Source organism: Necator americanus, chromosome IV (assembly GCF_031761385.1).
Source record: "Necator americanus strain Aroian chromosome IV, whole genome shotgun sequence".
NCBI classification, from domain to species: domain Eukaryota; kingdom Metazoa; phylum Nematoda; class Chromadorea; order Rhabditida; family Ancylostomatidae; genus Necator; species Necator americanus.
Window position 1 is genome coordinate 33,726,283 of NC_087374.1, and position 129,478 is coordinate 33,855,760.

The 129,478-nt window shown below is 40.2% G+C and overlaps 16 protein-coding genes across 27 annotated transcripts; 4 read left to right on the plus strand and 12 right to left on the minus strand.

The window, feature by feature from the left end:
• Nucleotides 1-2,423: 2,423 nt before the first annotated feature.
• RB195_003563 (uncharacterized protein) lies at nt 2,424-5,600 on the plus strand (the record flags this gene model as incomplete). Its single annotated transcript, XM_064201269.1, has 3 exons — nt 2,424-2,566; nt 5,037-5,157; nt 5,472-5,600. The coding sequence occupies 3 exons, from the start codon at nt 2,424-2,426 to the stop codon at nt 5,598-5,600; spliced, it is 393 nt and encodes a 130-aa protein (XP_064057150.1).
• Nucleotides 5,601-6,934: 1,334 nt separating this feature from the next.
• Nucleotides 6,935-9,638, minus strand: RB195_003564 (uncharacterized protein; the record flags this gene model as incomplete). Of its 2 annotated transcripts, XM_064201271.1 has the most annotated exons (4): nt 6,935-7,107; nt 7,181-7,282; nt 7,903-7,955; nt 9,553-9,638. In XM_064201271.1, 4 exons carry the CDS (start codon nt 9,636-9,638, stop codon nt 6,935-6,937), a joined length of 414 nt encoding a protein of 137 aa, XP_064057151.1. The 2 variants fall into 2 exon arrangements, with proteins under 2 accessions (XP_064057151.1, XP_064057152.1); XM_064201270.1 differs by lacking the exon at nt 9,553-9,638 and having other exon boundaries at nt 6,935-7,282; nt 7,903-7,944.
• A 4,290-nt stretch (nt 9,639-13,928) lies between these two features.
• Nucleotides 13,929-16,574, plus strand: RB195_003565 (uncharacterized protein; the record flags this gene model as incomplete). Its single annotated transcript, XM_013437062.2, has 10 exons — nt 13,929-14,039; nt 14,125-14,230; nt 14,790-14,974; nt 15,078-15,134; nt 15,355-15,493; nt 15,588-15,735; nt 15,814-15,940; nt 15,999-16,105; nt 16,175-16,319; nt 16,443-16,574. 10 exons carry the CDS (start codon nt 13,929-13,931, stop codon nt 16,572-16,574), a joined length of 1,257 nt encoding a protein of 418 aa, XP_013292516.2.
• Nucleotides 16,575-17,606: 1,032 nt separating this feature from the next.
• RB195_003566 (uncharacterized protein) lies at nt 17,607-24,365 on the minus strand (the record flags this gene model as incomplete). Its single annotated transcript, XM_064201272.1, has 22 exons — nt 17,607-17,769; nt 17,846-17,913; nt 18,087-18,216; nt 18,763-18,908; nt 18,975-19,094; nt 19,149-19,319; nt 19,451-19,558; nt 19,619-19,758; nt 19,820-20,030; nt 20,621-20,721; nt 20,781-20,886; nt 20,949-21,006; nt 21,074-21,190; nt 21,249-21,343; nt 22,228-22,359; nt 22,418-22,568; nt 22,663-22,819; nt 23,096-23,174; nt 23,236-23,364; nt 23,861-23,978; nt 24,039-24,161; nt 24,265-24,365. 22 exons carry the CDS (start codon nt 24,363-24,365, stop codon nt 17,607-17,609), a joined length of 2,724 nt encoding a protein of 907 aa, XP_064057153.1.
• Nucleotides 24,366-26,004: 1,639 nt separating this feature from the next.
• Nucleotides 26,005-27,526, plus strand: RB195_003567 (uncharacterized protein; the record flags this gene model as incomplete). The annotated part of the gene is made up of 4 exons (XM_064201273.1): nt 26,005-26,103; nt 26,399-26,505; nt 26,605-26,699; nt 27,450-27,526. The coding sequence occupies 4 exons, from the start codon at nt 26,005-26,007 to the stop codon at nt 27,524-27,526; spliced, it is 378 nt and encodes a 125-aa protein (XP_064057154.1).
• A 12,142-nt stretch (nt 27,527-39,668) lies between these two features.
• On the minus strand, nt 39,669-50,499 carry RB195_003568 (uncharacterized protein; the record flags this gene model as incomplete). Of its 3 annotated transcripts, XM_064201276.1 has the most annotated exons (13): nt 39,669-39,954; nt 40,008-40,183; nt 40,449-40,559; nt 43,550-43,664; nt 43,718-43,917; nt 43,977-44,011; nt 44,075-44,108; nt 48,767-48,989; nt 49,045-49,220; nt 49,306-49,380; nt 49,493-49,603; nt 49,755-49,869; nt 49,924-50,060. In XM_064201276.1, 13 exons carry the CDS (start codon nt 50,058-50,060, stop codon nt 39,669-39,671), a joined length of 1,794 nt encoding a protein of 597 aa, XP_064057155.1. The 3 variants fall into 3 exon arrangements, with proteins under 3 accessions (XP_064057155.1, XP_064057156.1, XP_064057157.1); XM_064201275.1 differs by lacking the exons at nt 39,669-39,954; nt 40,008-40,183; nt 40,449-40,559; ... (2 more) ...; nt 43,977-44,011; nt 44,075-44,108 and adding exons at nt 50,199-50,233; nt 50,302-50,335; nt 50,473-50,499 and having other exon boundaries at nt 48,704-48,989; nt 49,924-50,135; XM_064201274.1 differs by lacking the exons at nt 48,767-48,989; nt 49,045-49,220; nt 49,306-49,380; ... (1 more) ...; nt 49,755-49,869; nt 49,924-50,060 and adding an exon at nt 44,240-44,266.
• A 3,118-nt stretch (nt 50,500-53,617) lies between these two features.
• Nucleotides 53,618-57,496, plus strand: RB195_003569 (uncharacterized protein; the record flags this gene model as incomplete). Its single annotated transcript, XM_064201277.1, has 2 exons — nt 53,618-53,786; nt 56,943-57,496. 2 exons carry the CDS (start codon nt 53,618-53,620, stop codon nt 57,494-57,496), a joined length of 723 nt encoding a protein of 240 aa, XP_064057158.1.
• An 813-nt stretch (nt 57,497-58,309) lies between these two features.
• RB195_003570 (uncharacterized protein) lies at nt 58,310-60,284 on the minus strand (the record flags this gene model as incomplete). Its single annotated transcript, XM_064201278.1, has 9 exons — nt 58,310-58,586; nt 58,640-58,815; nt 58,901-58,975; nt 59,081-59,191; nt 59,360-59,474; nt 59,699-59,910; nt 59,975-60,009; nt 60,078-60,111; nt 60,258-60,284. 9 exons carry the CDS (start codon nt 60,282-60,284, stop codon nt 58,310-58,312), a joined length of 1,062 nt encoding a protein of 353 aa, XP_064057159.1.
• Nucleotides 60,285-65,624: 5,340 nt separating this feature from the next.
• On the minus strand, nt 65,625-70,808 carry RB195_003571 (uncharacterized protein; the record flags this gene model as incomplete). 2 transcript variants are annotated; one of them, XM_064201279.1, is made up of 11 exons in its annotated part: nt 65,625-65,905; nt 67,090-67,282; nt 69,065-69,287; nt 69,343-69,518; nt 69,608-69,682; nt 69,795-69,905; nt 70,062-70,176; nt 70,230-70,441; nt 70,505-70,539; nt 70,608-70,641; nt 70,782-70,808. In XM_064201279.1, 11 exons carry the CDS (start codon nt 70,806-70,808, stop codon nt 65,625-65,627), a joined length of 1,482 nt encoding a protein of 493 aa, XP_064057160.1. The 2 variants fall into 2 exon arrangements, with proteins under 2 accessions (XP_064057160.1, XP_013292512.2); XM_013437058.2 differs by lacking the exons at nt 65,625-65,905; nt 67,090-67,282 and having other exon boundaries at nt 69,002-69,287.
• Nucleotides 70,809-74,877: 4,069 nt separating this feature from the next.
• RB195_003572 (uncharacterized protein) lies at nt 74,878-75,270 on the minus strand (the record flags this gene model as incomplete). Its single annotated transcript, XM_064201280.1, has 1 exon — nt 74,878-75,270. One exon carries the CDS (start codon nt 75,268-75,270, stop codon nt 74,878-74,880), a length of 393 nt encoding a protein of 130 aa, XP_064057161.1.
• Nucleotides 75,271-78,261: 2,991 nt separating this feature from the next.
• On the minus strand, nt 78,262-83,864 carry RB195_003573 (uncharacterized protein; the record flags this gene model as incomplete). 3 transcript variants are annotated; one of them, XM_064201281.1, is made up of 10 exons in its annotated part: nt 78,262-78,547; nt 78,602-78,777; nt 78,863-78,937; nt 79,047-79,157; nt 79,311-79,425; nt 79,479-79,690; nt 79,754-79,788; nt 81,551-81,676; nt 83,390-83,575; nt 83,732-83,864. In XM_064201281.1, 10 exons carry the CDS (start codon nt 83,862-83,864, stop codon nt 78,262-78,264), a joined length of 1,455 nt encoding a protein of 484 aa, XP_064057162.1. The 3 variants fall into 3 exon arrangements, with proteins under 3 accessions (XP_064057162.1, XP_064057163.1, XP_064057165.1); XM_064201282.1 differs by lacking the exons at nt 79,479-79,690; nt 79,754-79,788; nt 81,551-81,676; nt 83,390-83,575; nt 83,732-83,864 and having other exon boundaries at nt 79,311-79,400; XM_064201283.1 differs by lacking the exons at nt 78,262-78,547; nt 78,602-78,777; nt 78,863-78,937; ... (3 more) ...; nt 79,754-79,788; nt 81,551-81,676 and having other exon boundaries at nt 83,361-83,575; nt 83,720-83,864.
• Nucleotides 82,672-83,064, minus strand: RB195_003574 (uncharacterized protein; the record flags this gene model as incomplete). Its single annotated transcript, XM_064201284.1, has 1 exon — nt 82,672-83,064. One exon carries the CDS (start codon nt 83,062-83,064, stop codon nt 82,672-82,674), a length of 393 nt encoding a protein of 130 aa, XP_064057164.1.
• Nucleotides 83,865-84,225: 361 nt separating the features above from the next.
• RB195_003575 (uncharacterized protein) lies at nt 84,226-91,278 on the minus strand (the record flags this gene model as incomplete). Of its 2 annotated transcripts, XM_064201285.1 has the most annotated exons (10): nt 84,226-84,389; nt 84,793-84,901; nt 87,686-87,908; nt 87,964-88,139; nt 88,238-88,312; nt 88,425-88,535; nt 88,689-88,803; nt 88,857-89,068; nt 89,132-89,166; nt 91,167-91,278. In XM_064201285.1, the coding sequence occupies 10 exons, from the start codon at nt 91,276-91,278 to the stop codon at nt 84,226-84,228; spliced, it is 1,332 nt and encodes a 443-aa protein (XP_064057166.1). The 2 variants fall into 2 exon arrangements, with proteins under 2 accessions (XP_064057166.1, XP_064057167.1); XM_064201286.1 differs by lacking the exons at nt 84,793-84,901; nt 89,132-89,166; nt 91,167-91,278 and having other exon boundaries at nt 87,691-87,908; nt 88,857-88,993.
• A 1,174-nt stretch (nt 91,279-92,452) lies between these two features.
• Nucleotides 92,453-95,686, minus strand: RB195_003576 (uncharacterized protein; the record flags this gene model as incomplete). 3 transcript variants are annotated; one of them, XM_064201287.1, is made up of 5 exons in its annotated part: nt 92,453-92,527; nt 92,582-92,704; nt 94,460-94,568; nt 95,258-95,419; nt 95,520-95,686. In XM_064201287.1, the coding sequence occupies 5 exons, from the start codon at nt 95,684-95,686 to the stop codon at nt 92,453-92,455; spliced, it is 636 nt and encodes a 211-aa protein (XP_064057168.1). The 3 variants fall into 3 exon arrangements, with proteins under 3 accessions (XP_064057168.1, XP_064057169.1, XP_064057170.1); XM_064201288.1 differs by lacking the exons at nt 95,258-95,419; nt 95,520-95,686 and having other exon boundaries at nt 94,460-94,591; XM_064201289.1 differs by lacking the exons at nt 92,453-92,527; nt 92,582-92,704; nt 94,460-94,568 and adding an exon at nt 94,985-95,224 and having other exon boundaries at nt 95,299-95,419.
• A 426-nt stretch (nt 95,687-96,112) lies between these two features.
• On the minus strand, nt 96,113-96,490 carry RB195_003577 (uncharacterized protein; the record flags this gene model as incomplete). Its single annotated transcript, XM_064201290.1, has 1 exon — nt 96,113-96,490. One exon carries the CDS (start codon nt 96,488-96,490, stop codon nt 96,113-96,115), a length of 378 nt encoding a protein of 125 aa, XP_064057171.1.
• Nucleotides 96,491-97,523: 1,033 nt separating this feature from the next.
• Nucleotides 97,524-106,479, minus strand: RB195_003578 (uncharacterized protein; the record flags this gene model as incomplete). Of its 3 annotated transcripts, XM_064201293.1 has the most annotated exons (11): nt 97,524-97,946; nt 98,431-99,157; nt 99,214-99,281; nt 99,401-100,223; nt 100,315-100,463; nt 100,595-100,736; nt 101,154-101,260; nt 102,196-102,342; nt 103,594-103,737; nt 104,110-104,170; nt 104,502-104,545. In XM_064201293.1, the coding sequence occupies 11 exons, from the start codon at nt 104,543-104,545 to the stop codon at nt 97,524-97,526; spliced, it is 2,835 nt and encodes a 944-aa protein (XP_064057172.1). The 3 variants fall into 3 exon arrangements, with proteins under 3 accessions (XP_064057172.1, XP_064057173.1, XP_064057174.1); XM_064201292.1 differs by lacking the exons at nt 103,594-103,737; nt 104,110-104,170; nt 104,502-104,545 and adding an exon at nt 103,096-103,131; XM_064201291.1 differs by lacking the exons at nt 97,524-97,946; nt 99,214-99,281; nt 104,110-104,170; nt 104,502-104,545 and adding an exon at nt 106,438-106,479 and having other exon boundaries at nt 98,410-99,189; nt 99,401-100,190.
• Nucleotides 106,480-129,478: the final 22,999 nt, after the last annotated feature.

Sequence of the window (129,478 nt, forward strand, 5' to 3'; positions counted from 1 at the left end):
TGGTCCAGAACCAAAGACCTTATGAACAGAATAGAGACTTGATCTGGGGGAAAAGATCCTTTTAAGTTTACTGTATATGCTTTGAAAAACAAGAGGACATGTGTGTAAAAGACCAGTACTACAATAGTCAGAAGTCCGTAATAGGGAGGGGAACAAGAAAAAGAGGTTGATTGGTATCAAAAACAGTGGCAGCCCAATACTGTAAAGCGTAGGGTTTCACATGACGACTCCGAATGCAAACCTACTAGGTTTTCCAAATCAATCAATTCCTGCTACCTCCACAGCGGAAAGACTGAAGAGGAGTTGTGATCCAGACAAAACGTGAACGAATAGATGAAGGAACGAAGTTGATACCACTGTCGGTGAGGAGAAATGTGGATTCTGAGTGAATGTTGTGCACATTAAAGGCTGCATACCACGAAATTGACAAAGTTGGGACCTTCTCAGAAAGTGGTAGAGGTAGAGGTGTAGATTACAAACGATTACTTGCGTGCTCACCCCTCAATTTCCCCCAAATCATCATTTCAAAAAGAAAATCAGCGCAGGAAACGGCCTTTTTGTTTGTACACGCGCCGCATCTGCGAGCGGATGATAACTAACGAAGTTTTTCGAGCGATCTAATCAAGTAAATGCGATGGTTATTGGAAGAGTTATTTTTTATTATTCATCCTTTTGAGTGAATGCGATGGATAGGTTATGATAGAGCACAGAGGTGGCGTTGTAACGTGCCTTGTAGGGAAAAAAAACCAATAAAAAAACCGTCTCCCACCTCTTTTTCTCAGGAAGGCATTTCATGTGGGTGCATTTGAGCGTTCATGCTAGAAACCTCTAATTTTATCTTTTCCTCGAGAGATCCCAACATCGCCAATTTCGTGGTATGCTGCTTTTAACTACACATTAATGTAAGACATTGGAGGATTCTACTGGATTTCATTTCGATTTCATTCCCGTTTAAAGACATCACCCCACGAATCTGAGATGGTGCAGATTTCAGATGGGATATTCTTATAAGGGATAGTAGATTATGGAGAGGAAGGTGATTCCGTCCACTTCTTCCTAATTGCCGTAAAAAAAGGTCCAGAATACTCGGCGCCGCACAAGGCTGGCGCGCTCCAGTGGAGCTCTCTGTAGAAAATAGTGCGCCAGAACGCCCGAAGCCGTATCTTCCGGGCCGTTTTTTACGGCAATTAGAAAGAAGTGGACGGAATCACCCCGCTCTCCATAATCTAATATTCCGCATACGAATACTCCACCTGAAATCCATACCACCTCAGATTCGTGGGGTGATGCCTTTAAAACGAAGCTGAGCATATCGTATTCTGAAAAGAAAGATCACACTCCTCTTTGGAACATAAAGGTACTGGAGTAGCCGCGCTCGTTTTTCTCTTTCTCAAAACAACTTATTAGCCCTTACATATAGAGCAGAGTATACATAGAGTAATGATCCGCATAATCCGATCGATTGCTGCGAAAAATTGTAGTCTTTCAAATTATCCAATCAGTCGAAAACAGTTCCGTAACTTCATCCTGATTCAGTCGAACAATTCCCATGAGGCTACATTACTGGGCTCACTCCTGCAAACCAGGAAATCAATAGCTAATTTTGGGCTGTAATCATGAACTGATAACAGTGCCCGCTATGATTCTCATAAAAAATGTAAAAGCTCAACAGTTTAAATTTTAGATTCAAGCTATTTATCTGTTTTTATGATAAATAATATAAGCAATATAAACTGAACAATATGCCGTGTTGTATTCTGTTATATTCCTACAGCTCTTCAAAGAACAAATTTTTATTTTAGCTTATGATTTTCTTTGCATTAAACCCGTTAGAAGAAGAAGCGACCCAACTTTGAGCAATTTCAACGCTGATTTACCCAACGATTTATCGATTAGCTCCAATTTTTGTTCCTAATCATCCAAATACAAAATAATGCAGTTGTGTTTCTGTACTCTTCTTTTTCTCTCAACTTTCACGTTCTTATTTTTATGACATTGGTCTACGTTCAATAATATTTGCAGATTGAAAAGCGGGTCAAATAGCAGTCAACTAATTACTAACTAAACTAATTACTAAATATGCTAAAGTAGTTTCCTAAACAAATTGTACGGTCGGGTAAAATCAACCTAAGTTTCTATGAAATTGCACAGGGGTCGAAAGCCCTCGAGAATCGAAAATCCTGAAACCCGTACCACCTCAGATTCATGAAGTGATGCCTTTAAGCGGTTGCCTTGGAGGCTCGAAAGCCAAGCTAACGTTACTGCAGAGTACGGATCCATTTTGAGCGTAATCAATTGTCACAGAGTTCAGGTCAATTTAACTCGACCGTACCATTCGTCCGATCCCATACCGTATGCTCATCAATCAATTCGACTTCAGTTATTGCATTTTTCAGCCCATTTTTCACCTACCGTTCCACAAAATGCGGATATTGCTACTTTTTGGATTCCTAACAACAGTGTACTCGCTCAAATGCACGGATATGATGATTGGAATTGCAAACGGTACCTCGTTCAACTTCAAAAATACGTTACGTTGTCCAGATACAACGAAGTGGTGTATGAGGTAAATGAAGAGTTTTATCAATTCATCAATTTTTCTTGTTTTACTAAATAGAATGCACTAACACGTTCTCGATCTTTTTACGATTACTTAGCCGTTTTATACATTTTCGCTTCGCGTCATAAAGCGAAAGATAAGGAGGCAGCAAGTGCGAGTACTCGTCGGCCAAAAACCAGAAAGAAGGGTTACATTTTTCTTCCGTACGCGAACTCTACACGCCACCCAGTACTAGTCAAAATCCGCAGTCGCGCGTCAAATAATCAAGTTATAGTCGAGTCAAAACGACATGGAGCACTGGCAGTTGCGTAAGCGGCTGCGCTCGAAGCGGTGCTGTTGAGACAGCGGTTGGAATCGAGGTGGGACCGTGGCGAACTGCAAAGATGGTTGTTAATAGCGAGGATCCTCACGCGATCCCAACCGCTATGCCCTACCGCACCGCTTCGAGCGCAGCCGCTTACGGAACTGTCCGTGCTTCATGTCGTTTTGAATCAACTATACAGTCGGGTCAAAACGATGTGAAGCACGGTGTAGCTGCATAAGCGGTTGCGCTCGAAGCAGCGTGGTAGAGGTAGCGGTTGGAATCGAGGTGGGACCATAGCGAACTGCAGCAATGAACGGTGGTAGCAGAGGTCCTTACTTGATCCTTACCGCTAAGCTCCATCGCACCGCTTCGAGCGCAGCCGCTTACGGAACTGTCCGTGCTTCATGTCGTTTTGACCCAACTATATAGTCGGGTCAAAACGATGTGAAGGACGGTGTAGCTGCATAAGCGGTTGCGCTCGAAGCAGCGTGGTAGAGGTAGCGGTTGGAATCGAGGTGGGATCATAGCGAACTGCAGCAATGAACGGTGGTAGCAGAGGTCCTTACTTGATCCTTACCGCTAAGCTCCATCGCACCGCCTCGAGCGCAACCGCTTACGCAACTGCACCGTGCTTTATGTCGTTTTAACTCTACTATAGTTAGTTGTGACTATAACTTCATATCCATGGTGTGGAGCAAAAAGTGGGGATTTTCCTAAAAGCAGCGGTCGCAAAAATTCCCCATATTGGTTCATTTTCAGTGGAAGATAGTGTTTGATGTCGTATGGAGAGGTCACAACGAAAACGCAGAACACCACGAATCCAGAAAACAAATGGATTTAGACCGCTGCACTGACAAGTTTATCAGAAATCAGAGCTTTTCGCGCCCATATGGTTGACGAAATGAAACGGTGTAAAATGGTTTTCACCATTTATGCTAGCGTGAAGAGTTGCTTTAAAGTGTTATAAAGGATAAAGAGCGAATTGCCAGCGTCTATCAACACCCTTGAGATCCCGAGATAAACTCCTTTGAGGTATGTCGTATCGATTTTGATAAGCTGTACACACGGGTGTTAAATAATTTCATTGGCTAACGTTTCGGCGATGTCGCCTTCTTCAGAGCCTGAAATAGGCGATTCAATCTACAATTTAAACGACCAACCTATCCACAACTAAACTGATATACTCCACGCCTACTTTCAATCACCAACTTAGCGACTTCACTGAATGCTCACCTTAGATCTTAGACGCCTAGCATGGACCGCTGACTGATCGATCACGAGCGCGAATGGTTCGAATGTCTCATTCGGATCGGAAGAACCATACGAGATATGGCGCGAGTTCCCGCGTTATCGACACACTTTTCAACCCTTTTGAGGTTTATAAGTGCGCTTTAGTAAAGTCAGCCGATAGTCGAGGTAGTACAAGGTCACTGCATTCATCCCTCTAGACCAGTCCGACACCAAAGCGTGGTTTATGGACTGCGGTAGGATGAAAGACTTGATGAGTGTCGAGAAACCGACGATCGCAGCAAAGCGTCTTATAAAAGGATAAAGGATAAAGTTATTGGCGTATCAATGCACTCGGGATGCGCTAACACTTGTCCATCCTTCTATTCTTTTATACTTTCACCGCGATTCGTAATCTTGAGGTTTTTGGAACGCGTGTTGGCCTGTACAATGACTTCCGGGCCCACTCGATGATCAAGTCAGTGTTTTTATCCTCTCAGATAAGTCTGGCATCAATTTATTGCCCCAAAGGGATGAAAGGCTTGGCTGGCACGAGGGCAGTTTTGAACCATCGACCGTGCGGCTACAGCGGAACTCTAACCGGCTGCGCAAGATCTACTCAAAGTGTGTTATCGTTGGGTCAAAAGTCCTGGTCCTGCAGCTTGCGCAGTTGCGTATACGACGAAATAGGACCATCGTGAACAGCAGCGATGAGTGATGCCAGTAAGGGTCCCATTCGATTTCGACCGCTACGTTCCACTGCACCGCTTTAAGCGCAACCGCTTACGCAACTGCACCGAGCTTCAGATCGTTTTGATCCGACCCCACCATTGCGCCCTTATACCTCTAACGACTGCGTTATTTTACCTTAACTAGGACCTAACGGCCCTAAAGTAGAGCAGGTATTTTTGATGGACCAAAAATTGTCAACTTTATGAATTACAGCATAAACGGCAGCTTCTACTCTCCTTTATACTCACTTGATGGACGATTGGGGAACTGCGAAACCAACGGTTTCATCGGAGCCATAGTGAATGCTGCAAAACCGATCGATATATCATGCAAGGTAATCATAATTTCTTTCCCACGAAAGAAATCGGTCATTCCATAAAAGATGGGGACAACACCGAAACGTGATTTGTTTAAAAAAATTAATAATTAAATAAAAATTGATATAGTACGGCCGAAACGACACGAAACTCGGTGCAGTTGTGTAAAGTCAGCCGCGTCCGAAGTGGTGTGTTACAGCGTAGCGGCTGCGATCAAGGTGGGACCAACTCTAGCATCATTCGTCGCTGCAGCCCAAATAAACCTATTGATGGTCCCACCTCGAAGTAGATGGCTAGGTTGAAAAAAAAATGATATATTTTCTTTTTTCAGGCAGTTGGTTGTACGAATTTCCCGTTGGTCAACGTGACAAGATGTTGCTGCAATACAGATAACTGTAATTCTGCTTTTTCCCTTAGCACATTTTTCTCAACAGTTTTACTGTTAATAATATATTTGTAGGAATTTTACCATTGTCGAATAAACCAAACATCTCTGTATAGTGGTTCTAAGCAATCATTTTCCCTGAGGGACCGTAATAAAATTGCATTTATAAACATGAATAAAATCATTTACGTGCAGTTTCCCTTAAGTAATATATAAGACATTATTTAAATTATTGTCATTATTTATCATGTTTATTTATTTTCATATTTATCATATTTTCATTATTTATTTATCATATTTATTATCATTATTTAACATTTTTTATTTACAACAATTCAATGAATTGAAGCTGGCAAAGACATGCATTCTCTAACCGAGGTACTTTCATAGGGTTAAGCTTAATTTCCAGAGTTCTCGTTTTGATCACAATCTACCGAAGGTCTCAAATATCGATTTATTGACATTTTGGATTGTTAACCTTGAACAATGGAAGTTACTGCTTAGGAAACTGAGGTGTACTCGTCTTTAGTATATATTTTGAGATAGCAAGGCTATCTGTTACGACTTCCCCTTCCGTTCAGTTTCAGTGGGGTTAAATTAGAATTCTAAGCTTGTCTGTGCTGATTTTATCACAAAATTCAATTCGAAAAGGTGTGGGGTGGTTCTTGATCTGTTCAGGACCGATAACTGATGATAATGAGACAGATATATTCACGTTGATTGCTTTTTTCTGCTTCTTGTGATGCTCCTCTTGATTATGTCTTTGTCTTCGCTACAAAATGACATGCTTTATTGTTTCTGTCATATTTTTCAACAAAGGAAAAAGTACAATATGTCATCATATCATTAGAATAATAGATCAACAGGCATAAATCAACCCTGACGAACTGAAAAAAGGCAGCTTGAACGAGTAATAAGGTACGTACGAATGTGGTAAAATGAGCAAAGCATGATACAAATCGAATCTCAAAAAATACTGTAAGGTAGAAAAAGATGTCAAGGAGAGAATGTTATACACTCGGTCTGTGCATAACCTTTAGGTCACACTACCCGATTGTCGCGGTTTATCTGAGACGTGAAGGCATCACCCCACGAATCTGAGGTGGTACGGATTTCAAGTGAAGTATTCGTATACGGGATCGTAGACTAGGGAGAGAAGCGTGATTCCGTCCATTTCTTCCAAATTGCCGTAAAAACGATAAAACCCAGACGATACGGCTTCGAGCGTTCCGGTGCGCTATTTTCTACAACGAGTTCGATTGGAGCGCGCCAGCCTTGTGCACGCGCCGCATCTTCCGGACCGTTTTTTTACGGCAATTAGGAAAAAACGGACCTCTCCATAATCTACCGAATACTCCACCTGAAATCCGTACCACCTCAGATTCGTGGGGTGATGCCTTTAACAGCTATTACTTAGCAGCAGGATACACAGGTGCTGACTGATACGCGACAGTTCCCTGTCCAATCGTCGTTGGCTGTGCACCCTGACCAATCACGTATGGTTGACCGACGGTAGGTTGATACTGTGCGACCACTACCGGTTGTGGAACGTAGTGAGTATGTGGTTGAACAACAACAACTTCTTCATGATGATGGTGATGATGATCATAATGATGATCGTGATGATGGTGATGCCCCCTATCACTCATTATCACTATGATAGCGTGTATCACGCCAGGTATGAAGAACAACAACGTAAGCAGGCAGTTCAACCAAAATTCTCGACGACAACCTCGATCCAACAGCACGGCAAGAGGCTGTAAACAAAAATCTGAGAGTTTTAATGTTTCTCCCGGCATTTTTTGTATTTTAAACACACAATAATCGGATAGTAACCTAAATAGTCTTGACGGAGATTGTCACACCAAACGAGGGTGGCGCCGACGAGTCAGAAGCGAAACTACATGGCTCGACTCTAATTGATTGATATTTTAACCCTCCTGCGATGAAAGTTTTGAGCTCAAAAAGAAAAAATTTTTTTTTTTTTTTAAAAAAACTTTTTTTCCCCCCCCCATTTTTTTGTGGTGGGGTTTTTTTGTGGGGTATTTTTTTTTGGGGGGGGGGATATGGAGGGGGGAGTGATTCCGTCCAAAGAAAAAAAAACAGCGGCTCGATCTGGTGATGGCAAAAAACCTTAATGACCCATGGATCAAAACAAGCAACGGGAATTAACAACGTCCGTAAAAAGAATTTTATTCCAATTCTGATCCTAACATGTCGAGTTCAACATCGATTTTTTCTCATTTCCTATCCATATATGACTACTCTTAGATCGTGGGTTTCGGTATATTTTTTTGTTTTTTTTATAAATAAATAAATGGATATACATCGATAGCATCTCATGCAAACCACTGGACATGAACCATTAAGAACTCACAGGAATAAAGAAGGCAAGGATCACGAGCAATATCTTGCACATTTTCGAGATGTCTGAAAAAAAAATGAAATTCGCGATGATTTAATCTCAAAGAAACGTTCGAAACGAGAGCAAATAACGAAAAGAAAGAAAGAATGATGAGAAATCCGCATGAAGGAGTGGAATGAAATGAGTACAATAAAAACCTACCTACTGCTACTTTTATGACCATAAATAAATACAATTTAATTTCAAAAAAGCTTTAATAACCATGGCTTCTAAGAAGAGCGCGCAAATTCCTTCATTCACCAAGGTCACTGAAATCTTTATTCCCAGTACATTAAAATAGAGAGCTAGATAGTGAAAGAAAAATTTCTAGAAGTCAAATCTCTTTGGTTTTATTAATTTCTCTCAGCTTGGAGTTCTGTTGTTCTGTCTCAAAAAAATTTTTTTGTCAAATTTTAGAATTTTCTGATACACTATGATATTTTTAGCTATGAAAAAAGAAAATCAGTTGTTTCCACAGATTCCACAGACGCACTAACTTCTTCGTTTTAACTTAATAAAAACTCGCTTTAAAAAAACCCAACCAACCACGGTCGAGTTTTTTTTAAAGCGGTTAGAGATAAAACTAGAGCCACTGATTGTTGTAGATAAAGCATATTTTTCCATTCTTTAGTCACTTTCTCCATAATCACTCCCTATATATCTTACTTTTCTTTCTGAATTTTTTTTTCGAGAGTCTTTGAAGGCCAATCCCTCTCTTTTTGTAGCGCATCTTCTGCGGAAATATCCGTCAACTGTTTTTGGTGCAATACTGAATAAAATTTTACTTGGAACTGTGGAGAAGTAAGCAAAATGTGAGTAGGAAAGGGAGAATATTGTCTGACATGTGATATAGCTAAAGAAGAAAAAAGAATACGATAAGATATGAAGAGTATGACATTTTTATATCAAAATACATGTGATAATAATCTTTATATACGGCTCGGGATAGCTAAGAGAAATTCAGGAAATTAAACTATTCAAGGCTGCACGAAGAAAATTCAGAAAACTCCATGAAGTTAATAAGGAATCAGTATTCTATAAATACGAAAATTTCTACAATTGTTTAACTAAATTATTAAGGATCTTTTCCAAAAACACCGGGAATGACACGAGAACTTAGTCAGCTATTAGCTTTTTATTTGAAGGCGGAACTTATCACCACCTAAAAGCGCAACTGATGTATGCCGAAGAGGTTGAGTCACCGGCGCTGATATCACGCTTTGATAGGCGAAAATCCACGCGAATTCGTTGATAAAGCATTTGTTTGACTTTTGGTCCAGAACAAGTGAAAAAAGTGACGATATGGTGATGGAACAGCGAAGATTTTTCCATGGAAACAATTTTGTATCACTCAGAGTCAATCATACAGTTTACTTTCGGTTGATTCGAGTAGTCTTAAATATCCAGTAAAAAATTTCTTTCTTACAAATTGAAGAGCGTGATAAAACTATTCAAAAATTCTTGTTCTCTACGATTTCAAACAGTATGACAACTGAAAAATCACATAGATTCAGTCCTTTGAGTTTTCAAAAACGCATGATTTCAATGTTGAGGAAAATAATCGTTTGCTCCCGCTCGTCCGCTGTAGTGTTTGTTCGCCTCGCTGAGTTTATTTGATCTTACCGGATCAATAGCAGAGGGAAGTCAAGAAGGAAGCGTTTGCTGGATCGTATTGAAACCGTGCGCACTGTAGCTATAATACAGTACATAATTAGTAGATCAGAAATTTTCCTACAGACTGATCATGAAAGCCTGTAATCGACTGCAATATTAGACTACCGGAAATTTTGTAATGGATACGGTTACAAACAACAACAGAGGAGCCCATAGTTTTCGCAAGTAATTTGATTATTTGCGAGCAATTATTTTTTGTAGGTGTCAGTACTTATGTTAACGGGGACGACCGCAACGCACTAGCCGCAGCTCATTTTTTTTTGATATACTTTGATTTTCCCAATGTTGCTAAGTAACAATTGCAGATGTGGACGACTATTTCACGACACTCTTACAGTGTAGAAGTTCAGATGTGAAAGTAGCGTGAATTTCATTTAGAAGTTAAAGGCATCACCCCACGAATGCGAGGTGGTGCGGATTTCAGGTGGAGTATTCGTATACGGGATCGTAGACTAGGGAGAGAAGGGTGAGTCCGACCATCTCTTCCAAATTGCCGTAAAAACGATAAAACCCAGACGATACGGCTTCGAGCGGTCCCGGCGCGCTATCTTCTACAACGAGTTCGACTGGAGCGCGCCAGCTTTGTGTACGCGCTTCCGGACCGTTTTTTACGGCAATTGGGAAGAAATTGACGGGACCATAATCTACTATCCCGTATAAGAATACTCCACCTGAAATCCGTACCACCTCAGATTCGTGGGGTGATGCCTTTAAGGTGATTTAGTTCAATATGCCCCTAGGATGCGTAGAAAACTCTTATCATTTTAGACAGGTGCCAACCACGTCCAGTTACAACCACAATGCAACAATTGACATTTGTAAATCATGATACTGGGGAAAATATGTACATAGAAAGTTCTCGTTAGCCGTTGTGACACCTCTAGTTCCGTGCATTCCGGAATAATAGAACTGTGCCACAAACGAGAAATATCTGATGAACCTGGAGCTCTTTTTGTGTTCATAGTTGCTACCGTATCTTTGTCACTTGGAAAACAAAAGAGTAACTCAGTACAGCCAATCATTGTTCGTTTGGAATTCGGGAGTGTATATAGTCGGATCAAAACGGCGCGAAGCCCGGCGCAGTAGCGTAGGCGACTCCACTCGAAGCGGCGCGGATGAACTGATAGTTTCAGACAGACTCGTGCTGCAGCGGAGAAATAGAGGTAGAAAAGATCCTGCATCGATCCCAACCGCCTGCTCCACTGCACCGCTTTGAGTGCACGCGACTCTGTCCAGCTTGATCGTTTTGGGTCGTTTTGATCTTCTCCGAAGGTACTGTACGTTTTAAAACTCCGTTAAATTGACCGTTTCCCGCTATGAATTCCCCAAAGAAGTTCGCCTGTGGCAAGAAGTACACAGTCGAGTTTTTCTAGAAAGGACTTGCGCACCGTTAACCTAGAAATGTCCACGGGAAACCAAAAGAGAGATTTATATGGAAGGAATGTGTTCAAAAATGGATATGAAATCCATAAAATGGAAAAAAATAGTTTCGTTCACAAGTTTTCTTCACATATCACCTGTAAGGGTGTATAGCGGCCCCCAAACTTCTCAACCGGTCGGCCGCGAAGTGTGTTCGATTGGGAGAGGAGCGGAGAAGGCATGTGTATCAAGCAGAAAGAGCAGAGGGGGCACTCAACACTGCTCTAATCGAATTCACACTCGAACTACACTTAGAAAGCAAAAAACCCACTCTCAACTGTCAAATGCGAACTGCAGGGAAAGCACATCTGGCCATTTCGGTTCTCTTCCTTCGCTGAATGTACTGGATAATATGGCTTAGCTAACTTAACTTCTTCCCGTATGCCTGTTTGAAGAGCTGCGTAAAATTAAAGTATTAGTAGTTCCAGCTCTACCCTCCTTTTCTTATCCTGATAATCCTCATCAATCGTTAGCATCCTTATCATGGATCCTCTAAGACTAATGCTTAGGTTTTAGCGCTCCGACTGACCCGACTATTCACTTCCAGGAATAAACTATCGATTGATGAGCCATCCATCGCCTTCTCAAAGGCATCACCCCACGAATCTGAGGTGGTACGGATTTCAGGTGGAGTATTTGTATACGGGATAGTAGATTATGGAGAGGGGTGTGATTCCGTCCATTTCTTCCTAATTGCCGTAAAAAACGGCCCGGAAGATGCGGCGCATGCACAAGGCTGGCGCGCTCCAATCCAACTCGTTGTAGAAGATAGCGCGCCGGGACCGCTCGAAGCCGTATCGTCCGGGCCGTTTTTTTGCGCGAACTAGGAAAAAATGGACGGAATCACCCTCCTCCCCATAATCTACGATCCCGTAAACGAATACTTCACTTGAAATCCGTACCACCTCCGATTCGTGGGTTGATACCTTCAAAGGTTAAAGCTATTTGACAGTTAAAGGCAGTGTATCATAAAATTGACGTGGTACGGAAACCACAGGAAAAACGAAGCGTTCTGGCTATAGGTTACGGATACGAGCGTGTTCCCATTCAATTCCTTCTAGTGGTCATAAAAAAACGGCGTGGGAACCACTTTAGTTCCTACGTGGTACGTTAGAACGCGCATCTACGTGCACTTTACGCTCCCCTCACCAGCCTATTCATTATTCTCACTTGAACAGGCTGGCGAGGAGACCATCATTAATCTTCGACCGATAGAGCGAGCGTCAACTGACTTTGTAGGAAAAAACGCCGTCTTCCACGCCGTTTTCTTCTACGACGATTACGTGAGGATGAGCGGAACCATACGCGCTTTCGTCACGTTCATTTTCAATCTCATTCCTACCCTACATTTTCCCTAGGATTTTCGCACCCCGTCAATTTCGTGGTACGCTGCCTTTAAAAACGATTCTGTGCTCTAGGAATGACTTTTCGCGCTCTGTGTACAGTTTGAGTACAGTTCGATTCGAGCAGCGTTGAGCACCCTGGCAAAACCACCCACTCCCAACTACATTTACACCTTTCTTTTCCATTATTCCTCTACGATTTAAAAAAAAATTTGCTAGACTTGCGGTTTTTAGACGTTGACTTTACTAATTTTATTAAAGTAGTTCGAGTTCATAGCCGTAAATATAGTCAGATGAAAACGAGATGAAGCACGGTGCATTTGCGTACGTGCTCGAAACGACGTGGTGGAGGCAGCAGTTCTAACCGAGGTGGGACGATCGCAAACTGCAGCGATGTGTGTTGCCACCAAGGGTCCCAGTACGCTCGTAGCCGCTACGCTCCACCGGAGCGCCTCGAGAGAAGCCGCGTACGCAATTGCGTACGTGCCTCATGTCGTCTTGACCCTACCATATGTTGTGGAGAACTAAAGTGTTCGGAGTCACGTAACATCGTTTTTCACTTCCGGATAGTGTTTCGCTGATGTTTTTCTTCTTGCAAATCTTGTTCACAGCTGATATTATTGATTATTTGTAGCATTTGTCACGAAGAATTGATCTGGTGATGGTTTTAGGGATCAGATGTAACAACAACGGGTGACGTCACAGTTCAACATTGTATTGACCACTCTAGGCAGAAGAAAACTTGGTCCGCGCCACCCAATGAAGAAAGCCACCAGGATGAAGTGACAATATTTTTGACCGCTAACGAGCACGTGTTTGTCTGATGTTACAGCAGCAGGAGCGCTTCCCAGTAGGATCCTGTGACGAAGATTGAACGAGATTCTCGTTGCGGAACTGATTACGATAAACTCGTTGAATGTAGACCCCATGCCCGCGAATTTCCGCTATAATTATGTTTTATTCCAGTAGAGAGTCAAACTGTACTCTTACAGGCTTTTTTTTTTGTTGTTCAATTAATGGTTCCTTCGCTAATATCTGGTTCACGGGATATTGCTTGCAAAATTCCTCCAATCTTCCCCGTTTTTTTTTTTCTTTTTCTCTCCTCTAGAACTTCTCCTTCCTCTCTAAAGAAATTCCCAAAGTCATCATTAATTTCGATTGTTTATCTTTCAAGCATTAGTCATCATTGGAAGTGTTTTCTTCAAAGGGAAACGTTCGCAGAGGAAAAAAAAACTAACACAGTTGTGAAACGCCCACATCATTCCTGATATCTTATCGTAAAATGTGTGCATCCAGTACTCGGTTCATGTTTACGCGCTCTAGAAATTTGCTTCGTTGAGTTGGAGCGCACTTTTTCAAGAATTGCGTAATTATGTTAATTTAGTCACGTCTCAGTGAAAGTTTCATATTTTTCCGTTCGTATATTGTTTCGATTGCTTTTGATTATGTTTGTTTTTGATTTCTTTTGTATTTCAAGGATCCACTAACGATATCCTCCTAATATAAGCTGATCGAAATTTTTAAATATTGTTTACAGCTTTTTCTTTTCGTTGAAGGCAACTGATGCCTTCGTACTCGGAGCCGCCGACACCAATACATGAGACTGATTTTTTGTGTACACAACTGGAAACAAGTTCATGCGATGATATCAGTTATTTGAAGTCTTATGGCAAGGTATTTCATACTATTATTATTCTATTCATATTGTTTATTGTTGTTTTGACTTTGAGTCGTTTGTTCACTTTTGCCTTATTTTCAGTCAAGAGTTCTTGCTTCGGCTCGATACAATTGTTTGAAGCGAAAACGTGAAGAAATTGCAAGATTTTTAAAAGAGCATGCTGATGAAGACCTTGAAGATTACATCGGTATGTTCTTATTCACTTACAGTTTCATAAACACTTTTTTCTTATTCTTCTTTTTTTATTTCTTCTCTCTTTTCTCCGCATTCTTAATGATTTTAATAGCTATCTAGGAACTAGGTTATTGCAAGAAGTAGCATTTTCTGAGTTTCTGTCGTATCTGCTTTTGAAACATTTCCATTTCAATGCATATTTCATCATTTCCCTAGAAAAGACTTTTTTAATCGTAATAAGTCAAGGAAAACAACAATTCCTCGGTAGCCATGATGTAAGCGGGCCATCGTGGATACTGAGCCTCTGACGAAAGCGACAAGCGTTAGCCGTAAACAAGCGGTGTTAACAGACTTTGCCTAGCAGTCATTTTGATGTAGAGAAAAGCAGTGTCATTTATGATTTGTATAAATGTAAAGTATATAAGTCTATAAAATAGAGTAGCTGCTAAACGAGATTAATTTTACAATGAAACCTTTAATATATAAGTTCTTTACTTCGTTCGACATTTAAACGTCGATTCTTAACAGTAACAAATGCAATTTCCCATTCCATCTAGTATACATTCCTACAGGAAATCTCCGCAGCTTTGCTCGATCGAACGGCGGATTAGTTCTGGATCAGTATAGGGCTAAGATATGGCCCATATTAGCAAGACGACTCGTCACTTCTGATGAAGACGATGATGCTGATTTCGATACTCTCTCTTATACCTCGGACTCAACTTCTTCAGTTATGTCATCCTCAACACAAGACACTGTAAGGTTTCTCTTTGCTATTACTGGTAGATCTAAGCAATTCGTGATATTAAATTTATAACTTGCTCAGTATCTACGATATTTTTCTTATTGATTTTTTTAAGTTGGAAACTGAAGAAGAAACAGAGGAAACCTTGCGATCTCACAGAGAGTGGCATCAGGTGGGTGTAGATTTACGTTTCTTCGTTATAATTTAATGTTTACTTTGTCGTTTATTCCATGGAACTAACTTTTTGATTAATCTTTTTTTTCGATATTTTGTTGAGTTTTTTTCTCGGGTGTACCTCTCATATTTTAGTGCCGTCCCTGAAACGTTTAAATACGGATACGCATTTGTTAATTATAGTAATCTCCCAATCAAGGAAAAGTTTTGAAGTTTAGGTCGAACTTGATGTCCAGCGAACTCTAGCACGATTTCCTCCAAACATATCTGATGAACGTAGATCTACTCTTCAAGACCAGCTGACCCCGCTTATAATCCGCGTTTTACGAAGTAATCCACGATTTCATTATTATCAAGGTATTTATCTTCTATATACTATATTTCTTCGACTTTTATTTACGGATTCCGTACCTCCTACCTCTTCTGCTAGTTCAGTTATAAAATTTTTAAGGTTTTCACGATGTATGCCTTACTGTGCTTCTCGTATGTGGTAATCAAAACGCCTACGAAGTTTGCAGAAATCTTGCTCGTCATGGCCCATTTAGAGCGTATCTGTTGAAAACATTGGAGCAGAGCGTGCTTCGTGAGCTTGAACTTCTGTAAGGAATTCTAATTTAATTGCAGTTGTAATTCGTGGGCCTCTGTGTTAGTATTTTAATAAGCGAGAATCTTTTTAGGTATGTGATATTGTCTCGAGTGGATCCACAGTTGGAACGGGTTATGAGAGATGTGCACTTAGGCACAATGTTTGCGCTTAGCTGGCCACTTACTTGGTTTAGTCACTCGCTCGAACAATATCAACAAGTAGGTTATTTTTGCAGCAAACTTACTGCATCTGGAGTTCATCTTCTTCAATTTATAGATTGTGCGGTTTTTTGACGTATTCTTAGCTTCACCACCCCTAACTTCTATCTATGTATGTGCTACCGTTGTTTTGAAGAGAAAATCTGCCATTTTAGCCTGTGATCGGTAATTACTTTATTTCTTTTTTTTTCAACTTCAAATGCTAGATGTTGCTCTCCTCTTTCTCTATTTTAGTGAAATGCCTGTCATTCATCAGCTGCTTTCTACGATGCCTCACGAGCTTCACTCAGATGCAATCCTATCGGATTCTCTATACCTTGCATCGCTAATGCCTCCATTTGCTTTGAAAACCGAATTTTCACGCTTATATAGAGAACAGGTGAAGTTTTTTTCTTGTTCCTTCTGCTTGATTAACGCCAGACACTTTATCCTTTATCCTTATCTTTTGCTTGTTTCCTACAATTTCTGTTACTGATCATTCCTAGCGGTATTGTATATTCAGGTGAAGAATCGAAATCCGATCCATAGATGGGGTCCAATCTCTAGATACGCTATAACGATGGTTGCTGCAGCAGGTGTTGCAGGCGCTGCATACTATTTCAATCTTGGTGAGAAGTTAACATTTTCCTTGTGAAATGTTTCTTATGCCGCCGGTAATATTATCTAGTTTAAATTGTTACGTTTAATTGTCTTTTTTCCTCCGCACATGTAAAATTATGGGTTATTCGGTTGAAGTGCTGATTGCCGCTGTATTCTTTCTCATTTGAACCTATGGCACTTTTTAATTACATTCAATACTGCATATTTGAAAATGTTCTGTATTTGTTGATTTACTCGTAGCATGTGTAGTTTCGGGCTTTCAAAACACGGAAAATGGAATGTATATATGCGGTTCTTTTCTTCTCAGTAACGTAGCTATCCTATTTTCCTTCTTTGCCAGCATTCCACTACTAGATAAATCTAAAGAGCATCTATACTTGTATGACATGATCGTGATAAAAGGATTGTATTTCTTCTCTCTTACGGTAACAATTTTTGTTAGAGCTTTCTGTTCAAAATAGAGAAAATTTTAAACTACGATTAGTGCGATATTTTCCTCAAGATAACCAGATGATGATGTTGGAATTGGAATTTGGTCACAAAGAGAATGAGTAGAGTGTCCTCTTGATTAACTCTAACCTAGAAGTGAAAATGCTAAACTGATCTAATGGCCATAACTAGTTATTGCCAGATTGACCTCAGATTTCATGCTCTCGATCGAGTTTGTATTTTGATTTTCATATGTTGTGAAGTGAGGTTGGAAAGGAGGCTCAGAAGTGTTCAAGTTTAAGGTGGACGATAAGATCGAACAAAAAATCCTAAATGATTGGTATATGTGAGTATTATTACAGTTTACTTAGTAGAAACTTCTCTTTTTTAGTCCAGAAATCATACTAGTATACATATTTTTATTTTTAAGTGTAAATATGGATTTAGTAGCTACCATCCTACACAATTGTCAACAATCAGTTGTGCAATAAAAATCACCAGTCAACAACAAGTAACAACATTCAACAAACAATGTACAAAATTTCAAACGAAGCAACAATTTAGCTCTATAACTAAAACAATCAACAATCACACAAATCATGAAGTATTCGACGAAAAATGCCAGACCAGAGAACTTCTATATAAGAGCATTTTTTACCCATTGCGTGACAGCAGCATTCTCCACCATCACTTTATCGTACTCCGACCATATGCGCTCTTGTTCCAAAGAAAGCTCTTCTAAGGCGTTCGTCAGCTGGTCCGCCTCTTGAGCATCGTCTTCCTCTTGCCACAATGCAGATCTAATCCATGGTCAATACTTCTCTTGTTTTGCTGTCATCGAAAAATTTGAAACAGTCCGAAATATTAGCTGCTTACCTATGGATTTTCAAAGCTGTTGCCAGATAGGCTTGCACTAGATCAAAGTCTCTTCTTGTCTTTAGTACCTAAGAAAAACCTTATTTAAATAGCACAGGGAGACGAGAACATGCATCAACGGGTCCTATTGCTGAACTGTCACAAAAGACCAGCGAAAAAAAAAATCATTGGGAGGCGATAACAAAACAAGAACAAGCGATAGGGTTATTTGTTGGTTGCGAATGATGATGGAACGACCAACCTCAGTGAGCATCTTGAAGAATTTTGTCAAGAGAACAGCTGGTAGAGTTCGTAGTTGGAAATCTATAGCTGATACGGACATCTTCTTTAAACTTTGAAAAACTTCTTGAAGATCTTCAGAACTTGTTGCACTGGAACAAAGAGCGGCATTGAATAAAGTAAGATCCGCGCTGGGATCAAGAAAGAATCAAATGTTTTGTTGTATCGTTAGACAATATTGGTTCGTGCCTCATTCCTTTTTTTGTAATCGCTTAATTGTTTTGTCGTTTTTGGCACCGAAGATAAAAAGGAAAACGCTCAGTTCTCAATTTCCGGCACACTTCTCAACGGTTATTTCTCATGATTCCTTGATTTTTTGAAAGATTTTTTTTTTGCAAATAATAGTTCTTACTATCTTCGAGTATAATAGAAATGTAGCCCATAGAAGTAGATTGGCTTATCCCACGCGCCGGATACGCAAAAAAGCGCGCTGTCGTCATTAGATTGGGAATGGGAAGAAAACTCAGCTGGAAAACTTTTCACTTTCCCACTACTGCTTTTCTGGATTCGACTCAGGTGTTTCTGGTAAATTATCAATCGGCATGCCTCTCATTTTAGGTAGGAAATTATAGGGTAGTTGCAAGTTTATGTTGTAGTTTTGAGAATTTGTGTGCTTTCTTCAACAACAAGTTACTTACGCTCTCAACATCGAACTGAATGAACTCTCCAACTCAAGTAGACTTCTCTTGGCTTGCAACGTTCGTCGTCTCTCATCTTGATCTTCTTGAGGTACTTCAAATTCGAAGCCTTCAAGAGTAGGAGCAGCAGTGAGAAAGAAGGGAGCCTGAAGAGAAACATGGAAAGATATACCGATAAGGAGAAAATTGCACAGCAGAAATCGCATCCATACCTGCTTTGGCTTTCTTGGTGGCTGTTCTGGTTTGTTTCGTTCTTTTATGAGAGCTAGATCAGGCAGATTAGCCCATCGTGATGGGGCTAAGCCAGAGTACGTTACTAGTGATGAATCAATCTGAAGCATTCATTGGAAATTTTAATTAAGCACTGCCACATCCGGAGAAATCACCTGTTCACTGCTTTCCCATTCTTCACTTTCGTCGTCAATAACAAATGTGTTGACACCAACTTCAGGAACATGTGATTTCCATGTTGGCAGATAATCAAGCGGAAGTGCCCTTATATTGACGTGAGATGCATACATTTTCTTATTTGCCCAAATGAAGATGGATTTTTCGTCCTGAAAAATATATTTCATTACAGTACCGTTTATAATCCACTACGTCATAAATCCTCGTTAAAGCAACGTTAACATTTCGTTTTATTGTCACCTAAAAAGGAGGTGTATTCGTCGATGTTTAATGCTCTTACCTCATGAATAGTAGCCAAATACTCCCCTGAGTTGTTAAATGACATTCCTATACACGGTCTATCGAACAGCATAACATCTATCAACTGAGACGTGGAAAGTTCCCAAACCTACAAAGATACATCACGGATTCTCGGAGCGTGAGCTGAATTAGCTTAAACTCATCTGACCCTGATATATTTGCTGTTATCAGCAGTTAAAAGCCACCGTCCATCGCTTGAGAAGGTCACTGCATTTACAGAACCACCAACAGATGAGAAAGTTCGAACGACACGACGACACAATGTGTCGACAACGGCAACAGAAGCACCTTTAAGAACTGTTTTTGTTGAATTCTCTTCTATTTCCCAAGTGAAAAGCAGGATTCTCACCTTCATCTCCAATGCAAACGACTGCTAATAAACTGTTGGCGGTACAAGGTGCTGATCGTTCAATACGAAGTCTTGTTCTCATCGTCGCCAACAGCTTGCCGGTGCGTGCTTGCCAATATTTTAGCTTTCCACTATAGCAGCCGGTGATGAGTTCTGAGCCACGGGAATCCACCACTAATGCAGTGATTTTTGAATCGTGAGCTTTCTGATGCTGAAAGAATTTTACTTTTATTCTACTTTTATTCCAACTTTTCATAAATTTCTTCAATAGCTACACCGTACAAAAAGAAACGCACGAACGTGCTTAATGCGTTTGAATCTGTGCGATTTAAAATAACGAGATGACTGCGAGTGCGGCAATAAGTATGCAAGCACTACTCCGCTTCGCTTGCCGCGACGAGCTCGTATTTCCATATCACTATGCTTTACATTATCACTTTGTATTACAGCGCGACACAGCAAAACTATGGAAACATGTTCGCAGACAGCTCACAAATCGATTAATTGGTTAAAAGTTACAAAAGTTGGAAGTTTACATGCTTTACCTTAAATCAGCCGCCTCAAAAGCTTTTTTTTTGTTTTTTCCCGCAGTTTCTAAGAATAAGCGATGTGTACTAAGCAGGCATTTAATAAATACAAATGATTCCCGACTACCGGGAATAAATTAGAGAGATTTGGCCGACCATAGCCAAATGTGAGGCGTTTTTCGAGGCAAAGCGAAACGAAATAAACAAGGCTCACAAGGTTTATGACGCAGTTATCAGAAACAGCTGTTTTCGTAGTAGAAAGTAGGATACCTACCTCTGAATTCTCCTTTTCGCTCTGTTCTCCTTCTTGATCTGCTTGTTTCGCAAAAGTCTTCACGTGACGACCACTTTGTATGTTAAATTGATCGACGTGACCTTAACGCTGATAATTAGCACCAATGATGATAGGATTGCATGAAAAAATGATAACACACCTGTAGAATAACCGATAAAAGCGAAATTTCCACAAGGAGAAAGAGCGATTGCCGTTGCTGTGGCTTTGGAGAGTGAAGCGTCTTTAGTAAATCTTTTGTGCACCAACTGGAACAATGATTAGAACGCTCAATAAATCTTTTTCCGGTCTTCAATGATTTTATATCAACCTTATGCGTTCCCTGAGAATTTTTTCTTGTAGTCCATGTGGTTACAAGAAGAGTGTCCCTACAATAATCAAAATAGATTCTGGTGAGATGTGGTTGTGAAGATAACTATTTGCTCCAAAACTGACTTGTGCCTGCACAAAACATTATCCCACGCCGCTTCTCTGCTCCACCCTACTGCCATGTCAATAACGGGCTCCATTTTGATATTTTCTATTGGAATATGCCTTTTCTTCGCTTTTGCCCTAGAAACAGTCTAGTTTGACTGTTCCTTAACAATACATTAGAAAAAATAACAAATACCTTGACATAATTCCTGCGCTCCCCAGCTTTTGTCTCATAGTTTCGACGTTTACCATATACTTTCTAACGGAACCATCTAGTCCAGAAGACAGAACCTTGAAAGCAGCTTTGTTACTGTCAGTTTTGCAGAGCGCAGTTCATAGTAGGTTTTATGTACTAAATTTTTGTCATCTCATACGCACTGTATGTAGAATACTGTCAAATAAGGGACATGAATATAAAGACAAAGCACAACAGATAAACACCGATGACTCAAATGACTCAACTGAACTCAGATGACGCCGCTTGTGATCAGGGACATTCAAAAGGGAACCTATTCTGATCTTTTTGAACTGTTAAAGTTCGTAATGAAAATCTGAACTATCGAACTCAGGATCGCACTAAGATGACCCTACAGCCGCAATTAAGTTGGACCACTATACGTCAAGCGCAAACATTGGCAAGTAAGTGCTGGTTGTCCACCACTGATTTGTATTGGGTGTGATGAAAATTCGCCAAGATGTCATTGGCCATTTATGTTCAAATCGCAAAAACTGCAATATTAAAATTATCTAAAGAAACTAATACTCAAACTTATTGAAGTGGGACCATAGCGAAGTGCACCGATGAATGGTGCTAGCAAAGGTCCCACATTGATCCTAACTGCTACGCTCCACCGCACTGCTTTGAGTCGCAGCCGGTTGCGTAACTGCACCTATAGCGCGATGGAGAGGACCCGAACTCTTCTGAGGTGAAGGGGTCTAGCTCCTGGGAAGCAGCTCGAGTGTTGAGGATGTTTTCGCCAAATGTGTAAATGAAGGGGGTCCCAATGACAAAAAGGAAGAGGGTCGGAGCACCGGCTTCAACTATCGGAAGTATGACTACGCCGACCTTCACGTCGCTTTGGGCCAAATATACACTGAACAAACTGAACTAAAACAAGCTGAAGCATGTCCATATAGTAAAAAGAAACCAACAAAAGTAGAAGAAAAATGAATACCTCTTGCTTTCCATTGAACTGCACAGCTGTTACACTCTCCGCGTGTCCTTCGAGAATAACAAGTTGTCGAGGCATTCCATCGGCACCGTCTAGAACCCACGTCCGAAGTGAATTGTCAGCAGATGCAGACACCTATCCAGAGAAATACACGCACATGAGTCACAGTGTAGAAAAATAACGATTTACTGACCATAACAGGCTCTCCGGGCATAAAATAGAGCTCAGTGACAGCGGCGTGGTGGACATGAGAGATTTTACCTATTAGTTGGCGCTTTTCCAAATCCCATACCACTATGTCACCTCCGATGTCTGCAGTTGTCATAAGTGGTTTGCCATCATTCCTATATAGAACGTTTCAAAGAAATTTTCACAAATTTAATTTTATTAGCATAAAAAGTGACACAAAAAAGCAGCAAATACCAGAAAAATATCTACCTGAATCCAACTGCAGAAATCGATTTCTCATGCCGGAATTTGCAAATGGTTTCATCAATCCGCACGTTTTGTAGGAAAATATGACCATTTACTAGACCAACAGCAATGACATCAACAGCAGGAGACTGCTCTAACACAGTTATTGGTGACTCAAACCCTGAACAAAGTTAAATGATAAATGAATAAGCATAAAATATGCAAGAACCACAGAGAGATAAAAACGAACGAGCAGTAGAAATTAAACGATGTGATGCAGAAAAGGAGAAAAATGCAGTTGAGGAGGAGGAAGATGGGGTCAACAGTCTTAGAGGATCTATAACACGTAAGCTAATGTTACTACGAGAAAAAAGCGTCGACTGGAGAGGACAAAGATAAAAACGGGGGGAAAATGTGTATTACACAAACAAAGAATCAGTGAATTCCGAAACATTACCTTTTGAAAATTCGTGAATAATACGACCTGTACGAAAATTAATAAGTCGCATCGTTCCTAGAGAGGAACCAAGAAGAATCTGAAATGAGGGACAAGCATAAGTCATCTAAATAAAATAAACAATTGATTCAATTGATTACCTTGTACATGTAAGTGCTTGGATGCACCATAGCAGTTATTTGGAATTCTCTCGAACCTTCCATATGAAGGATTTCTTGACCATCCGGGATGTTGATAACTCTGATCCCATCTTTGTCGTCGATTAGTAACTGAATGGATAATCAACAAATCATACATGGAATATTTTTTTCTTTTTGAAATAAAAGCAGAACTTTCCATCAATAAGAACCCTAATCATGAAATAATACCATTCTTAACAAGAATTATCTTCAATGTGGAGGTATGGGTTTAAATGGATGATACGAACCCAAAAAATTAAAGTATTAATAGTTAATAAATAGTTAAGAGGTTGGAAACAACACTAAGAAACTTCATCAGAACGTCATGACAGCACGTATGTTATGGTAGGAAGACACTATAGAATTATACAAATATGAAATCATTCCATTAAAATGATGTTTTGTTTTGTTCCCTATGATCTAGAATTTCAGAAGAGCTAAATATCACCCACACATTTACATTTATCAGCAAAACAACGACTTTCAAAATGGAACATAAAGATCAGTTTAGAGGCAGTAATATGATGAGTCAGTTTCAAAATTAATTTGAAAAAACAGAAACTTATAATAAAATAGAAAACCTCACCATATTATCGCCCAATACTTTCATGAACTTCGTTTTAGCGCCCACATCAATGTATCGGCTAATATGACGGCAGGTTTTCATCACAGCTATTGAGGTGCCGGCAGCAGCATAAACTCCACTGAAAGAATTGGAATTCATGGAACGGAGAAAAACTTCTTCGAGGAGAAACTCAACTCACTTTCGATCAGCTGCAACTGCCGTAATTATATCTGGTAACACGTCAGATATACCTATAAGTCGCAACTTTTCTGCTTTATAGTGCATAACAACGTTATCAACCGGACAAATTAGTGAAGTCATCCTAAAAAAATAATAATAAAAACAATTAAAAATAATCATGGGAAAAAAGATATTTGAACTATGTACAGTTGTTCGTCATTAGTTGGGAAAATTAGCTGAATTACCTCGTTTTGGATTCATTCGGTCGAACAACTGGTCTCACATCCGAGCATACCACTCCCATCGAGCGATATGGGGCAAATAACGTCGAATCTGTTCGACGCATTCCACTAAAATTTAGCCTGTTCAATGAATAAAACACAGAAACAAATAATATTTATAATAAAATTTTTTGTTGATAAATTAAGAAAAATGACTTAATAATATTAAGGATTTATAGAAGCAGATGCGAAAACAACCAAAAGAATTGGTTCTAAACTCGCTCCGATTGCACCAAACAGTATAAAAAGACGGAATTATGAAAAATAAAAGGAGAATCGGAAACCAGAAGAAAAAAATGGATAGAATCACCAAATCGGAATTTGCTGAAGTCTGCGCCATTGTCGCGCTCTAGTCCTAAGATGTGCTCCGATATGGAATCCAGCCCATTCTGGCATCGTCGGTTCATCAACGTTTCATTCCATTTTTGCCCTTTCCTCTCTGTTGTTTTTTCTGACAGATATGCGTCTGTTTTTCTCTTCGAATTATCTGGATCAATGAATATAGTAGTGATTCGAAGCTAGTGCTACCGTGCTACCGCGGCCTAGTAGGAAAGGGCGCTCTTCCCACGAATTACTGTCGTCTTACTGATGGTATCCATTTATGTCACCTCAAATAGGTTCAAAAGTAGTTGGAGGGGGTGCTCAACACTGCTCTAATCGGACTGCACGCGAACTGCACCTAGCGCGAGAAATCGTTCCTGGAGCGCATATGCTGCTCTTAACTCTCAAATGGCTCTTTCATTTGTGATGGTCGTATTTCTCCAATCGACAGCTCATCACTGGAAGTGAATAGCTGGGTTAGTCGGGGCCGTTAAAGGAATCACCCCACGAATCTGGGGTGGTACGGGTTCCAGGCGGGTACTGCCTATACGGGGTCGTAGATTGTAGGGAACAGGGTGATTTCGTTCATCTCTCCCTGTATCAGTGTAAACGGACGACACCTTAAACACATCACATCACGAATCCGAGGTGGTACGGATTTCAGGTTGAGTATTTGTATACGGGATAGTAGATTATGGAGAGGGGGGTAATTCCGTCCATTTCTTCCTAATTTCCGTAAAAAACGGCCCGGAAGATGCGGCGCATGCACAAGGCTGGCGCGCTCCAATCCAACTCCTTGTAGAAAATACTGCGCCGGAACGCTCGAAGCCGTATCTTTCGGGCTGTTTTCTACGGCAATTAGGAAGAAATTGACGGAATCACCTTCCTCTCCATAGTCTCCCATCCCGTATACGAATACTCCACCTGAAATCCGTACCACCTCAGATTCGTGGAGTTATGCCTTTAACTGTTTCTTACGACGGGTTCTGTTGCGATGCGATGCGCAACCGTTGCGCCTCACCCCTCTTGCGATTCGTCCGGATTGGTTTTCGACAAGTTACATGTTTAGGAAGTCATTGGGACGAATTTTGACAAAAAAAAATAAAATTGCACCAATTGAAAGCGCATTGCGTGCGCCCTGTTGGACATGTTCCGCCCCAACTATGCTTAAGTAACTAGATAGTTTCATAATATGATTGTGATGGAGAGTGACTTTTTGAGGAAGAGAATTAAATTAATACCTAAGTTATTCTTTTACCGATCATTTTTTGACTTCATCAGTTCGGAATCAGTGTAGTTAATTGCATAATGATATTTGTTGTGAAGTCGTTCTGATAAAGTCGTCCTAATGTTACAAAATAGTTTTCGTTGCAGAAAAAGTAGATGGCGGCAAGTTCATCGACACGATATACACGCTTGCGGACAAATGAAGAAGATGAACCCAGCGGCAGTGCTTTTGAAGAGATTATTATGAAACAAGAGGTGTGTTCCCTGCACGAAATGTTACGGCACTATCAAAAAAGTTGTCCAATTTTCATTTTTTTTTTCTCTTTTTCTTTCTTGAAGCGTTGGAACAGTGGTGTATTTGGGGTTCTGATCACGACCATAGCCTTCGTTCCGTTCGTCATTGGGCGAAATTCCTCAAATGTCCGTATTGAACAATAACACTTTTTAACACTTATGATCAGCTTCACAACTATTATGTGCGTGTCCACAGCCGCTATCAAAATTAATCTACGAACTCTCTTCGTTTAGAATCTCAAATTACTGTTTTTAGCAAATTATACGAGATCAAGATGAGGACCTCGTACTTGTAGGAAAGTCGGTAAATACACTAAAGCATATGAGTTACAAAATCGGTGATGAACTCGATCAACAGGCAGTGTAAGCTTACTATTTTTATTGTTGTATTTTTCCTGTTTGCTTCAAATTTCTTAATCTGCCACTCTAATATGTGGCTACTTGGACACTTTACTACTTTAGCATGCTGGATGACTTAGGCCAAGAAATGGACACAGTTGACGCCAAACTTGATAGTGTAATGAAGAAAATCGCCAAGTTAACACATATGGATGACGGTATGCTTCAATACTCCTTAACTGTTGTACTGATATTCGACAACTTCAACGGTGATCCTGATTTGCCTGAAAATATGATTTTTCACCATGTAAACCTCAAAAGTTCTTGTAATGTCCTACTGTTCGCCTTCTGGGAACAGCCGAAATCTCAAAGTGGTCGACTCAGGTCCGAATGTTCACACGGTGATCACACAATGCTCTAGGCCTCCGTAAATCAACATAGGAATAACATTAGTTTTGCTTCACCACTTAAAATTACAGAATCTATTTTTTCATCCAGAATCATACCAGCACACTAGTATTGTTTCGGGGGGAGGGGGGGGGGAGGTGGAGGAGGAATATACTATTATTTTATTTGTTTTTACCAGTATTTCTTGTCTTTCATAACGGTATATGATTACGATGAATCACTTCAACCGGAAGATGGCTCTGCAAGCAGTGCACACTATCTCTCGGGTTTGTATTGTTCCTAGTGTTTTTATCGGGTCGTCTGTTTATGACCTCGTAAGTTCCTTTTTCTGAGAAAAAGTCGAAACACGCTAACAACTCACATCACCAAGCTTCTTGTAACTTTTCTTCTCACTCTAACCGCTGTTCAGCAACATGCGTTCAAATATATAATTTGAGAATCTATTATTTCCCAGCGAGGGCACAGAAGACATGCGCTAGAACAAACGACTCATTTGACAGCAGCTTCTTCCTTTCTAATGATAATTCTGCTACCTACAGAATACAGGTAATAATTTTCAGATAAACGACAATGCAAGATGATAATGATACTCAGCGTTGTGATATTTTTTCTGTTAATTGTTTTAATTCTTTTTTAACCGAATGTAGTACTGAAAATGTAAATATTGTTGTTTTAACTACATGGAAAAGTGTTTTGAGAATGTCAATTTCTCGAAATCATCTCGAGAAAGTGTGAGGTGCTGTGCATTTTGCCGATATACTTTAATATAACATATCTATGGTATAAAGAGATTAGTTTTTTGAATTTGAGAGTTTTTTTTTTGTTTGCATTCACACATGGCTTCTTCCACCTTGACTGAAGTTCCCATCGGCAGTTCGTGTTGGCCAAGATTTCTTTTGCGTTCGCTTACCCGCGAAAAAAAAAACAAGAAATTCGACTATTTTGTAATGGTAATTATCCTATTTGATTTGAAGTGATGACTTTGTTAATAATAAGAAAAGCTCAGTTTTTTTTAAGCTTTTCTAGTAATGTACTCTTTTGAATAATGGTAATTTATTTGCTGATTAGGTGTTTTGTAGAGTAGACTAAAGCTACGTTCAAGACTCTGAAAAAGTCTACCTACGGTGAATGAATGGTTGGTCAGAATAAAGGCCCAATTGCGTAAGCTTTATTCCTCATGCTTTATTGACAAAAACGTAAGGAAATTGTTCAGTTATAAAAGGAGTCGGGTTCAAACTAAGAACTGGAGTTAGTTGCGAATACAAGACACGATTAACTCGATTTTTCATCCAAAGAGATCATGCCGAACTGTTTTTCTCAGTTACTTGTGTTTATTGTAGAAGTGCGAAAGTTCGACTTTCCTTGAATCTTGGCATAGAGATTGCAACTTGTTGATAGTCGAATTTAAGCAACAGCCAAGATTGTTAACAAAATTTATTACGGCTAACGTTTCGGCGTTGTCGCCTTCGTTAGAGCCTGGAAAGTAAGAACATTTGCAATATATCCTCTCAAATGCCTCATCCAGAACAAGTCATCATCCCCTAGGATATTACACCCGGAAACAAAAACCAAAAAAGCCCAAATCGTTGTGCCTACCTTAGTAGCCGCGTTACCGTGATGTTAGCGGATATCCGCGTGGTACTATCGCTCCGCTGATACTAATTAGGATGCGACCCGCATATGACCCCGTAGATCAAACCCGCAAAGGTACTTGATACAGAGCCAGCTCGTTGGTCACGGCTAAGCACTCTTCCTTTCTATTCATTTTTGGACCTTTTGCATTTATCCAAAACGCTTCTAAAGTTCTGCGAGCTATAATTTCGGGTTCGTACGATAGAATTGTGACAGCTATGCAGAAAGGAACGTTTTCATGACATTGTCTGCGGTGAACTCCGAGGGGAGTTGCTGCATGTTTTGTTAACAATCTTGGTTGTTGCTTAAATTTGACTACCAACAAGTTGTGTTTATTGTGTTTTCTGCTCCTTGCAACTGAACGTTTTGTTTAGTTCACTCGAATAAAGGACGAAATTGAATGCTATCAGGAAAATGACCGAGGATTTATATCATATTGAGTTCACGCACTTTTATATTGCTAAGGAGAAGGAGAAGTTGTGCTGTGTTTACACATCATGCTCATATACTTTTAAAGGTAAACAATGTGATATAATAATAGAGTCAAAACGACAAGCATGGTGCAGTTGCGTAAGCGGCTGCACTCGAAACTGCCCGGTGAAGATAGTGGTTGGAATCGAGGTGATAGCATCATGAATCCCAGCAATGAACGGTGCTAACGGGGTTCCTCACTCGATCCTAAACGCTATGCTCCACCGCACCACTTTGAGCGCTTACGCAACTGCGCCGTGCTTCATGTCGTTTAGACTCTATCATACATGTATTTTCTAGAAACAGGAAGGAAAGGAATAAACGACTGAATGTTTTCCTTGCGAGGAAAAATGAACCATTAACAACAAATGCGCAAAAGAATGACCAGAAATAAGATGAAATTCACGTCTAGAACAAAACAAAAAAAATCAATACTAACAATACAACTTTCCATTCCAATCAAGGTGAAGTGCGGCTAAAGACGGACAATGGGGAAATAGCGTCCGAGAAATACTCGATCTTCGTCGCGGCACCTAAGCAGGGGTCCACAAGAAGTTCTCGAGCATAAAACGACTTGTTGCGTGCAAGCGATTTGTGCCAGCAGCCCTGAACAGAATTGCCATGGGTCCTGGACAGCGTGAGCGTCTTTCCCGTCGACCTAACAAAAAAAAATATCGGGTGAAACCGCTGCTTGGTGTACATCATGTTCTTCCACGTTCTCATATGGGGGTTCTCTAAATTCTGCTAGTAGCGACAGAAATATTGTTTTCAAAACCTTCAGTCGTTCTACGCACTAATATCCTTAAAAGTCCGGCTACTTCACGATTGAAAAATAGAAGCGTCCAAGGAGTGATGAACGATAGGACCCCAGTGAAGAGGGGTTTCCAAGTTCTTAACGTCCAATTTGCTTCATGCTGAAATATGTATAGATTATTGACCCATAAAAGGAAATAGAATAGAATGGCAAAGTTATATTTTTGGAGAAAATTTGGAGTAATCAGGTTGAATTGAGGTTACATTTCAAAGAAATCTGAACTTGCAACTATGTATTGCATACACTTGATTAGACTTATACGATAGCGACTAAACAATTGATTCACGGTTTGTTTTTTTTTTTTTTTTGACATTTTAAAGCCCGCGCCACCCATGAATCTGGGGTGGCGCGTGTTTCAGGTGGGTTATGGCTATACAGGGTCATAAATTATGGGGAGCAGGTGCGCCATTTTCCACAACGAGTTCGACTGGAGCGCGCCAGCCCTGTGAACCCGACATCCTTCGGGCCGTTTTTTACGGCAATTATGAAGAAATGGACGGAATCACCCTCCTCCCCATAATCTACGATCCGTATAGGGATAACCCACCTGAAACCTGCACCACCTCGGATTCCTGGGGTGATGCCTTTAAGCGGGATAGCTTCACCATAACTATACTAACCTTTCGTAGAGAATCCCACTTAAAAAAATAAATATTTAACTATGATTAGGTTAATGAAGGTAGTTTGAACAGTAGGACACCGCAAAAAGCGTTCAAAACTTACGTGGAAAAAAATCCACATTAATTGAATCAGATAATACAAAAATATAAGGAAGAATGCGAAGACAAGACATGCAACTGGAGCGCAGAGCTTCACTTCTCTCTTGATCACTCTAAAAAATCTACGTAATTTTTAAGGAAAAGTAGGAAAATTATTACTGGCTATAGGAGCGCAAGAAGAAGTTCTTTTTTTTTTGGACTCAACTTGCTCGTCCTTGCTCGACAAAGATACGCTGCAATGTTTTTGTGTATAGAACAATACAAACCAAGAATAGAACAAGAACACAAACTTCAGTATTAGTGGCGCATAACTGAAATTAACGGATTATTTGTGGTAGTTTGGAGGTTATTGGGAAAATTTGTCTAATTAACTCTAATTTAAAAAAAGTTGCTTTTCTATCTACCCTACCGTAAACTCTTCCTTGCTGACTTCAACATCGCATCTATTTTCAAAATGTGGAGTTCGCAAGCTGAGAAGTGGTATGAGAACCACAAATGTGGGAATCCAATGCAAACAAACAATGGCGAGTGGTTTCATGTTTGTAACTACCTATAAAAATACGTAACAGTCAACAATTTACTAAATAAACTGGAACCAAATACTCGAGTTATGGGATTTTTGCCAATAAATGATCATAGATGAGTTGATTTTTGCAACAACTTGTACAAATTGCTTTCTCTTAGTGATTCTCAATCTACTTCCATGAAACCGTAGTTAAGAAACCTGAAGGAAAATATAGAGTTCGAGGTGTGTGGTGTTCACGAGTATGAACATCCCCCCACTTAATCTTTTCTAATTGTCCTGTAGAACGGCGCGAGAACCGCATTTGTTTCTACGAGGCACGTCAGAACGCATCCCTTGCACACGCTCCGTCTCACTCAGCAGTCTAATCATTGGATTTATTTGAATAAGCCGGTGAGGAGACATCATTGATCCTCCACCGCTCGCAAGTGGATGTGACGTGTGCACAAAGGTGTGGCGTTTTCTCGTACCTCGTAGGAACAAACGCTGTTTCCCATGGCATTTTTCAAGGCGATTTGGTGGGAATTGAGCGGAGCCACGCTCACATTCGTGATCTATGCCCCGAACTGTGTACTTTCCCACAAGTTTCCTAACCACGTCAGTTTCATGATACGTTGCCTTTAAACCGACATCTCTACGAATAAGAAACTTATCATTTTGACGGCTCTCATGAAACGATGTAGACACAGAATTTCACCTACCTCTTTAGAAAAATAGAGATCTGCTAATGTCATTTTTTCTGGGGAAAATATGGTTGCGGGAAAGCGAAGAAGCACTCAGCGTCCTCCTTATTTCACAATGCCCTAACTTACTTTCGTCTCTTAGTATCTTAGTAACCTTAGCTTACATGTCATGGATCCTCTAAGACTAATGCTTAGGGTTTAGGGTCCGTTGGGTTGATTCAGTTATTCACTTCGAGAAATAAAGGGGCCACTTAGTGTTTCGCCCAAATATATATGCACATTTTATCCCTTTTCCATGGATATTATTTCTAAACTCCTTTAAGAATTTCTAAAACTAGTGTTCTGTTTCAGAATGTATGGATGTGTACAATTTATTTTCTTTGGTTAAACTTGAAAATGCAAAGAGTTTTCTTCCAGAAACGACTTGTTGCACTTGAAGATTTGCTTTCACCAGGAACACTTTTTTTTGCTTTGAGACTTATAAAGAAATCTGTCGTAATTGCCTTATTGAGGCGGTTCATTAGCGCACTAAAGTCATCACTATTGTAAAGGTATGTCGTTTTTATAATGGTTCAGCTTGTCGTCACTGTTCGGATGATTAAAAACGAAAGGAGCACAAACCTTATTCATATAGGATTGCCATTCGCATATCACTAAAAATCTTTGTAACGAAATCAATGTCACACCAAAACAGCGAAGAATTAGGAAATAGTGAAGTGTTTTGAAAATAATTTGACCAACGGTCCATTTGAGAAAAGTACTCGATTTTGAACCGATGATCACAAAAATATAGAGTAAAATACGGCAAAGAACGTAAAGAATATCAGCAAACCCCTAAAAAAAGAAAGAAATAATAATGGTTTTGTAATCGTTTAGTGTACGGTAACTAAATTAAATTAATTAAAACTAACAATTAATAATTAATTAAGATTAAAATCAATCAAATTATGTATGGTAAATTCCCTTTTGACGGCTCCATTGCTAAGCCACTACCACATCTGGGTGATGTGATACGCAGAGCTACCGGACTTTTTAAATATTTGGATATAAATGAAATAGAATAGTAAAAAATAAATGAATAAAAGAAATTTAAATTAATAGGGAAATAAATGAAATAGAATAATGGAATAAAATAAAATAAATGCTGTACATATAAATGAAATTTAATTTATACATAATAGATTATTATTAATGTATATAATACGAATGGTATTTTGTCATTACCATACAAATAATTTGTCATCTACACTCCGACAATTATCATCAAATAATGTTAACGTATGTTTCTGGAATAATTTTTTCCCCTCAGAGGAAAGAGATGGGAATTTTCTGCCATAATAAAACGTCGATCACTCAAAAACAAGCATACTTTTTGTTTATTATCGTTTTTTACCTTTCAAAAAAAAACGTTACGCTCTATGGCGTCAGGGGCGAACTTCTTGTGGCCAACGAGCGATAAAATTTTTATCAGGACAAATTCGCGGGTTTACATTTTCCCTTTAAACTCAAATGTGTCAATGTAATTCACAAGTGGAACATCTTTAGTAGGAAGATTTCATTTTGGTGGCTTAGGCTTCGTAGGTCGTATCTCGACTGGAAAAATATGTTATTAAGTTCAAACGTCGAAAAACTTACACGGACCTAATTCTGGTTATCTATGGAAACCGTGCTAAAATGAAATTTTGAAGATTATCTCTTTCTTTGTACACATCTGTATCGCAGTAAATATGAAATAACCTTAAAGATTGGTAATACAACTACACCCTTACCTGTGAAAGTACCAACGTGAAGAAAGTGCTGGAAAATTTGATATGTTTACGAAAACGAATCAGTTGCACCAAAATCACCAAATATAAAGGCATTGATGTTGAAGCCAAGAATAGGAAAATCACATTTGGCCATGTCAATTTATTCTGAAGTAGAGACAATCTTTTTTTATTTATTTGAAAATACCTGTAGTTGTGTGTTGTAAAACAGAAATAAAAAAGAACAATAAACTCACTCACTTACTAAAATTTACATTTTATACGAAGATTATACAATGTTGGCCCTTTTTAGCATTTTATTTTTTTAAGGTGTGCTGGCAGGTCATTCTTCTACTACGAAAGGTGAGAAATTCTCACGCGGAATAGTGTTCCCAGGGCCCAGAACGCCCTCCACAGTAGGACAATAGTTACAAGGGTTCCGGTGACCAACTTAACCCAGAACGAACGAGTACTCCCGTACTGGAGCGAACGGGTAGGGGACCTCAAGTGGAGGGTCTTACTAACTTTGCTATTCTTAACGGTTAACCACTGTTAATATAGAATAACGTCCAGTAGGGGCGAACTTTGAAAGAAAGCTTCTCAAAGCAGAATTCCGGCTAGCTAAACTCATACAAGAACAGCAGAAAGAAAAAAAGAAAATTAGATTGTGCGCTAAAAACACGGAACAACCCTATTTCTATTGTGGTCATTGCTAGAGAAGAAACTTGTTTGTGGTGTCTGAAACAGTGAAAATTTAGCCCTCGCTCATATTTCGAATGGTAGGGACATTCAATTTGGATAGTCATTTTCGGATACTTTTGAGTTTGTACCAGGAATAACTAGAAAAGTAGGTCAACGTGCAGTTCGTGTAGGAGTTGAGCATAGTTGAGAGGAATTAAGAATAATGTAAATTACAAGCATCACCCCACAGGTCCGGGATGGTGCGGGTTTCAGCTGGGTTATGCCTATACAGGGTCGTAGACTGTGGGGAAGAGGGTGATTCCGTTCATTTCTTCTGAATTGCTGTGAAAAACAGCCTCCAATCGCGCTCTCCAATCGAACTTTTCGCAGAAAATAGCGCCCCGGAACGCTCGAAGCCGCATTTTCTAGGCCCTTCCCAAAGGCCGTTTATTACGGCAATTAGGAAGAAGTGGACGGAGTCATCCTCTTTTCCACAACCTGCGACCCTGTCGTATGACGTATAGGCATAACCCACCTGAAACTGGCACCACCCTAGATTTATGGGGTGATACTTTTAAGGCTACCCGCTTGTTGCTTGGAAAATCTAATGCATGCCAGCCTGCCTAACTTTCATTCGTAAGACATGAAAACCCAAAATTAGGTAGCTGACTACGCGACAAGTCACGTTTCATAGGAAGAATGTATAAATAGTTGCGTTACAAACGTAACTTTATTAAATTTATCATACACACAAAAGTCCACTGCGTGCAACGCAATGGTAAGAGATTCTGAACGGTCCGACCGCCCGAGACCTACATTTCGGTAGAATTGATTGATTTTTAGGTAGACTTATTGAGTACTTCAAAATCCGTGGGTTGGATCAATCAATCAGATAGTCCTTATACATTCATTTCTTGGATTCCCTGCTGGTGTACTGCGTTTTTGCTGTGTTACGTATAAGTTACCTCTTATCCATCGTCGGTTCAGAATGAAACGAAGCTCGGTGCAGTTACGTAAGCGGCTGCACTGAAAGCAGTGCGGTGGAGCGTAGCGATTGGAATCGTCATGATCGACCATGGTAGGAGGAACCCACAAACAAGAATTTCTCCACAACGCTCATTTTGAGGTTTAGCTTTAATTGTTTCATATGACGTGGGGAGGGCGGGTGTAGTGCAGTGTAGCGGTTAGAGGTTCCGTTTCCTGCACGATCGATCGGAGGTTCGAATCCGCCCCAGTGCTCCCAATCCTTTCATCCCTCAGGAGTCGATAAATTGGTAGCAGACTTGTCTGGGAGCAAAAAAAAAACACTGACTTGACACATCGGCTAGCCATCGCAAGTAATTGTATAGGCCAGTTACACGTTCGCAGTTCGTTCGTTCGCTCCCAAACGATTCTGAATTGAAGTGAACGTGGGGGCGCATCCCAAGCGGATTGATTAACGCCAAAAACTTTACCCTTTATCCTTTGTGATGTGGGAAGCTTGTTAACGAAAAAATTATTGTCCTAATATTCTGTTATTTGCTTTCAATGTCATACGTAATTAAAATTTATTATATTGTATTTATTAGCTGATTTTCTGATCCGTCATCTTCACATAAGGCACACATAGTTTTTTTTTGCCAAACCCCTAGCACTATGTGAGCAGCGAAATCTAGAAAAAGTTGGAGAATTCGCGAACAAAAGCTTCCATGGATGCTCTCTTAAGATGTCAAAATAGCTTGCGTTATTGTTGTTCATTTATTTTGCTGGTTTATTAGTTGGACGAAAAAGTTATAAGTTCCATTGCAGGAATTGAGGAAGCGGGGAAATAGGGGATTGCGGATGTCGCGAATCATTTTGTGGAAACTTTTATTGATTGATTATTAACGATTCATGTTGAAGTAGACATTTAGGTATCTATACACAAAAATTACGAAGGTGATAACTTTTTTATTCCAGTGTAATTCGACTAAGAGAGGGAAGGAGAAGATGTAGCGTGAATCTTTCGTTTGATTTGTGCTTTCTTGACGTCGATAAATTGGTTCCAGACTCGTCTGGAAGGATAGGGATGCCGACTTAGTCCATCAGTTGGTCCCAAAAGTCATTGTGTCGGTCGCATCATTCATTAACCTATTCTCAACTGAAATTGGACGCCTTGGCCGCGTTCCAAAGCAATTGGTCAGCTCCAACCCCTTTTTGCATACTTGAGAGGAAAAAAAAATCTCATAAAATAGAAACCAAACACTGATACTGGGTCGGATAGTGATTGACTTCATAGGTCAAACTGTGATGATTTTGAAAACAGGAAGAATTGTTGGATGAAACTCACGCATCCCATTAGTATTTCAGCTTCATTAGGCGAAATGGTAGCTGCACGCCACAAGCCAGACACATCAGACACTGTCAACTCCGCCTCCTCCTAGTAATTTTCTTTCCGCGAAAAGAAAAAAAAAAACTGATCAAATAGCAACTAAACACTGTAACTGGGTACATCGGATATGGATGGATGCGGTTTGTTAATCTTATCCTATAGTGAGCGATACCTTTGTATCCCTAATTTTTATTTTTGCTATTTATTATACAAAGAAAAGTGATCGAACCACAGATTTACTCTTTTTCTTATTTAACTCACAAAGTCTTATTTTTTACTATTATTTTTTTGAAGAAAAGATAGCTGCACACCAGAAGCCAGACACATCAGCAGACACTGTCAACACCACCTCCTCCTAGTAATTTTCATCCCGGAAAGAGAAAAAAAACGGAAAAAAACGAAAAAAAATAAAGAGAACTGGTCCAACAACAAATTCGAATGATATCAAGTCAGTAACATTTGACGTGAACAAGAAATAAACGTACACTACATAATCTCCATATAGGGGTAGGGTGGAAACGAAATGAATCCCGGTGCATTTGCGTAAGCGGTTGCGCTCGAAGCGGTGCGGTGAAGCGCAGCGGTAAGAATCGAGCTGGGACCCGTGCAAGCACGTCCCATCGCTGCCGTTCGCACGAGTCCCACCCCGATTCCAACAGCTTTCCTCGGTCACGCCGCATCGAACGCAGCCGCTTACGCAACTGCGTTGTGCTTCATATGCCGTTTTCAGCCGGTTATAAATAGCCTGCATCGTCTTCAACATGGTTAATGCGTCTTCGATTGAGGAAAAATGAGAGGAAAAAGGTAGAATGGTTCATGCACAGAAATTGCACATATTGGAGCAAATTCTTTGCGTTTTTTTTTTGGTTGAACACATTTGGTGTTAACCATATAAAACACTCGAAATGCGGTACAAAACACGAGAACATTCTAAAAATGGAGCTGGAAAATCGAGAAGAGAGAAATTAAAAAAAAATGAACAATTATAGGAGAGGTTATCTTCTTTCGTACTGTTCCAAGCTTCACCTCAATAATTTGAGTGAGTACAAATAGGAAATGGTTGCATCTTCACACTTTTTCGAAAAATGTTGGATTGTTCATTTATTCTCTCGCAATTGGACGAAAAAAGGCACTCGTCGGATGCTTTAATTATTTCTGGTTATCTTATGAAATTATTTACGCAGCCCTCTAAATTTATTCTGTAACGGTCACTTTCTTTCCCTTGTGTGCTGGTTACCTCATTTTTCTGATACCAGTGGTACATCGAACCCAGTCAAAAATTCATGGTCGTTAGATCTGATTGAACAGCCTGATTGACACCGTAAAATTGGAATATACTAAACAACATCTCAAATTTCACTTTGAATGTACTAAAAATCGATTATTGTCAAAATATTGCAAGCGATAGTTCGCCCCCGGTCCCCGCGCTGTGCTGCACTTTTTAAAAAAAATAATACACCCATAAAAAGTGCTTTTCTTTTTTTTGGGTTTCTATGACCATGGCCAATCCATAAAACTAGTTGAAAATGGGAAAAAAAAAACTTTTGAGCAACGAAACTCTTTGTTGCAGCTGTACTCGTTACGTGCAAACTTCGCTCTGGACGGCCGATTGGGTTCAGTTCTACCACGTGGATTAACGGTAAAGGACAAAACGTTTTGCATTGATAGATCCATTTGGGATGCGACAATGCGACACAAAGTTTGGAATTTTGAAAACTAGACAATAACTTTTGGAGACCAGCCAATGTATGGATATCTGTAACGGTCACATTCTTTTCCTTATGTGCTAGTTACCTCATTTTTTTCAGTCACTGTTTTTTTTCCACTCAGACAACTTTGGTTCCAGGGAGCGTGGAAAGGCATGATTGGCCTGGTTTTGAATCATCGGCCTTGCAGATGCTCCGGATCCTCTTAGCACTGCTCTTCAATCTGCCCGAAATACTATCAGTTAATGTGTAATTTTTGTAAAACTGTGTAGAATATATGAAAAACAAAAGATGTAAAGGGCAAGTGTAAGTAGTTCACGCAGTTTATCGGCAATTTTGCAAACTACTCGTGATGTTTGAAATTTTGCAGAGTTTACGAACTTGGCTCGTAAGCGTCTTATCCTCTTCGGTACCTCAAAGTCAAAATCAGAGACTTCTACTACTTTACAAGGAACTGATTGTGAGCTAGGCCAGAAGTGCATTTTTGTGGGTGAACTTTCTTTTTTGAATATTTCCTCATACAGTGTAGAAGGTTAGTAACCATTGTTGAGATCAACAAATGATAAGCAAAAGTACAAGTCTCAAGAGAATCTCAAGAAATGTTCTGTCTGTCGGCTTCAATTTTGAACAACCCTATCATCAAGCTCTAACGTTAAAGGCAACATACCATAAATCTGAGGTGGTGCGGATTTCAGGTGGAGTATCCGTATATGGGGTCGCACATTATGGAGACGGGGGTAGTTCCGCTTGTCTCTCTCTGCATCATTGCAAACAGCTACCTCCAGAATGCTGTTTTGTACGACGCGATCTATTCCAACGCTCCACCCCTTGCGCCGCCTCCACCCTGCGATTCGTCGAAAATCAATCCGGACAGCCCAGATAGGCAGTAAGGGACGCTACTCATGCAAGGGTGGCGCGCTGCAATGGAAGGCATCGTACAAAACATCATTCAGGGGCCGGCTGATTGCAGTGATTAAGGGAGAGATGAGCGCAACCACCTTGGTCTCCATAATCTACGACCCCGTATACGGATACTCCACCTGAAATCCGTACCACCCCTGATTCGTGGTATGCTGCCATGAAACCGCACGGTCCTCGCTGCATGAGACAACAAACAAGAAGTGTAGCAAACTGTGACAACGATGATTTCCACAGGTGAACGTCCATCTGTAATATCAATGACACTTCACTTTTGGAGGAAAGAAAGCATAAAGATCCTCGGATCCGGAATGCAGCGCCACATTGACTAAACTTTTTATTTCCAAAGTGTAGTATATGTTGTCCAACACAGTTATGTATTCTCATGCATGTATTTGTATCCTCTATGTTGATATTACACGCAACACATTAACAACATGGGCTACAATGTGTTTTTTTTTTAATTTTTACTAGATTTGAGATCAGAGGTCCGTTTTAGTCTCCCATTTTTGCGGAAAAATCTATTTATTCTTTGTTTCACACAAAGTATATTCCTTCGAACTTAAGATTTCCATCGAGTTTCTGATCAGGAAGTAATACTCTGCCGTTTACGTTGAACACGGTAATGTAGCTCTCAGGAGGGCTACCCGTCACCTCCTTTGATTTAATTGCAACAATCAGTTCATCGTAAGTATACGGAATGAAGTCGAAGGCAGAGAAGCCTCTCTCTGGATGATCCTTGCGATCACCTTTAGGATTTTTAACGTAAATCACATTGAACTCGGTTAGTTTGGGATTAGCTTCGATTAGTATGTGAGCACCCCTGGAAAGTCATGTTGGCATCTTATGAATCTTCTGAAGCAACAGAAGGCTTACTTCATTTCGTCTTCCGTCTCATTGTAAATTGTTGTTGAGGCTTTTCTAGGTAGGAAGTACCACTTTCGGCGAATTGGTGACCATTGCACTGCCTCATGCGTCAAGTAACCGGGTTTACGGTAGCCAGCTTTGTTGCGCATCCTCGAGTAAACTTTCTTCCAGTTTTTGCTTCTTACCTTCAACGATTATAAACTGAATCCATTAAAAATCAGTGGATAGGATCACTATCTAGGAGCTGATAAACATCAACTCGCTTTCTACTTCCCCGGCTTTTGTAATAATCTTGATCCACATTGAATCTTCGCTCACTACGTGCTCGCTTTTGTTTCTGTACTCCTGAAAATGAGTTCACTTTACTAGAAAATTGCTCAATTTCATTTACTGTAAACCGCAACTCTCTCCTCCATTTGTTTCATAGAATGAACATGAAATTTAACTTACAGTACCGTGACCTCCTACATAGAGCAAATCTTTCTTGACAGTTAACCATTCTGCTTTCATTCCTTGGGTTGTGTTTCCTGGTCCAGAATTGAGAAATACCCATGGAATTGCCTTGAGAAGTTTTCATTTGTGCACATAAAGTTTTCTCTGTCCTTTAGTAACAAAGATCTTTGGTTAATACAAAATGTTTCACTAGTTTCAAACGAAATCAAAGGTTCACAAAAGACATGTGACTTAAAAAAATTGTTTCCAAGCTCCTTTCAAACGTAAGTTATTTTAAATCTCCGTATACGACTTTTGATAAACCTCGGCATGTTGATGTTCTAATAATTACTTACTTAGCCAACCAGTAGTTTTTTTTTTTTTGTTATTTTCGGAATTTCCCCTTCTTCGGACCTAAAAAGGGAAATCGAACCTTTATTTGGACTCATAGATGACTATTCTGCCATTGCTAGTTACCTGTTGTGAGGTGACTAGCGCAGTTAAATATCAGCCTTAAAGAGGGCGCGAATTCCCGCGCAATGCAGATTCATTCTTCTTTGCGATTCATTTTTGGGCCCTTGGAGTGGATCCAAAAAACTTCCAGAGCCTTGCGCGCCGCAATACTAGGCTCACGTGCCAAAATCGTGATCTTAACTTCAAAATCTTCTCCGTTATGACGCCGCATAGTATGATCACCCTAGTGGGAGTGGGATGCAGTGGAGTCACATGATTTCCTTTTGCGTTCTAGTGTTGTCTGATTCAAATGCGTAGTGGTCTAGGTGTCTTTTTCTATGTATTCGTCACCACACTACACGCAGAAAATCATATAAACAACGCATGAACTCATGCAATCACCCTCGTTGTTATCCGGACATATTTTGCACTCCAGTATGGTGCAAATACGATTATGTAGGAGAATGCGAGTGAGCCTTTGCCTACGGTTACTAGGGAGAGCTCCACGATGGCAATAGGCAATAGATTCTTCAAGATTAGCTTCCCTCAAACACCGCCGGATGGCAGCGCTAACCTCATCAGCAACAAACGGTACACAAAAGTGTACTTTCTCCATACCAGATTTGTTTCGACTTAGTGCTCCTTTTCTAATAGGCCGCATAGATATGTAGCTGTTATTGACCGCAATTTTCCTAGCAAGCTCGACAGACTCTCGTCTTTCTTCTCTTCCACTGCAAAAGGAGGTGGCCGTACGAAACATATTTCGTAATGCCGACCTTTCAACATGTGTGGGATGAGCAGGAGGAAAGTGAACTAGGATATTCTTATTACTAGGTTTGCGCTTTGTCCTGCGGGTTCTGATTGAAATATGCATTTGGACGTTGATGAAGGGTAACCCTTCTCCTTTTGGCTTATCCCGAGTAAACCTTATATACTTCGACTGCATATTTAGTACCTTGAAACAGTTGTCCATTTTTGCTTGGGACGAACAGACAAGGAAACAGTTGTCGATATATCGGTAATGAAGCAAAGGTCATGTCTCCCAAATCCGTGCCCCAATTTTAGCCTTGGAAGCGGTGGCGAGCGTTGCTGACCAGCCATTGTCGTACGACAAGACCCCTGATTTGCGGAAAATAGTTGCTCGACCATCTAAGTACAGTGCATTTGAGACATTCCCTGAGAACAACCATCAACTGCTCCACGAGAAAGCCATACAGAATGACTGAGCTTTAGTGTTCAGTTAAAAGCTCAAAAGTGCCTGCATAGCCGATTCGTTGGAGACGTTTGTGTGCAATGCAGTAACATCGAAAGCTACATTACACATGAGTTATAAAAATGCGTGTTCTTTAGGTGGTCCAAAAACATATGGTTCGTAAGGTGGGCTGGAGTTTCAGCATTTTCACGAATTTCAGCAGCTGCACCAAAACTACGTTTAGGGGCCAAGCGCTCTTGTTAGTGGAACCTCCTCCGCAGCTTATGATAGGTTTTACTTTGAACGTTGAAGGATCTTTAGAGGCAAGCTCACTGTCAGAGTTAAGCTTGTGTGTTTTTATCGGAAGGTACAAGACAGGATACACCGGTAACTCTGTTTCAAGTCGGGTTGCAGTCGAGGGGGGTAAATCTGCTGATTTACTGGTACTGATCCACAGCCTATTGAGTCTTCGGTGTTGCGGTAGAAATTCTCTGACGGTGGTAGAGCGATAGAGGGAGCTATCTTGAAGGTAACATAATGTGAAAGCTTCGTCTAGATGACGAGGAATGCCAAAGCGCTGTTTGGTGTGATGTTTGGGTGATAGTTGAGTAGTTCAACTGCAAAAAGATGGGACGTAATATTTCCGGCGTGGGTGTAGTGTAGCGATTAGAGGTTCCGCTTCCTGCACGATTGATCGGAGGTTTGAATCCGCCTTCATAGTGCTCACCAAGCCTTTCATTTCTCCGGGGTCAATAAATTGGTACCAAACTTGTCTGGGAGGATAAAAAACACTTGCTAGACACATCGGCTAGCCACCGCAAGTGATTGTATAGCATAGTTACACGTTCGTAAACCTCAAACGATCCTGAATTAAAGTGAATTTGAAAGCGCATCCCAAGCGGATTGATTAACGCCAGAACTTTATCCTTTATCTTCTAATATCTACAATGACGTTTGGTTCCTGTTGTCTAAAGAAAGTACGTGGGAAAGGTATAAACGGAAGGGCATTAGACTGATGCTGGGTAGTCTCACTGGTATTCGATTTTGGTTTTTGACGGAGACAATCTTGAAGTTTTTGCAAATGTAACTCTTTGGACCCCCTCCAAAGGCCCAAAGATGAATCGCAAAGAGGAATGCCTCTACATTACGCGGGAACTCGCGTCCTATTTAAGGCGGATATTTGATTCCGCTAGTCACTTCACAACAGGTAATTAGCAGTGGAAGAATAGACACCTAATCCTAAGGCACGATGTCCTATTCTACTGGTAGCTACAGTAAACGTGAGACTTTCTTAGTTGGGCGGATAAAGCGTCGGATTAATCACTTTCGATTTCAACTTTTCAAGCTCTGAAGAAGGCGATATTGCCGAAACGTTAGCCACGAATAAGGGATAGTAACAACCTCGTGTCTAGCTCAATTAAATAAATCTACTTCCTTAAATCTACTTTTTCGTGTCACCAATTTTTCAAGTTACCTTCCCGTCTTTTATCTCGTATAACATTCCGGTCTTATCATCAGGTGAGAGGAGGTGTCCGTTAAATTCTGAGAGATCCGACAACTCCATCGCCCTTCCTTTGTAGTTCAGTCCCCTGTGTATTCAAGTTCACGTAAATCCTTCAACAAAGTGACGAGTTAAACTCACGAAGTGATGTTTTGGTCAGATCCCTCTATCCATTTGATTTCTACCTCTTTTTCTTTCAAAGTAAGAGTTCCTTTTCTAGTGACAGCGCGCCAATTATCAGGTGCCGTTCTACCGTATTGATCCATGTCAGTGATTACGAGCAAGTTGTATGTTATTGAACCGTCGTCGTTTTCTTTCCATGTAAAAGTTCTGGGGATGATCTGGAAACATTCTTACTCTCGATTAGGAATTTTTGCAAGTCCCAACCTATTCAACTCACATTATAAGTATCGCGCCAGTCTCGAACGTATTTAACTGAAAACGTACTTTTTCAAAGTTTTCTTGCTTTTAACAACGACAACGAAATCAGAATTTTACCATTTAGCGCAGAGGCCCCAATAGTCCAGGCTATCTGAAATTCTCACTGTATTTTTATGCATTGCTCAATCTCAAGCTTTGATGTCGATAAGTTTTGCTTTCCATTGTATGTAAATGTTTCTATTCTGTATTGTAAAATTTCAAAATGTGTAGAAAGAGACTCACCGTAGCACAAACGACGAAAACGCTCATGTCTTAGTGCTGCAAATTCTGGAACAGAAGATTTTTTGATATGCGCATGTGTACAGTCTTCATCTTGACTGGTTTTAGTTTTATGATTTGAAGAGATTGAATCTACGTCGAATTCTTACCATACCTTCACTACAAAATTATGTTCAAGCTTCGTATTCTTGCTGCGAATTTGTCCTTAATCGGGAGCAAGTGCTAAGGAAAGTTTTCCTACTGATCAAAGTTCTCTTATGTTTTGGTGCGCAATTTCTGACGGAGAAGGGAATGTAGCAGCGAAATTAATTTATTTCTTACTCCGGTCATGGCAGCTCGTACAACTCCTTATCGTATCACTGATATGTATTTATATAGAGGTCCCGTAGAATACCCTGCTGCCCGCTGGAACTCAAGGAAAGCACAAATGGACTCAGTGTGGACACCTAAGGTACGTCGAACCATTCTCGCGCCGTTTTTAAAGGCAGCATACCACGAATCTGACGTGATGAGGGAATCCGATGAGAGAAGCTAGTAGGTTTGTAGTTTGCGGGATCATCGGTAATTCCGCTCACCTCTCCCTAATCCTAAAAAAATCGTCCTAAGACACGACGTGGGAACATCTTTCGTTCCTACGAAGAACGTTGACCAATGAATAGGTTGCTCCCTCTCTGTATACGCTCTTGTCCCCTCAGCAACCTATTCATTGGTATCACTTGAATATAGAGTCGAGGAAAACCCACTGGCTTTCGACCGCTGCGCACCTGGTTGCGGCGCGTGTACGAGGGTGGCGCATTGTAACTAAAATCGTCGTGAAAACGGCTCTTCCACTCATTTTTTTTTATTACGATTAGGGAGTGATGACCACTCTTGACTTAAACTTTCCCAGCAGTTTCCTCACTACATCGATCACATCGTGGTATGCTACAGTTAAGAACGGTTAGGGGGAATTGAACGTGCTCACACTCATAATTTCTTAATCTGCAAAAAATTCTATGATAAAGAAGATAAAATCTAAGTTTGTACTTTCATAAAGTCAGCACGCTACATTAATAATAATTAATAAGTTATCTTTAATCCATTTTAAAAGTCGTTCTTGAAGGATTTGTTATATCACATAATTTATGTCTACTACACTAAGGATTTTGCTATCTAGTATTTGTTTTATTGTTTGTGTGACAAAAGGGGATCGTTTTCCAAAGCTCATCCATCTAATGCGAACATTCAATTAAATTGCAATCAACTGCACTTAAAGCCATCACCCCACGAATCTGAGGTGATACGGATTTCAGGTGGAGTATTCGTATACGGGATGGAAGACTATGGAGAGGGGGTGAATCCGTCCATTTCTTCCTAATTTCCATAAAAAACGGCCCGGAAGATACGGCTTCAGGCGTTCTGGCGCACTATTTTCTACAAGGAGTTCGACTGGAGCGCGCCAGCCTTGTGCGGCTCCGCATGAAAATCTAAATAATCTAAAAAATACAATCTATAGAGATTCTGGCTCTCCTAAAAATAAGCCTAAGCTAAGCCTAAGCAAAGATTAAGGTGGCCTGAGGACCATCCTGATGGTTGTAGAGGAGGGGTTTGATGGTTATCTGAAAGAAATGTGTCCACTTTTCACAATTTTACCCAAACCTGGGAGAAAGAATGCAATCTATGAAGATTCTGGCTCTCCTAAAAATAAGCCTAAGCTAAGCCTAAGCTAAGATTAAGGTGGACTGAGGACCATCTTGATAGTTGAAGAGAATGGGTTTGGATAGGTTTTTTTACGGCAATTGGGAAGAAATGGACGGAATCACCCCCCTCCATAGTCTCCCATGCCGTGTACGAATACTCCACCTGAAATCTGCACCATCTCAGATTCGTGGGGTGATGCCTTTAAACTGCAATCAACTGCATTTGAACATTTCTTCCTAATTGCCGTTAAAAAAAAAACGTCCCGGAAGATGCGGCACAGGGTTGGCGCGCTACAATCGAACTTCTTGTAGAAAATAGCGCGCCGGAACACTCGAAGCCGTATTGCTCGGACCGTTTTTTGCAGCAATTGGGAAGAAATGAACGGAATCACCCCCTCTCCATAGTCTCCCATCCCGTGAATACTCCACCTGAAATCTGCACTACCTCAGATTCGTGGAGTGATGCCATTAACGAAGCGTTGAACTTTTACTGTACTAATGTCTCATATGGACAATCATGGTTATTATGAAAAGTTCTAGTAGCAGGTTTTTCTAATGAGCACTGGTAGCTTTGAGAGTTATAATTTTACGATGGTGTCACATTATTTACTTAAACGACAGCAAGGAGATGAGGTTTTCTTTATTATAATCCACAAAGTTCAACTTTTTAGGTAGCCTGAGGCAAAATAACCTACACATGTTTCGAAATCAACGATGGGTACCACTGTTTTTTTGTTTTATTTCGTTTTCCACAAAAAGAATAAAGGATAAAGTCCAGGTGAAGGCGCATATTTTCAAATAATCGGCGACATATCAGGACAAACCTACTTGGAACACGTGTACGTTAATAAATTGGTGGATTTTCACCATGAACGTGCTCTGAAGCGAATGCAAGTACAGGACAGAAGGACTGCTGGATAAAAATAATAATTCCACAGTTGTATGAAGTGTTGAATTTTCAAATGAGTTAGAAACGGGTATTAACCTAGTATTAAAAGGATAAAAGGATAAAGTTTCTGGCGTCAATCAATGCGCTTGGGATGCGCCTCCACGTTCACTTCAATTCAGAATCGTTTGAGGTTTACGAACATGGAGCTATGTGTGAAGTCATTGTTTTTATCCTCCCAGACAAGCCTGGTACCAATTTGTCGGCTGTCGATAAAGGGCATGGCTAACACTAGGGCGGATTCGAACCTCTGACCGATCGTGCAGGAAGCGGAATCTCTGACCACGGTCGAGGGTTCGAATCCCCTCTTGTGCCCATCATGCATTTCATCCCTCCGGGGTCGAAAAATTGGTACCAGACTTGTATGGGACGATGAAAACACTGATTTGGTTATCGGTTGGTCCCCGCAAGTCATTGTATGAGCAAACACGCGTTCCAAAACCTCAACGATTACGAATTCCAGTAAAACGCGTTGGCGCTTCCCAAATGGATTGATACGCCAGTAACTTTGACCTTTTATGCTACTTTATCGTTGCAGTATATGGTGTAAATTTCGATGCTGAAGACGGGCAGATCTCTCATGCGTGTTTTCTGCAGTGCAATAAAGGGCAAAAAAGGATATTGCAGAAACCTAGACAGGGCGGATAGACACTTTAACCTTTGTACCATAAAGTTTCGCTTTGATTCTTCCTACCTACAAAAGATTTAGATTCTTTTCTTTTCTTTTTCAAAAGAGAAAAGACTGATCAGGCCAATTAGTCTAAGAGTGTCCACTTCCAACCAAGATAGTGTTGTTGAGAGGATTATTCTGCATGTGTATGATTTTTCCATCTATGCAAATTTTTATTTTCCTATATTTTTCGGTGTGTGAAGAAGCGTTTCACTTGTAGTTCAGCTTCTTCATTGGAGTAGTAGGCTCAAGATTACAAAACTGAGAAGATTGAGACGAGCCTAGAAATAATTAGTTGATCTCAACCAAGCAATACGTTCTTTCAAAATCCAGATGTCACGTTGTTAGTTTATTTTGCGTTATCTGCGCATCGGCATGTGTTAGGTTTTCCACTCTGTTAATCTTCGACGGATTAATCTCGCGCAAAAAGATTCTGAGACATAATTTAGGAACGGTATTGTTTCCTATATTTTTATATTTATCCTGAAAATTTCTGCAGAAATGAATTATTCAGGTATTTTTGAGTGCACATTTCCGGTATTTTTGAGTGCACACTGCAAAGAAGCTGCCAGAGTACTCATAGATAATTTGCCGAACGTGGAAGGATTTAATGATTTTTTCCAGAAGATAACCTTAGAAGGATACGTCACATTTTATCATTCTTCATTCTATTATTCTATTTCTATTGATAATTCTCGAACGTCAAGATTAAAGTAAAGTTAAAGTTAAGGAGCTTTTTCGTTCTTCAAGAAAGTGGTCTTTTTAAAGGTTCATCTTATAATAAGACCTTGTTCATTTCTGATGAAGCTACTGTCCACTCTCTGTCTTTAGTCAACTTCCAAGTCCATGTTATCTATCCTAATGTTCGCATTGAGTCCCCCTGAGCAGGTAAATAATTCGGGTGAAACTATGTAACTCTGTCGTTTTCGTATCTGTATGTTGGGTAATATTGTGTAGATGGAATGTACGATTGATGTCCCCGCATCATTCACGATTCACAAATTCAACACCTCCTACTAATTATCGTTATGCACCCAGTAGGGAGGCACCACTTTTTTAAAGCATCTCTTGCTGCTTTCACATCAACTGCTTCAAGAGTTTTCTCTCCCTTGCAAGAAGACATTGAAGTAAAATAAATAGAGTGGATAGAAGAACTCGATTTATTCTTTGGTTCACACAAAGTATATTCCTTCGAACTTAAGATTTCTATCAAGTATCTGATCAGGGAGCAACACCTGACCATCGACGTTGAACACGGTAATGTAGCTCTCAGGAGGACTACCCGTCACTTCCTTTGATTTAATTGCAACAATCAGTTTATCATCAGTATTTGGAATGAAGTCGAAGGCAGAGAAGCCTCTTTCTGGATGATCCTTGCGACTACCTTTGGGATTTTTAACGTAAATCACCTTGAACTCGGTTAGTTCGGGATCAGCTTCGATTAAAATGTGGGCACCCCTGGAAAACGACGTTAGCACTGAATTTGAACCTTTTGAATCAACAGTTGCCTCACTTCGTCTCGTCTTCCGTCTTATTGTAAACTGTTGTTGAGGCTTTTCTAGGTAGGAAATACCACTTTTGTCGAGTCTCTGACCATTGCGCTGCCTCATGCGTCAAGTAACCTGGCTCAGAGTACCCAGCTTTGTTGCGCATGTTCGTATAAATATCCTTCCAGTTCTCGCTTTTTACCTTCAACGATTATAAATCGAATCCAAGAATAATTAACGAATAGGATCACTATCTAGAAACTCATAAAACTAGATTCGCTTCATACCTCTCCGGTTTTTGTGATGGTCTTAATCCACATTGAATCTTCGCTCACTACGGCTCCGGTCTCGTTTCTGTATTCCTAAAATTTTGTTCATCATATTAGAAAGTTGCTGCCTATTCAATTTCGTTTTCTGTAAACCACCACCCTCTCCTTCAATTCTTTCATAGAAGGAACATGGAATTTAACTTACAGTACCGTGACCTCCTACATACAGCAAACCATCCTTTACAGTTAACCACTCTGCTTTCATTCCTTTAGTTGTGTTTCCTGGTCCAGAGTTAAGGAACACCCATGGAATTGCCTCAAATCGTTTTTGTTAATGTTGTTAATGCAAAGCTTTTCTATTGATAAGGGTCTTCAGTTTCTTCAAACTACTTCAATATTCACAAGTTTTTTTTTGTGGTCTCAAAACAGTTTCTGAAGTCAGTATGGTGCTTTAAATCAATTTCTACCTTCCCATCTTCAATTTCGTACAACATTCCGGTCTTATCGTCAGGTGAGAGGAGGTGTCCGTTGTATTCTGAGAGATCCGACAACTCCATTGCTCTTCCTTTGTAATTCAGTCCCCTGTGTATTCAGAGTAATGTTAAATACTTTAACAAATTTTAAAATGGAACCCACGAAGTGATATTCTTATCAGAACTCTCCAACCAGTTCACGGTCACCGTTTTTTTGTCTCTACTTATAGTAAGTGTTCCATTCCTAGTTACAGCGCGCCAGTTATATTTATCCTTTGCCTCTCTTCCTTCTTCATCCATGTCAGTGACTGCGAGCAGGTTGTAAGTAATTGAACCATTGCTGTGTTCTGTCTTTGTGATAGATCTAGGAATGACCTGGAAAAATCGTTATATCCGAGTTGAAGTTCGAGTTTGTCAAGGAACTATTCTCCCATTCACCTTGTTTTTACCAGATCTGCTACGATTTTGTGCCACTGAAAAGGTATTTTCTAATTTCCTAGTTTTCGCTGTCTAAAAAGCTAGCTCAACTACAAAACTTTACCGTTTCGCGCAGAGCATCCGCAGATCAAGAAGATCTGAAATTCACATCATTTACACTTTAACTCTTCTATTTGAACATTTAATTCAACAATTAATGTAACAGCATTGTAAAATATTTAGAAACAATTCACTACAGTCTATGAGCTCATTAATTCTAAGAGGAGGGACTCACTGTGATATACCAGGCTAGGACCTTCATGTTTGAGCAGTGCGAAATTTGGCTGGAAAGAAGCTGTCGAAATTAGTGCATATTATTCACATTTGATTACATTTATCATTTGATTTCTATTTTCAAGGATTTGTGCTAATCGGAACTGATCAAGGCTGATTTCCTGAAGTCGCTGTAGAAAAATTATGAGCCAAATGTCGTCATATCACAACGGTGAGATCCACATGGAATCGAAAAAACACGTTGACGGGTGTTACATCGTTCTTAAAGGCATCACCCCACGAATCTGAGGTGGTGCAGATTTCAGGTGGAGTATTCGTATACGGGATGGGAGACTACAGAGAGGGAGGTGATTCCGTCCATTTCTTGCTAATTGCCGTAAAAAACGGTCCGGAAGATGCGGCGCCGCACAAGACTGGCGCGCTCCAATCGAACCTCTTGTACAAAATGGTGCGCCAAAACGAATGAAGCCGTATCTTCCGGGCCGTTTTTTACGGCAATTAGGAAGAAATGGACGGAATCACCCCCCTCTCCGTAGTCTCCCATCCTATATACGAATACTCCACCTGAAATCTGCACCACCTCAGATTCGTCTGAAATTCTCACTGTATTTCAAAGCATTGCTCAATCTCAAGCTTTGATGTCGATAATTTTTGCTTTCCATTGTATGTAAATGTTTCAAAAAATTATTCTGCACTGTAAAATTTCAAAGTGTGTAGAAAGAGACTCACCGTAGCACTTGCTATCTAGTATTTGTTTTATTGTTCGTGTGATAAAAGAGGATCGTTTCCGAAAGCTCATCCATCTAACGCGAGAATTCATTTAAATTGCAATCAACTGCACTTAAAGCCATCACCCCACAAAAAAGAGATGGTACGGATTTCAGGTGTATTCGTATACGGGATCGTATATTATGGAGAGGTGGTGAATCCGTCCATTTCTTCCTAATTGCCGTAAAAAACGGCCCGGAAGATACGGCTTCAGGCGTTCTGGCGCACTATTTTCTACAAGGAGTTCGACTGGAGCGCGCCAGCCCTGTGCGGCTCCGCATCTTCTGGGCCGTTTTTTACGGCAGTTGGGAAGAAATGGACGGAATCACCCCCTCTCCATAGTCTCCCATCCCGTATGCGAAAACTCCACCTGAAATCTGCACCACCTCACATTCGTGGGGTGATGCTTTTAAACTGCAATCAACTGCACTTAAACATTTCTTCCTAATTGCCGTAAAAAAACGGCACGGAAGATGCGGCACAAGGTTGGCGCGCTACAATCGAACTTCTTCTAGAAACCTCAGATTCGTGGGGTGATGCCATTAACAAAGCGTTGAACTCTTACTGTACTTACGTCTCATATGGACAATCATGGTTATTACGAAATGTTCTAGTAGCAAGTTTTTTAATGAGCACTGGTAGCTTTGAGAGTTATAATTTTACGATGGTGTCACATTATTTACTTAAACAACAGCAAGGAGATGAGGTTTTCTTAATTATAATCCACAAAGTTCAACTTTTTAGGTAGCCTGAGCCAAAATAATCTACACATATTTCGAAATCATCGATGGGTACCACTGTTTTATTTTTGTTTTGTTCCATTTTCCACAAAAAGAATAAAAGATAAAGTCCAGGCGAAGGTGCATATTTTCAAATAATCGGCGACATATCAGGACAAATCTACTTTAAACACGTGTACATTAATAAATTGGTAGATTTTCACCATGAAGGTGCTCTGAAACGAATGCAAGTACAGGACAGAAGGACTGCTGGATAAAAATAATAATTCCACAGTTATATGAAGTGTTGAATTTTCAAATGAGTTAGAAACGGGTATTAACCTAGTATTAAGGACTAACGAGAAAAATTCTGCTTTATCTCCTCATATTGTATGAAATAAAATCATTTGTTCGGATTATCGATGAGAGGATAACACAGTTTCAGATATTTTAATTGTGGAAAGGATTGAGCAGTGTGAGCGCAAACTGTGAGATATCGCGGATTTCGAACGGATAAATGATCGCAACGCTGTACTGAAGTTCAGAGGTGTTCAACCAAATAACTAACTGTTTGCTACATTCCCTAGTTCTCATCGATGTTCCATGATGTTCCTCTCCAACATCATTACAGAAGTCATAAGTGTTCTTCTTCTTTCAAACACCGGTGAAAATCTAAATTAATCTAAATATATAAAACAGAACCAACCCAGAAATATCTTAAACTTGATGCTCTATTTTCTTGGTGAACAGGAACAAAACTACGCAGGATATTGCATTAGAATAAAAAAGTTAGCGCATTAATACGTAAAAGTTACCTTAATTTTTAGTAGTACCTGCGATACATTAATGCAAAAACATGCTGATCAGATCTGGCAGAGTCTTACTAGCACCGCTAAGTTCGAATATTATTGATTGGTTTCATTAATACAGCTCAAACCTGGATCAATAGTCATTAATGGTCAAAATATTTTTTTCTCACCGACGGTTCACTCACACTTGCTCGTACTAAAGCACACTTCTTTTAAAAGAAAATAATACAGCACGTTTGGTTAGAAGTACGCCTTTCAATTGAGCCTCCATCGCTCTAACGAACTAAATAATTTTGAAGAGGAAAAAAAACTGAGGTGGAGGGACTCTTTGTTGCAGCTGTACTCTTTACGTGCAAAAGTCTCTCTGGACGGCTGATTGGGATCACTTCTACCACGTGAATGTAGGGTAAAGGACAAAACGTTCAGGGCTGATAAGCCGTTTTGGGATACGTTCGACGTAAAGTTTGACGTTCGTACAAGAGTATGCGACCTGCACAACAAATTTTGGGGGCAGCCAATGTATCAGATCAGTGTTTTTTTTTCTTTCAGACGTTTTTGGTTGTTCCTGTGAGACGAAAGGCATGATTGGCCTTGGTTTCGAGTATCGGCCTTGAAGACGCTGCGGAACCTCTTGGCGCTACTCTTCAGCATCCCCCGTAAAATTGTCGTTTATATTGAAGGAATCAATTCGCAATCGTGAGCTTTTGTAGACAGTCCCTAATCAATAACCTAAATATACGTGTACTACTTAAGGCTGAATTAAAGGTTTATGTTTGCCAAAATTCCTGCACTTCTTCCAGCGCTCTGTTACGCAGCGGAGAGGCGGACATGTACCTTTGCCAGGCCCAGAATGCTACTTACTAGCCACAGAGCCCTTGAGAGATGTCTTCTAAAGTTTAACCGACAACACCTGGCCGGTCTTCGCTACTCCGACTTAAAAGCATCACCTCACGAATCTGAGATGGTGCAGACTTCACATGGAGAGCTTCTATACGGGGTCGTAGATTATGGAGAGGAGGGTGATTCCGTCCATCTCTACCTAATTGCCGTAAAAAGCGGCCCGAAAGGTGCGGCGCCATACTGAGCTGGCTCGCTCCAGTCGAACTCCTTGTAGAAAATAGTGTGCCGGAACGCTCGAAGCCGTATCTTCCCGGCTGTTTTCTACGGCAGTTAGGAAGAAATTAACGGAATCACCCTCCTCCCCATAATCTACGACTCCGTACAGAAACTCTCCACCGGAAAGCGGTACCACTCCAGATTCGTGAAGTCATGCCTTTAAGAGCAATGTCCTGTATCCTCGACCCTGCGGAATATATATCGAAACCTAAACATAGGTCCTGGTATTATGAGAAGAATCGACGACGGATGGGCTAAAAGAACGCTAGGGTGGATCCCGAGAGATGTTAGATGCCCTCGAAGGAGGCCACCAACGAGATGGGATGATGTGTTCGCTGCACGGATAGCACCAGAAAGCTGAGCTGGATATGGCTCAAGGACCTCGTCAATGTTGCTCAGGAAACTTGAGAACATCTTGGATGACAATGGCGAGGGAACGAAATGAATGGAAAAGATGTTGGGGCCCGCACGTCCAGTGAAGACGGGCCATCTAAGCATTTAAATAAGTATTTGCCAAAATTTTCTAAGCAGTATTTCAATTACACTTTCAAACCTATACTGAATTTTTTCACAACATAGGATACAAGGAGTCTGGGGTGGTACGGATTTCAGGTGGAGTATCCGTATACGGGCTCGTATATTATGGAGACCGCGGTGGCTCCGCTCATTTCTCCCTGAACCACTGCAAGCAGCCGGCACCTGAATGCTGTTTTGTACGATGCCTTCTATTCCAGCACGCCACCCTTGCACGGGTAGCGTCCCCTGCTGCTGTTTTCCAGAATGCCGTTTGGGGCTGTCCGAATTAATTTTCGACGAATCGCAGGGCGGAGGCAGGGCGGAAGGGGTGGAGCGTTGCAATAGATATCGTCGTAAAAAACAGCATTCTGGAAGCGGCTGTTTGCAGCAGCATACCACAAATCCGCACCACTTCAGATTCGTGGTATGCTGCCTTTGGGTGGCTATGTTTAGCTTAGCCATATTTGATCTAATGAAATAGTTAGAAAAAATAAGACAGGAATAAGACATCCTTCTTGTTGCACTCGTACTTGGCGGGTGTCGTCATGACGGCTCTTCTACATAGGAATCTCTCTTCTATGAAAACAGTCAATACACAGTTGCATTTTTTGGTGATAGGACTGAAACCATATTTGAAAAAAATAAGAAAAAACTGAAGAAGAAACACAACGTAATAAGCTTACATATTGTCGACAGTTTCATAAACTAGTGATGATGCTTGAGCTTTTTTAGAGTTTGAACGTACTGTTGATTCAGTTTTACTCTTGGTAATGACTGGAAAGACCACATTCTTTCCAAAAATTGTTAAAATGAATTGAAATGAACAAAATGAATTGTTAAAAGCTCAGGTACAAATGCATGAGGTCAAACTTCCCTTTGAATACCTGTTCATAGTGGTTACGGACGCCAGCAGTTATTCTTGAAATTAACAAACGCTCAGATAATGCTGAAATCTCCAAACAAGTATAGAGGAGCAGTCTTCATAAACTGTTATCATCATTGCTTCAAAGACAATAAGTAGTGTGTGAAATTGTGAAATGAAAACATTTCACGAGATTTCACGTACGAGGAGACTCGTTGCTAATTCAATCCCGTTTATCTACAACCAGCCTGAACGTCCGGCTAAAGCCGGACTTCAGGCTTTTTTTTGGTTTTTTTGTGAAACATTTTTTGTGAAACTAAAATTTCTTTTTTCTATCAATGCTCTCTTCAATTTTTTTACCCGAAAATTTAAGCACAGATGTAAGATTTTATGGTTTTCCCCTAAGCGCGTCAGTTCTACATTCGGATAACAATCAAACTTGACTTTATATCTATATTTCTCCCAAACCTCCAGAATTTGAGAACATTATTCGAAGTATGAGCTTTCTCTGTTCTCAACTATTAGCAATGAATGACGTGCTAACATGAGGTGACATTGAATATCACTATTTTGATGATAAAAATAACGTTATGTTATGTCGCGTATTGCATTTAAGCAGCCGTTCGCACGTGTGTTTCCTCTTCTTGAAGAAAGGATGTTAGCAGCATCAGGAAAATATGCTTGGAAATAGATACGTAAATGAGTCATAGAAACCCGTTCTACCGCCCGCGCAGCAATCCAAAAAATCCAATCCGGAAACCCGTCTCTCCCTACTCTATAGCTTTCTGGCACCGACGCACCATTTCAACCCCGAGGGACTCGTTCCACTTCATTTACAGCTATCTGACTCCGGGGCCGTAGTACCCGTATCACCGAATTTTACCGCTTTGAGGCTCCAGCTCACCAAACGATGCCATAGTATTCGTCTCCCTCTCTTTCTCAAATTTCTTGACTGAGACACACACATGCGCTGATGCACACACGTGACAGAATAAGCCCGTTATTATACAGCATGATAGTTTGCAAATTTGGAAGTATACATTCACATAAAAGTTTATTTACTCTCACTAACATATGAGAGAAATTAACTTGCCTTATTAAAGCCAACATACATAGCTACATAGCTTTAGACAATGGTTAAAAAGGTAGAGTGCTCATTTATCAGGTGCATGGCGATGGGACGGCACCTCAGCGGTGCAAGGTTTTGCGTCATTATGGAGTATTTCCGTGACACACAGACAAACAAACAAACAAACAAACAAACAAACACACATACACACACGGACTAAGCGAGTTATTATATAGCATGATGTTTATTCACATCAATCTCCTTGAAAAGAAGAAGCAAATATGTACCTTCCTAAGAACATGCGTTTGCCCATTATATTAAATTCTTGAGTATAGAATCTTTGTCCCACTATAGTTGTTCATTCTTATGATTATTCTTATCTGGATCTCCGATACTGTTATGACTTAGTGGCGGAGTCCCAACTCAATAATTATTCTTGGAATTTCTGAAAAAAAAAATAGAATTTTCAGGCAATGTTGAGTGCACTCTGCAGAGAACAAAGAACTGCCGGAGCTTTCATAATTAGTAGATTAAATGTGAAAGCATTTTGGTATTCTTCCACGGTATAACCATCAGGAATGCGCCAGATTTTTGCATTTTTAATCATATGAGGAGGAGCGTACAAGAGCATCGAGGATGTAGTGAAGAAGACCAGGAACACCCGGCCCCGTGCTCACCACTTCAACACCACCGTACTTCCTGCTTTGACCTATGCTTCGGAAACCTGGGCATTTCGCAAGCAGGAAGAAAACGCGGTGAGCATCATTGAACGCGCAATTGAGAGAGTGATGCTAAGAGTACCGCGTTTCACGAAGGTGAGGAACGGGATTCGAAGTTCTCCCCTACGTCAACGATCGAAGATTAGAGACGCCGCCGCGTTTGCCAAAGAAAGTAAAATTAGGTGGGCCGGACACGTGATGCGCTTTAATGACAACCGTTGGACCAAAGCCGTAAGCGACTGGGTTCCCCGCGACATTAAGCGCACTACAGGAAGACCGCCGACTCGATGGTCAGATTTCTTCACGAAGTCGTTCAAAGAAAAATATGATGCTCTTTGTGTCCCACGCGAAAGGAGGAACCACTGGACTATTCTGGTACGCGATCGCGATTGGGAGAACTACTGGCGCCCGCTCGACCAGTTCGAAGATCAACGGGAGTCAAGGTGATCAAGGTGATGAGGAGGAGAGTGATTCCGTCCATTTCTCCCTAACTACCGTAGAAAACAGCTAAGAAGAAACGGCTTCGGGGGTTTTGGCGCACTTTTTCCTACAAGGAGTTTGACTGGAGCGCGCCAGCCTTCTTCTTATTTGCCGTAAAAAGCGGCCCGGCACCGCATCTTTTGGGCCGTTTTTTACTGCAAATATGAAGAAATGGACAGAATAACCCTCCTCTCCATAATCTACTATCCCTTATAAAGATACTCCACCTGAAATCTGCAGTACCTCAGATTCGTGGGGTGATGTTAAGTCGGAGGATCATCGGGAATCTATCCGCGAATGCTGAATGTGGTCTTTCTCAGAATCTTTTCAAGACGTATCTTTCTACACGTTTCACCAAAAGAAGCCAGTATTCCTTGTGTTTGCTCGCTGCTTAGTGTCATAAGTGAGTCTTGGTTAGCGAAATGAAGATGACGCAACGATCCACTCTCCGCCTCCAGTGAATTTTCACTTCCAGGTCATCCGCCCATTCCAATGTTCACATTAAATCCTGCGTTTTTAGGGTGAGATTATGTGGTTCTATCGTTCCCTTCTCTCCATGTCGACCTTGTCTTTCTAAAGCTTTCGCAATCGCTGCCGTAACAAACGAGTGAAGAGGCTTCTCTTCCTATCAAGAAGACAGTGATGTTAAGTGAATACAGGTACAAACAATTCTATTCTGATTCGGTGGTGGTACAATTTGCTGTTTCCTGCTTAATAGTTTCTTGTAGGAAAAAATTTAAAGTGAAGGGCAGAGTTGTGTGAAAGAATTTATTGTTTTCTTCAGACAAAGTAAATTCCTTCGAACTTCAGGTTGCCTTCGAGCTTTTGATCACGCATTATAGTCCTCCCTTTGACCGAGAGCACAGTGATGTAGCTCTCAGGATCACTGCCAGTTACTTCTTTCGACTTAATGGCAACGATCAATTCATCATTCGTATCAGGTACGAAGTCGAAAGCAGAAAAGCCTATTCCAGGATGCTGCTCTGCACTTCTTCCCAACAACACGAATTTGAACGATTTCAGATCAGCGTCGGATTCAATGATCATGTTCGCACCCCTTAAAAGCCATGTTAACACTAGTATTTTCTAAAAATACAACGGTTTTCTTACTTCATTTCATCTTCCTTCTCATTGTATTTCGTTGTTGAGGCTTTTCTAGGTAAGAAGTACCACTTTCGTTGAATTTCTGACCATTGCACTGCCTCATGCGTCAAGTAACCGGGTTTAGGGTAGCCAGCTTTATTGCGCATTCTTGAATAAATATGCTTCCAGTTCTCGCTTGTTACCTTCAACGATCATAAATCGAATACAGGAACAATCAGTGGAAAAGATCGCTATCTAGAAACTCATAAAACTGGATTCGCTTTCTACCTCTCCGGTTTTTGTGACGATCTTGATCCACATTGCATCTTCGCTCTTTACTTTCCCATTCTTGTCTCTGTATTCCTGAAAATTAGTCTACCATATCAGCAAATATCTGCTTGTTTTATTTCCTTTACTGGAAGTCACTTCGCTTACTGATTTATGAGAGCAGCGTAAAATTTAACTTACACAACCGTGACCTCCTACATACAGCCGATCTCCCTTGATGGTTAACCACTCTGCTTTCATTCCTTTTGTTGTGTTTCCTGGTCCGGAGTTAAGGAACACCCATGGAATTGCCTCAAATCGTTTTTTGAATGCTGTTATGCAAATCATTTTCATTGATTAAGAGCCTCGGTTTTTTAAAATTACGTCACTATTTACAAGTTTTTCCGGTTGTCTCGAAATTTTTTCTAAAGGTAGCATGGTGCTTCGAACTAAGTTTTCATAGTAATTTTGTCTTCTCACCTTCCCATCTTGAATTTCGTACAACATTCCGGTCTTATCATCAGGTGAGAGGAGGTGTCCGTTGAATTCTGAGAGATCCGACAACTCCATTGCTCTTCCTTTGTAGTTCAGTCCCCTGCGTATTAAGAGTCATTGACGTTGTGCTGGACCACAGCAACTTTTTGCAAAGTATGGGAATCTTGCGCCATATAGCACTGTAGGTTATATAGTTCCTACGTTCCTAATTCGTAAACTCGAATGCATGTGGTGAAAAGAGAGCTACCACGAGTAAATTTGTATGCTCGGGCTCCCCTTTCAGAATCATGTTAATACTTTAACAAATTTAAGAATTAAACCCACGAAGTAATATTTTGATCAGATTTGTTTATCCATTCCACAGTCGCCTTTCTTTTGTCTTTACTTATAGTAAGTGTTCCCCTCCGCGTTACAGCGCGCCAGTTATAATCATCAGGTGACGTTCTACCGTTTTCATCCATATCAGTGATCGCGAGAAAGTTGTAGGTGATTGAACCATCACTATGAACTGTCTTATTGATAGATCTAGGGATGGTCTGAAAAAAATCGTTACTTTTGAGTAGGAGTTCAAATTTGTCAAGCAACCACTCTCCCACTCACATTGTATGTATCACGTTTGCTACGGAAAAGTGCCACTGAAAAGTTATTATTTGTTCTTTGGCTTTTCTAGTCTAAAAAAACTAGCACAACTACAAAATTTTACCGCTGAGTGCAGAGCATCCGGAAATCAAGAAGATCTGGAAATCACATTATTTGCACTTCAACTTTTCTATTAGAATATTGAATGGAAACATTAATGTTCTCTACTACAAATTGTAAAACAATTAGAAAGGGAAATTCAATACAGTCTATGAGCTCATTACTTCTGAGAAGAGGGACTAACCGTGATATACCAGGCGAGGACCTTCATGTTTGAGCAGTGCGAAATCTGGCTGGAAAAAAGCAGTTGATGTGAGTGCGTATTATTTACATTATCATTTGATTTCTATTTTCAAGAAGTAGCGCTAATCAGGACTGGCCAAGGCTGTTTTCTTGATGTCGACGGCAAAATTATCAGCCAAATGTCTTAGGCAGAGCATGATATTCCTTCCTTCTATACCGCTACTGCAAAACCGCAGAGCCGCCAAATCGCGCGCCCTCTGAACTCGGCGGTCAGCCTAACTGGGGTCGTCGCGCACGTTCTCCCAATTCTACTGTTTTCTGGTACAGTTTCACCATTCTACCTGTTAGAAAACTAAACGATGGAGTGAAATTCGTCTACCATCTTAATAGTCTCCAGCGTGGGCGCACAATGACGCAGGGTGGGTGCACATGACGTTGTGTGACTTGCGCTACCACATCTTTCTGCCTTCTGGCGTTGGTGTACCATTTCAGCATCTCAAAACTCGCCTTTTACCAACTCGCTCATTTGACGTCTCTGGGCCCGTTCCACCCCCGACCTTACTTTTTCGGTGTTCAGAAAAACAAATCACACAAAACATGGTCAGGGTCTCACTTTAAGTACCACAAAAAATGTAGAGACAAAAGTTTGTTGCATCTTTACACTACAAAAAAAACCAAATCACACAAAACATGTTCAGGGTCTCACCTTAAGTACCACAAAAAATGTAGAAATAAATGTTTGTTGCATCTTTACACTACAAATTTTTCTTTTCACAGTAACATGAAAACGGGAGCACTGGAAAGTTCATAAATCCTAGCAAAAAAAACACAAACATACAAGGACCAAATCCCTAATCCACACAGAAAAACCACCAACGATAAAAGACTCTTTGTGCAAAAACTGAAATATAAAGATATTCAAAAAAAAGCAAGAGGGCAAGGATGTAATGTAAAGCAGCCATTAGACTGCATTAAATTTTCATATTTAATTCTTTCTTTTTTGCCTAGTTTAGGTTGAGCTCCTAAACATCATAACATGTTTTCTGTGGCACAGAATTTAAAGAAGCAATTGTTATTCGCAAATATGTTACAACAGTAAAATATTAGAAAAAAGTACTCATGGTGAATAAAAGATATTGTGTGGAAAAGAATCATAAATCATAAATTATCAATTTTTTTCTGAGCTCTGCAGGAAAAAAGTACTGCGGCTTCGAAAAAATGCAGAAGAAATACTCTATTTTTGAATGCTATGATTTTCAATCCATTTGTACAATAAAAGGACTGATCAATTTTACTGCTTTGTAGTACTGAAGTGAACCTGTTCGTGCTTTTATGCACTCCTTTGCACATTAAAGGATAAAGTTTCTGGCGTTAATCGATCCGCTTAGGATGCGCCCCCAAGTTCACTTCAATTCAGAATTGTTTTAGGTTCACGGATGTGTAACTGGCCTATACAATGACTAGCCGCGGCTAGCCGGTGTGTCAAGTCAGTTTTTTTATCTTTGCAGACAAGTTTAGTACCAATTTATTCACCCCGGAGGGATGAAAGGCATGGTTAGCACTAGGGCGGATTCGAACCTCCGATCGATCGTGCAGGAAGCGGAAACTCAAACTCTACACTAAACCCGCCCATCTTTCTTAGCACATTACTGAAAGTAGCCAGTCCTGTCATCGTGTTTCATGTACTCTATCGAAGGTCTTGACAGTAGCTCAGTGGTAGAATGCTTAGCAGATGGATAGCGCTAGTTCGGTTCCAAAAAAGGGAACTTTTGGATCTTTATATGGTATTTTCGTGACACACAAACAAACACGCACATACATAGAAAAACGCATACGAACTAAGCGCGTTAATATAGCATGATTGGGCAGAATTATTAGGACCAGTTTTAATAGGGAATTTCATTTTCAATTTTCGCTTGACCATAGAAGATAAACGGACCAATGGCGGAAGGAGGAAAAGCGTAGCACTTTCGCATCAGCGCGATGAAAATGTGTACGATAATTAAGAGATAATCAAGATTCCAAATGGATAATAAAGTATATAAGGATATTTTCAGGGCCAAGCTTTATATGCTCATACATTTGCTATTTGATTACTTTTTATCTATGTCCTCCTATCAAATCTTTGCACAACCCCTTGATGACGACTGCAACTAACATGCAACATTCAAACGTTGCCGGAAATTGTGTACATTACATGCATACATAGAATATGATGAATCTGCAAAAATGTTCTATAATTCTTGGCGTTCTATTGGCTAATTCTATTATAATTCTCTACTAGGTAAGCAAGATTAAAATCTAAAATTATATTTTTGTTAGAATTATTTATTCTTACCGCTTCGAAACCGCCCTGATGCCAGTTGCCCTCATCAAACCTCCGGGACGCGTAAAAAAGGCTCAACAAGTACAGATCGCGGTAAAAGCGCATCCCGTGAGGATTAGTACGCCAGAGACTTCATCCTTTCGTCTATTTTCTCTAACTGTACTATTCACTGAACTGTACAAGAAAATTCTTTAGTTATAACGATGAAACTGAAGCGGCAATGCATAACAGCCGTTTTCAATCCAGATCATGGCGATGATTGGTGGAAGAAACAAATACTAGGCTACTAGTATATGCTGGTCACAAATATGATAGCAGCTCTGACGGCGAAAGTCAACCTTATCGACAAATTGATTTTCCTTATTCCTAGAAAAGAGGTCTTCCCTTAAATATTACGGCTACAACTGCCATTCTGTTCACGAGTTTCTTGTAGTTTTTTTCTAAAGAAATAGCTGGTTTGTATGATTATTTTTGAATCCATTATTCAGAGACGATTCGGTAAGCTTCTGCAACTCCTTTCAAAAAAGTAAAAAATCGAGAAATATGTCTTCGTCCAAAGTGGTTATCCTGGTATACGCTGAGGATGATGACAGGCAACCACCATATGATGAATTCTCATTCGGGAAGGCGAGCGGAGGAAAAAAATGTTAAAATTTACAAGTTCATGGATGTCTTTACTTCAAACGAAGTGTTCGACATAAACGTATTCGGCATATGTTTTTATAATCAAGGTCTCAGGACAATTTTCCTCGAAATATTTAGCATATTCGTAATCATTAGCTTATGCGAAAACTCCCAATTGGGAAGTTCCTGGTGCATACGAAAAGCAAAAGTTGTGGAATATCAGTTGAGTCTGTATCATCGAACAGCATTCTTTCATTATCGACAAGCCTATGTAAAAGTGTAAAACTCTATGACTGGCCTGAAATATCTCCGGCCAAGGTTTGATCCAAATCGACGTGATGAGAAACGAGTTACGCATGACGAGCGCAAACGTACAGACAAAAATTACCCACAACAAGCTATAGACTAAATTACATGCATGATAAAAACCAAAAAACTCAAATCTAAATAAGAAAAAAAACTTCAATTGTATATGTATGAATCTACGAGCAGTTGCTTGACTGAAATATTCTATTTTTAGATGGGGAAAATTAATATCCCCTATCTGCTTGGGTTTCTGTGCGCATGTGTGGATACTCTGTACTCTTAGAGACATTGTCCTCTAACAGTTTTCGACTTCGGAAATTCTGGATGGACTGGGCTGGGTGTGCTACAATGTGCATAGAAGAAACCAAAATGTAGTCTCAAATTCTTCTAATTTACGAAAAATTTTGAGCTTATCCAATCTCGAGCTCAAATATCGACTCATCTCTTCAGTCCTTCTGGAAGGAGACAATAAAAAAACAATGTTGCTGAAAGGCTAGAACCAGAAACTCTTCTTCCCATTCCCTACGCTCACTCCAGCGTTCTATATGTAATCCCTACTAAAATATCTCGGGAGTGGCATTTTTAAGGATACCTCCTCTATTTTTAACAAATCTCGCTCAAAAATCATGTTTACTATGACGACCGAATAAATTTCCCAATCTCGTTTCGCCCCTATTTGAATCATTCGAACCGTCGCAAATGTATGTCCAGATGGCGTGGGTGGCGTTTGTCTGTGGTAACATCGGTTCTGCTGGGTGCGTTTGCTGAGTGTGTCTGCTGAGTCAATTATTAGAATCTGTAATTATTATTGTAACCAAACCAATGTTGAGAAGCTGTTGAGCAGAAATCTAACTGCGAACGAAAACTTTATTGCTACTGACTATCTTTTAAAAGCAATTAAACTGCACGAGAAATCCCATCCGCTAATAACACACACGTGAGACATATACTAGAAATATAGGACTGCACTGCTCCTCATCACTCACTCCTGGATGCGAAAAATCTCATCTTGAGGTTGTTGCAATTTGTAAGCGATGCCTATGCAACTTTCTGGTATTGTAAAGATGTTTTAAAACTGTAAGATCAACAGAGCAACGTTTACAAGCACCCATCAGTGTTGAAGAGATTTGTTAAATTCATCACCCCACGAATCAGAAGTGGTACAGATTTCAGATGGAGAGTTCCTATACGGGGTCGTAGATCTTGTAGAGGAGGGTGATTCCGTCCATTTCTTCCTAATTGCCGTAAAAGAGGGCCGGAAGGATAGGCGCATGCGCAAGGCTGGCGCGCTCCAATCAAACTCGTTGCGAAAAATAGCGCGTCGAAACGCTCATAGTCATATCTTCCGTTTTTTATGGTAATTAGGAAGAAATGGACGGAATCACCCTCCTCCCCATAATCTACGACCCTGTACAGGAACTCTCCACCGGAAAGCGGTACCACTCCAGATTCGTGAAGTTATGCCTTTAAGAGCAATGTCCTGTATCCTCGACCCTGCCGAATATATATCGAAACCTAAACATAGGTCCTGGTATTAATCTCTCCATAATCTACCACTCCGTATCGGCGTAACCCACCTAAAAGCCCACCCCAGATTCGTGGGGCGATGCCTTTAACACAGCGAAATCCTTGGATTTTGGAAGAATCAACATTTCAGTGACATTTAATGTATTCTTCTCGCAGTGAGCGAAACTGTAAACGAAAAAGTACAAAAGGTCTCTATCGATTGTAGATTACTTCGCATAGTTACCGTAAAACGCTCTGCAATTATTTATATCCATGTTGCCTTCGAACAGTCGACTACGCTATGTTCTGATTGGTTTTTGTAGTTAAGAGGTTCTATCTGAAAGCGAATATGCAGTCGTCTGTACATTGAGACGAACTTGTGAAATCCACAAAAAATTGTTTGAAAACGCAGATGGGGTTTTGTTACTCAAGCTGTAACATAACATCTTCTGAAGATAACAAGCAGCTTTGCAGTTGTTTAGAGGAAAATGTACAGCAGAATGGGACATTTGAGAAAGAACAAAATCAAAAAATCATCTTCAACATTTTCCACTAAGTAAAACTCGAGAAAGAAATGGCTCAACCGACTTTATGGGCGAGCTGATGTCATAGCCTGACCCGATGACCAGCATCTTCACTGTGGGGTGCCGTCTTTGAACACAGCTCTGCCCAACCTTCTCGACCTTCTGCGAGAGCTTGCAGAGAATCAATCCATTCGTCGCTACTCCATATTCTGCGAAACCTTACGTCTCGCCTGAACTGTATATTCACGCCGAGTGTCCTCAGGTCCTCTTTCACCACATCAGTCCAGAACATCCGTTTTCGGCCAGGAGGCTTTTTCCAGCTCGAATCCGACAAGCTCCTCAGAACACGTTGAACAAGGCGATCTGCCGATCACCTTAATATATGATCAAAGAAGCGAAGACGATTTACTTCAGCCACTTTCGATAGCGGTGCAAGATGTTGATATCTTTCACGTGTCATCCCCGGTATTCTACATCAATCTTTGCGTAAAAGTCTTCATTATGGTATACTCTAGGCCAATGACAGCCAAGAAGCAGTCTAAGCAGCTTCCTTCCGTGCAATCAAGCTTCCGCATCACCTTAGGCGAATTGCGTATAAGTAGACTTGCAGCGTGATTCCTTGGTGATGGGGGTCGACCACAGGCATTTCGTTAAGGAGTTGAATGCGGAATCGGCCCTAGCGCATTCTTGCTGAATTTCTTTCTCATAGTTGCCGTTGTTCTTCAACGTACAGCCCAAGTAACAGAACTCATCGACGTGACCTATCGAATGATTCACCTGTCATCCTGATTCCCTTTCGAGGTCTCGAAGAGATCCACAACTATTTGCATCTATCAGGGCGTAGACGTAGTCAATAGGCTGCACCCAGCTTCAATACAAGGTTGACAACATGTCGAAGTTTCGTAATGCTTTGCGCGAATATAGCAACATCGTCAGCGCACTCGAGATCGATAAAGGAGCGTCCTGGTGGGACCTGCTCGGTAGGTGATCGGTCAAGCGGCGTAGTAGAATGAGATCGGAAGGACACTTATCTATTGTTCTTCGCATAGTGGCGTCGTCGATGGCGAAATAAAACAGAAAGGGTAATCCCGCTGCCCCTTGCCTTACCCCAGTTACTACCTTTAACGGCGTTGTATATCCGAGGTACTCCATCGGCGCGGAGCGCGTCGAGAAGACAGCCTTAATGAGGAGAATCGAAAGCAGGTTCAAAGTCCACAAATGCTAATCGCATTGGCCTCGATAACCACTGCCAGATTTTGGTTCGCACTGATAATGAACACCTAGTCAGTCGTAGACTAGGCAGGATCAAACCCAGCTTGTTCGTCGCAAGTGGCTTCTGCGCGATGTTTAATATGTCGTTCAGAATAATTTTCTCCAAAACGTTGTACGTTATGCAGCAAACAGATTCCTCGATAATTGCAATGGTCTGTGACGAATAACTTCTTGTGCGAATAACTTCTTGTGAAGAGGAATTATGATAGCGTGCCTTAACGGGTTAGGTATCCTTTCGTGCATCCGAATTAAACTTTTGATCTTTGTCATCTCACCAAACCCGGACGAAGGAAGATATTTCAACTGTTCAGCACCAGTCCCGTCGTCTCCGTTAGATTTTCCATTTTCCATCTTTTGGATACAGACCAGAACCTCCGACTCGGACGGTAGTTCCTCGATAACCGCAGATGTCGGTCTATCAATGTGCGCAAGTTCAGGAACTGACGACGTTTGCCGGTTCAGCAAGGTCTTGAAGTGATTTCACCAAATTAGAAGGGTTGTTTTACGCAGTCACTCCATTAACAGTGTTGGGGACTGTAGAACATCTTTTCATTTTGCCGCTATACTGTTTTAGTAGATCATAGGCTTTCCCCAGGTTCTTCTACTCCCACGCCTTTTCAAATTCGCTCTTGACGTGCATTATTTTGTCGCGATTTTTGCAACTGACGCCGTAACTCCCTTCACAGGCACTTTTCCTGGCTTCCTGGATATCGCCAGTGCTACTGACGAAGCATAAAGGATTGCATGAAGATTTTGTTTTCGCAGATACAAAGGCAAACTTCTTCCGCAGGAAAATTAAAATTACAACCGGGAACGTTTTCCTTGCAGCGTCATGGAAACATTTTGTAAAGGAATCATCAGCCCTGAGCTTTTTTCTGGTCCGTACTCCAACATAAATATATCCACGTTTGCTCAATTCTGTTCTATATTCTTCGCGTTTCAAACCTGGCATGTCGATTTTCTGTTGAAGAGGAACTCTATGGTTTTTATTGTGAAACCGTATCTTGAAGCTAAGAAGAACTGGACGGTAGTCTGTGTCAAACGCGACGTTCCAAACAGCCCTAGATTCTCGGATATCTGAGCAATGTTCCTCGTGAGAACGCAGTCGAACTAATGTTTAAGAGTCCTAATCTTCCGCTTGCGCTGCTCTTTAGGCGTCAAGAGGGTTGACCGCTGAAACGTGAGCTGATGACGAGGTTGATTCATTTTGAACGTAGAAGCGATGATGAGGCCCGTCTATTCACACCAGACGGTCACTTTGGTCCGATGTGCGCTGCGCTGGATAAAACCATTTTTAGCACATAGGATTGCTGTTCGAGTCCAATATTCGCATTTGTGTCGATTCCGACAGCGACCACCTGCTGGTTTTCTTAGACATCAACACATTGTGTTCATCATACAAGGCGTTCTTATTGCTGTCCTCAGCGGTTTCCGTAGGTTCGTGAGTACCCACGACCCAGAGTTTACATCCACTGTGATCGTACCAAGTCGCATCTACACGGCGTTGAGTTCAATTCGTCCACCAAGTTGTTGTAATCGTACCTCACAGTTATCGCGCAGCCACCTACTTTCCTTTCATAAGCATCGCCACGGTAAGTTGAAGGATAAAGTTTCTGGCGTCAATCAGTCCGCTTGGGATGCGCCCCCACGTTCACTTCAATTCAGAATCGTTCGAAGTTAACGAACGTGGAACTTGCCTAGACAATGACCTGCGGTGCCTAGCCGATGTGTGAAGTCAATGTCTTATCCTATCTTATCAAACATAGCCAGCATTCCTTCGGCATCACTGCTGCTTAGCGTCATAGGTAACAATTTATCTTTATTTATCTTTATTTGAAATGAAATAATGGAAATGTCATCCATCCTAATGTTCGCATTGGGTCCTCCAAAGCAGCTTAATATTTTTAAACTATACTATGGTGAAACTATGTAACCCTGTCGTTTTCGTATCCGTATGTCGGGTATTATTGTATAGATGGAATGTAAGACTGATGTTCCCGCATCACTCACGATTCACGAATTCAACCCCTCTCACGAATCACCGTTATGCACCCAGTAGGGAGGCTTCACTTCTCTAATGCTTCTTCAGCTTTCACATCAACTACGTCAAGAGTTTTCACTTCCTTGCAAGAACACATTGATGTAAAGTAAATAGAGTGGATAGAAGAACTCGATTTATTCTTTGTTTCACACAAAGTATATTCCTTCGAACTTAAGATTTTCATCGAGCATCTGGTCAGGGAGCAATACCTGACCATCGACGTTGAACACGGTAATGTAGCTCTCAGGAGAACTATCCGTCACTTCCTTTGATTTAATTGCAACAATCAGTTTATCATCAGTATTTGGAATGAAGTCGAAGGCAGAGAAGCCTCTTTCTGGATGATCCTTGCGACTACCTTTGGGATTTTTAACGTAAATCACCTTGAACTCGGTTAGTTTGGGATCAGCTTCGATTAGTATGTGAGCACCCCTGGAAAACGAGGTTAGCATTGAATTTGAACCTTTTGAAACAACAGTTGCCTTACTTCGTCTCGTCTTGTTTCTCATTGTAGATTGTTGTTGAGGCTTTTCTAGGTAGGAAATACCACTTCTTTCGAATCTCTGACCATTGCACTGCCTCATGCGTCAAGTAACCGGGTTCACGGTACCCAGCTTTATTGCGCATGTTCGTATAAATATCCTTCCAGTTCTCGCTTTTTACCTTCAATGATTATAAACCGAATCCATTAAAAATCAGTGTATAGGATCACTATCTAGAAACTCATAAAACTAGATTCGCTTCCTACATACCTCTCCGGTTTTTGTGATGGTCTTAATCCACATTGAATCTTCGCTCACTACAGCTCCGGTCTTGTTTCTGTATTCCTGAAATTTTGTTCATCATATTAGAAAGTTGCTGCCTATTCAATTTCGTTTTCTGTAAACCACAACCCTCTCCTCCAATTCTTTCATAGAAGGAACATGGAATTTAACTTACAGTACCGTGACCTCCTACATACAGCAAACCATCCTTTACAGTTAACCACTCTGCCTTCATTCCTTTAGTTGTGTTTCCTGGTCCAGAGTTAAGGAAAACCCATGGAATTGCCTCAAATCGTTTTTGTTAATGTTGATAATGCAAAGATTTTCTATTGATAGAGGTCCTTAGTTTCTTCAAACTACTTCAATATTCACAAGCTTTTTTTGGTGGTCTCAGAACACTTTCTGAAGTCAGTATGCTTTGAAGCTTTGAATCAATTTCTACCTTCCCATCTTCAATTTCGTACAACATTCCGGTCTTATCATCAGGTGAGAGGAGGTGTCCGTTGTATTCTGAGAGATCTGACAACTCCATTGCCCTTCCTTTGTAATTCAGTCCCCTGTGTAATCAGAGTTATGTAAATACTTTAACGATTTTTAAAATCGAACCCACGAAGTGACATTCTGATCAGAACCCTTCAACCATTCCACGGTCACCGTTTTTTTGTCTTTACTTATAGTAAGTGTTCCCTTCCTAGTTACAGCGCGCCAATTATATTTATCCTTTGCCTCTCTTCCTTCTTCATCCATGTCAGTGATTGCAAGCAGGTTGTAAGTAATTGAACCATTGCTGTGTGCTGTCTTTGTGATAGATCTAGGAATGATCTGGAAAAATCGTTACTACCGAGTTGAAGTTTGAGTTTGTCAAACAACTATTCTCCCACTCACCTTGTTTTTACCAGGTTTGCTACGATCTTGTGCCACTGAAAAAGTATTTTCTAATTTCCTAGTTTTCGTTGTCTAAAAAGCTAGCCCAACTACAAAACTTTACCGTTTCGCGCAGAGCATCCGCAGATCAGGAAGATCTGAAATTCACATCATTTACACTTCAACTCTTCTATTTGAACGTTTAATTTAACATTTAATGTAGCCTGTAGGTTGTAAAATATTTAGAAACAATTCACTGTAGTTTATGAGCTCACTAATTCTAGGAGGAGGGACTCACCGTGATATACCAGGCTAGGACCTTCATGTTTGAGCAGTGCGAAATCTGGCCGGAAAAAAGCTGTTGAAATGAGTGCATATTATTCACATTTGATTACATTCATCATTTGATTTCTGTCTTCAAGGATCTGTGCTAATCGGAACTGGTCAAGGCTGATTTCCTGAAGTCTCTGTAGAAAAATTATGAGCCAAATGTCATCACATCGTAACGGTGTGATCGGCAATCCGAAAAACACGCGAGTGTTAAATCGTTCTTAAGGCACTTTAGCGTATCGCTATACTATGTATTGCCACAGGTGAATGAGAAAATAGTTCCCGTTTTACAACCTAAATTTCACTTTTGGAAAATGATACAGTCTTTGTTGAAATATTGATATCATCTATGATAAATGCTTCGTTGTTGTTACATTAACAGCTCTCTTAATTGAATTGACTTCTGTTGCTTTTGAGGTTAATTTTATTGTTGTTACATTGAATTCTTTCGCGTGTTTCATTCACGTATTTAAGAATTGGAAGCAAATCTTGTCAGTAGTAATGCAATATCGGAATTTTGATGTATTGAGAAGTAAATTTTTCTTTTTTTTGTTCTCTCCGCAACTTTATTTCCGCTGTTTTTGTAAGAAGCTCGGACATCGATGGATGATTCAATACTCTATCGAAGGTCTTGACAGTAGCTCAGTGGAAGAATGCTTATCTATCAGGTGGATAGCGGTAGTTCAGTTCCAAAATGAGGAACTTTGGGATTTTTATATGGTATTTTCGTGATACACAGGCAAACACATACGAACTAAGCGCATTAGTATAGCATGATTAAAGCGGAATTATTAGGATCAGTCTCAATAGGGCATTTGATTTTCAGTCTTCGCTTGACCATAGAAGATAAACGGTCTGCAGGCGGAAGGAAGAAAAGTGTAGCACTGTCACATCAGCACGAAGAGAATGTGCACGATAATTAAGACATAAGGATATTTTCAGGGACAAGCTTTATATGCTCATACATTTGCTATTTGATTACTTTTTATCTATGTCCTCCTATCAAATCTTTGCACAACCCCTTGATGACGACTGCAACTAACATGCAACATTCAAACGTTGCCGGAAATTGTGTACATTACATGCATACATAGAATATGATGAATCTGCAAAAATGTTCTATAATTCTTGGCGTTCTATTGGCTAATTCTATTATAACTCTCTACTAGGTAAACAAGATTAAAATTTAAAATTATATATTTGTTAGAATTATTTGTTCTCACCGCTTCGAAACCGCCCTGATGCCAGTTGCCCTCATCAAACCTCCGGGACGCGTAAAAAAGGCTCAACAAGTACATATCGCGGTAAAAGCGCATCCCGTGAGGATTAGTACGCCAGAGACTTCATCCTTTCATCTATTTTCTCTACCTGTACTATTCACTGAACTGTACAAGAAAATTTTTCGCTTATAATGAAGCTGATACGGCAATGCATAACAACCGTTTTCAATCCAGATCATGGCGATGATTGGTGGAAGAAACAAATACTAGGCTACTAGTATATGCTGGTCACAAATATGATAGCAGCTCTGACGGCGAAAGTCAACCTTATCGACAAATTGATTTTCCTTATTCCTAGAAAAGAGGTTTTCTCTTACAAATTACGGCTACAACTGCCATTCTGTTCACGAGTTTCTTGTAGTTTTTTTCTAAAGAAATAGCTGGTTTGTATGATTATTTTTGAATCCATTATTCAGAGACGATTCGGTAAGCTTCTGCAACTCCTTTCAAAAAAGTGAAAAATCGGGAAATGTGTCTTCGTCCAAAGTGATTACCCTGGTATACGCTGAGGATGATGACAGGCAACCACCATATGATGAATTCTCATTCGGGAAGGCGGGCTAATGGGAAAAAAGGTTAAAATTAACAAGTTCATGGATGTCTTTATTTCAAACGAAGTGTTCGACATAAACGTATTCGGCATATGTTTTTATAATCAAGATCTCAGGACAATTTTCCTCGAAATATTTAGCATATTCGTAATCATTAGCTTATGCGAAAACTCCCTATTGGGAAGTTCCTGGTGCATACGAAAAGCAAAAGTTGTGGAATATCAGTTGAGTCTGTATCATCGAACAGCATTCTTTCATTATCGACAAACCTATGTAAAAGTGTGCAAAACTCTGTGACTGTCCTGAAATATCTCCGGCCAAGGTTTGATCCAAATCGACGTGATGAGAAACGAGTTACGCACGATGAGCGCAAACGTACAGACAAAACGTACAGACAAAACGTACAGACTACAACACGCTATAGACTAAATTGCACGTGTGATAAAAACCAAGAAACTCAATTCCTAGTAAGAAAAACTCCAATTATCTATAATCTATCTATATATCTATCTATGAATATCTATAAATCTACGAGCAGTTGCTATGTGCAAAGAACAATACAAAATGAAGTCTCAAAATTTCTGAATTTGTGGAAATTTTAGGCTTATGCAATCTCGGGCTCAAATATCAACTCATCTCTTCAGTCCTTCTGGAAGGAGACAATAAAAAAACAATGTTGCTGAAAGGCTAGAACCAGAAACTCTTCTTCCCATTCCCTACGCTCACTCCAGCGTTCTATATGTAATCCCTACTAAAATATCTCGGGAGTGTCATTTTTAAGGACACCTCCTCTATTTTTAACAAATCTCGCTCAAAAATCATGTTTACTATGACGACCGAATAAATTTCCCAATCTCGTTTCGCCTCTATTTGAATCATTCGAACCGTCGCAAATGTATGTCCAGATGGCGTGGGTGGCGTTTGTCTGCGGTAACATCGGTTCTGCTGAGTGCGTTTGCTGAGTGTGTCTGCTGAGTCAATTATTAGAATCTGTAATTATTATTGTAACCAAACCAATGTTGAGAAGCTGTTGAGCAGAAATCTAACTGCGAACGAAAACTTTATTGCTACTGACTATCTTTTAAAAGCAATTAAACTGCACGAGAAATCCCATCCGCTAATAACACACACGTGAGACACATACTAGAAATATAGGACTGCACTGCACCTCATCACTCACTCCTGGATGCGAAAAATCTCATCTTGAGGTTGTTGCAATTTGTAAGCGATGTCTATGCAACTTTCTGGTATTGTAAAGATGTTTTAAAACTGTAAGATCAACAGAGCAACGTTTACAAGCACCCATCAGTGTTGAAGAGATTTGTTAAATTCATCACCCCACGAATCAGAAGTGGTGCAGATTTCAGATGGAGAGTTCCTATACGGGGTCGTAGATCTTGTAGAGGAGGGTGATTCCGTCCATTTCTTCCTAATTGCCGTAAAAGAGGGCCGGATAGGCGCATGCGCAAGGCTGGCGCGCTCCAATCAAACTCGTTGCGGAAAATAACGGAACGCTGTCGAAACGATTAATGTCATATCTTCCAGGCCGTTTTTTATGGCAATCAGGAAGAAATGGACGCTCTCCTCTCCATAATCTACGACTCCGTATCGGCACAACCCACCTAAAAGCCGCTCCATCCCAGATTCGTAGGGTGATGCCTTTAAGACAGTGAAATCCTTGGATTTTGGAAGAATCAACCTTTCGGTGACATTTAATGTGCTCAAACCTGATCTTCTCGCACACAGAAGTGAGCGAAACTGTCCCACAGAAAGGTCTCAATCGATTGTAGATTACTTCACATAGTTACCGTAAAACGTTCTGCAATTATTTATATCCATGTTACCTTCGAACAGTCGACTACGCTATGTTCTGATTGGTTTTTATAGTTAAGAGGTTCTATCTGAGAGCGAATATGCAATCGTCTGTACATTGAGACGAACTTGTCAAATCCACAAAAAGTTGTTTAAAAACGCAGATGGGTTTCTGTTGCTCGTGCTGATATATAACATTTTCTGAAGATAACAAGCAGCTTTACAGTTATTTAGGGAAAAATGTGCAGCAGAATGGGACATTTGAGAAAGAACAAAATCAAAAAATCATCTTCAAAATTTAACATCAAGTAAAACTCGAGAAAGAAATGACTCAATTGACTTAATTGGCGAGCTGATGTCATAGCCTGACACGATGACCAGCGTCTTCGCTGAGCTGTGCCGTCTTTGAACACAGCTCTGCTCAACCTTGTCGATCTTCTTCGAGCTTCTTCTTTCTTCTCTTCTTTCGAAATTGCACAGAATCACTCCATTCGTCTCTATTCCATATTCTGCGAAACCTTACATGTCGCCCGAACTGCTTATCCACGCCGAGTGTCCACAGTTCCTCTTTCACCACCTCAGTCCAGAACATCCGTTTTCGGTCAGGTGGCTTTTTCCAGCTCGAACACGGCAAGTTCCTCAGTACTCGTTGAACAGGGTGAGCTACCGATCTCCTTAATATATGACCAAGGAAGCGAAGACGATTTATTTTAGCCACTTTCGATGGCGGGGCAAGATGTTGATATCTTTCACGTGTCATCCGCCGGTATACTTCAACAATCTCTGCGTAAAGGTCTTCATTATGGTATACCATAGGCAAAGGGCAGCCAAGCAACAGTCTAAGCAGCTTTCTTTCCGTGAAATCAAGCCTCTGTACTACACTACGCCGTGGATGGGGCTACCCAATTCTCCGATCCGTACATCATCACGGAGAGAAAGGGAAGAGAGAAAGAGAGGAGTAGAGGTAGAATTGCAGCTTGACTTCGTTGGTGATGAGGGTCGACCACAGGCATTTCGTTAAGGATTTGAATGCGGAAACGGCCCTAGCGCACCATTGCTGAATATCTTTCCCGTAGCTGCCATTGTTCTTCAGCGCTCAGCCCAAGTAATAGAACTCATCGACGATTCCTATCGAATGATTCATCTATCATCCCGATTTCCTTTCGAGGTCTCGAAGAGTTTCACAACTGTTTGCATTTATCAGGGCGAAGGCGTAGTCCATAGGCTGCAGCCAGGCGGGGTTGACAACATGTCGAAGTTTCTTACTGCTTTGCGCGAATATAACAGCATCGTCAGCGCACTCGAGATCGATAAAGGACGTTCTAATGGGACGTGGTCGTTTGGTGAAGTCGTGACAGTCAAGCAGCGTGGTAGAATGAGATCGGCAGGACCCTTATCTACTGTTCTTCGCATAATGTCGTCGATGGCGAAATTAAACAAAAAAAGGTCCTCCCACTGCCCCTTGCTTTACTCCAGTTACCACCTCAAACGGTGTTATATATCCGATTGCTTTGCAGGTACTCCATCGGCGCGTAGCGAGTCGAGAAGACAGCCTTAATGAGGAGTCGAAAGCAGGTTCAACATCCACAAATGCATTGGCCTCGATAACCACTGCCAGATATTGATCCGCCATGATAATGAACAACTAATCAGTCGTAGACCAGGCAGGACCAAACCCAGCTGCTTCGTCGCAACTTGCATCTGCGCTATGTTTAATAGGTCGTCTAGGACAATCTTCTCCAATACGTTGTGCGTTATGCAGCAAACAGATTCCTCGATAATTCCAAGGGTCTGTGATGAATAACTTCTTGCGAAGAGTAATTATGATAGATTCTCTTAACTAGTTAGGTGTCCTTACGTCTATCCATGGTAAACGGTTGATCTTTGTCATCTCACGAAACCCAGACGGAGGAAGATATTTCAACTGCTCTGCGCTAGTTCCGTCGTCTCCGTTAGATTTTTCGTTTTCCATCTTTTGGTTCCTCGATAACCGCATATGTCGGTCCATCAACGTGCTGAAGTTCAGAAACTGATGACGTTTGCGGGTTCAGCATGGTCTTGAAGTGATTCCTCCAAATTGGAAGGGTCGCTTTACCTACCTCACAGTTATCGCGCAGTCACCTACATTCCTTTCATGAGCATCGCCGCAGTAAGTTAAAGGATACAGTTTCTGGCGTTAATCTATCCGCTTGGGATGCGCCCCCACGTTCATTTCAATTCAGAATCGTTCGAGGTTTACGAACGTGGAACTGGCCTAGACAATGACTTGCGGTGCCTAATCGATGTGTGAAATCAGTGTTCTTATCCTCCTAGACAAGTCTGGTAGCAATTTGTCGACTGTCGATGAAAGGATTGGTTAGCACTAGGACGGATTCGAACCTCCGACCGATCGTACAGTAAGCGGAATCTCTGACCACTACACTACACCCCACTACACTACATTGAAGAAGATGGAAAAAAATGGTGTAAATTTCGATGCTGAAGACTGGCCGATCTCTCATGCGTGTTTTCTGCAGTGCAACAAAGGGCAAAGAGGGATATCCAAAAGCTCAGACAGGACGGTTTGTTGGAGTTCATCTTTCGTTCTGGATATCGTTTAGCATTAAGGCGTGACGAAACGAACAGTTGTTGCCGAAGATTCCATGCTACCTTCAGATCCTATTCCTATTTTGGAGGCTACGCTTAAAAAAATGTTTCCTTAATTTACCTATCTCTTTTAGCATCGTTCTATGTGGTAACATTTCGAGTTAGCATGACGACATTGACACTTTAACCCTTGTACCATAAGGGTTAGCTTTGACTTTCCCTTCTCTCCGGAAGGTATAGATTCTTTTCTTTTCTTTTTCAAAGGAGAAACGCCTAATCAGTCCAATAAGTCAAAAAGTGTCCACTTCCAACCAAGATAGGGTTGTGGAGACGATTATTCTGCATATGTATTTTTCCATCTATGCAAATTTTTATTTTTATATATTTTTCGGTGTGTGAAGGAGCGTTTTACTTGGAGTTCTGCTTCTTCCATAGTGGAGTAGGCTCAAAATCACAAAAATGAGAAGATTGAGACGAGCTTAGAAATAATTAGTTGGTCTCAACCAAGCGTTACATCCTTTCAAAATCCAAATGTCACGTTGCTTGTTGATTCTGCCTTATCATCACACTGCAAAGAAGCTGTCAGAGAACTCATAGATAATTTGTCAGAGAATTCATGGATAATTGCCAAACGTGGAAGAATTTTACGATTTTTCCAGAGGATAACATTAGAGGGATACGTCACATTTCATCATTCTTAACCATTCTCAAACGTTAAGATTAAAGAGAATTTAAAGTTTAGATGCTTTTTCGTTCTTCAACAAAGTGGTCTTTTTAAAGGTTCTTCTTATAACAAGACCTTGTACATTTCTCACCAAACTTAGCCAGCATTCCTTCGGCATCACTGCTGCTTAGCGTTATAGGTAAGATTTTATCGTTGAAATGAAATAATGAAAATGTCATCTATCCTAATGTTCGCATTGTATCCACCAGAGCAGCTAAATGTTTCGGGTGAAATTATGTAACCCTGTCGTTTCCATATTTTTTTGTCGGGTATTATTGTATAGATGGAATGTACGATTGATGTTCCCGCATCATTTACGATTCACAAACTCAACACCTCTCACGAATCACCGTTATACACCCAGTAGGGAGGCTTTACTTCTCTAATGCTTCTGCAGCTTTCACATCAACTACGTCAAGAGTTTTCACTTCCTTGCAAGAACACATTGATGTAAAGTAAATAGAGTGGATAGAAGAACTCGATTTATTCTTTGTTTCACACAAAGTATATTCCTTCGAACTTAAGATTTCCATCAAGTATCTGGTCAGGGAGCAATACTGTACCATTGACGTTGAAGACGGTAATGTAGCTCTCAGGAGGACTACCAGTCACTTCCTTTGATTTAATTGCAAGAATCAGTTCATCATCAGTATTCGGAATGAAGTCAAAGGCAGAGAAGCCTTTTTCTGGATCATACTTGGGACTACCTTTGCCATCTTTAACGTTAATCACCTTCAACAAGTTGAGTTCGGGATTAGCTTCGATTAATATGTGAGCACCCCTGAAAACAACGTTAGCACTGAATATGAACCTTTTGAAGCAACAGTTGCCTTACTTCTTCTCGTCTTCCGTCTCATTGTAAATTGTTTTTGAGGCTTTTCTAGGCAGAAAGTACCACTTCTTTCGAATCTCTGACCATTGCACTGCCTCATGCGTCAGGTAACCGGGTTCATGGTACCCAGCCCAGTCGCGCATGTTCGTATAAATATCCTTCCAGTTCTCGCTTCTTACCTTCAACGATTATAAACCGAATCCAGGAATAATTAACGAAAAGGAACACTATCCAGAAACTCATAAAATGTGGTTCGATTCGTACTTTTCCCGTTTTTGTAATGGTCTTAATCCACATTGAATCTTCGCTCACTACGGCTCCGGTTTTGTCTCTGTATTCCTGTAATTTTGTTCATCATATTAGAAAGTTGCTGTTGCAATTTCATTTTCTGTAGACCACAACCCTCTCCTCCAGTTGTTTCACAGGAAGAACATGGAATATAACTTACAGTACCGTGACCTCCTACATACAGCAAATCATCTTTTACAGTTAACCACTCTGCTTTCATTCCTTTAGTTGTGTTTCCTGGTCCAGAGTTAAGGAACACCCATGGAATTGCCTCAAATCGTTTTTGTTAATGTTGTTAATACAAAGATTTTCTATTGACAAAGGTCCTCAGTTTCTTCAAACCACTTCAGTATTCACAAGTGTTTTTTTTTGTGGTCTCAAAACACTTTCTGAAGTGAGTATGATGCTTTGAATCAACTTCTACCTTCCCGTCTTTAATTTCGTACAACAGTCCGGTCTTATCATCAGGTGATAGGAGGTGTCCGTTGTATTCTGAGAGATCTGACAACTCCATTGCTCTTCCTTTGTAATTCAGTCCCCTATTTATTCAGAGTTATGTAAATACTTTGACAAATTTTAAAATGGAACCCACGAAGTGATATTCTTATCAGAACTCTCCAACCAGTTCACGGTCACCGTTTTTTTGTCTTGACTTATAGTAAGTGTTCCATTCCTAGTTACAGCGCGCCAGTTATATTTATCTTTTGCCTCTCTTCCTGCTTCATCCATGTCAGTGATTGCGAGCAGGTTGTAGGTAATTGAACCATTGCTGTGCACTGTCTTTGTGATAGATCTAGGAATGATCTGGAAAAATCGTTATATCCGAGTTGAAGTTCGAGTTTGTCAAACACCTATTCTCCCATTCACCTTGTTTTTACCAGATCTGCTACGATTTTGTGCCACTGAAAAAGTATTTTCTAATTTCCTAGTTTTCGCTGTCTAAAAAGCTAGCTCAACTACAAAACTTTACCGTTTCGCGCAGAGCATCCGCAGATCAAGAAGATCTGAAATTTAAATTATTTACACTTCAACTTTACCATTAGAACATTAAAATTAATAGTTAATGTAGCCTACAGTAGGTTGTAAAATATTGAGAAACAATTCACTGTAGTCTACGAGTTCATTAATTCTAAGAGGAGGGACTCACCGTGAAATACCAGGCTAGGACCTTCATGTTTGAGCAGTGCGAAATCTGGCTGGAAAAAAGCAATTGAAATGAGTGCGTATTATTCACATTTTATTATTTTTATCATTTGATTTCTATTTTCAAAGGTTGCTGGTAATCGGAACTGGTCAAGGCTGATTTCATGATGTCGCTGTCGCAAAATTATGAGCCAAATGTCATAACATCATAACGGTGTGATCGGCAATCGGAAAAACTCGCGGGTGTTAAATCATTCTTAAGGTACTGTAGCGTATCGCTATACTATGTATTTCCATAGATGAATGATAAACTGAGAAAATGGAGCCGTTTTACAACTTAGATTACTTTTTGGAAAATGATACAGACTTGGTTGAAAAACTGATATCATCTGTCATACACACTTTGTTGTTTTTACATTAGCAGTTTTTTTTTGGTTAAGGTTATTTCTGTTGCTTTTGACGTTAATAATATTGGTGTTACTTTAAATTGTTCTGCGTGATTCATTCATGTAAGGAAGAGGATGCAACAGTAATCTAAAATCGGAATGCTATTGCATTCTGTCATCACATGAATGAACTTTCCATGCCAAAAAAATGGCCAATATTGGACATGAACGGTTAAAGGCATCACCCCACGAATCTGAGGTGCTACGGATTTCAGGTGGATTATTCTTATTCGGGATAGTTTATTACGGAGAAGGGGATAATTCCGTCAATTTCTTCCTAATTGCCGTAAAAAACGGTGCTGAATATGCGGCGCGTGCACAAGGCTGGCGCGCTTCAATCGAATTCGTTATAGAAAATAGCGCACCGGATCGCTCTAAGCCGTGTCGTTCGGGCCTTTTTTTACGTCAGTTAAGAAGAAAAGGACGGAATCAACCTTCTCTCCACAATCTACGATCCCATATCCCAATACTCCACCTGAAATCCGTACCACTCTTGATTCGTGGGGTGATATTTAATATAAATATTCTGATAAGGCATAACTTTATTGAAATACAAATTGCGTCAACACTGTTTCTGGTGTTCTCGTCACAGAAAGAACAAATAATAAGATATAAAGATAAAGATCGTCCAGATACATTGTAGGAGTAATTTACTTGTAAAAATTATGAAATTGAAACTTTTTTCGTGTTCACTTGAACACCGCCTAAAATTTGGCAATTTGTTATAAAATCATACAAGCATCGAATTTTGAAGCGTATACGAAGGCAGTTCCTGAATTGTAACAACTAATAGAAAAAAGGGTCCCAATCATCTTTTCATGATATATTGAGAAGAATCATTCGCTTTACTCCTAATAGGGTAATTAATTTTCTTCCCTTTTTCTTCTACCTTAAAAGATGACTGCACTGTCAGCGCAGCGGAAGGAACAAAAGTGTGCTACACTATCGCATCAGAGAGACGAGGAATGCGCACGACAGTTAAGAGCTGAATCCAGATTTTAACGTGAATAATAAAGGATGTGGGGATGCTTTCGGGCACAAATTATATATACTCATACATTTTCTATTTACTTACTTTTTTCATCGATGTTCCCTTGTAAAATCTTTACACAGGCCAGTAATGACAACTGTAACTGCAGCTGATGTATAACATTCAAATATTGCCGGAAGTTGACTACATTATGCACAGAAGACAATGAATCTGCAAAAAAATTTCATTATTTCCAACGATTCTTCTTGTGCTATTCAGGAAACCGTATAAGAAGATTCACCTGTTATACGATCTTCCTGATCCTGATTTTTAAAGGCAGCATCCACTAATGTGAGGAGGTGTGGAGTATTTGTATGCGGGATCGTAGATTAAGGAGAGAGGGTGATTCCGTCCATTTCTTCGTAATAGCCGTAAAAAACAGCCGGAAAGACGGGCGCATGCACAGGGCTGCGCGCTACAATCGAACTCGTTGTGGAAAATAGCGCATCGAAACGCTCATAGTCATATCTTCCGTTTTTAATGGCAATTAGGAAGAAATGGACGGAATCACCCTCCTCTCCATAATCTACGACTCCGTATCGGCATAACTCACCTAAAACCCTCTCAACCCCGTATTCGTGGGGTGATGCCTATAAAGCAGCGAATTCCTGGGATTTTGGAAGAATCAACCTTTCGGTGTGTGTTTTAATGTGTTCAAACTAGATCTTCTCGCACACAGAAGTGAGCGAAACTGTCCCACAGAAAGGTCTCAATCGATTGTAGATTACTTCGCATAGTTACCGTAAAACGTTCTGCAATTATTTATATCCATGTTGCCTTCGAACAGTCGACTACGCTATGTTCTGATTGGTTTTTGTAGTTAAGAGGTTCTATCTGAAAGCAGATATGCAATCTTCTGTACATTGAGACGAACTTGTGAAATCCACAAAAAGTTGTTTGAAAACGCAGATGGGTTTTTGTTGCTCGTGCTGAAATATAACATTTTCTGAAGATAACAAGCAGCTTTGCAATTATTTAGGGGAAAATGTGCAGCAGAATGGGAAATTTGAGAAAGAACAAAATCAAAAAATCATCTTCAAAATTTAACATCAAGTAAAACTCGAGAAAGAAATGACTCAATTGACTTAATTGGCGAGCTGATGTCATAGCCTGACACGATGACCAGCGTCTTCGCTGAGCTGTGCCGTCTTTGAACACAGCTCTGCTCAACCTTGTCGATCTTCTTCGAGCTTCTTCTTTCTTCTCTTCTTTCGAAATTGCACAGAATCACTCCATTCGTCTCTATTCCATATTCTGCGAAACCTTACATGTCGCCCGAACTGCTTATCCACGCCGAGTGTCCACAGTTCCTCTTTCACCACCTCAGTCCAGAACATCCGTTTTCGGTCAGGTGGCTTTTTCCAGCTCGAACACGGCAAGTTCCTCAGTACTCGTTGAACAGGGTGAGCTACCGATCTCCTTAATATATGACCAAGGAAGCGAAGACGATTTATTTTAGCCACTTTCGATGGCGGGGCAAGATGTTGATATCTTTCACGTGTCATCCGCCGGTATACTTCAACAATCTCTGCGTAAAGGTCTTCATTATGGTATACCATAGGCAAAGGGCAGCCAAGCAGCAGTCTAAGCAGCTTTCTTTCCGTGAAATCAAGCCTCTGTACCACACTACGCCGTGGATGGTGCTACCCAATTCTCCGATTCGTACATCATCACGGAGAGAAAGAGAAGAGAGAAAGAGAGGAGTAGAGATAGAATTGCAGCTTGACTTCGTTGGTGATGGGGTCGAAGGCATTTCGTAAAGGAGTTGAATGCCGAAACGGCCCCAGCGCATCCTTGCTGAATATCTTTCTCGTAGTTGCAATTGTTCTTCAGCGCTAAGCCCAAGTAATAGAACTCATCGACGAGTCCTATCGAATGATTCACCTATCATCCCGATTTCCTTTCGAGTTCGCGAAGAGATCCACAACTGCTTGCATTTATCAGGGCGAAGACGTAGTCCATAGGCTGCAGCCAGCTTCAATACAAGGCTGACAACATGTCGAAGTTTCGTACTGCTTTGCGCAAATATAGCAACATCGTCAGCGCACTCGAGATCGATAAAGGAGCGTCCTGGTGGGACTTGCTCGATAGGTGATCGGTCAAGCGGCGTGGTAGAATGAGATCGGAAGGACACTTATCTACTGTTCTTCGCATAGTGGCGTCGTCGATGGCGAAATAAAACAGAAAGGGTAATCCCACTGCCCCTTGCCTTACCCCAGTTACTACCTTTAACGGTGTTATATATCCGGTTGCTTTGCAGGTACTCCATCTGCGCCAGCCCTAATGAGGAGTCGAAAGCAGGTTCAACATCCACAAATGCATTGGCCTCGATAACCACTGCCAGATATTGATCCGCCATGATAATGAACACTTAATCAGTCGTAGACTAGGCAGGACCAAACCCGGCTTGTTCGTCGCATGTGGCTTCTGCGCGATCTTTGATAGGTCGTCCAGGATAATCTTCTTCAAAACGTTGTACGTTATGCAGCAAACAGATTCCTTGATAATTCCAAGGGTCTATGAGGAATAACTTCTCGTGAATAGAAATTATGATAGCGTGACTTAACGAGTTAGGTATCCTCCCGGTCTATCTATGCTGAACGGTTGATCTTTGTCATCTCACGAATCCCACACGAAGGAAGATATTTCAGCTGCTCTGCGCTAGTTCCGTTGTATTCGTTAGATCTTCCATTTTCAACCTTTTGGATACAGACCAGAACCTATGACTCGGTCGGTGGTTCTTCGTTAACCGCATAAGTCGGTCCATCAACGTGCTGAAGTTCAGGAACTGACGACGTTTGCGGGTTCAGCATGTCCTTGAAGTGATTCCTCCAAATTGGAAGGGTTTCTTTACCGGCGGTCACTCCATTAGCAGTGTTGGGGACTGTAGAACATCTTTTCATTTTGCCGCTATACTGTTTTAGTAGAGCATAGGCTTTCCCTGGGTTCTTCTTTTCCCACGCCTTTTCAAATTCCTACGCTCTTGACGTCCATTCTTTTACAGCATTCTTTTTGCAACTGACGACGCAACTTCCTTCTCAGACACTTTTCCTGGCTGAAATCGCCAGTGCTATGGCGACGCATAAAGGAGGATTTTGTTTTCGCAAATGCAAGGGCAAACTTCTTCCGCGGGAAAATTGGAATTAGAACCGGGAAAGTTTTCCTTGCAGCGTCATGGATGCACTTTGTAAAGGAATCATCATCCCTGAGCATCTTCCTATTCCCTACTCCTACATGAATATATACATGTTGGCGGAATTCTGTTCTACATTCTTAGCGTTCCAAACCTGACATGTCGATTTTTGGTTGAAGAGGAACTCCTTGGTTTTTATTGTGGAACCGCATCTTGAAGCTGAGAAGAATTTGTTGGTGGTAAACGCGACGTTCCAAACAGCCCTTGATTCTTGGATATTGAGTTCATAATATAATGCGTTCTCATTGTTATCCTCATCGGTTTCCATAGGTGCGTGAGCACTAACGATCCAGAGTTTACGTCCTCTTCGATCGTACGAAAGCGCATCTAGATGGCGTTGAGCCCAGTTCCTCCATCAATTTGTGGTAATCGTACCTCACAGTTATCGCGCAGTCACCTACTTTCCTTTCATGAACATCGCCGCAATAAGTTAAAGGATAACGTTTCTGGCGTTAATCAATCTTAGGATGCGCTCCCACCTTCACTTCAATTCAGAATCGTTTGAGGTTTGCGAACGTGGAACTGGCCTAGACAATGACTTGCTGTGGCTAGCCGATGTGTCAAGTCAGTGTTTTTATCTTCCCAGACAAGTCTGGTACCAATTTGTCGACTGTCGATGAAAGGGATTGGTTGGTTAGCGCTAGGGCGGATTCGAGCTTCCGACAGATCGTGCAGGAAGTGGTATCTCTGACCGCTACACTACTCTTTGCAATGTCTCTTATTTACATAGCTCGTATGCTCCCAATAAAGAAGAAATATAAGGGATTAAACAGTACTCTTGAGAAAAAGCAGATCAAACGAAACTAGGAATCTTCTGATGTGTTTAACGCAGGTTCGAAAAGGATTAATAGAACCTGAGATATGTAAAATCTCTACCAAATAAAAGGAAATCCCTTTACGTTTCTGATGAGTGACGTGGAATCGTGTGCGCACACAGGTGATGACGCAACACCACGAACTGCGCAGCGGCGCATCACCCTCCCCCACGACAGTCGAGATCATAACGGTACCAGAGGAGAGTCCAATGTGTTCTGCAGCTTGCTAAATTCGAGTCCGTGAGCAAATTACACCGGGTATCTGAATACAACATTCCCCAAATGTGGACAGGCATTGGCTTTGTTGAGATATGGGCAACAGGATCCCAGATCTGATGTCCTTAGATTTCCACTTTTGGGGTATGTGAAGGAAGAACTAAACGTACCAGCGAAAATGCCCATTAAAACAGGGAATCACAGACGTCATTCACTTTTTCAGTAGATGCCCTTAACCGCGTGTGGAGAACTTGAACATCGATTAAATTTGTTTTAAATAAAGATTTTAAATAAAGATGGTGGTTCATTTCTAAAGAAATTTTAATGTAATTTCTAATTTAGTAATTTTTCTTAAGAAATTGCAGAACAAATTTTAATGTGTTCAATGTGCTCTGATTTGGCATCTATTGCGATCACAAAAACTGTTCACCGATTCTTTAAAGATTTCAAGGTAATTCAGTAGAGATTAGTAGGAATTTCACAAATTTCATCCTAGGACGTCTTCGTCTGATTCCTGTTCCTATTTTGGAGGTTAAGCTAAAAAAATTGCCCTTAATTTAACTATTTCCCTTAGCATCGTTCTATGTGGGAACATTTCGAGTTAGTATGGCGACATAGACACTTTAACCTTTGTACCATAAGGGTTGGCTGTGATTCTTCCTACCTACGAAAGATATAGATTCTTTTCTTTTCTTTTTCAAAGGAGAAAAGCCTAATCAGTCCAATAAGTCTAAGAGTGTCCACTTCCAACCAAGATAGTGTTGCTGAAACGATTATTCCGCATGTGTATGATTTTTCCATCTATGCAAATTTTTATTTTCCTATATTTTCGGTGTGTGTGAAAGAGCGTTTTACTTGGAGTTCCACTTCTTCCATAGTGGAGTAGGCTCAAGATTACAAAAATAAGAAGATTGAGACGAGCCTAGAAATAATTAGCTGGTCTCAACCAAGCGTTACATCCTTTCAAAACCCAAATGTCACGTGGCTAGTTGATTCCAATATTTGAAATCATCTGCATAAACAAACCTCATTAGTGCGTTTTTTTTAAACTCAGTTATCCGAGCATCAGCATGTTTTCGGTTTTCCACTCTGTTAATCTTCGACGGATTAACCTCGCGCGAAAGGATTCTGAGACACAATTTAGGAGCGGTATTGTACAGTATATTTTTATATTTATCCTAAAAATTTCTGCCTAAATGAATTTTTCAGGTATTTCTGAGTTCACACTGCCAAGAAGCTGTCAGAGAAGTCATAGATAATTTGCCAAACTGTGAAAGAATTTTATGATTTTTCCAGAGGATAACCTTAGAGTGATACGTGACATTTTATCATTCTTGACCATTCTCAAACGTTAAGGTTAAAGTAAAGTTAAAGTTAAGGAGCTTTTTCGTTCTTCAAGAAAGTGGTCTTATTAAAGATTCTTATAACAAGACTTTGTACAATTCTCATCAAACTTAGCCAGCATTCCTTCAGCATCCCTGTTGTTTAGCGTTGTAGGTAAGATTTTAGTATTGAAATGAAGATGAAGCTACTGTCCACTCTCTGTCTTTAGTCAATTTTCAAGTCCATGTCATCTTTTCTAATGTTCGCATTGGGTCCCCCAGAGCCACTAAATATTTCGGGTGAAACTGTGCAACCCTGTCGTTTCCGTATCTATATGTCGCATATTATTGTATTCATAGAATTCACCATTGATGTTGCAGCATCATTCACGATTCACGAATTCAACACCTCTCACGAATCACCGTTATGCACCCAGTAGGGAGGCTTCACTTTTCTAAAGCTTCCCCTGCTGCTTTCACATCAACTGCGTCAAGTGTTTTCTCTTCCTTGCAAGAAGAAATTGAAGTAAAGTAAATAGAGTGAATAGAAGAACTCGATTTATTCTTTGTTTCACACAAAGTATATTCCTTCGAACTTAAGATTTTTATCGAGCATCTGGTCAGGGAGCAATACCTGACCATCGACGTTGAACACGGTAATGTAGCTCTCAGGAGAACTACCCGTCACTTCCTTTGATTTAATTGCAACAAACAGTTTATCATCAGTATTTGGAATGAAGTCGAAGGCAGAGAAGCCTCTTTCTGGATGATCCTTGCGACTACCTTTGGGATTTTTAACGTAAATCACCTTGAACTCGGTTAGTTCGGGATCAGCTTCGATTAAAATGTGGGCACCCCTGGAAAACGACGTTAGCACTGAATTTGAACCTTTTGAATCAACAGTTAAATTACTTCGTCTCGTCGTCTTTCTCATTGTAGGCTGTTGTTGAAGCTTTTCTAGGTAGGAAATACCACTTCTTACGAATCTCTGACCATTGTGCAGCCTCATGCGTCAAGTAACCGGGAGCTGAGTACCCAGCTATGTCGCGCATTCTCGAATAAATATCCGTCCAGTTCTTGCCTTCTACCTTCAACGATTGTAAATAACAATTACAAATCGAATACAGGAACAATCACTGGAAAGGATCACTATCTAGAAACTCATAGAACTAGATTCGCTTCCTACCTCTCCGGCTTTTGTTATGGTCTTGATCCACATTGCATCTTCGCTCACTACAGCTCCGGTCTTGTTTCTGTATTCCTGAAATTTTGTTCATAATATTAGAAAGTTGCTGCCTATTCAATTTCATTTTCTGTAAACCACAACCCTCTCCTCCAATTCTTTCATAGAACGAACATGGAATTCAACTTACACAACCGTGGCCTCCTACATACAGCAAACCATCCTTTACAGTTAACCACTCTGCTTTCATTCCTTTAGTTGTGTTTCCTGGTCCAGAGTTAAGGAAAACCCATGGAATTGCCTCAAATCGTTTTTGTTAATGTTGATAATGCAAATCTTTTCTATTGATAAAGGTCCTCAGTTTCTTCAAACCACTTCAGTATTCACAAGTGTTTTTTTTTGTGGTCTCAAAACACTTTCTGAAGTCAGTATGGTGCTTTGAATCAATTTCTACCTTCCCATCTTCAATTTCGTACAACATTCCGGTCTTATCGTCAGGTGAGAGGAGGTGTCCGTTGTATTCTGAGAGATCCGACAACTCCATTGCTCTTCCTTTGTAATTCAGTCCCCTATTTATTCAGAGTTATGTAAATACTTTGACAAATTTTAAAATGGAACCCACGAAGTGATATTCTTATCAGAACTCTCCAACCAGTTCACGGTCACCGTTTTTTTGTCTTGACTTATAGTAAGTGTTCCATTCCTAGTTACAGCGCGCCAGTTATATTTATCTTTTGCCTCTCTTCCTGCTTCATCCATGTCAGTGATTGCGAGCAGGTTGTAGGTAATTGAACCATTGCTGTGTGCTGTCTTTGTGATAGATCTAGGAATGATCTGAAAAAATCATTGCTTCCGGGTTGAAGTTCGAGTTTGTCAAGCAACTGATCTCCCATTCACCTTGTTTTTACCAGATCTGCTACGATTTTGTGCCACTGAAAAAGTATTTTCTAATTTCCTAGTTTTCGCTGTCTAAAAAGCTAGCCCAACTACAAAACTTTACCGTTTCGCGCAGAGCATCCGCAGATCAAGAAGATCTGAAATTTAAATTATTTACACTTCAACTTTACCATTAGAACATTAAAATTAATAGTTAATGTAGCCTACAGTAGGTTGTAAAATATTGAGAAACAATTCACTGTAGTCTACGAGTTCATTAATTCTAAGAGGAGGGACTCACCGTGAAATACCAGGCTAGGACCTTCATGTTTGAGCAGTGCGAAATCTGGCTGGAAAAAAGCAATTGAAATGAGTGCGTATTATTCACATTTTATTATTTTTATCATTTGATTTCTATTTTCAAAGGTTGCTGGTAATCGGAACTGGTCAAGGCTGATTTCTTGATGTCGCTGTCTCAAAATTATGAGCCAAATGTCATCACATCATAACGGCGTGATCGACAATCGGAAAAACACGTTGACGGATGTTACATCGTTCTTAAGGCACTTTATCGTCTCGCCATACTATGTATTTCCACAGGTGAATGATAAACTGAGAAAATGGAGCCCGTTTTACAGCTTAGATTATTTTTTGGAAAATGATACAGCCTTGGTTGAAAAATTGATATCATCTGTCATACACACTTTGTTGTTTTTACATTAACACTTTTTTTTTGGTTAAGGTTACTTCGGTTGCTTTTGACGTTAATATTATTGGTGTTACTTTGAATTGTTCGGCGTGGTTCAACCATGTAATAAAGAGGATGCAGCAGTAATCTAAAGTCGGCAGTATTCTCTCATCACATGAATGAACTTTCCATGCCAAAAAAAAATAGCCAATGTTTGACAAAAACGGTTAAAGGCATCACCCCACTTATCTAAGGTGGCATGGATTTGAGGTGGACTATTCTTCTACGGGATAGTAGATTATGAAGAGGGAGTTGATTCCGTCCATTTCTTCCTAATTGCCATAAAAAACAGCCCGGAAGATGCGGTGCGTGCGCAAGGCTGGGGCGCTCCAGTCAAACTCGTTATAGGAAATAGCGCGCCAAATCGCTCGAAGCCGTGTCGTCCGGGCCGTTTTTTACGTCAATTGAGAAGAAATGGACGGAATCACCCTTCTCTCCATAATCTACGACCCCGTATACGAATACTCCGCCTGAAATCCGTACCACTTTAGATTCGTGAGGTGATGCTTTCAAGGAAGTATCTAACCAGGACCGATCCGTTCAGATCTATTAGTTGCACGGAAATGCCGAGTTTTCAGCTACCATTGTTTTAATTCAGTGACCAATTACAGACCTGTCCGGGTACTATTGCATACAGTACAACAAGTGCACCGTTTTATTATAAAGATTCGGATAAGGCATAGTTTCATTGAATCACAAATTGCTTCAACACTGTACCTGGTGTTCTCGTCACAGAAAGAACAAATAATAAGATTCAAAGATAAAGATTATCCAGATACAATGTTGGAATAATTTGATTGTTAGAATTATTGGGTTGAAACTTTGTTGAAAGAAGCAACAACTTTGTTCCATTTAATTTTGAGAGTAACCATATTTTTTTGATTGTCGACACTTGAACACCGTCTAAAATTTGGTAATTTGTTACAAAATCATACAAGCATCGAATTTTGAAGCGTATACGAAGGCAGTTCCTGAATTGCAACAACTAATAGAAAAAAGACTCCCAATCATCCTTTCATAATATATTGAGAAGAATCATTCGCTTCACTCCTAATAGGGTAACTTATTTTCTTCTCTTTTTTTTACTCCTAATAGGGCAATTTATTTTCTTCTCTGTTTTTACCTTCGAAGATAACTGGACTGTCAGCGCAGCGGAAGAAACAAAAGTGTGCTACACTATCGTATCAGAGAGACGAGGAATGCGCACGATAATTAAAAGCTGAATCGAGATTTCAATATGGTTAACAAGGGATGTGGGGATGTTCCGGGCACAAATTATATATACTCATACATTTTCTATTTACTTACTTTTTTCATCGATGTTCCCTTGTAAAATCTTTACACAGGCCAGTAATGACAACTGTAACTGCAGCTGATGTGAAACATTCAAATATTGCCGGAAGTTGACCACATTATACATAGAAGACAGTGAATCTGCAAAAAATTTTCAAAGTTCCTAATGTTCTTTTGGCTTATTGGTCAGCAAAGAACACGGATAAAATGATGTATCTATCAGAATTATTTGTTCTTCTTAGACTATTCAGCAAACCGTATAAGAAGATTCTCCTGTTACAATGGTGATCCTGATCCTGATCCTGATGTTTTACGGCAGTGATCCATTGGAGAACGGATTGCGATCACTCGTTGAATAAATACATAAATTCTAGGAGATCAGCATATGCTGATTACGATTGTGATAACAGCTCTGATTGTGAGCAACGACGCATTATCGACATATTGATTTTCACGCACTTTATTTCAATGCTCAAGAGAAGCGAGGTTTCGTCATTTTACTCCCACGGTTTTCAGTCTGATTACGAATATAGTTATTTTTCTGCAGAAAAAATCTATATGACAAATATCTTTGCGTCCGAATCTTTTGAATCTTTTGAACCGGCACAAATGTATGCCCAGATGGTGTGGGTGGTGTTTTTCTGTGGTGTCATTGGTTCTATTCCGCTTCTGGCAATTTTTTGAATTGTCGATTTTCCATGGGCTCTCGAAAAGGCAGCACATAATATTACTTGTTCCATGTTCAATACAGTCTGTTGAGTAAATTATTAGAATCTGTAATTATTATTGTAACTAAACCAATGTTGAGAAGCTGCTGGGTAGAAATCTAATTGTGAACGAAAACTTTATTGCTAATGATTCTTTTTTGAAAACGATTAAACTGAACTGATCACAACAGAAATGTACGAGAAATCAAATCCGTTAAAAACACCAAGGTGTGACATATACAAGAAATGTCATGGGACTGCACTTCTCTTCATCACTCACTCCTGGATGCGAAAAATCTCATCTTGTGGTTGTAGCAATTTGTAAACGATGTCTGTGCAATTTTCCGGTATTGTAAAGATGTTCTACAACTGTAAGATCAACAGAGCAACATTTACAAGCGCACATCAGTGTTAAAGAGATTTGTTAAGACAGCGAAATCCTTGGATTTTTAAAGAATCAGCTTTTCAGTGATATTTAATGTGTTCAAAACCAGATCTTCTCGCACGCAACAGTGAGCGAAACTCTCCCACAGACACAGAGGTCTCTATCGATTGTAGATTACTTCGGATAGTTACCGTAGAAACGTTCTGCAATTATTTTTGTCCATTTTGCCTTCGAACAATCGATTCCGTTATGTTCTGAGTGGTTTTTATAGTTAGAGGTTCTACCTGAAATCGATTACGCAATCTTCTGTACTTTGAGAGGAAGTTGTGAATTCACACCTTAGAAACCCTAAATAGGCTGGCAATATAAGAATTCGTCAGCAGAAGGATCCATGGGGTGAAAAACGACAGAAATCCGGAAAAAAGTTGTTCGAAAATACGGATGGATCTGTTTTGCTCATGCTGAAAGATAACATTCTCTGAAGATACTAAGTAGCTTTGCAGTGATGACAGTTATTTAGGAGAAAATGCATAAAATAAATAAAAGATTGTTGAGAAACAATGTCGAAAAGTTTCCATAAAAATATTGCACTCTTCACAATTCACAATTTTGAAAAATTGGGGAAAGAAATATGAAAATTTAAACAGTAACAGTAACAGATTAGACAGGTCACACGAAAGTATAAGCCTTCTGATGTACGTAGTGTTTGAAAAGGATTGATAGTACAAGGAGTTTCTCCTACAGCAATAGGACCGGTTTATCCGTGCAGCTTTCATTATATCCGTGGTCGACACTACCGAGGAGATCTGGTGGATTTAGAAAATTTTTGAAGATTACTGTCACTTGTGAATTCACGTTGAATATCACCATAGCCGTGCCAGGGGAGAAAGAGAACCTCACGTGCCGGCTTTAGTCCATCCTATAGCCATTTTCAAAAAAAAACAGTGAGCATCGAAACTTTTCCAGAATTATTGCAATACTACCTCCTTCTTAATCAATATATGTGGTCAGTCGGGTATTGGATTGCTTTAATTCTATTTGGTGAAGATTTCACATTCCTATCTTGTTTCATTCCTTTCTTCTGACCGGCTTAATGTGCACCATGACTTTACGGGCACCATGTATGCGATAAGTCGAGCATTATAAACAAAGATGCGTGGTGAGCTATTTGCAAAATCATCTACTTCTAATCATCATCACAAACAAATCAAATTTTTATATGTTGAATGTGCTCTGAATTGGCATCTATTGCGATCACAAAAACTGTTCACCGTCTCTTGACCTGTTTCAAGGCAAATGAATGAGGATTAATTGAGCGATCATGATCATTATCATCATCATCGTCTTTCTCCTAGTTAGTCATAAAGAAAACAGGTTTAGAGGTTCATAATAAAGAGCAAATCGTCGTTGAGAGTTCGAAAGTCACCTATACTTGATTCCTCTACTTCTCTCGGAGGTTTGGCTGATTAACATCGAAAAGTATCGTCAGTTTACCTATTTCTTTCAGCAACGACCTAGGTGGGGACACCTCAAGGGAATAGAACGACAGAGACACTTTAGCACTCTATCCTATAAAGAGTGGACTTCCCTACTCTTGGACAGCATTGGATTCTTTTTCTTTTTTTAAAGGAAACACTCTCAGCACTAACAGTCTACTTTTTCTACTAACAGTCTACTCTACGAACCTTGAGATGAGCCAAAAATAAGTAGCTGGCTGCAACCAAGTGTTGCATGCTTTCAACCCAAATGTCAGTTGGCCAGTTGATTTCAGTGCTTGAAATCAGCTGCCCGAGTTAATCTCTTTTCAAAAACCAGTTATGTGCACATCGGCATGTGTTCGGCTCTGCACTCTGATGATCATCGACGGATTAATATCCCGCGAAAGGATTCTGACACACAATTTATGTATTGTACCTGTGAACAATATATGTACACACAATATATATTGTACACTAAGTATTAGGTTAGACACTCGTCTTTACGAACAAAAGAGTGAAGAATGTTTTTGTTTGAAAAAAAAAAATAGCGAAACGCAATCATTCGCGATAAAAATGCCTGCTAAAAACCGCAGATAATCATATTCTAACGCAATATTTCATTTTCTTTCCTTTGTTTTTCTCAATATTTCATTTTTTTTTAATTTCGTTTCATTTTGTGGTGAAAAAACTTGAAACTGATGTGACCGGATTTTTTTTTTGATGCCGCGAAGAACTTACATAGATAGCTATCCATGTTAGTTGGATAAGATGATAGAGAAAAAGTAGGAAGAACGCAGAAATAAGTGCAGCGACAGGAACACACAGACGTATTTCATTTCTGCGCTGCCTAAAAACGACCACTATAAACATTTCTGGTTTGCTAGTAATAAAAAATATTCTGAAACCTGTTTATCGTAGCACTTAAACAATTCAACGCATGCATGAGGTTTTGAATAATTTTTCATTTCTCGATTAGCTCAACTTATGACTCCCGTTGTCGTCCCTCTGTATTGAACCATTCTGTTTCGTATTTATTCCGAGGTCTTATATGGTCTCCAAACCGCTCATTTTCTCCTGGCCAGCTAGGGAGTCAGGCCGTTCTTCGTGTTTATTTCCCGACCATGGTAAACTTATTTAAAGCATTTGGATATGTTTGTTCCATTAAGCGTTAATGGGGCATCCGAGACCAATCCTTTACGCGTGAACATATTTTTTGCAGATTCAGCTGAAAACTGAAGCATCCACATGTCTCGTCGAATTCGGTTAGCATTCGTTCCAATTGACTGTTCTTGTCGGAACGATGTCATCAGCAAAGCGTAAAGGGTGTAGCTGTCGACCGTCAACCTTCACTCCTATGTCGTCCCATTCTAGCTTTCCTGGTGGCTTCACTGCGTTCTCAAGAGTGAGCGTGAATACACTAGGTGAGATTGTATCACCGGGACCTCTCTCCACATCAATGATGATATTGTAGTAGAATTGCAAAACTCCGGTCGCTAAGATACTCTGGAAGTACCTTTATGTACTGAGTAAGGACACCTTGGTTGTCCAACGCTTCTACAATCGCTTCCGTCGTTGACCGTCTCAGCTAAGCCAAAGGCCTTCTTTAATTTGACAAAGGTGAGACATAGCAGCAACTTGTACTCTTGCGATACCTTGAGTTTCGAAACAGTGTGAATGTGGTCAGCTCGCATGGCTGTCCTTCACCTAACACTTTTTAATCCTGTTAAGCATCACTCTTGTAAATAACGGATAGTAAGCAGTTTGGGCGATAGGTGCCGATATCACCCCTCTGCAAAACCTTGCGAGCTCGGACGAGAGTTCTTCATTGCCTGCAGCCCCACGCTGACGTATCAGCTTTAGAGTTTCCGGACGCAGGCCTCTCTTGCTGGTTTTAGATTCCCCGTCGATGCTGTCCATCGCCGGATCTTCCCAAGAGCCGGCTAGCGCAGCGAAAAATTCCAGCATAATGATAGTTCTGGAACTTCGCTCTCTTAGCATCGTGGCGTGCTCTTTTCTCCAGAGAAACGAGTCTTTTTTGGAGGGGACAATGATTCAATCACGTATAAAACTTTTGCACAGCAGCGACATCCGTCAGGCAAAGCCTCTTACTTATGATGATATGGTCAATTTCAGTACAGGTATTTTAGTATTAATTTCCAATACTCTTCGTTGGGTGACTCCCACAGCCAAGGTAGAAAGGAGAGCTTCTGGAATTGCGGGTTCCCATGGATGGTCTTAGTCGTCATTATAAACTCTCCCCTGCTTTTTCACTGGAGGCCGTGGATCCCAATGTAAAGTTTCTCAGGCGTTTCTTTTCTTTTCTGAGGCCAATCTTGGCATTAAAATCACGAACAACCTTGTAGAAGATATGGTCTTCTCTGTAAAACTTCTCTAAGTCCATTTAGAATCATCAACTCCTTCTTCGTAGTTTGGTATTTGACCGTAAGCGACGAAGACTGTCGAAGCAGGCGTTGCACCACATCTTCTCCTTCTCATACGTCTGATTCGGGTCGCAAGTTGTTTGAAAGAGCCGATGTTCTCTGCCATACTCGTGTTGACGAGAACATCAACTCCACCAACTCTTCTACTGTCGCCAGTTCCTAAGAACAGTTCTTCTCCAGTGTCATACATGGCGCTAAGTGAATGAAGTTGTCTCGTTTCGGTTGTTGGTGGCGTCGTACTTAAGCTTCCTGGCTTGCATATCAGATCTTCATTTTCAGCGTTCGATGCAAGCGTATGGGCGTTAGCGTTACAAGTACTGATCGTCATCCTAGTCCTTTTTCGTTTCGGTAGCCTACATAACTCCTGCAACCGCTCGTCCTTCTTGTCGCTATCGTGCCATGCTTTCCTCCGGAATCAGGAAACTGTGTTGTGCACATAACTTTAAAAGCCATCTGAAACCTAAAGATTTCTAATATCATGAGTTTTGGGAGAACGTTTCTTCTTCCCGTTGCGGACATGGAGCTTATTTGTTGGAGGGGATTTCAAACTGTCTCGCTTCGACTACCCAGTCACTTGAATGTAGGGTTTTGGCTGAACCGACGTGCGGTCGGTCCTGACACAGCAGAAACGTGGAGTCCGTCTCCTCAATCAACCTGTGCCTCAGGGAACAGTGCTATCCCTCTAGTGAGAGAGATCCGTATAAGAACATCGAGAATGTAATAAAGGAAACTAGGAACACTCAGCTCCCTGCTAACCTCTTTAACTCCACAGTACTGCCTCCCTTGATTTGTGCTTCAGAAATCTGAGCACTTCGCAAGGATTAAGAAAATGTGGTGAGCGTTATTGAACGCTCAATTGAAAGAGTGATGCTGAGAGTATTCCGCTTCACGTAAGTGATCGGCTGCGTTTTCCAAGGAAAGCAAATCAAGGTGACCCAGACACGGTGATGAGCTTCAACGGCAACCGTCCAACCAGAGCTGTGAGCGATTGGATTCCACGCGATTTGAAGGTTACTACAGGAAAACGGCGGATCCTATGGTCAGACTTCTTCACAAAGTCCATGAAAGAAAATTTTGATGTTTTGTGTTCCACACTAAAGGAGAAACCATTGGGCGAGAGGGGTCATCTGGCACGCGATTGGTACAAATAGAAGGACTGCTAGCGCCTGCTGGACCAGTTCGAAGAACAACGGAGGTCAAGGTGATTTCTTACTTAAATACTTAGATGGCCCGTCTTCACTGGACGTGCGGGCCCCAGCATCTCTTCCACTCGCTTCGTTCCCTCGCCATTGTCATCCAAGATGTTCTCAAGTTTCGTTGGTGACGTTGACGAGGTCCTTGGGCCGTATCCAGAAGAGCTCTCAGCTGGTCCATCCGTATAGCGGACCCCATCTCGTTGGCGGTCTCCCTCGGGGATGTTTAGCGTCCCTTGGGATCCACTCTAGCGTTCTTTTAGTCCATCTATCGTCGATTCTTCTCATGTTGTAACCGGTCCATCTATGTCTTGCTTTTGAAACATATTCCGCTGGGTCGCGAAGACGGGACATTCCTCTTAAGTCGGAGCTGCGAAGACCGGCTAGGTGTTGTGTGCGCCGGTTGAACTTCAGAAGACATCTCGCAAGGGCTCTGTGGGTAGTAAGTAGCTTCCTAGACGTGGCAGCGGTGTCTGCCCACGTCTCCGCTGCGTAACAGAGCGCTGGAAGAAGTGGCGAGTCTAACAGATGGGCACGAAGATCTTGGTCCGTCAGTTGGTCAGTAGCTTCCCTGGCGGCTGCGAATGCTGCCTATGCTGCTCTCATTCTTCTATTCAGTTCTTCCTTCAAGTCGTTTTCCATGTTCATGGAACGTCCGAGGTATACGTATGACGAAGTTCCCACGATTTGGGAGCCTTCAAGTTGTACTCCTCCGTCCTCGCAGTAGGCGTTCTTTATGAACTGTGTCTTTTTTCTGTTTATTCGCAGTCCTATTCTCTTCCCTGCTTCGTTCAATTGGTTGAGCATCGTTTCTGCTTCACTGGTATTGCTCAAAAAGAGAATGATGTCGTCCGCGAAACGAAGGTTCGAAAGAAATCTTCCATGCCCCTTTCTTCCCAGGAAAGTGATTTCATTACCCACTGCAATGCAGCCGTGAACAACTTCGGCGATATAATATCGCCTTGTCGTACCCCCTTTCCAATGGGTATGGTGAGAGGGCGGTGGAAAAGCAGTATTCTAGTCGTGCACCGATCGTAGCAATTGGCTAATGTTCTCACATACGAAGCGTCCACACCTTGATCGACCAGCGCTGAGAGTATTGCATCCTTTCTACTCCGTCAAAGGCTTTCTCATAGTCGACGAAGATTAGAACAAAGGGCAGGCGGTATTCCCGGCAAACCTCTGTGACCCTCGACACGGTCTGGATGTGGTCCAAGCAGCTGAACCCCTGGCGGAACCCAGCTTGTTCTTGAGGCTGGGCTTCATCCAGCGTCCTAGATATGCGCGTGAGGATGATCTTGGTGAACACTTTGTATAACACGCTCGGCAAGCATAGCGGACGGTAGTTCCGAAGGTCCTCTCGGTCACCTTTCTTATAGATAAGAACGGTTCGCGAGGTCTTCCACTGGTCTGGGATCCTTTCTTTCTGAAGGTAGGATGTCATGTGCGCTGCTAAGATTACATGAAGTGGATGGCCACCAGCCCGAAGAAAGTCTGCTGATATAAAATCAGGTCCGGGGGCTGTGCCAGATTTCACGCTCTTGATAGCGACTCGTGCTTCCGAAGGGAGAATCCGTGGTGGAGCTTCACCAGTGGGGATGATCGGGCTTGACACAGGAGTTGATGAACGGAAAAGGTTTGAGTAGAACCTCTCCATAATGATTTCCATCTCACGACGAGAAGACGTGCGAGTCCCGTCTTCGCTCAGCAAGGCTGCTAGCGGAATATTATATTTGCGGAGATCCCTGCGGCACTTCTTTGGACTCGTTCTTCTTTGTGCTGCTTCCAGGATCTTCTTCTGCCTGTAGTTCAAAGGTCCTACTGCAACGCTTATCTGCAGCTAGTGTTTGCTACTAACCGCTCAATGTGCGATGCATTCGGATAAAACCTCAAAGCCCTTTTTCTTTCCAACAATTCCTCGGTGGTCTTCGAAATTTGATCAAAGTTTGTCGCGAACGGCTTCGAGGCACGCTCAGCACAGGCTCGTAATCCTCTGAGCAGCATCTCGTAGTCCACGTTTGGGTCCTCCTTGATGTGACAGTCACCTTGGACAAGGAGTCCTCGAGTACGCAGTCGTCGTAGACGACTTCTTTTCTTCTTCGTTGCCGATAGCAGATGTTCTTTTCCATCGTGTGGCTAAGTCGAATTTTCGCACGAAGAAGACGGTGATCAGAACCACTACAAAAGGATGGTACTACTGAGACGTCAAGTAGGCACCACCTCCGGTTGGTGAGTATGTGCTCGATCTCCGCACGAGTCGCGCTGTTGGGCGATTCCCATGTCCACCGACGATGATCTTTCTTCATGAAAATAGAGTTTCCATGAAAGAGGCGAGCGGCGGACAACAGCCCGGCGAGACGATTGTCATTTTCATTCCGGTTCCCTAGTCCAACTCTTCCAATCCTGTATTCTTCTTCTGTGACCTTTCCTAGTTTTGCATTGAAGTCTCCGACAACGGATTTGTAGAAGGACTTCCCGTTGTGGATTACTTCCTCCAGCTCCTCGTGAAAGGCGTCCAATTTGGAATCATCAGCTGCTGATGTTGGTGAGTAGCAGTTGATGATACTGATGGGTTTTTGGCGCAGAGGGCGGAGGCGAAGAATGATCAGACGAGGTGACTGGATCTCGTGAGAATCGACAAGGTGGACAACAGATGGGTGCACGACAAAACCATCACCGCCTACATTTCGCGACGGAACCTTCTCTCCACGAATGACGTGTGTACCGTCATTCATCTGTCGTACGTCGCTCCTTCTGCATTTGGTCTCCTGCAGAGCAATCACGTGAAATTTGATACGCTCTGCAGCGCCGAGAAGGGCATGCAGATCAGCGTTTCTGGACACTGTTCTCGTGTTGTAAGTACACAGTCTGAGACAGTCTCCATGGCGAGTCGTGCGTGTGTCGCCTTGATCCAGAATCAATGACGTCCTGAGCAATCTGAGATTCGATCGCATCTCACCGGTCGCCATACCGTCCGACGTCTGAGACGGCAGGGCCCAGTGCAGGGTACTGAGGCAGTGCAAATGCTAGAGTGGCAAAAAGACTTTTCCCCACACTAAGCAGCCATGCTACGGCGAGCTTAGCTCTCAGCACAGCTCGTCGCCCAACCTATATGGATCAGGGAACCACCTTGCGACATTTTGCCAAGACGGTGGTGAATCTTAGCAGTGGTTTACTCTTAGCTAGGCTTCCGATTCCCAAAAGTGGGAATGTCGGATGTGCCCTCCACAACGGTTTACCGTCTCATAGTGGTGTGGAAGTGACTCTGGGCGTCGAAGTGCGATGCACAGCGGAGGTTTGTCCTCCGGCAGGGTCTCCCAAGCTGAGGAGTTCGACACATCCGACATTCCAAGGAGATTAAGATAATTTATTCCGAGACTTCTTCATAAACTGATTGCAGTGAGAAGAACATACGTATCCTCTCACGTAAGTCACTCATGGCATCTGCCATACTCACTGAGTTGGCAAATTCGAGAAATTTTTTCTACGTCTCGTTTGTGGCTCAGTTAGAACAAAAAGCGCGCATAGTGTCTATGTAGAAGGGTAGAATATCGAAAGGAACGTTGAACTAGGCTGTTGTGAAGCCCATCTTTTAGAAGGTGTGTTCCACAACGATCTTAGGAATGTCTGCCTCCAAAAGATTCATTGAGACAAGTGATGGCATGGTTTAAAATAACGGAAATAATAATGAAAGCCGAAGTGGTTCTTACAAACATTGCGCGGGATACACCAAATTGTTTTGAGATGATAAATTTGAATTTGAACAAATCTCTAACCGCAATGTTACAGCTTACTTACTTTATACCTTCATGATTAGCAAATATGTACTGCAGTGTAAAACCGTAGAACGCTACAGATAGCGAGAAGGTTGTGAGCACAATAGCTTCGGAATTGATGGTAGACAACTAAAATATGGGATCATTAGGCTAATGCCACCACTTCCAAATGTCTGGTTTTACTTATGTACTGGATTCGATCGGATTTTTTTTCCTATTGGTCGACTTTTAAATCATTTCGTTTCATTTCAATGATTCGATTATTTCAAGCACCGCTCGTTTGGAAACGATAGAAATTAGCATATAATATGTATCTGATCCAATAACTACACGAACGGAGCTACCATGTTGGAACTAGAGTGATGTTACTCCTTACTTACTGGAAGTGGTGTTCATGGGGACTCGCTGCAACGTCAATAACAGCCATGCCGTAGAGACAGACGTACAACTAGAGGTTTGATTTTCTTCTTTTTTTTGCTGTCGACTACGATTGCAGCATTAAAATAATGAAGATACAGATTCAGCGGTAATATCTTCGATTTGTGTACTGTAATTCGTTAAACTCTGAATTACTCTATTCCCCTACTACTTCTTTTTGTTTTCCAAATGTCGAAAGCTTGAGCGTAAGCACAAGCGAAGATGTGGAACAGTGAAAGGTGAACTGACAAAAATGACCGTTGAGCCTTAGTGCACGACTTTCCGGGATTCGCAGGGATCTTTCGAACTATGGAAACGGAGATGGGACAATGTTGCGTGTATTGTTGCGGAGGAAGATTACTTTGAAGGAGGTGAGATTGATATACTTAGAATTTCATAAAGTGATGTATTTATAATCCCAATTCGCGTACTCATTACATAGACCAGGTATGTATCATGAGATTTCTGATGGTTTGTCACGTGTCCTACCACGAACCGCAAAAAATTGTATTTTTAAGGAGTTTTGCGCACGCTGCTGATTTTAATAAATCAGAACTTCATTTCTTTAAAACTCGTCTGATTTTGTTTTGCTCGAGTCTACTGTAAATGTATTCTCTGGAAATCTGCATATATGCACGTATATATACCATGAGGTCGTCTGGATCAATTGCTACAAGCTTCTTACAGACGCAACCGAAACGAACACTGTCGATGGTCAGAATTGGAATAATAAGCAGAAACGACACCGTCCAATGAAATAAGATAATCATCGAGTGTGGAATAGATGTGAATCTCTGAAAATGGTTCATTTTATGTCTAATATGTGCTGCTGAAATAATAATGAGAATACAAACAAGATGGATCAGTACTGTAGATGTCTCAGTTGTCTTACATTGTACTATTTGACTTGACGGCGGGAGGATGTTACAACTTAACCATCTTAACAGTTAATCCAATGCAGTTAATCCATCTTCACCGTAGTGAATTGTCCTCAACTATGTCTTAAAAAACACCATTCGTCCCGCCTGAACTGCCTATCAACGCCAAATATCCTCAAGTCTTTTTTTACAAGCTCCGTTTAGAGTTCCCTTTCCCACTTCGAATCCTAGATCATCCTCAATAGAAAACAATCAGACGGTCTCCTTATAATATCACCAAAATAACAAACACTGCTTTCTATAACTACTTTAGAATGTGGGATGAGATGTTGACGTTATCCAGTGTCATCCGAAAGTATACCAAAACCACGCCCTACGTGAAGTTCTTTTCTATGGCACATCAGTGGGATGACAGATTTACATCATTGCCCGAAAGCAGCCTAACAGAGGTGTATAGAGCTTCCCCTCCGTCTAATCAGACCGCTATAATACACCAACGTAGGTGGTGCTTCTCATTTATTCAATGTATACATTATCATAAAGCGAATTGCGGATAGGTAGACTCGCAGCTTGTCTGCTTTATTCCTTGTTATCTTGTGCCAAACTCTATTTTCGGAAATCTTTTAACTTTTCCTGGCATATTTAATATATATTCATTAATGTTCCTACCTTTCCAAATTTCGAATTCCATTTACATATGATCATATATCTTTGGAACGAAGTTAGAGTCACCCCAATACAACGCAAACTCAAACAGTAATAAATAGTTTTGTAGCTAATATTAGCAGTCGTCCATCTGTAGAACTTGCTTATGCCTTCGATTGTCCCGATATAGCTGAGTCCAACGAAGACGCTATAGGAAAAGATGTAGAGAATATCGGCTATTCCCTGAACAATTGTAAGGTTATGTTTTGGAGATTGCCATTCTAGGTATGGGCGAGGCCTAAAGTTTCATTGGTTCTGAGGCCACGAGAAAGTTCTTTCCCTAAAAACGAACACGAAACAGATGAGGTTCGTGTTGATAGTCTGCACAAGCATGGACATCAAAACTACTGGCCGGATAACACTGCTGATTGATTTGTTAATATTTGAAAAGCAAATAGAGGTTTGCCTCCTGTACAGATAGTATTATAGTAGCTGGAGTGTATTTGAGAAAACAATCCATACCTGCGATAGAATCAAAGTATAAAAAGTGCTAGAAAAGTTCTTGCTCTTCCTGTTTCGAAATAATTGAATAAGAATACCCATATACAATGGCGTGGTCACTATTGCAAGAAGGAAGAAAACAATGTAGGGCCATTGCGAATCTTCCTAAAATTATGAGTGAAGTAAATCTCTTCTTCTACTTTATTACATCTACCTTGGAGTTTACGAACTATACAAAGACTGAAACATGGAAGATCTGTATGTAGACTGCAACTGGACAATTTTTCTTACGTGAATATAAGTTGGGATCACTCAAAACCTCGATTTGATTTAATTCTGTTAAGAAATTTATCTCAAATCAGCACAGTTAACGATACGCTCGAATAATAAGAAAGAAGAACTACACATAAATCATGAGCATACTTCTTGTTATTTCATTCCTTCACTTACCATCGTTACTCACAAGTGGTGTCAACTCATATTCACGTCACGATCACCTAGGCAAAGCTTCTTTGTACGGAAGGAAGACATACTAACCACATTCTCTTCCTCAACACTCTCAACCGCAAGATCCAGACGTCGGACTGTTTGACAACCTCTGAGAGACGATCTAGTCTCAAATTGCTCAGGGTATGTTTGGATATGAACTAAGACGATGTCTACACGATGTCTGACTAGCAATAGGGATTGTCTCAACCACTTCGAAAACAAGAAACAGCATCCTCGGAAAACGACCTACTTGCGTTTTCTGGAGCTGCAGAGCAGATCGAACTTCACGTGATTGCTATACAAAAGACAAGGAACAGAAGGAGCAACGCGAGACAGTTAACGGTTCACACGTCGTTCGCATTCGAAAATGTTTCCTCAGAAAATAGGGAAAGAGCGGGCTTAGTTCTGCCCATATTTGTCGTCCATTTTCCTCGTCCAACCGTTCTTCGCCTCCGTCCTCTGATTCAAAATCCAAATGCGTCATCACTAGCTACTTGCCAATAACAACAGCTGACGAAACTGAATTTTTTTTTGACGCAATTTTTGACGAGATAAAAGGGAATTACCAGGAACCCACATGCCCCACATGACCGAGACCATAGCACCAGGTTGGAGGGGCTGCAAAGGAGAAAGCAGGATCAGAAGATTCTGATTATAGGACCAGAATGAAAAAGCAATTTTTTCGACGGTCTAACGTTTCCGCTTTCATAAGAACTGCCACTTTCGTTTTCATAAGAATTCTCTTTTTAAAGAAAATCTTGGTTAGTGGACACGATAATCGTCTAAGATTATGGCTCGTCCGAATATTCATCATATATTCAGAGAAAGAAAGGAAAGGCAGTGATGCCTACTTGACGTCCCAATTTCACGCCAGCAGATTTTCTTCGAGGCGGTGGCTACGTGCTTACGTAGCGAAAGTATACAGTATACTATATACTTTGACATATCATATCCCTACAATGAGTTTTGAAGAAAGTCTTCATAAATATATTTTTATGCAAATATTAAGGAACTGTGAATGAAGAACAATCTCATGAATGTGCTGACTTCCCTCAGGATTTCAGCTGCATGAACTGTATGCGGACCGGAAATATCGTCTATCTACCATTCTAATCTTCGCCGGTTGCGAGAAAGCCTCCAACAGCGTAGAAGCAAACGCAGTAGTGTCGACTAAGGTCCGTAAAACTAGTTCGTTGTACGGTGAAGTAGATAGGTTCTGCCCCGAAGAGAAATATAACACATTTCCGAGTGTGGAAAAAAAAATGAAAAATTAACGTGAAAATTAACGTGGTAGAACGCCACGCAAATTGCTTGAGATCGTTTATGTTGCGCAGTTCGAACCCCGAACAAAGAATGAACAACCATCGCATCATACCTCTAATCTCGTCGAGAAAAGACAGATAGGATACCGGGGTGATATCAAGGAAACCTCGAACATAGGTAGTCAAACCATAGTGATATAACAACAAAGCGATAATACAGATATATAATATACGCAACAAGGTGATGTCCATATCCAAATTTAAAAAAAAAATGAACCAAAACTAGGAACACAACAATAAATTAGATGATAGATTAAGTGAACAGGAGACGAGGGTTGGCGATTGAGAGATGTCGTCTCCCGGTAAGGTTCTTTAACTATCGATTACTGTAATTCCTTGCTGGTGGTCATGATCGATCGCGTTTGACACATAGCTGTTGAAATTAATTAACAGGCACGGAGTACAATAAAGATGCATTCTAAACTTTAGTTCGCATAGATAACATGCTTTTTTCTGCAACTCCAACTTAAAATAATGTCTTGTTTTCTTGGAACTCTGCAGAGTACATATCGAAAGCCAATAGTAGATGGGTCAGCCACATTAAGAGGAGAATCAACAGTAGATGAACTCGAACAATGTTATGGTGAATCCATGAAATGCTAAACGCTTTGTTCGTAGCACAGATGTATCAGCTGAGAAGTCAGCTGGATTCGGTTCAAAGACATTATCAACGACGTTCGCGAATGTTACAAAAATATTTGACGACACAGAATCCATGGAGATGATGTTAATATCCGCCAAAGAATGAAAACAAATCATTTAAGTATGTATGTAGTACATGCACGCATACAGATTCCGTTAAGGCTGTTTTCTGTTCTGTTAAGGCACAGAACTTGTATCAAATAAAAGTAATGCTGAAAACGCTCCTGTTTCACATATTTCATCGCTGGAAAGTAAAACAAGGCCTAACTATTGTTACCATTGCTGTGAAAAATCACTTCTACTGGGAACTACTTTCGGTGGGATACGCAACCAAAAATGCTTCATCCGTAGTCTGTACGCAATACATCCGTATTATAAAGGTTACGGTGTCAACAGGCTAATACAAACTTACCAGACTGCCAGGCGCTGCAGTCGTATCTTCGACCCCTGCCATAGCACTTGAAACTTAGAACTTCCGTAGTTTTGAAGGAAAACCACCTAAAATACGTCTCATATAAGCACGTGAGCTGCGATCGTTTCCTATTGGTTTCATAGCGACAAAAAACGACCTATTTTAAAACCGTAGCGTTGTTAATTCCTTTTTTTTTTGGAAAGATGCTTTTTTCTCAACCTCTCATTTCACCTGAACCTCAAGATTTAACGTGCACCTGTAGTTTTCGAATAAAAAGTAGGTGTGGACGGATTTGGATATAACCCGGCTGAATGAGCATAAAAGCTAAAATAGTGATAACGAACCCACGTTTCCGCATCATAGCACCTGCTACAACATTTTTTGTAGGAAGCTAGTGTCAACTTGTTATATTCTAGTGATTTGGGCGGTTCCCGTTGGTAAATATTCAAGAAGCTTACGGAGGAAGAAGTTGACAAAACTGCATAACAAAAGATGAGATAGTTGTAGAGATTGTAGATGAAGCTGCACAAATCCTAACTAGACGAGTCACAAATTCACAACTGATAACGGAGAAACAGTACCATTAAGTTGGATTTTGGGGGAGGGGGAAACGTGTAGATCACGAGTGTGAGCGCACTCACACTTAACTCCACTAATTGTCCTGAATGTCCTGGGGGCGTAGAGGTTGGAAATACCCCTAAAGTCGTCAAAGTGTCGAAGAGGAGTCCGGGCAGGCAATATGATTCTTGTAACGCGCCCATATGGGACCGCGAGGACAAGGCACCGTGCGGTGGCTTAGCACAGTGCCAGATCCGACAAGCATTTAATAATTTCTGATTGATTATACTGCACTGAAGTGATGGTTTTCAGCTGTGCTAAGACTTTGAAGGAGAACATCAAAGACCGTTGATGAGAAATGAACAGTATGGTAAAGAGATAGTTTTATGAAATGGAATCCATAATATCCGTGCAACTCTAAGATCTCTGAGATCTAGACCAATTCGAAATCCGTAAAATTCCACAAGTGGTGAACGTACTGTTCAAGTCACTTATAAGTCAAAATATCTGAGACTGAAGATGAATTATTCCCTTGCCACCAATCCAAACAAATGTTTCATTCAATACATTACGAAGTTACATGCGTGAACGTCCGGCTGACGCTGGACTCTCTACATGTTTTCCAAAGTTTCGAAAAGTGGTAGTGCATTTTCCAACCAAATAATTAAAGAATATACTCAATGCTGCAGAGTGAAATATGCGATGTGGTCATAGCCCTGATATCTGGTCATTCCGCTTATTTTTCTTATATTATAAATGAATCTCTTCCACAGTCCTCCTATAAGCTGATGCTGTACTTTTTCACCTCGAAGAATGGTTTTCAAACTATCTAGGAAAGGTGAAGTTCCTTTCAGGGGAGATCCCTACAAAAGAAATGTGAAAAATCTTAAAAAGCTGCACAGACAAATATACCTTGTGATAACAGCATCAACATCTAGGAATACACCTCATTTGTCCTGCGGCAAAGTGTGAATCTTTAAATATCTAAGAGTAGCGAACTTAATCCAATAAAAAAGTATAGCAGAAAGATAACTTAATAGTGTAAAATAAAATGTATCACTTCATCGCTACATTGGGATAAAAGGTCATCTGCTCATTTCTTCTACAAAAATGTATATTTCACATGAGTTTTTCTTTCAAAAATGTAATAAAGTAAAAAGGGAACAGAGAGGAAAAGATTATGAGATCGCGGCACTTCGATTCCCTAACACCACTTTCTTGGTTTAGAAGCATGATTTTTAAAATATCTAAGAGCAGTACGGCCTCATCTTTGAAAAATCTAAAAGATAAGAGTGAAATATACGAAGATATCGAAGCTTTTCAATTCCCTAACACGACGTTTCTGAAGCAGAAGTATCATAGAGTAGTATATATTCCTTTCGACATAATATTTGAAGAGACATAATGAAAGAAATACGGAATCTACTAAATGCTACAGAGAGGAAGTCATTATAAAATGGCAATTTTCTGAATTGCTGACGCATTTTCATCTGAGAGTACGCTCCACAAAGTATTTAAGAGTAGTATGTCTTATTCTTTAAAAAGTTCAACAAAAGAAATAAGGAACATAATAAATGCAACAAAACGAAATACATCCCGAGATCACAATTTTTCATGAACGAGTATACTTCAAAATGTATCTTAGAGTAGATTGGATTCCTCTTTGAAGAATCTAACAAAAAAAAAAGGAACATAATAGACGCTACAAAATGAAATACATCATAAGACCGCAGGTTTTTGATTCGCTTACAATATAATATACAATATCCTTTTCATGATGTAGTATACTTTAAAAAGTAACTAGGAGTAGTATGGTTTATTCTTTGAAAATTCTAAGAAACGTAGTAGGGAAGTGACTAAATCCCGAATTGTGAAATATGCCATAAAATCAGATCTTTTTGTTATGCTGGCATCACTCTTTTTTTTTGTGAAGGTGAATTTTGGTGAATGCACTCTTCCGTCATGGAAGAGTGTGTTTTTCTAAATATCATGCAAATGTATATCAATATAAATAAATGTAGTAGAGATTCCCCAAAGAGAATTGCAAAAAAGATGTTGTGAATCTACTAAATGTAATGCGGAGAAATATGTAATGAGGTCACTGCTCATTGATCGGCTCATACTACTCTTTTTCCCTTTGAGTAATGCTTCTCGATGTATAAAACGATGTAAACAGTAGTATGACTTTTTCATTGTAGAATGTAGAAAACAAATTAGAGAAACCAGTAAATGAATTGCAATGAAATGTATAATAAGATCAGAGCTTTTTGATTTGGATACAGTATCTTTCACATCCGAGTATACTTCTAAAAGTATCTAACAACGGTATACTAAATGTTTTGCGGAGAATTATGTAATATTGCCAAGTCAAAGCTTCCTATATTTTCCAGGGAATTACGCTGGCGATGCCTCAACTCTGTGGGAGCCGCTTTCTTTTGGAAAAGAGCCGTTTCAACTTCTCTAGAAATTCGTCAGATAGATCCAAGTTGAATCACCCTTGGTCGCAACAATCAAAAAAAGATGTTCGGATGTTGTCGTTTTACTTCGAAAGCGAAGTGCAACGCTCCACACAATTGAACAGCAATTTTCTAGTGTTTCAAAGTAGTGTAGATTCGTGATGCGAGAATGCAGTGTTAAACCCGTCGTTTCAGAAGCGGCACTGCAGCGACTGTGTCTTTCGGATTCGTTGCGCAAGGCTTTCGTCTTTCGGCGTGTTGTTCACCTCTTTCATTCTGTGCCCTCGCTGGCGCTAAGGATTTCTTGAGCGCCTTGCAGAACGTTGTTCAAAACTTTTATTTTTACCCCACTTTAGTCCACGTTATGGAATTGGGAACAGTCATCGTTTTCAATTTGTTGTCACCTCTGCTGGTGTTGCAAGTTCACCAGCAGTCTAACAGATCGCTGGTCATCGCTTTCACTTTGGCATCGCCTATGCTGACGTTATGCAATTGTTTTTTGTTGAGAAAAACGCTGACTAACGTTTTTCTCAACAAAAACTTCACTTTATTACTATCTATTATACCCTATCTGCCAAACATGATACCAGCTTTCATCCAAACGGCAAGCCCTTGGTTGTTGCTGAAGGGTTAAAGAATGGGAACAAATACGCATATTGGACCCAGGCAGGCGTAGTATCCATTTTTGTCGTCGGAAGAAACGATAGAAGAATGTAACAAATGAGTAATGGACCACCATTTAACATTTCAATTCCTTTTTACCATTTATGAAAAAGATTAATTGGATTCGTGCCCTAGACACGATTTTTTTTCGAGAGAAAGAGAGCGAAGTGACAAAACGAGCATATTGGTATTGCGTTGCTCAGGAAATAACAGGTGTTTTCGAGCCTTAAATTCAATTGTGTGTAATTCAGCTGTCAGGAAACACTTTCATTTGTAATTCAAAGACAAGAACTGCACAATAATACGGCATGAGATCCAAGTTTAGAGTTTTTTGATGATGTGTGAAGAAAGCGTATGAAGGTACGCGATTAGCAGGTGATTACATAAGTTCACGGAAATGCTTTTTCTCTTCTACTGCTTCTGGAAAATAATACTGTAATCAAATTGAAAAATGACTTTGTTCATAATATTAACAACATTTAATCATTCTTCTTATTTATTTCGTTACCTTCAAAGTTATTTTTTTGAACAAAATACACTAATGCCAATTCCCGAAATACTTGGTAAACTTGATTTCCGAAATGGCTTTCACTTCACGTTGCGAATCTCTTTTATGGCTCCGATACAGTTTTCTTTAGGAAATGGTCCTTTTAGTTCATTAAATAGCTATAAATCACACGGGTCACATTGGTCACGTTTTGGTCAAATGGTCACGAACAATCAATTTAGTGTGTGTGTGAGCGCATTACCGCGGTGCAAAACCAAGAGTTGTCTCGTCACAAATCCATGCCGTACATGTGCCAGCAGCATGAACAAGATCTCTAAGGCTGCCCGCAGAGAGCCGCGCTGGGCGCAGTTTGGCGGCTCTACGGTTTTGGTGGCTATTCAGCGTACTGTTGTGAATAGTCAATAGCCACCGAGACCGCAGAACCGCCAAAACGTGCCCCGTGCAGCTCTTAACTCTACGAGCAGCCTAAAGGTCGATCGGCGATTTTGGAGCACCAAGTCTTTGATTTCCCCAACGTCTTGTTTATCAACTGACGTTTTTGGCCGATTCTAAACCATTTTTTTCAACGCTTTCTCTGGCTTCTTGGAACTGATCGTGCCACTTGTAAACATTTTTTTTTTCGACGAGGCTCGGTCACCCAACCCATTCTGTAACATTCTCAACGTTTCCGAAGTAGAAATTCTATTCTGCGATTAAAATTTAGTGCAACTTTTTTTTTTGCTCAGTAAAATCAGACATTGTAAATATCGCCGAATTCACGTTTACCTGTTTAAAAAAAACAAGCGTAACTATGAAACCAATGGATATAATGGCATGAAATTGGACGCGGACGTCAATGACAGTACTACCAACTCATAAGGAATATTTTACTGATATACCCGAAAAGTTTAAATTGGAAAGTTACTTTTCAGTTTTGTCACAGTAGTATCTTTTTTACACGCAGTTCACGATTCTTATTTTTATAATGCTATGGAAGTAGAATAGGAAACCCCTCGAAGGACGCTTACTCATTTAGCTCTGTATTACGTTATCTATCGCTGTTTTTTTTTTCCAAACACATCGACAGCTTTCTTTCGAAGAAATCCCTTTTTTTCGCTCTTTGGAACATATAGACTCATATAGAAGACTCAAAGGCTACGTGTTACAGTTTTGACGTAGTGCGGAACCCACAGTGAAAGTGTAGTGTTGGGGTAGTGAATAGCGAAAGCATAGTGTTTGGGTCGGGTCTGAAACGGAGTATTGTTTTCAAAATATTTGAATAAGTTTTCAATAACTTGAATTCCTCTCTGCGGTCTTGGTCATGAGCGGCCAAAATTACTGAAGTTTCATCAAAAGTAAACGTCGTCGACAAATAGACAAGTAATGCATAATTTGATTCACACTGAGTAAATGATTCAATATGCTCTCATCTCGATCCTAGAGCAAAAAACCTGCTTTTTTATGCAGAATTCACTGAATTTGCTAAAAAAGATCATCCCTAAAAATTTCCGGAATAGATTGGTTGCTTATTGACTTATTTGACTTAATCGGCGGGTGGGTTTTAGGGCCTAACGCGGCTGTCCGCATCTTCGCAGGATGTGTCGTCCTTGAACATATCCAAGCCCATCCTGTTAGGTCTTCAGCTAGAGTTTGTATGGAATCTACCCATCCGTCGCTATTCGAGAAGCGGCGGAATTTCACGTCTCGACTGAACTGCCTGTCAACGCCAACTGTCCTCAGATCTTCCTTCACTAATTCCGTCCAGAACTTTCTTTTACGACTAAGACTCTTACCTTTCTAATTAGGATCTAGAAGCACCGATCACACGGTCACCTAACAACGTGACCAAAGAAGCGAAGACGGTTTTTCATGACTACTTCAGAAGGCCAGGAGAGCAGTTGACGTTTTCCACGTGCCATCCGCCGGTACACCATGTTCACTTCCGAGCAAAGTTCTTCGTTATGGCATACTAACGACCAAAAGTAGCCTAGCCTAGTACACTTGTAGCTTGACTTCGGCGGCGATGGGGATCGAACACAGACACTTGGTCAGTGAGTTGAATGCCAAATTAGCTTTAGCGCACCTCTGCTGAATATCTCTCTCGTTGCTGCCATCGTTTTTCAGCATACAGACCAAAGAGCAGAACTCATCCACTAGTTTGATATTTTGCCATCCACCCTGATTCCCGTTGAGGCCCTCGAAGGGAGCCACATCTACTTGCATTTATCAGGGTGGAGTCGCAGTCCGTAGGCTGCAGCTAATTTCGATACAGGGTTAACAACATGTTCTAACTTCGCGCTGCTAAAAGTAAATAATACTACAACGTCGGCGTACTCGAGATGCACCAAGGGACGTCCAGTAGGTACTAAAATGACACCGTTGAGACACTGCTCAACTGTCCTTCGCATTATGTCATCGGCGGCAAAGCTGAACAGAAAGGATACCGAAACGACCCCTTGTCTCACTCCACTTTCCACTTCGAACGGTGTAGTACATCCAGCTTGTGTTCGAACCGCAGCACCAATTTCTACTTCAGAACCGTTGGGAATGTTACAAAATGGGTTGGGTGACCGAGCCTTGTCGAAAAAAAATGTTTACAAGTGCCACTAACAGTTCAGAGAAGCCAGAGAAAGTGTTGAAAAAAATGGTTTCGAATCGGCCAAAAACGTCAGTTGGTAAACAAGACGTTGGGGAAATCAAAGACTTGGTGCTCCAAAATCGCCGATCGACCTTTAGGCTGCTCGTAGAGTTAAGAGCTGCGCGGGGTGCGTTTTGGCGGTTCTGCGGTCTTGGTGACTATTAACTACACAACAGTGCGCTGAACAGCCACTAAAACTGCAGAGCCGCCAAAACGCCTGCGGGCAGCCTTAGAGATCTTGTTCATACTGTTGGCACATTTATGACATGGATTTGTGACGAGACAACTCTTGGTTTTGCACCGCGGTAATGCGCCCACACACACACACACACTACATTGATTGTTCGTGACCATTTAACCAAAACTTGACCCATGCAGTTCTGCGAACACCGTATTCGCCTGAACAGCGTGACCACGTGTGACTTATAGCTATTTAATGAACTAAAAGGACCATCTCCTAAAGGAAACTGTATCGGAGCCATAAAAGAGATTCGCTACGCGAACTAAAAGCATTTCGGGAATCAAGTTTAACCAAGTATTTCGGGAATTGGCACAAATGTATTTTGTTGAAGGAAAATAACTTCGAAGGGAACGAAATAAATAGGAAGAATGATTAAATGTTGTTAATATTATGAGCAAAGTCACTTTTCAATTTGATTACAGCAGTTTTTTCTTTTCAGAAGCAGTAAAAGAAAAAAAGCATTTCTGTGAACTTATGCAATCACCTGCTAATCGCGTACCTTCATAAGCTTTCTTCACACTTCATCAAAAAGTCTAAACTTGAGTCTCATGCCCTAATATTATGCAGTTCCAATCTCTTTTTTAATTAGAAATGAAAGTGTTTGCTGACAGCTAAACTACACCCATTTGAATTTAAGGCTCAAAAACCCCTGTTACTTCCTGAACAACGCAATACCGTGCTCGTTTTCCCATTTCTCTCTTCCTAAAAAAAAAACACCCAAAGACTGTGTGAGGAACTGGACTACGTCGGCAATTATTTGAAGAACACAGCCCTCTGTCTAGGGCACGAATCCTATTAATCTTTTTCAGAAATCGCAAAAAGGAATCGAAACGTTAGATGCTCCATTACTCATTTGTTACATTTCTCCTTTCGTTCCTTTCGACGACAAAAATCAATACTACGCCTGCGGCTCCAATATGCGTATTTGTTTCCATTCTTTAGCCCTTCGAGGCACGAGTGCATTGATTTCACCGGGGCAGCGAACTTTTTGTCGCAAATCTGGAATCAGTTGTGTGTCGGCGAGTACGTTGCACTATTACTTGCAACGGGTATTTGTTCATTCGAGGACAAGTTATCCGCAACAAGTACCCGCGTTCCTTTTTAAGTTGCACTACTACTTTAAGAGATTTTTTTCCCAGTTGTCACATGGACCTAAAGTGGTGCCTGTAGGGTTTTCGAACACGTGTGATTTTTTTCTCCCCACTTCTGCTGCGCACATCTCATTTTCGTCCTCTGAATAAACAATGCCGCCTTTTCCAGGACCAGTTCCATCTACCTCACTTTTCTTTCCTCCTACTTTTTTTTCAAAGCGCTCCTCAAGTTACATCCAACTGTTACACTCTTTACATCGTATGAGGTTTCGTTTTTTTTTTAAAGGGATCAACTTTCGCAGCGTTGAGAAGTGTCAGACTTCCTGGCAAGAAATAGCAACCAAGAAGGGCTCGTGATTTTGTTTCATTAAATTTGCCGAGGAATGTCGACTTTCTATTTCCCCCCTAATCCATTTTATCCATTTTTCATCGTCTGATTAACGTGCTATGCTTGTGCTTGATACTACGATAAGCGTGGTACGGCTCTATTTCTGCCGATACAGTAAGCCCCTTTAACCCTCGGAGCCTTAACTTCCTCTCCATTTCGTTAAAAATATATCCTAAGAAAGAAGTTAATTTGAGGATGGTCGCCCGCTAGTGATTGGAATAATCTGAGGATAGCCATCTGCCGTAATTTTAGCACATAAAACCTAGAGTGCAGTTATTTTCCTACATATTCACTGATAATGTCACTTGTTAAAATATTGGTTAAAATGTATTGCAAAATGTGACTGTGACTTCCTCCCTGTGACTGTGTTTGACAACTACCCGAACATCTGAATGTTAGATGACAGAAGAAACAGTTCTTTCTGATCTTCTCCATTCACTAAAGGACGCTCACTAATTAAGACTTATACATGTACATGCATTTTCTCGCTATTTTCTCCTTCTGTCAGCATTCTGAATTTCTTAAATGGCTTCTTCTTCTACGGAAGCCAATAAGAATACATTTTCCAAGTATTTAAACTCTAACTTTCATTCTACATCCAATCTTGCTGGCATTCGTCATACATATGTATATCTGCGGGAGAATTCTCGTGAAGATTTCTACTTAAATCTCCTTATACTGCCATTATCCGTCTTAGAGAAGCTTTAACACAACGCCCACCGTATATGATCGGATCTCGCTCTCTCTACACACCCTCACTTCTCAATTTTATGCATCTACCATTCAGCCAAATATGTCAGATCACTGAGTGATTCGTCTGACTATTGCTCTGTTGACATAGGCGATTTTTATCGATGTTTATAGCGCTAGGCATTTATTTGCTCTGCGATTTGCCGTAGCGATTCGATTCAATCCACTGTGAATGATCTTTAAACTTTTACCCTTCTTCATAGTTACACCACCTTCAAATACTGGAACTTTTCGAATTTTAATTTCGTATTATTTCACCACGTGTTCTAGGATAATTTGTGATCCATCAGACTGAAGGAAGGTGTTTTTTCCTTAGTTGCACCACTCGCTGGTGTGACATTATTATGCGTGAAATATATGACAACCATGCAATCAGAGTTCGATAAGAACGAAAATAGAAATAGAGAAATAAGAAATAAGAAATACCTCCTATTTCACGTAATGGGTACTTAATTCAAAGTTCACATAATAGAAAAAGCGGAAGGACTTATCCGGAACAAAGAAGAAAAATGCAAATAAGAAATTCAGTCGCGACGGGGATGAGTAACATTAGAGTATAAAGATGAATATTCAATAAATTTCCAATATTTCTCCTTTTAAAAACATTACTATGAACTTTTTTGCTTTTCTATAAATTTGCTGCTGAATTTCAGTGAAGTTTCTAATTTCTGGCAATTTTGTAGCGATTCGGCTTCTACTGGGGTATTTTTAGTACTCACTTCAAAACATTCAAGTTTTCGAATCACTCAGATACTTTTTTCGACGTCAAGTTTTTTTGAATAATCTGAAAATCACTACTCATAAAACGTTTGAATTCCGAACAATTCAAACTGTTGTTCTTTAAGAAAGCTCTGAATGAGTAAAGTGTTCGAATGATGCACTCCTTCCTATATCCGAATGAAGAAGCTGCTCAATTCGATTGGATTCGATTACGACCATAGCCGGGGCACTTTCCACCCGACTACAGCGCTAGTGCATAGCTGTATCCACGAGAGAATTTATTTGATTTCTCTTGATTCTCTAAACGGATAACTTTCTACTGAAGAACTAATATTTACTTATATTTCATTGCAGTTCCACTTGGATCCTTAACCTTTTGTGTCCTGATTTCACTGCTGGATCCCATAACATTGAAACAGAGCATCGTACACATACCATAGGAAGCCATGAGTAGAGAGTCATTGTTGGGCAATCATTTTGTTCAAAAAACACATTTTGGACCGGTACACTTCAGTATTCGTTACATTTCCGATCCAAGTTCTAAGGGGTCTTAAAAGAGTTCTAGTTCACTTGGCTTGGTTGTGTCCCACCGTCTATTACATTTGTATTGGGCTGGATTTTAAAGTTTCTTAATTTCACCATTTTTTTACACCGTATTTGCACCAATATTTGATTGCAACGTATCATAAAATTGATGTACCACGGAAACCCCAGGGAAAACGTTAAGCTCCGTCTGCGGATAACCGAAATGGCGTGGGAACTGCATTAGTTCCCACCAGGGGCGATAGAACGCGCGCTCCGATCTCCTCAACAGCCCTTTCAGTGGTTTCACCTGAATAAGCTACCGAAGAGAGCTCATTGATGTTCGACCGCTCGCACGTTGATGCGGCGCGTGCGCAAGGGTATCGCACGTTCGTTTCTGTAATCTACAACCCAACCTCCACGTTTCCGTGGTGTTTCCGTACTACGTTAATTTCGTGCTACGCTGCCTTTACGTATAGGGATTACCACTACTAAAAATCTTATTCATATCAATCCGACTGTTCTGGAAATGGGTGTGACTGTTGCATAACGAAGTTATAACGGTTCATTTCATTTATGAAATGGACAAATTTTCATTTCAACAAAAACTTGTTCGTTTTCTAAAACATTCTTCCAACTGGTGCATGTGTTTTGTTGCTTCGAGAGTATGTACATTGCTTGTACATGGAATATGTTGAACTTTAACTGGCATCAGTTTTGTAGAAATGTTCAATGTTCTCTTTTATTCGTTCAAAAGAGGCGTGATGTAGGAATCCCCGCTCGCCGACAACTAAAAACGCAACCCTCTGCTTCGATCGTCGGTGCTGAAGAAAGAGGAACAGCCGTGAGTGCTGACCGTGTGTGTGTACCAGGCGCGGCTATAGGCTCTAATGGGTGCTCTTTGCGGGCTAATCCGTGGGAAAAGTTTAGTCCACAAATTTAGAAATCTTCACTCCTTCCTTGGTCAATTGTCTGAGGCGACACCGTCAGGGTAGAGTGGCCGTCGTTTATCACGCTTGGATTTTCTTTGTTCAATAGAGGATTTGGATTTTCCACATGAGGAGGCATGGGATAGAGACGAAATCCATAGATGGTTGAGGATAGGTTTCGACTCAAGCCATTAAGTATAGTTTATATCGATGCAACGCATGTTGTAGCAATTTTCTGGACATGAAATTATGGATAGGAAAAGCAATGTAATGATCGTCAACAACAAGTTATTATTCTCGTCTGAACTATTCACTAGAAGAAAAAAAAAAAGAAAATGCAATGCCTCCGTAAATTGGTAGTCGCTTTCCTGACTGAATAAAAGTTCCTTTTTTTTACCTTCTTCCCTCCCTAACTCATTAATTTGGTTGCGTCTGCGAACATACACAAAAATATCCAAAAAAGAAATGTCTGGGAATGTCTCACTCTATAAAATATGTTCTTGTTAGGAGGAGCACATGACCCTCATATTATGTGGGTTACCAAAACTTCTGCATGAATATATCAAAACGAAAATCCCTAGACTATAATTGTATTCTGAAATATCGTAGCTTCAAATTTCGTGGATTAAAAATTACCTACTTCCTGTTCGGTGTTCTTTTCAACCTTAACGCGACGTATGTTTGCCGACGTGACAGTGAAAACTCGTCCTCCCTGATCGAATCAACTTCAATTTACCAATGCAGTTCAGCAGAGAAAAAACAGTCGCAGTGTTTTGTTACGGAACGCTTAACCTTAAACTATGACATGGTTAATCCGCGTAACCAGTACACTCTGTGACATTTGCCGAAACTTCTTAGCAATCTGGTTCTGCTTGTTTTGCTATGAACGAATCATGTCGATGTGGAATGACATCTTCCAGAGAAATCACTGGAACCTCCATAAAACATATGGAAGGTGTAACAAAATCCATGGAATACTTTCTTCACTTGCAAAAAAAAAATGTCTTATAGTTGGTTCCAAAAATAATTATTATAACACTATTTATATTATTATATTATATTATTTATCAGTCACGTAGGTCAAAGACGTATAAACAATCAAACCGAAAATTCCCGCTTTTGCAATTCATTTCCGTGATCATTGGTGATTGTTGCCTAGTTTCTATTTTGAAAAAAGCTTGAGGAAAATTTTTTAAATGTAGTTATTGTCAAGAGTCAAGCAACTAAAATAATTAACAATATAGCTGAAAACTTGAAAAAATTCAACATAATTGGTTAAGTGTCAAAGAAAAAAAAGGGATTTTATACCTTCTTCGATTATAAGCGACTAATCTATCGCTTCTAAATACAGTTCTTTATAAGTATGTCTGACAAAAATTCAATTTAAAATCTACAAAAATCTAGCCACATGTTGTTTGTTTACCTGATTATCTATCTTACGTCCCTATTTGATGGGCAAAGGGGAAGAAATCGAGGCAGAAGCTGAATGTTAATGGGATTCCCGTTACTTAATGTTTATAACAGTTTACATTGATGGATTTTTTCTACTTTTCCATACGTTTCTATCTCCTTGACAACATTTTTATTAGTTTCTTACATTCCCCTATGAAAATCCACCGTTTCCCTCCTCTTCCGCTTCTTTTTTTTTTGTGTAATTATTCGTCTTCTTTACTTCTTTCCCTGTCCACTTAACGGTCTACTTATCCATAAGGGTGAAAGAGCTGCCCCCTCTCTCTAAACTCTTAAGCGCCCTTCTTGGCAGAATATTTGCAGAGCGCCCTGATTAAGTTCCTGAATCCAGAAAAAGTGCTATGTCAGCACTTTTTCGACAAGTACACGTGATAAGCACGTGCTTGAACTAGCAGCCAGCTGCGCGTCTGTTTGGGAGGAATCGTTCTGATTCGATGTGCCAGAACCACGTTTAGTTCTCGTGTCGCTTGTCAACATCTTTTAGCAGCAGATCATCACTGGTGTACGTAGTTGAAACATTTTCTTTTTTCTATTTCTATTTCATTTACATTTTCATTTTATCTCAAACTTTGTTTTTTTTTCTATTAGTCAGATAAATGAAACTAGTCCTTACAGTAATTCTCCACATTTCTTCTCCCAGAGTTTTTTTTTTCGAAAACACCTTTTTTATTTGTTTTTTAAGACAGGGAATTTATAAAATTCGTTTCTCGCAAATGTGAATTCCCAAATGCACCTCAAAGTTTTTGAGTTTCAACGTCTTTTTTCGCTATTCGATTGGAAATGGAATTAATCTTATGCCTGGGAGGAGAATGTTGGTGTCCCTCGAAAATGAACACAAAGTTTGATTAATTAAAAATCAGACCTTGACAAAGTCCCCACAAAAAAAAAGTAGGTAGGCGCAGTGACTCTCTACTGTTTTTATTCTTTTTTTTTCCTGATTAAAGTCCACTGCATCTAGTCTACTACATGTTGGACTAGATTATCTTCTAATGAAGGTTTTTCAAATTATTCTAAAGGAAGTTCATTTGTACTCACCTATAGAATATTTTAATGAAAAAAAAAATCATAATGACAAATAAATTAAAATATTTGAATGAAATGTTTTGAAATCATTTATCTACCTATTTTCTTGGAAGTTTCTTTCTTCTTTTCTTTTCTTTGTGTGACATGAATCTAATTCATAATTGTTTTGTGAAAACTGCTCACCTCAGACCCTCGTTGATCAATGGACGTTCATTCCTTTTGCAGCTGTGCACCTTGCATGGTACACACGCATCATTCCTCTCCACGGAATCCTTGAAAATTTCCAATTTTTGCAGATTCAGAAATGTTGATAACTGTTATCAGCATATGAGATAACCCATATGCCTTGGACACATTCTGAGCAAAACAATTAAAACAATTTTTCACTAACATATGAATAATTTGAAAATAATAATGTTTTAGATGTTTGCTTAAATCTACAGTACTCGCAAATGCATGTTCTCTTGTTGTATTCTGTATTGTAGCGTTCACGACCCGAGTTCTACCGAGAGTAAAACTTCTCGGAGTTCGAATCCAAGGAAAAAATTGTTTGAATTGCTAAAATATATTAAGAAAAGCATTGCTACACCATTTTACGTTCCTTTTTGTCTAAAATGCTAGGATATTTCGGTGCTCTCATAAATAACGAGGTTTCTTGAACTTTTCCTTTCGAAAATTTTTCGGAAATTTGGAGAATTTTCCGACTTGGGCAGTGGAATTTTGAAGAAGGGATGCGCCTCAGAAAGATGAGAGAGAATTTAACAAAGTTTTTTTTTCTTTTTTTCGGGAAAATATAGAAGCTATAGAATGAGTCTTCAAGACTCTCCAGTATTCCAGCATTTTTTCAAAATTTGCTGCTTCTTTTTCTTGCTTCCAACCGAAAATATGCAGATATAATACTATAATATTCACTGCTATCACATTTAGCTATCAATCAGCTCAGATCGACTGCATCTTTGATTCCCCTCCTCCTCCTCCTCCTCCTACTCCTCCTCCTCCTTCTCCTACTCCTCTTCCTCCTCCTACTCCTCCTCCCTCTCTTCCCACTCTTCCTCTTCCCTCCCTCCTATGAGAAGTTTATCTTATTTACCGTGTCACTGAAAAGGGCCTAATGCGAAGCTGATATCCTCATTCTCCTCTCTCACGGACATTCTCCCTAGGGTCGTACTGCCATGATGCTGAAAACAGCGATTACTTCCTTCATAGTTGAGGAGGAAGATTTTTCACTTTTTTTTTTTTAAATCACATCCATCAACTCAACTTATTCCTAATTATTTCATTTCCTTACTCTTCTTCTTCTTCTTTTCCCCACTTTTTCTGGTATTATCGCTAATATCGGCTCAGCTATGTAATTATGCATTTATGCGCATCCGTTTTCCTATAGGATTAATTACTAGTTCCCTTACCTATTTATTTTTTTCGTTCAAGCTAGTCCGTTTCCAACAATGGATGATGCAACCCTTGTTTTAAAAAACACACACGGAGAAATACAAGGAAGATAGATGAGTAACATCACTGTTTATAACTAAAGAGTTTGGATTTTATGGCTTTTCGACAACATTTTTTGATAATCTGTTCATTTCATAAACTTCCATTTAATCCTATCTTTGTTTGTTCGTGGAAAGCTCCACAAAATTCATCAACATTTGATGAACTGATGCTCAGTTCTGCTTCATTATTCATCCAGAACTGCCGTCTAGTAATATTTCAACGGTGTAAATGCATTTAATTATTTATTCATTTTTGTTTTTGCAACATTTCACTCATTTAAACAACATTTATAGTGCTATTGAATTAACAAAGAGAAGTTACAGTGTAAACAAATAATAGAGATGAGATAAAAGAGAAAATAAGAGAATAAAGAAAGAAGAATATAATAAACGACCATTTTGGTCCCTGCTAAATGGTACTGTACAATAGTCTGCAAGAACATTGAAAAACGCCAAATATGCGCTAAAAAGCAATAATTGGAACCTAATGTAGCCTAAGGTTATAGTTGGAAAAGTGTTCAGAGACTCAAACTTTCAAATTTGGTCAGATCATCAAGAAATTGTTAGAGTAGAGCACACGAAATTGTTTTATTAATTTCTAAGCTCTTTTATGCGATTTTATTTATTGTGTAAAATTGCGATCCGTCCTTACTTTGAACCTTTGTAGCAAGTGAAGAAGTTATCAAAGTAGCCAAAAGGTTGCTATTGAGAACTTAGGTATGTCCGAATTTTGTGAGATTTTTATTGTATTTTCGTAAACTAACTTCGTTCGTACACTAGAGTATCGCAAAGTTTGAAGGGCTGTTGGCTGTTCCGATCAAATGTGAAAGTTCGAGTCTGTGAACACTTCTCCAACTATAACCTTAGACTATGTTTGATTCCAATTATTTCTTTTTGGCGCAGATTTGGCGTCATTTTAGCCCTTTCTCAACAATATGTCGGTTTTTGTATAGACCTCAAAGAGAGGAATCCAATGATATATGAGTTGTCCTGAAGTTTATATTTTATGAGCAATTATGAGCAAGCGACGGTGGCCGACGGTGCCGAACCGTCACTCACCGTCGGTTTTTCAATGTTCATGCAGAGTGTTGTGTACATATAGGCAGACAGGAAAAATCAGCGCAAAAATGTACCGGGACGCAATTTTTGCACTAAACATTGATTTGAAAATAATACCACATCAATAAAGTCAATTAAATAACTTACTACTTTACTTGAAATGAGTTATGATTTCATCCAACTGTATGAACACAGGTTCTGGTTGCAAGAATGGTTCAATTTGATCAAATTTCGTTTCAAAGAACTCTTCAAGCTTAACTAATGTACGAGTTTATGGTGTTATCTCTTCACGATTTATTCACATGATATGTCAAGGTCCATATGCACTTTTGACATCAACAGGTAGTAAGGTGGACTCGTGCCCAAACAGTAAGAAATTGAACGGACGATACACCTTTCCAGGACTATATACCTTTTCGCTAGGTGATAGTCATCATCTATCATTACTTCTAAAACTTTTCCTCCTTTTTTTCTAATTTTTCGTTAATTTAGGATGTCAGAGCACAGCAGCAAATTTTACGGACAGTTTTCAACGTGAAGCGCTGCTCCAACGTACTGTAGAGCGAGATTTTAAGTTTCTAATAAAGAATTTGATAATAATAATAGTTAATATTATTTAATAGAAATAAATTAATTGATTAAAATCGCACCCACTCACTTTTGACCTTTCGGAGACCTTTTCTCGAAATATCTCGCCCAACGTCTGAAATACGATGCTTATTGCCGAATACCCTCGAAATGCAGCTACCAAAATAGATCGTTTGAAAAAAAAAGGGAAAGGAAAGGTCAGGCTCCTTGAGTGACCCTACAGCAAGGATTAAAAAGCAAAGTTTGTTGGCTTTCCATCCTCGATTCGCGCCATAACCAAAATGGACCTCAATTATAAATTTTAATTTTAATTTTTTTTTTGAAATTTCAAGTTAGAACTTAATTACACCAACAATACCTCTAATTTGCTTTAATAACTCGGAATTTTTACATTTATTTAACAATATTTAAGGTTGCATTCTTGATATACTATTATTTCTATAACAACCGAATAGCATTTAAAAACTTTTTTCCACCATTAAGATTATTTATCGCCTTCAATATAGTAGCGCTACTCGTTCACCATTAAAAAAAAACACTCCATCTCTCTAATGAACGAAGACATAATTGTTTATCTGCAATTTTAATACCCGGACTCGGTTGTTTACATGTAGGTCATCGCCCATTGGTGGACTCTGCACCTAGCGTTATCTTATCGTCTCCCGTAAAAAATTATCTTTACTTCAATCTTTGGAAAAACCCTTTAAGCTGTAAAACCAAGGAAAAACTGCCAAAATATATGAGCTTTGTGAAGTATGAGTGAAATGGCCTCAATGTCATCGAAATTGTTTTCCACAGCGAATAATAAAATTTTCCCATCTACAGAATAAACTACCCCCTCTCATCTGTTTTTTCTCCAGGAGATTCATTATGATTTTTATGTTTCGTGAATTTCCTCAAAGCTACAAACAGACGTCACAACCGCTGAGAAGAAATTAATGAGGAGGTGCATTTCTTCAGCTTCATTGCCATTGTAATTGCCTTTGCCATCGTCTCTCCGCTATGTCCGCTGCGAAGACGACGAACATATTTTGTTTCTTATTGCCAAAAGAACATTCTATCTGGACTTCAATGAAATGAAAAGTTCCCTGCTTTTCCTGAGAATGTAGCGAATTTCAAATCAAACTGATTCTTCTTCTTCAGAGATATGTATGTACCTTGCTGTTTTATCTATCACTTCCAGAGGGGTTCGAGTCTTATCTCCACTCCTTCTACTTCACCACAGCTTTTTTGTTTACCAGAAAAATGAAACGTAGATTGTATGATCCTAGTTCCCAGGCGCTGTAAAGGTGTACTGCACGCCACTTAGGTGTCCATAAGAAATGATCCGTAATTGTGAATTTTTCATGAACAATCGATGCCGTTCAGCATTTGAGAAGTAAAATCCATCTTATTTTCTGGATTTTGTGAATCTATGTAGGTAGCTAATTGTCTTTATTCCTAGATTCCAAGCAATAAAAGCTTCGAAATCATCCTAAGCATTTGTCTGCTGAATCTGCAGAATTCTGAATACTTTCGGCCGAATGGGTCTGGCGGATTCATGGTAGAAGATCCGTAATTGCGGATTTTAGTTGAAAAATACTGCCTAGCTGACTGTAAAGTGGAGAGAAATTTAAAGAAATTAAATGACGACTTACTTTTCTACAGGAAATTAGTGAAAATCTAAGTAGAGTGAGCATGAAGAATAGGATTTCTAATTCGAACCAATTTCCATACATGCCAGGTTTTGAGTTTTGGGATTTCTCGACATCAAAAACATACATACCTCCAGGGATGCACATCGATATACCGTTTTTTCAATAGATCTCAAGGAAATGAATCTGACAACTTATCAATTGTCTTAAATATCTTTTTTGCGACAAAATAGAAGCGAGCAGCGAACTTGAAGGGAAGAAAATGGAATGTTGGAATATTCAAAGATCTTCCGCCTAATTTAATCTAATTACAGTAACTCACGGCACGATCACTAATTATATGTACCTAGCACACGACTAAATATATATATATACACATATATACATGTATAGTTGGAAGCAAATTTGTTCATCCGAGTGAGCACAATACTTCGCTCACTGCAACTGACATTTCGTGGTTCACAAACACCTCCTCCTCTTCACTCTGCCCTCTCCGAAGGCGCTTACTCGGATACATTCGACCACGCCAACTACACCTACTACCCTGTTTTATGCAGCATGGCCATTTAGGAATGATTCACGTCTCCAAACTGGATTCGCATCGGTTTTCCAGTACTTTTCTTATGAAAATTTCTCATCAGAAATGACGCAACACGGTGTAGGTGGAGCCAGGCCATAAGAAATTTCATAGAACTTCTCTGTAAATGCACATAAACGCTATCATATGTGGGCGTTTTATTGTTAACTCGTCGGCTGTCATTCAAAAGAAGTGTTTTATGAATTTATGTGCATTTATCTTTTTCTGTTTTCTTTATTTCGCACATAACGCAACAGCTGCCTTACACTTCACCTTCTAGCTGACATTTCGCTTAAAAAAATGAATTTTATAAAGTTAAGTGAGAAAAATAAATAGGGAGGTAATTCACATGATTTTTTCCTTTCATAAGTAAATGGACCACAACATTCACATTCATATCTTCAAGAGAACATCGTTGGAATTCGTAAAAGGTCGTATCCAGCGATAAACCGCTCCCATGCAAACACACGAATTAAACGAGTATTATCCTTTCACTCGTCACCAAAAACCTATAATAACTCTCCGAATAATGTTGGTTTATCTGATGAAGGTGCCAATAAAAGGTTACTACTCCATCTTTTGAACAGAACTTGGAAAAGGACATCTTTAGAAGTTTCTCGTTGATAATTAGACATTTCGAGGGAATGCAGAGAAATATGCTTGTTACAACGAGCTGGGTTGGGAGAGAATTTCTGCTCAAATTGGTTAAAAAAAAGCAATGCACTCTCGTCTATTCCAAATTGCTAAGGTTCAGAAAGTTCATTTTTATAATCTTTCTAAGAAGAGATGAAAAAGAAAAAGGTCTTTCAATTTTTTATTGGTATTTACATACCTTAAGAGAAAGCATAGAAATAGAACTAACTTCTGGCTTCAATGTACCATTCACTACATAGATGACTAGTATACATACGGACAGCTAGTAAGAATTACTACGATAAAATCCGTATATTTACCGTATTCAAAATTCTTGTAGTTGTGATCGCTCCGGCAAAAATTTATCGATTCCACCAATATGTCAAGACTTTGATGCACTAGTCTTCCAATAGATAGTGCATGGATACCCATAATACGTCTTCCTAAGTCACATCGATCACACGAGAGTGAGAAGAAATTTACAATGACCTCACGTATGTAGTAAAAAGAACTTCTGCCACTTTCTTTTGAGCGAACTTTCGAAGGTTTTTTTCTATGAAAGAAATTTTCAAAGAATTGCCGAGTGAACTAGTAGTAAAACGACTAGTAGTGCCTCCACATCTTCTCGTTTATCATTTATAGAGTCATCGTCGCCGTCAATAGTGACCGCATAAATAGCACCGAGTCAACATCTTCAGCTCAGCTCATTTTCTCTCAGTGTAGCACACTAGTGATGCGCAACTTATCGCTGATTCTTTATTACTAAGGTTTGACAACTTTATTGGTGCAAAAAAAAACTAGTGAGTATAGGGTCTGATTATTGAAAATTGAATTATTCATGATAAATTGAAAATTGAATTGCTCATAATATTGATCTAAAAATTGACCAAAATCAAAATAACATTTAAAAAACCAGGAGAACTATTTTGTTTATATAGTCTGTACTATTTTGTATATACGGTTTTATATATACAGTTGTAGTCCACTAATTGTTTTTTAGCTTTAATCTCATGATAAGAGGTGAGCCTCAACAGTGAGCCGCTCTTTTTTTTGGTGGCGTGGGACAATGAGGGTCATTCACACTTTTCACCGATTATTTGTCATGACTCCCTAATTTTAAACGTTTTTTTTTTATATTTTACGAGGTTTATTGTTATCTATTGTCACTACTTCCTTGTTCAGATGTAGCTCGTAAAAGTCGACAGATGCCACATACGCAAGAGGGCGTGCTGCCGTCAATGAGTTAAGAAGAAATCCGTTAAAATTGGTAAAAAGACCAATGTATTCATGTGTTTTTTTTTAAATTTTAAGGGTTTGAACAGTTTATTTAGAAAAAAAAACTTAAAAGGTTTTATTACACCTTTCAAAACGTTTTAGTCTGGAATCCTTAGAAAAGTGTTTTTATATTTCCTGTTTGAATATTGGTCCATTTCTCTGGTCCATAATCCCTTCGTCAATACTATGTTGTCATCGCTCTAATGGCTTCATCCGGTTTCCTCTATGCTCCTGCTTTCTATACACATATTCCCGCATGGATGGTTTATGATTTCTTCCCGATTTCACCGGGAACCATGCTGACTTTTTTTTTATTATTTTCTTATATTTTTCCACAATTTTCATTCACTTGTTTTGCAGACTAAACTTGTTTCATTTCTTCTTTTCTCAAATGTTCGCTGCTAAAGTGCACCACCCACAATAACTGGCTGACTTTTCGCTGCTTTCTTGGAATTTTTCCCAACTTCCGTTAACTTATTTCCCGAAATCGATGGAACTATGCGTTTTCTTCATTTCTTAAATGTAAGACGCACGCCCACTTTAGAAACAATAAAAGAACAGTGAAAATAACGTTCCGATCCGAATTTCCCGAATTAATCATGGAAACCTGCATAGCACCAAACAATTATGAGTGCTGGAGCGTCATATAACTCCAATTAATGAAGCTCATCAAGTCATCTCCATGGAAATCACTCAATTAGACGCTTCCAGCAGCATCACACGTGGCCCATTCGTTCACCATTTTCAAACCGCATGGACATCGGGTCTCATCATCAATCGCCGCCCGCTGTGTAACATTAAACGAAATACTCGTGTGCTGCTACAAACATCATTGCACCATAATTTCGACCTTATTTACAGTGTTTTTTTTAGAATAAACTTTCACGACTTTGTGATTCTCTCGATAATTGTTCGCTTCGCCGCAAAAATTAAAGAGCACACACCAGAAATCACAAGAAATTCAATGCAGTACGGCTTAAAGTCGTAGAAACCCCGAGAAAAAAGAGCTTCCAGATAACGAATGCGATGTTATCTCCACGATTCGTGGCCGAAATGGCACCACGAAGCGCATATCGATTTATTGATTATATTTGTTTCTGTTCAAAATTGGCTTCTATTTCCATTTCGCTTTCTCTTTACCTGCTTGACCTTGGTTCTTTCAATCGGTTCACTTTTTGGCTGCGATGACAGTTCTCTCAAGGCCTCTAAAGTGGACGAGTTCTCCGCGCCTGAACTTGTTGTTCTTGAAAAGAACGTCACTTCTGTCGGTCAAAAAGATGCATTACAAAACATAGGTATTGATTAGGAAGTGGCACCAACTGGATTTCATCTACTCCTTTTGCGTTCTTTCAAGGATTCCATGCACTCAATGTGTCAAACTACTACTTAACACTGTTTTGTCGGTTTATTTTGTGAACTACGAGCTCCGCCCATAAGCAAACGACATAAGACATTAGCAACATAAGCAGAAGAAACGTTTCCTTTTCGCGGATTTTCCTTCTTTTCTGGAACGTTGTCCTTTCAGCGGGTTTTCACAAAATGAACACTGATAACTTATCTTAAACTCTCTGCAAGTTGCAAAATCGTTTTGTTTACCATTAACAATTGATATTATTCAGTTTGTTTTTATTGTTACATGTATCAAATGGTTAGCATTTATATTCTGTTCAAAAACTTCTTCGGACGGACTAAAGTGGAAACGACTCCACCATTACATTATAGATCATGCCCGTCTAGTGTTGTTAGCAATAAATTGCAACAGCTGATGGCATGGCATTGTTTATGTCATTAGACCAATATCCGCGAGCTGAGCACAAATAATTTCCTCCGGTGAACACAAAAAATCAAT